The sequence below is a fragment of the Centrocercus urophasianus genome, unplaced genomic scaffold (genome assembly GCF_019232065.1).
Source record: "Centrocercus urophasianus isolate 14NV4802_14NV808 unplaced genomic scaffold, USGS_Curo_1.0 seq_25, whole genome shotgun sequence".
Lineage (NCBI taxonomy): Eukaryota > Metazoa > Chordata > Aves > Galliformes > Phasianidae > Centrocercus > Centrocercus urophasianus.
The window spans coordinates 6,907,229-7,035,783 of NW_024884811.1; the positions used below are offsets into that span (position 1 = coordinate 6,907,229).

Sequence of the window (128,555 nt, forward strand, 5' to 3'; positions counted from 1 at the left end):
GGGATTGTCTATAGTGTGGATAACTTTGATTTAACAGATAAGGCTTTTTGAGGACAAAAGCCTTTCTGTTCCAGCCACTTCTTTACACTCGCAAAGAGTCTGTGAGTGCTGTGGGCCTCCTGAAGCATCCCAAAACCATCACAGAATCACAGGGGTTGGAAGGGACCTCAAGAGTTCATCAAGTCCAATCCCCCTGCTAAAGGAGGTTCCCTACAATAGGTCATACAGGTAGGCATACAGATGGATCTTGAATATCCACAGAAAGCCAGTTCACAACTCCTCTGGGCATCCTGCTCCAGCTCTCTGTCACCCTTACTATAAAGAAGTTCTTCTGCATGTACTTCCAGTGTTCAAGTTTTAGGCCATTACTCCTTGTTCTATTGCTACACAACACTGAGAAGAGTCTGGCCTCATCCATTTGCTTCCCATCTCTCTTTAGATATTCATAATTGGACATTAATCCCTTAGCTTTCTTTTCCCCAGGATGAAAAGACCCAGGTCTCTCAGCCTTTACCGATCCCTATCTTTTTTGAACTGGGGAGCCCAGAACTGGATACGCTATTTTAAATGTGGCAGAGTAGAGGCAGAGGATTACCTCCCTTGACTTGCTGACCAAGCTCTTTTTAAAGCACCCCAGGATCCCCTTGGCCTTCTTGGCTACCAGGGCACACTGCTAGCTCATGACTAATCTGTGGTCTGCTAGGATCCCAAAGTCCTTCTCTGCAGAACTCATCCCCAGCAGGTCATGTCCCAGCCTGTACTGATGCATGTGATTATTCCTTCCCAGGTGCAAGACTCTGCACTCACTCTTGTTAAACCTCATCATGTTTCACCCTGCCCTACTCTCCACTCTGTCCAGGTCTTGCCGAATAGTAGCACAGCCTTCTGGTGTCTCAGCCTCCCATCTTTGTATCATCAGCAAACATGCTGAGGGTGGACTCCATCCACTTTGCTGACAAAGATATTGAACAAAACTAAGAGTCATCATCTACCTCCTTTTCTTTCTATGCATCTCATAAACATTGGTCTTAACATCTGTTTACAGAAGCTGGAATTAATTTAAAATAACGCCAACACTGAAAAGGAGGTTTTAAAGGCAGCTAAGGTCATACTGGAAGATGACCCCATTTAGCTTTGGTATAATTGATACTATAAAGGAATATGTGGATTTAAGCACATCTGAAAATCCCAGTAAGATTTTCTTCCTTAAAACCACAACACATGGCCCCTTTGAGGTTTTTCAGATTCTTCACAGTGAGATGTGAATAAAGTTGTTTCTTTCAGAGCCCTGTTTGTTTACTCAGGAGAAGGGAAGGATGCTGATCTAAGAAATTATTTAATTTTTGTAATTGTAATACTAACTTCAAAGCATTCTTGTTAAGAGACTTTTGCCAACATGAACCAAATGGAATGAAATATATATTTGTTTTCATAACAATAAACTTCACTTCTGTCCCAGGTTTGATATACAGAAGAAAAAGTTAAAAAATAGAATTTATTTACATGCATGTTATGACAGTCAGTAAAATCTTTTTAATAGCCCAGAAAGCAGTTCTCCTTTAGTCAAGAACATACAACATGTTTGAAAAAGGAGGTATCATCCCTTATCATCCACATTTTTCTTTTAAATGAACAGTTTGTGTTACACTCTAATACTGGCTATCCTGCATCACATCCCATTTTCTCCGCACTCATAATGCTGAAAAATTGATGTGTTCTGTTCATGTCACAGGACTCAGCTTGCAGACTTGCCGTGGTGGCTCTTATTTAAAATTTGCATTCATAGGCAGGAAAGTTGGAGTATGGTTTTTTGTGTGGCTTTTTTTTTTTTTTTTTTTTTTTTTTTTAACCAGCTGCACCAAGGGATACAGAAATCACTCTGTAGTAGGTGCAGTATCAAATACACTTTAATGTACCTGACGTTCTAGGTGAAGCAGATAGATTTTTGATCTGAAGGTTGGTGTGAGAAGTGAAGGCAGTTGAAAACATTTTCATAGATCTAAGTTATATCAGCAAGACAAACAATCACCTGCTGCTGTGAATGGTGCTGAAAAGCACAAAAGCATCTGTCAAAGCATTCACATTAGCTGCAACTTTCTATTTGTAATTTTGTCAAAGTAATTTATAACCCTATGTCCTAAAAGGTTTCAGAAATTCTCCTGGGAGTAGATGGCTGCTCTGTTGTGAGAAGATATTAAGGAAATCAGGTCAGAACCACAGAACAAAACTTGGGAACTCTATTAGTATTTCACAACAGAGATCTCAAGATGACACAATGATTATGTAATATCTGTTGAAAGTAAATGTCCTTGAAGGTCAGATGAGAAACAGAAGCTCTTTATTTTCCTTCAAAACCTTTCTTTCTCTACCCACCCTCAGCTTCATTGGCTGTGCTTCTTCACCTTCTTACAGCCATATCAATCACTTTATTTCCTTTCTTTCAAAAGTCAATGAAAAACATGTATCCCTCTTGCTGCTGGGCCAAGCTGAAGAACCTTCTGAGGGGTAACAAAAGTGGCCTAATTGACGTCTTCCTTACCTCTCCTTATTGATCCTGTTGCAGAATGTATGCTGAGAGCAGAAGTCGTCCTATTCACAGTTTGTCCAAAGCTAATAGGGTAACTGAAATTGCTCACGAGAACAGCAGGCTGGGGCTCTCTGATGGGGCATGCTGATACACAAAAAAGGTCAAGACAAATGATTCTTCCTTTGAAACCCACGGTTACCTCATCATCACCACATCATATTTGAACTATTTTTCCTCCCACAGAAGATATACAATAAACTACTCTTTTTGGTGGTGCTTCCTCTCTCCTCTTGTTGTCATACCATTTGAATCCAATGATAACTTTTTTTCTATTAGAATAATTGATTATCATGCTCACGAAATTCAATATCTAGAAAGTTTTCAGTTTGCAGATAGGTGGGAATATTTAACACATGAAAAGCACCTCAGCACTGCATGCTCATGTACACCCCATGTGTGATACACGAAGTATGCCAAACCACACAGCACTCACTGCAAAGTCTATTTATGAAGGAATAAATAGAAGACGTTGGATTGTTGTTCTGCCACCTCCATCAAGATGGAGATTTGGGGCCTTTGTCTTAAGAGAGCACTGTATGTATCTGGTTCACAAGGAATATTAAACAAAAAGCAGAAGCAGTGTTAATTTAGACTGAACTCATCTGCATGAGTTTGAAAGCAGGGATCTGCAAATGAACAATAGTTCATCCTACAAAAACCCCAACCAGTCACTCCATAGTCATAGTCTATAATCTGGAGAGATGCTATTGGCATTCCGCTGCACAGAGTTTTTAGATAACATTTTGTGGATTCTGACATAGATTTAAGAAGTTAGAGTGGTGTTTGACTCATTTGTTGATATTTGAATTGCGATAGTGTTCTCATTATTCAAAAGACGAAATGATGGAAAACTATGAAATTTAAATTATTAATCAAAATTCTTGGTTATTATAAAAAAACAGGGTTTTAAAGTGTTTACTGTGTATACCATAGCCACCGTATAATTGGTGTAAGTTCCTTAAATGATCAGTAGTTAATATAATTACTTTACTATGGTCTTTTGTAATGTATATTATTCTAATTTCTTTTTAATTTTCCACAAGCTTTTGAAGAAAGTACAGTTAAAAGAACATCAGAAACTGCAGTGTCTTCTATAGAAAGAAACATTTGTCACATTTCCCAGAAAATGAAGGAACACTCATGACAACTCAGAATGGGAGAGAGGAGGGTTTGCATATGTTCCCACGGCTCTCAGCAGAGCCAAATGAATGTGATAAAAGGAAGACTAGGGAAAATGTGGGCACTCTCTGGAAGGAAATGGGGGATCTGGTTACCAGGTACATGGATATGACCTTTAAGGTCACAAGATGCACTCCTAAAAAGTGCATCTGCTATGAACTGGTAATGTCAGAAACCAGTGGCCTAATGAATGTTTAGCAGAACTACGTTAATGTTATTTTGCTTTTTCTTTCCATTAAAATTGTTACATAAACATAAAAGCATTTGAGATAAACACAGAACACTTCTTGCATTTACCAAATATCTAAAAAGAGAAATATATTTTGTTTTTTAAGAAGCTATTTTTAAACTTGAGAAAGAAATGTTCAGTTATTTAGTAATTAAATTCTATTCATTACTTCATTATTTTCCCCATTTCTGCTGACTTGTTACTACAGCATGTTTGATTTTGAAATCCACTCCTTCAAAATGGTAGCTCATCATAAAACTGCTTGTGTTATTACATTAGAACTCTGTTTACCAATATAAAAATAAATGATAAATCGATTGGTTTCCAATATAAACATAAGATATACAGCAATAAGGATGCTTATCTCATTTATGGTACTGATTGCAAGAGGATGCTTAGACCACCAGTAAAAACTGACAGAGAAGGAGAACTCAGTTCATAGAGGATTTTTCCTTGTGACTAATTAATATAGAAGTCCTTCCATACTTTTAATTAGGTATTTAATTTGCTATGTTAGGGTTTTAATATGATTAGCATTATAATCACACCTACACTGCAACATATACAAAAATACAGTAAGAGCATTCATCTATGTTACTTTAATTAAATACCAGGAGGTTATTAAATGGACTGTGGCTTTCGTTGCATTTATTCCTGGGATGTGCTCAAAGTAGCCTTATCGATCTGTTGCTGATCTTCCAACACTGAAATGCGGCATTTTCCGAAAGCACAAATAACAGTTATTATCTAAGAGGTGGGCTGTGAAAGAGCAGGAATAAAAGGGTTCAAGGCGATGATATCTCAGACCTTCAATTGAGACGTGTAAGTACTGAAATTCGAAGTAGGACTGGGATTCCTTTCATCCAAAGAGACATCAGATGCAGGAGAATGTGATTCACTGTACTCAGATGCTGACAGCAGGGAAACAGCCTCCAAAAATATGAGAGGAGCAACTAAGCCCAGCACTGGCCCTTTCTCTCCTTGCACACACCAGTGACTAATGCACATGTAACCTAAATATTAAATTTCTTTTAATATTAAATATATTAAATAGTAAATAATAAATTAAATAAATTCTAATATTAAATTTCTTTTAAATTAAATTAAAAGAATGCAGAAAAAACACATCTTCTCTACTTATAAATGGATTTAAATACTGATCATAGCATCTTCCTTTTATTGGATAGGAAAACAGAGCTGCACCTTCGCGTACCTGCATACCAACTTGGTAGTCAGGGCACTTAGAATAAGGGAAGCTCTGGCCACGAGAGAGTGTTTAAAAGCTTTTTCTTAGAGGTGCTGCAGCCACGAAACTGTAGAAAAAAGAGAAGGCTGTGATCAGTGATAAGTGCTATCCATCATACATAACAGACATCGCTGTTAGGGGAGTTAGGTGCTGAGGACCTTTGGGGAATGCATCTAAATCATTCTGTGTTGGAGTTCCTTCCTGGGAATAAAGCAGAAATATCCGGAAAGCTGCAGCCCCTGAATTTCCACTTTTGTAACTGTCACCTCGAGCCGTTCTGGCAGTGCACAACCTGACTGCACTCCCTGCCATCTGCGTGATCTCCTAATGCCAAACGGTTCTGCACGCAGCCAGCATCACCCGCTGTCCTCCCTGCAAGGATTCCTGTGCTGAGGGAGTGGAATACAGCCACATCAGGTTCAGCATGGCTCTACGTGCAGTATGAAGTGCTACAAAAACAGGACTAGTGGGAGCCTGGATTTGTTGACAGCAGCAGTTAAATACGGGGGGCTGTGGCCAACTTTTGTTGCTGAATTGGGCCCTCATCCTTACTTGTTTGGAAGGCTTTTTTTTCCCAGAACTTGGCATTTTCTTATTTGTTTCCTTGATTTTAGGTGCACTGTGACTCTTGTTGCTGTGCATCATTTTTCAGAAAGGAACATAAAGCAATCATAATTGTTTTTGTGTTAGAAAATTTTTTAAAAGAAAATTGCAATTCACTCCATTATATTTGCAATACTGTCACTCCACTTTCGAAATCCACTCGTTACTAATGAGTCATTTCAAAACATCTAAAGCTTTTTTTTTTTTTTTGCTTTCACTGCTTACCACTACCACAATTGCACCACTTTTTCAAGCTAATGCACTATTATGCTTATTGTCTTTTCAAAGAGACAGCTCATAGCCTTTACAAGCACTATTTTGTACAAAAACAGTTGTCTTACTGCTGTGACCACACTGTTGATCACTGATGGTGCTGACAGTGGAAAAGCTTTTGACACTGGGTTGCTATATGTGTATTTGATAAACAACTTAATGTGAAATGAACTAATCATTTGGGGAGGTAAAAAAAAAAAACAAAAAAACAAAAAAAAAAATTTGATAAACTACACCATAACCTGCATTTTATTGCCCAAAGTAACTTGCTGTCTGTGCCATTTGAAGGTTGAGATATTTTTCATTTTCCCACTGAGGACACTTGGCTATGTGCTATGTGAAGGAATGCTGCTAGTGGAAATCTTCCAGAAATCTTCTTACTGCTTGAACACTGAAAATCTCAAAAAATTTTTATAGAAACCTTCCTGTAAAGCAGTACCTGATAAACAAGCTTTTAAATTTTTTTTATTTTTTGGTATTGAGTCAGTAAGGAATGAAGCTAATGACTGCAAAGTCATACATGCGTAATCTCCTGTCCTTTGATTTAAATTACAATAACAATAACTTATTACTGTTGCTGAAATATGTGTTCAGCTGCTGGATTAACACTGAAATGCTTGAATTTAAATATTGTTTTGTGCTTGCAAAAGTGCTTTTCACTCGAGAAGCTCGAACAGCCTTGAATCAGTATTATTACTAAACTCCTCACAGGAAGCAGAAATTCTAAATAACTTGTTTTATAGAGATTCAAAATAATGAGAATCTGGCCTGTAAATCACTCTGAAAAATGGAACATTGAGGAATAATAGATAAGGAAAGAGAAGTGTATAGTGATTTGTGCTTTTGTTATCATCATACTGTATTTCTATCTTAAACAGAATTAAAGAATGGTGCAGCAGAGAAGGAAAATGTAATGACATCTAGGCTTTTTTTTTTTTTTTTTTTTTTTTTTTTGTGTGTGTGGTTTAGAATTCAAGACATTTCCCAGATGACAACCAGAACGAGACTATGCATCTTAACTCCTAGGTAAATAAAACACAATTCTTTCAGACAACTTTGTAGGTTATGCTACTGATAGTTATGAAAAATTGTATATATGCATGGGAAAAAATGCTGTCTTTAAGATAATACAAACAATTGCCAACTTCTATCAATCTGCATGTCCTTGGAAAGACAATATGTGGGTACCACTTTTTAAAGATGGAACCAAGTAGGGCTATAAATTGCCTATAACATTCACTTCTTGCAAATATTTTCTGCTTCATAAGATATAAAAGAGAATTAACATATCCTCCCTCCCCTGAAGTCTAATTCAAATTATTTCAGAACTACTTTAACTTCTGACAGATGAAATGCATACATTAGCTAGCTAGAGCCATCTGCAAGGCAATCACATTCTTACCTCATGTTTCTAATTGGAACGCGTTGTCTCTCAGGCACCATCAGGTGCCATACTATGGACGGTAATGTATTCTGGGATTGATGATCTTCAAGAATTGAGGAGAAGCTTTTGTAAATTTCAGATATTTTCACATTTGGATTGTGGAGTCTAAACAGCATTTCTTGGATAGAGACCTAATTATACAAAGGGGTAATATCCCCAAATGGGGACTATTTCAGGCAGACCAAGATTACATAAAATACTTTAGTGTTTCTCACTCATTCATTGAACAGGGTCATCATGCAGATTTTTATGTCAATATCTAATATCTGTCATTGTAAATGGCTGATATTGTGTTGTCACATGCAAATGTACCTTCTGCTCAGTTAAATTCCACTCTCTAGTTTGAAACAGTGGAGAACATTACATAATCAACATTTTAATACTCATTCTTTTTTATGACAGCAAGAAGAATTTTACATAATTAATTTTTAATACTTGTATCAATATCAAATGACCTACTATGATCTTTTTATCGGTGGCATTTATTCTTTTTGCTTCGTTCTCCTGATTGAATATAAAAGATCACATGTATAATAAATTTTAGGTGCTTGCCTGATTAAATTTTAATGCCTTATCAGAAATGTAGAAATGTAGAACTGTAGAAAATGTTTGACAGAAAATGAAATAGATTAAGTTAAAATGATATCCAGTAAATAGTCAGATTTTTTCATCCTAAAACCCAACTGCAAACTTAAATAAGCCATCACTGATACTCGGTAACACTGAGTAGCAGCAATTGAAGAGTAAAAGATGGTTCACAGAAACAAAGGGTAAAAGATAGTTTACAGAAGCAAATATGTGGAGGCTGCTAAAAGAATGCGGATGGCAACAAGCTGGGATTAGGACAATGTGAGGGTGAAGGACATAAAGAGAAGAGTTTTGAAACAGCTCGAGGACATTTATTAAGTGACAAGATGCCCACAAGGCAAGCTAGAACTGGACTGGGGGCAGCCCCTCCCACATGGTCAAGAGTTTATAGCAAAGAAGATATGAGCCCTCGCAAGGAAGATGATGAGCCTTCATCCCACGACACCAGAAGGAGACCCCCACTGCTTACGGCGCACGCAAGAGGGAGGGACCGTTTGCTGATGGGTTCTCAGAAATGTAACTAATATGTATGCGAATTCCGAGAAAATCGCTGATTATGTGTAAGTTCGGCCTGTATCTGTACCAAGCTTTTGCCCTACGGTGTGCAAGATAGGAGGAGTTTTCCCCCTTGCACCAGCATATGCACACTGCTGGAGTTAACATACCTGCTCTACATCCTTAGTCTCGCTATACAGTTTGATTTCTGCATGTCACTATCACTGCTGTACCAGCTCCCATTGATTCTGCTGGAAACTCTCCACGATAAACAGGTGTACTTAAGATTTATTACGCTTACATACACGAACTTAAATTCTTCTGCCTTAGGACCTGTTAAAAGAAATCTTCATGTCTGGAACATCAAATTAAGTCATCCACAACTGGAAATTTGAATTAGCACCTTTAATTGTAAAAAAAAAAAAAAAGAGTTCAGAAATTAAGTAAGAAAATAATAAGAAGTCAGTTTATAAAATGAATATCTATTTCTGATCATTAAAATTAATCACAGTGGAATAATATGATGTGATTTGTTGTGATTCTTTGCTTTTTACTCTTCTGAACTTTACATTTAGATGACTGCAGCAACAACAGATTTAAGGAATTACTACAAGAAAAATATCTCCTGAAAGTTCAAACTGTACATGAAGAAAGACTGGCTGTATTGACTCCAGATGCAAACCAGAGATGAAAGAGATTACCAGGATTTGTTCCAGCTATGGAATTAAAGATATGTATAGAAAACATCTGAAATGGACATAAATGTGTTGGAAGATTTTCCAGCATTGTACTGCTTTGTGTTTTTAAAGGAAACTATGATGTTCTACCCAGAACCGTCAGGTCAGTCTGCTCACTGTTGAAAAATCCACTTCTTTTCATTTCGCAGAATTACTCATATGAGAGATGCTCCATTACATTCATTATTTTCATGGCCCTTTGTTGGACTCTCTCCAGTACGTCCAGGTCTCTCCTCTATTGGGGAACGCAGAACTAGGCATGATGCTTCAGGTTTGGCTTCATCAGAGCTGAACAACTGAGGAGAAGGATCACTTTCCTCAACCAGCTGGCAACACTTTTCCTAAAGCATCCTATATTACTGTAAGCCTTCTTGTTGCAAGGGTGCATTGCTCATTTGTGTTCAACCTGGTGTCCACTGGGACTCCCAACCCTTTTCTGTAGAGATGCTTTCCAGCTTGTAACTTCCAGAATGTACCGGAGATACAGGTTGTTCCTTTCTACATGCAAGACTTTGTGGCTCTCTTGTCTGAATTGGATGGGGTTCCAGTGGCCCATTTTTGTAGCCCGTTTCTTCTGGTTGGTAGCACAACCCTCTGGTACATAAGTCAATCCTCCCAATTTTCTGTCACCAGCAATCATGCTGAGGGTGTGCTCTGAGGGGCACACTGCTAATTACTGGCTTCCAGATGAACTTTGTGCCCATTGACCTCAATATTATGAGAACTGAGCCAGTTTTTAAACCACTGCACTGTTTGCTAATGCTGTCAGTCTTGGCACATTCTGGTTAACAAATAGGTTAAGTCCAAGGCTGTTATGTCCTTGCTGTATGACTCCACATCAAGTCCAGTACAATCCACAGGGTATCTCACCTCCTTTCTCTCAGCATCTTCCAGCCTGTGGGGCTGAATATCAGCAGAATGCTTTCACTGTCCTACCTTCCTGCAGCCTGCATCTTCCTCGGTACGGAGCTGGAATTCCCAGAAGGACCTCAGCAGACTGGTGTAAAGAAAGAAAAATACTTCACGATGAAAGGACATTGAGATTTGACTTGCTATTAATCTACAGGAGATCTGAATGAAAAAGTAGCATTTTCCTAAGTGAAATATGTAAATATAGCTCAAAACCTCTGTGAACTACCTTCTTTTCTCAGTCAAACCCAAACCACAGGATATCTCTATTCAGCCTCCTGAATCTTCCCTGAAGTAGACGAGACAGCCATGTAAGCAGGATCTGCTGCATCTGCTACCCACATCAGTACGTTGTGATGCCACTGTCACGAAGGCAGAAGTGAAACAGGAGTATGTCAGTGTTGTGGTCACGGAATTGTACTCAGGAAACAGCAGCCTTCTCAGTTTGAAGGCAAGAGGACTGCATGTAGGCCCTTTCTGTCTTTTCACAGAATCACAGAATGGCCAGGGTTGGAAGGGACCTCAAGGATCATTAAGCTCCAACCCCCTGCCACATGCAGGGCTACAAACCTGCAAGTTTAATGCTAAACCAGGCTGCCCAGGGCCCCATCCAACCTGGCTTTGAACACCTCCAAGGACAGGGCATCCACAACCTCTCTGGGCAGCCTGGTCCAGCACCTCACCACTCTCTGGGTAAAGAATTTCCCCTTGATGTCCAACCTAAATCTCCCCTCCCTCAAATTAAAACCGTTTCCCCTCGTCCTACACATATCAACCCTTTCAAAGAGTTGATTCCCCTCCTGTTTGTAGGCTCCCTTTAAGTACTGAAAGGCTACAATCAGGTCACCCCGCAGCCTTCTTTTCTCCAGGCTGAACAAGCCCAGCTCCCTCAGCCTGTCCTCATAAGGGAGGTGCTCCAGTTCCCCAGTCATCCTAGTGGCTCTGCCCTGGATCCTCTCCAACAGCTCCCTGTCTTTCTTTCACTGGGGGCTCCAGACCTGGACACAGTACTGCAGATGGGGCCTCACAAGAGCAGAGTAGAGGGGGACAATCACCTCCCTGTCCCTGCTGACCACCCCTCTTCTGATGGACCCCAGGATACCATTTGCCCTCTGAGCCGCAAGAGCACACTGTTGGCTCATATTAAGTTTTTCATCTACCAGGACCCCCAGGTCCTTCTCCACAGGGCTGCTTTCAAGGACCACTCCTTCAAGCCTGTACGGATGCCTGGGATTCCTCTGGCCCAAGTGCAAAACTTTGCACTTTGCTGTGTTGAACCTCATCAAGTTCACCCGGGCCCACCTTTGTAGCCTCTCAAGGTCCCTCTGCATGGCATCCCTTCCTTCAATCGTGTTGACTGCACCACTCAGCTTGGTGTCATCAGCAAACGTGCTGAGGGTGCACTCAATTCTGTCATTGATGTCAGTGATATAGATGTTGAAGATCACTGGTCCCAAGACAGATCCTTGGGGACGCTGCTCATTTCCAGCCTCCACCTGGACATGGAGCCATTGATGACCACCCTCTGTCTGTGGCCTTTCAACAAGTTTCTTATCCATCGAGTGTCCACCCATCAAATCCACATCTCTCCAATTTGGAGATGAGGATGTGGTGGGGGACCATGTCAAAGACCTTGCTCAAGTCCAGGTAAGCTTTGTTCATCCTATCTATCAATTAGTGAAAATTGTCCTCTCATCCAATATCACTGATTTACTTTGCAGGAATATCTTTTGGTTTCCAGTGCACTGCTAAGGTCAGTTCTGCCTTTTGCACTCAAGGAGCACCAGTAAAACAGCAAATATGGATTTCAATCTTCTCTCTTCTCTTCTTCTCTTTTAACCCATTCTTTGCGTAGATTCACTCACTAATTTCTAAGTACAACTCACGTCATGAAGTGTACACTCAATTCACGAAGTGGTATGAGTTGCCAAGGACAAAGGATGCTGAGTGCTGAATATACAGTCGCAAAAGCAATCCTACACGAGAGACTCACTTCTTATGGTAGCTAAAATAGCTGCTTTTTCTCCCAAAGAATCACATTGTCAGGTTTTACTTTTCTCAAAGAGTGACAAAATAAACCCGAACTCTGCTTCATTGTCATCCTTCTCCATCAGTAACTGTGGTAATGCTGCTGGTGACATACGTACGTACTTCAGGTGTATCTGTAGAGATAAAGGCTAACCTTAGATCCCAGTTTTGTGGGCAGGTGCAGCTACTTCTTGGGAATTTTTTTAAAAAGTTGTGGGAGGAAAGAAAGATGACTGCACCTCCAGCACGCCATAAGAGATTTATAAACATACCCACCGCTAGGCTGGAAACACATTACTGAATGAACATAAGGTCCCATTGCCAGTCAAAAGGCAAACTTCTCATTCTCATTTTGGATTTATGCTGACTTCAACAGTTAATCAGTTTGAACTGACTGAAGCAGTACCAGGACTGAAACCTTAACCCAGGATAATTTCTGATAAAAGTCTGCTAATATGAAAAGAGGAAATCACAGAAACAAGATATTCAGCAGAACCCAGCTGTACCCCAAGAAGAACAGACACGGTGACAAACAAAACACTGATAGAAAAAACTATTAAAATTTAATTCCACCAAGGAAGAGCTACTGAATGGCTGCAAAATATTACAAACAACTCAAATTTTATTGTAAACATTGTAATATCACTGCAGATAAGTAAGACAAGATTGAAGTGCAGGATCAACTTAACCAGAAAATTGCTCCCACAGATATCAACCTCACTTTACAGTCTTTGATGAAAACCAGATTCAAACCTTTTAATTTTCAATGTATTTTTACAAAAGAATTTATCTCACAAAATCAATAAAACACAAAAAATTTACCTTTTTTTCTACACCTACCACTTCTTGTTCCCTATGGAGGATGTCTCAAAGTTGCAACAGTAATTTATAAATCTTAAAAAAAAAATATTACCTGGAATTAATAACAAACAATATGAAGTAAAATAGTACAGCTCAAGAGAGACTTCACTGTTTAGGCCTCAAAGGAAGGTGCTGCTGCACAGTTGGGAATGCCACACTAAACTGTCCCTTCTACTAAAATGAGGAAAATGCAGCCACCCCTCAGTTACCAACTTTTGCTTGATGGGGCCAATATTAGATTGGATTTTTGCCTCTTCTTGTTGCCCTTTTCAGAAATAATTCATCATAACCTGCTGCTAAAAATGATATAAGTAACTCTTTCTTATATAATTAGTTAGTATCTATACTAAGTTTTTTATGTCTCAATATATTTTGAAATATTTCCTTAAGGATATTGCTACAGCAGATATCCTGGTTACACCATTTTAGTTTAAATTATTACTGAAATTTCAGACTATGTCATTTAAATTAAAGATTTTTTTTTCATTACATATCTCTTTATTTTAGTATTTTCTGAGATAAAAGGTAGAAGCAATTTTGGCTTAACAGGTAGATTTGTCCTCTCTTTGTGGAGAGAGGAGCATGAAGTTCATAACGTTAGAGACAAATAAAAAATGGTTAGAATCTCAGTCCTGGAATAGAAAACTTCTAAAAATTACTGATAGCATTTCAGCATACAGACCTACACATATGCATGTAGCAAAACAGGAGCCCATGCCTTAAAACACTACAAATTTTTAAAGATTTACCTGCATTTGTATAGAGAAGGAAATTTACCAAGTGCTTTCCTATAACCTTAAAAATCTTTTAAAATTGTATGCCTACACCACCATTAATAAAGCCAATCATTTTTAAATAGAGATAATGTAACTAGGTATAATGCAATTACTGAAAATATATTTCTGTCATGGTCACAGCCACATATGATAGCTAATCTCAATTATTTTACCTTCTTGAGTTTGCAGGTATTAAATATGATGGCAATAGGCATTTATCTCAATGTGTTCAGACTTGTAATTTTGAATTCTACATATATATTCTCAAACATACAAAGAAATTGTTTTATGCAGCCTGTAGGAAAATGAAATATAAGCAGCTGATTTACAGCTGTTTTTGAGATTATGTCAAAGTTTCTGGTCCTGATCTCTTTATGACCAATAACATACTGAGCATGTTGGCCATGCTCAGCAAAGAAGCATAAGCACATGTTTAATGTTAAGCACACTGATAAAGCCTCTGGTTTCATTCCATAACATTTGGCAGATGGCACCTTCTGTTACACATTTCTCCTTGTTCTCGTTTAGAACAGGGGAGTATGCCACCTACTGAGAAAAACACAGGTCTCCCACACAAACCCTGATACCACAGTTACAACACAAATGCTATTTAGATCAAACCACAGTGTACTTGTAGGATCATGCCATTAGAAACAAGAACTTCCTTGTACCTTCCTGAAAAGTAAACCCTTCAGCTACCTTGTATCATTATTCAGCATTTGATTTTCATAATAGTTTCAAATATTCTCTCTGTAATTTAGTTTCACTTTCATTTGAAAATACTGCGTGAAGTAGCAAGTACAGACTTATTGCTGACCTGTGTATGGTTTGGTACTGAAAGTCAGCAAAATCCACATGGAATAGACATAAAGTGCTTTATAATTCTTTTACATGAAAGGTGCACATAAACGCTGTGTCGTCCTACATGGTCTCCCTGGAGACATAGTACTGGTGAGCCCCCACTTAAACAGTATCCTCAAATTGTTACGGTAGTTTAATAGTGATTCAGTCACGTACAGACTGAATTAGTACAAGAGAATGCTCCACTTTCTGTTATTCCTCCATTATTTACTGGATAGTGTCTCAGAGCACACAGCTGCAGGCGCGCTGCCCGCCCCCATTAACTCTGTTGCTGGATCTGTATGCAGTCATCTGAATGCCTACTAAAGGTACAGTGCTGCTCTGGGAATTTGCACAGAAAAAGTTCCTTCAGTGTGCAGATCTCGAGTTGTTAGTTGATTCCTTATGATTGCCATTTGCTGAAAAGACAAACTTATCAAATGCTGCGCAGTGTCATTTTTCTTTTTGGTTTATAGGCTCTAGATTTCAGGCACTGAGTATAGTATATCCCCACAACAGAAAGCTGACAGGTCTATCAGTTGTCAAAGCTTTCAGGAATTTGGATAATGCCAGTGAAATTACTCTGGTAAATATTTATATATTACATAGTGCAGTGCTTAAAATCTACTATCCCCAACAAATCTGATTATATATAGCAACTGCCTTTATTGTTTTTTATACACAAGCAATTGAAGCACCAATGAGTGAAATGACTTATTTACAAATTTTGTTAATACAGTATCAACCCTAAACATGACTGTATGGGTTATTTTTTATCGTAGCACACACTTGAACTCCTCTAAGAACAAACAGTAATGTGTAATTCTACTGAGTAAATATTTTATACATTAGGAGTAAAGTCCTGCTCCCATCCAAAATAAGGTAAAATGGCCACTGAAAGAAGAATTATCTGGAACACACATTACATCTGGAACCAAACTTGAGTACTTTGTCATACATAGCAAAAGCATCAAAAAGCATAATAGCATGCCTGAAGCAGTCTGATGCAGTTTTGAATGACAAAAATGCAACATCGAACATTTCTCCTTCTTCAGTTGTTCTCTATTCACATTATCGTGGTTCACAGTCTTCCTTAGCTGTGGGTTCTACAGACTAGAAAGGGAAAAAGAAATAGCAAAGAAAACAGAACACAATAAATCCTATTACCCAGTTGACTGAATAAATGTAGATTATCACCATGTCCATATCAAACCGCCATCCACGACTATCATCTTCAAAGTCCATATAGTCCATTCTGTGAGCAGCATGTGGGAAATGTCTCCTTGTTACAGTATCTGAGCGTCTTCGAAAACCTGCTGGAGATTACATCATGAGATAAAACATCTTTATAAAAGCAACTAGATTGACTACGACAAAAGTAAGTTAAGTCTTCTCTTAGTTACTTACAGAACAAACGGAAGCAGGAAAACACATCTCACTGCTAGGATTTCTCACTTTGTCGGACAAGAAGATCTCCACAGACTTCATTTTGAAAGATTTAAAACCTAGCTCTTCTGTTTCTAGCAAATACTAAGTTTGATTACTCAGAGTTGGCACTTCCTAAAGGTAACACTGTATCTCATGAGATGGATGAGATACTTACACAGATCCATGAAACTGTCTGTCTCTAGGTACCTTCTTCCACTGAATTCCATTCAGTGACCTAGAAGTGAAACCCTCTAAATACTGTAACTCATTTCTTGAGTAATTTATCTCTGGATTCCTTAAATCTACTCATGTTAATTCTCCACTAATCTAGCCATATGCATATGTGTACATACTGTTCAAGAGGGCAAATATATATGAATTCCTATTACAAGTATTTGTTCAGAACACTCTTAAATCCTGCTTGCTTTAATACTATGTCTCTATCTGAAGAATATCAGAAACTAATTGTTTTTTTTTTTTTTATTAAATTACTGTTTGTAAAATACTCATAGTACTTTAAAATATATATATGAAGATGCAAGTGGAGTCTTTCAAGTTAAAATAAAAACCCTGTGTGAAAACACAGAACTCAAAATACTTAACAAGTCTAGACACACACTCTCATACTTTTAAACTCTGTCATGAATCCAATTTGGTGGGTCTATTTCTAAGGAATCCATATAAAGATCACCTAGCATGTCACCAAGAAAACAAATTCATAGTAATAAAATTTTAAGTAAATGAATATTTACTTAAATATTTTTAAATTGGAATAAATTGTAACCTCACGTATAACTTTCTTTTTAAGCTACACTAATTTTAAAGTATTTATAATGACCATTCTGGAAAGACAGAAATGAAGACATTCTCAGTGAAAAAGCAGTGGCAGAGTGTACTCCATCCAGTCTCTCTTAATCAAAACAAGCAGCAAATGACACAGAGAGCTGCAAAGAAATCTCTGTTCAACAGTTACACAATAATCAAATCTGCAAATATCTGATCTGAGAAAAGTTGATTTTAACCCCCAAAACAAAGGCTTGCTTTTGCACTGAAATGTAATTTGTGTGCTGCTACTCTTGTTTTTGGAAAGGTTACTCATGCCATACTTTTATCTATATGAAACTGCAATCCTACCTTAAATTCTGTAAAGCTCTTACTGTCAAAGATCTAAAGAAATCAAATAAAAGTTCTGTAAAAAAATGTATTCGATCATATTAAGCTTTTTTAAAAAATATCTTTGAATATATTTTGATCTTTTACTAAAAAAAAATCTACAAGTAGTGGTGGCCTATCCATTCTGCAGATTACAGTAGTTTGTCCACAATGCCTAAAGTCATGACTTTTTTCTGAGGAAGGACTTTTCCATTTCTGATAATCTTTACTACTTACTGCCATCAAAACCCTCTATTTCTCTCCGTCATTTTGGAGATACATCATGAAATTTAAGCATCTGAATTAGAGATTTCTGAATATTTTACAGGCTCTGGGAGACCCTAAGAACATCCTCATTGCCATGCCAAACAAACTTCTTTCCACTCTTCCTGACTTCTCTGGTAGAGTTAAATAAAGACAAATCTTTAGTAAGATAAATACACTACATGTGTATGTCAAGACAAATTGCACAGGTCTCTTTCATGTCTCTTCATCTGCACTGGACACAATTTGTGGCAGAGGAAAGAGGGTGGGAGGTGAGCTGCAAAGGCGGAAGATCTGGCCCATCCATGAAGGACAAGGTGGCAAGGGAGCACCTTCTGGACTTCTGTTCCCAGGTTGTTCTCAATCATTATAATGGGTCTCTGCAGAGCCATGCAAATTCTCCTCTAAGCAGACATAATGGCGCTTGGGAGTCTCAAGGTGAATAGGAAGACATAAAATCTGTGTCTCTTTCAGTGTGCACCACTGCCCAATGGCATTCATCAATTTTTTATCTGCTGCAGTGCTGTCTTCTAATGCAGTTTAATCAGGATTCCTTGAAGTTCCTGTCTTTAGTATTGGCTAATATATAATTGTTCACATGCCAGTAATTTTCATTTAAATAACATCAGACCTTATTCAAGGTAATTGAGAAATTTATTAAAAAAAAAGTATTCCAATAGGGAACTTTGCTTGGAATTCACCAATTTACTTTTTCAGTGGTAGATATTGACTGTTTCTTTGTATTCTTCTCCTAATTAATATTTTGTCCAGAACTTTTCAGAACAATTGTTTCCATGCATTCCAAATAAGACTACTGTTTCTTTCTGTTGCACTGCTGATCTGTTGATCTGCTTCTGTTTTAGAGATACTTAATGATGGATCATTTTATTCCAGATAGAATACATAATCATTCAAGGATGCTTTGTACAGAAGAGTGACTGGCCTGCTGAAAAGAGAAATTCTTTCTCTGGAGAACCACTTATGGTTAGACACCACCATATCATCACATTTATTTACTTATTTATTTATGACCATTTGTATCAGTTCACTGTGTACACACACTGCTTACAGATCTGCATCTGTACACATCAGAATCCCTCTAGTATTTTATTTATCTTGTTTTGGAGACTATACACAAAATCTTCATTCTAGTCAAGGGAATGACAATATTTTATGATGGTTTTCAGTTACTCAGATTGGTCTAAGATTCACTTCATAGCTAAATACGTTACCCTGATTTTAGAAAGAGAAAACAATCCAGTGATGTACTTTTAAAGAGTTTGAAATTACAATACTGCAAAAACAAACAAACAAACAAACAAAAGCCTCAACAAATGCATGAGTTAAACATCAGCGAAAAGAGAAGAATGATACAGACTTCTGTTATGCTTAAAATTATTTTAAATTATGTTAACTTCAAATTATATTAATTCAATATATGATCTTCGGTTACTTAAAAATAGTATCAGTAATTCCTTAATTTAATCCTGAAAAATGTGGGTCTAAGTGACTTTCTACCAAGATGTAATTCACTTGAAAAATGCTAATTTGATTTCAAGTGACCGATTTCTATTTTCTTTATCTATTTCTCTAACACATGTTAAATACTGCCAGATCTTGACTAGCGTTATTTTCTTAAAAAATTAATTTGAAAATAACAAGTATTATCACTAATGCAATATTATTCACTTCACCTTTTACATACGAATTTTAGTGTCTGGGAACTTGTACTCAGGGGAATTATGTACAGAAGTAGCTGAATTAGTTTTGAATTGGCACTCCTCACCTTCTACAGGATTTAGACAAACATTATTCTTGATTTGTACGTCTGCAATTAACCCTCAGAAAACATGCACTTACTTTATCATGGATTTGATGTCGTAATGCAATCATTCTACATTCAAGAACACCTGTGTCAGTATAGGATATTAACTACTCTTACTGTTCTTGCTATAGAAAGCCACAGAGAAAGAACTGTTGATGCACTGAAGATAAGTATCAATCAGGAACTGGTTAGTGTATAACACATGTAATCCCTGTGGCTTCGCTGAGCATGGGTAAAGCTAGTGAAGGTTGACAGCTGATTATATGGACTGCATTTTAAATCCATTATTATTATTATTAGAATAGTCTCTTTTTTACCACCTATGCACTGACTGAGCTTCAGCTGAAAACGTCAATATTAAAACTACTCTGTAAACTGAATTCTTGAATTTAGCAGAGGCTAACAAAGAACAATAAATGTTTTTTGATCTGAAGCATATTATGAAATAAATGTCAGTACAGTACTGAAAAGGGATCAAATTTAGAAATCCTATATGATCATGCCAAAGTTTCCTTCAGGCACTATGATCCATACTGTGACGACTATCTTCAATAAATTGTGGCATGGAAAATACCTTCAAATGTCTATGTCTGCAGTGAGAGCTGACATAAACTGTCTCTACATCTGTTTCTAGCCATCTGCAGACAAAAACTCAGAGCTGTGAAGCCGCTTAAAAACAGTACAGCAACACTTAAAAGGGGTTTGAATTATGAAACAGAACAGCTGAGAGAGCTCCAAATAATTTCCAATGTATTTGCTCCATTTTTAAAAAGCGAACTCAATCTTATTTGATCAGTACATTTCCTAAATAATTTCTAAAAATGCATGCATTTGTTAAAATGTATACCTTAACTTTTTTGTGCCTGTGTTATTATACTCTAAAAAGGAACTTCCAATCAAATCACATGCAGGTACATGCACAATGCCAGAAGAGTCTAGAAGATTGCTAGTGGAAACCAGTCACTGGATAACAAAAGCAACAGTATGTGCAAATCACACTTCTGCAATCAAGAAATTGAGCAAAGGATTAGCACCAGAACACGAAAGGGCATATCTGTGGTATGTGTTCCTCCCGAAGTTTTTGTGGCATCATATTGAGGTGCTAGCTCAGTACTCCAATTAAGGCTACCAACAATTTAAAATATTCTCTCATCAGTTTTATAAGTTGACAGAACTCATTTTGCTATTACTGAAGATAATAAGGAGGCACAATTTACTCTGAAATTGTGCCTGATTAATGCACAGGCTACAATAATCATTTACACTGCAAATGCTCATATCAGATTAAAATTCCTAAGAACAACTGTTTCAGATATACAGACATAATTTTGCCCCAGACTCGTGTTATTGATATGAACAGCAGCAGATAAATCTACCAAAAGACTAACAAAAAAGGGAAGTATGCATTGGCACAGCGTTCTTGCAGCAATGAGCACTTTATAGATTCAGTGTTTTCAAAGCTATGCTCAGAAAAATGCGTTATAAACATCATTGAAGGGACCTCCTTTCCTGAGATGTGACTGTGCATGCTTTTAAACTAGATTTCACAATAAGCCCACTCACACACTTTTTGTCCCTTTATGTAGTAATATTGGAGCAAACAGATTTACTTCACTTGGGGTAGAATTAAACCAGAAGATGAACTTCAGGAGCTCAAATAAGCACTGGTGATGTGCTCCAATCACTAGTGGGCATTCAGCCAATGGGATCAGAAGAAAGTTATTAATTTCTTCCCTAAAATGCAAATGTAGCCATATGGTCTTGTGTGTGTTGTTTTTCCCTATCCATTATGGCTGATTTAATTGCTAATTAACAGCTAACATTTTTCCTAAAACACCATTAATAATTTTACCTCTTGTATACTTTCTGTAAAGCCTTTTCCAAATGAAAAAGTTATAGTCTCCCTCTGTATGGAAAAACTTCCATAATTCAGACCTTCCTTTCTATATTACACCTCACTCTGTTTTATCCTTTGAGAAAATCAAATTCAAAATTATAGCAAAATTGGAGATGTGTGTTCACCACAAATCTTGCTAACAAAACGAAGCTTTCCATTTTGTTATGAGCCTAATCATGCCTGTTTACTTTCTGACTATGCATTAAATATTTCCAGAAAACTACCCATGATGTTAGTAGGTCTCTTTTGATAAGAGGCAATAACCTAATTTACAGCTCAGAATGCTGAGTCATTTCTATGGATAGCTGCTCCACTTGAATGTCCTCCTATTGAAAATTTATCTTATTTGCAGTCTGAGCTTCTCATGTTACCATGCTTGTCACATGCCAATGTGAAGAGGAAGCTCTTGCTCTTGGTGACTTCCATATAGCTATAGTGCTGCCTCGATATCTTCCCGCAAACCTCCCCTTCTCCAAAAAAAGCAAACCCATTTCCCTCAGATTGCCCTCACTGGGTAGGCACTCCAGCCTTGTAAGATAATAAGCCTTATTGGTGTCCCTTTGCTAATTCTGCTCCAATTTAACAACTTCTTCATGGTACTTGCAGTATTCCAGATACAGTCTGCTGAATAACAGGTGATAATGACTTCCCTAGTCTACTGGCCATGCTCCTATTCCTGCAGCCCAGAGTACAGCTGGGGCACAGCATGCTGGGGCATGCAGCCAGCTCAGCTTCCTCTCCACCAGGATGCTCAGATTCTTTCCAGAGAACTGGTCCCCAGTCAGCACTCCACCAATCACACTGCTAGGGGCTCCTCTCTCTCAGGTAAAAGACAGCACATTTGAGCTTGCTGAATTTCAAGAGGTTCCCTTCAGTTTGCTCCAACCTGTCTACATGACTCCCATCTGAATGACAGACTGATCCTTCAGTTTACAGTCATGAGCAGACCTGATATGAGTATTGTATTGCCTCGCTCAAGTTTCTGATAAAGAAAATACTTTTATATTACTATCATCAGAGAACTGAATAATTTAGTATCATGCTGTATCCCTTTTGCAAATTACTGATGAATGTTCTGAACTATGCAGACTGCTGTGGGATTCCAACAAACCAGTACAGCTTGCGATACTTGTTTCCAATATATTGCCAGTGTATTTGCCCATCTTTCCTCAGTCTGCTTTCCTTTCTATGAGCCCTGCTTGGAAGAAGACTTCATTTCATGAAATGTTTCCTTCACTGTTTCCCAAATGAAATTTTACAGTGTTTGTCTTGAATTTCTTACATGCATACCAGCCTTCTTAGATGTGTACACCATGTTCTTACATGTTCTGATTGTGTTTACAGCGTAATATTTAATGATTAAAATAAGCCATGAGTTTTGAGTTATTTCCAACAAATATAAAAGCATTTGTTGCTGGATGTTTAGAAGATGGCAGTCACACTGTGATTGCCTGCAAGGATTTTCCACTGAATTCCAAGCTCCAAGTCTGTTTCAAACTTTTCAACACACTCAAAGCATCCAGTTCCTTCCCCAAACAACAGCCACTCATCCCCATCACAAGCCTTTCTCAAAGTCTGAATTTTAGCTTTTCCTGCTTTTCCTGAAAAGTTCAAACCGACCTACCCTGCCTGCCTCAGATACTTCAGATCCGTACATTCATTGTCTTAGATGTCAAAATCTCATTCTTTTCCGTAGAGTTATCAAATTCCAAACTCCTCTTGCCCAAGGATGCACATGAGAATACCTGGCTTTCATATGCTAAAAATTCTGCCATCTGTTTCGCAGCCTTTCTCACCTCAAAGCCCAACCATCTTCCTAAAATGACCCTCATCTTACTTCTACCTTCCTTTCACATTCCCTCTGCACTCTTGCCCTTCTGACTTCGTTCCCAGGCTCTCACTGGCTGCCACCACCTCTTATCAACATCTGACTAAAATTATACGATGGCCTGAACATTTTTCCATTCCTTTTCCCACCAGAAAATCCAAGTCTTAATAAAGCTAGCAGTTGGTCTTTAAAACACCTGCATATAATCCCTATCTGAGAATTTTTATATTCACTGTGATGTCTGTCTTACTGGCTATAGTGCTTTTATGGAGCTTTTGGTTTAAATGCTGAAATCAGCGATAAATTTATACAGAGATAAATTGTTTGTAAGCAGTTATTTGCAAATCCATAAAAGCTGATACACTGAACTCACTGCGCACGTGATGCAGAGTTCCTCCGTACATAAAAAAATCAGCATCATGTAGGCAACATAGCATGCAACATACAGTAATTGGCTTTCAACTTGTCCAACACCTTGTCTACCAAGAATCTAGAAAAGCAACTGATGACTGAGAATTTGAAAAAACTGAAGCCTTTCATAGGTAACACAAGATTTTGTGTTCCTTATGAAAAAGAACATCACGTACAGAAAAAAAATTGTGCAGAAATCCAAAATTTGATAATGTTACTAAATGACATACATTTCATCAGTTGAAGCAGGAAGTCTAAAAAAATGGTAGCCCTACAGTTAGACATATAATACTCCTTGCTGATCAATTATCATTTTTAACTATTGGCATTACTACCTGGAAATCATCTGTACTCTTTTGAAACCTTATGAACTCTCCAAGCAACTGGGATGGCAATATACGCAAGTGAAACAGAAGTCACTTGAAATGAGAAGTTCTCGTTATTGCCTCTCTTAGGAAGCTTTATTCCATATTGCTCAACCTTTCAACATATATTTTTTTCAAAATTAGAAACGATAATCTTTTTTTTTTTTTCTTTAGTTATCTACCTAAACCTGATATATGCAATCTAAATAAACCTAGGCTCTAAGCTCCTATATTACATATTTGTTCACAAAAGTCCTGCCTGAATTAACATTATCTTTTGACCTTTTACTGTTAATAACTACAACTAACACCTCTCACTTCTTCCAGACAGAAAGGAAGAAACTACTCATTTGGAGTATTTTTCTTCTTTGAAATATCATACATATAATTCAAACAAAAATTACAAACATTTACAGCTGACAGAAAAAGATATGACAATTTTACTCTGTCTAAGGGAAGGAGAGGAGATATTTTTTCCATTAAAATAACACTCACTGGAATTCAGTGCAGATTATTTACCATTCAATTTTTTTTTACAGCTACTATTCCTACCATTAGTTTGAGTACAAAGACATAAATGCAGTGCCTCTGTCAGAAATTAACAACAATCTTCTGAATCTTAACAACCAAATAAAAATGCATAAAACAAATTATTTCTTTCTATCTTATAGATGAATAATTTAGCTCTTACCAATTACAACACAAACCAGAAAGCCAGCTGGTATATCTCATCAAAGAATCAAGTTATTGAGAAATAAAACAAGACAAAGCTTTCAAAATGAAGTAAGAAATCCACAAAGCCACATTACATGCGAGGAAACACATTTCTACATGGGGAGTTATACACATCTAAGATTTTTGCTTATTCTTTAAATCTGAAATTCTATTTACTGATTTCATGAAAAATACTCAAAGGCTACTGCGTCCAGTCCCTCTAATGAATTCAGATCAAAGCCAGAACAACTTGCGTTTTCTGTCATGGGCTGTTTATTTCCCTTCAAGTGAATGAATCAACAAGCAAAAAGCGTATGGGAGGACACAGTGAGCTTAGAAAATGTTGTCTGCCTGTTCAGACATCTATGATTATTCCGTAATTATTGATTCACAAATACAAGCTAATTGGTGAGTCTAAGAACTGGGATGCGTACAAAAATGGGGTGACTAATCTCATGCTTCACAATACAAATGTTAGAATGTGGGAATTGTGAAGGAATTTTGATAGTCTGTAAGCAGATTTTTAAAAAAATCACTAAGTGCATTATTAGCTGTCTTTGTTCCTTTCCCCTAAACTACAACTCACTAAGAACAAAACACGCAGAACACCATATGACAGATTTTTAAAATGATTTACAGCAAAACCTACCCTCCTAATTTAAAATCTCTGCATTCAAAAATTAAATTAAGAGTGATAAAATAAAAATAATATGCAGTAATTTGAAAAGCACGCTCTCCTTTTTCACCAGAGCTCTGTGAACTGAAAAATTGTCTTCTTTAATGCTGTTGCCCTTCACCATCCCAGTTCTCCTGACTGTAATATACATGGCCTTGCTGATGAATGCAAAATATGCACTATCCCTGTGAGAGCATGTCACAGATCTTAATACACATTCTATGTACATTTTAGATCAAACAAATGTATTCCTTTAATTGTAAAGAGCACAGTTTTCAACATACATATTTATTATACATATTACAGTTACTGTAATTCTCATTTATTTCCCCTTTTGTTAGCATTTTCATGTAGATGAGTTTTATCTTTACAGTGAATGTAACTTGTGGAATACCTGTTCTTACTGTAATAGCATAGAAACTGAAAACCAGTTAACGTCAAAAAAAACCTTGAAATATTCAATTCTATGTGGTATGTGTATCAATAGCAAACATGAGAAATCAGATTGAAATAATTCAGAATATTCTAACTCAATATGTATTTTGCTATTGCCTTTGCATCTCTTGTTCATGTTTACTTGTCTCTTCACTTAGTTATCACAGTCTCAAATTCTGTTCACCACTGGCAACTTCTTGCACTGCTCCTACTTTCTTATCACCAAATACTTCTAAAAATCATGTTGCATGATATTTTTTTTCACTTTTATCATCTTCTCAGCTGATCAAATATTGTATTTCAGATGTCATCAACTCTTGCTAAATTATAAAAAGATTCTTTCATCTTTCATATCATGTTCTTGTAATAACCACTCTTGTTAGCTTTATTCCCAACTACTTATTTCCTTGCAACTTCCATCTGTTGGGAATGCTATGATAAAATATGAGTAGAGGCAACAGCTACTGATACTTATAGGAAGGGTTAATGTAAAAGCTCAAGATTGAGTAAGTATAAAATAGAGTAAATATAATACCGTCTGTCCCCAGTTTGGTGTACTTAATTTGTCTTCATATGCTATTTCTTGAATTGCTTTATTACTATATTTTTTTAATGATTACACTGGCATAATATTACTTATTATTTAATAAAATTTTTGAAGAGTTTTGCTTACCACAAGACTTTCAGTGCTTAAAGATTTAATGTTTTAAGCCAATTTTACTGGAACACTAAGATAACAGTAATGCAAATATTTTCTTAAGTAAAATGGTTGGCTCTACTTCTGTGACAGTGAAGGCCAGAGACAATATACAGTATAGGCATGCCAGAACCTCACTAAACTGTATGTAAGACAAGACCGTATTGCCACAAAATCATTACACTTGCACATCCAGCTGTCTGGCAGCATGCCTCCTGTAACCTATGTTGGAGACATGCCACTGTCTTCAAACAGATTGATATTCAAATTTGTAGCCAATGTCAATTCAGAAAATTCCTACTTCTCATTTGAGCAAACGAAAGAAATATGAATTCCTCCAGAAAGTGAAAAATATACAACAGAAACCATTTTGTGAGAAGGCTGGCATAGTTTTTTTGAGTTCAAAGACTTGTAATACTGGCATTACTTATACAGTTTTTAGGAAGCTGACCAACGTTTTACAGAAATATCTGTGTGAAGAGCTGTCATATTTGTTCATTGGAAAATTAAAAATAAATTTTCACCAAAAAGTGTTACTCAAAAATATATCAAGAAAAACCTTATTTGAATTTAAAATAGACTATGTTTAAGATAAATTATATTTATAAACTGTTAGAAAATCCTGATAGATAGCAGAAAAAAATGTACATGTTCATCGTTTTTTTTTGTTTGTTTATGGAACAGGCTCCCCAGATAAGCTGCAGATGGTGGAGGTGTTCAAGGCCAGGCTGGATAAGGCCCTGGGCAACGTGATCTAGTAGAAGGTGCCCAAAGAGGTGGGGCTGGACTAGATGACTTTTACAGGCTTCTTCCAACATTCTCTACAACCTCTTCTCAGCCACAGATTCTTCTTTATTTTTATAGTATACGGGATTTCTGTGGGTCATCGAATCAAATCTCTGTTCACTGAGCAAACATAACTTTCAAGTTAAGATATTCTTACATCAGTGGAGACTCTTCAGGAGCTACTTTATTACAAATTGCTCTACTATCCAGTGCATTTTAGTGCTAAATGTATTGAAGGAGTGTACTGGAGAAGCATGTCTGCCATTATCTTTATTAAAAATAGTTCACAGCCAAGTACGAATATTATTAATTTTACCGGGCATGTTCAGAGGCCACAGTCTATTTATTTTCCCATTCAACTTGGCCTAGCTGGCAAGGACCATTCCTCACTTCCAGTAAAATGCACGGAAAGATACTTGCTAATCCCTGCTGGTGATGAAGACAGAAGGCATCTTTGCTGGCACGTGTTCACAGAAATCAGTCACAAGCTGAAGCAGTCTCAGCAGACTCTTACATAAGGCATAAAACTAAGCCCATGGTATATATTAGGCTCTGAAGAGATTCTATGATGAAAGAGTACCATAGCAAAAAGATAATAGTTCCTAGTGTAGCCAGGGTGGTTTAAGCAGGATTATGTACTGTTCTCAATTGTTTCTGGAGGGCAAATACAAAGTGTTTATGTAATTTTATTTGATAAATACATAAAATTATGTCATAATATCTAAGTAAAAATTGAAACTGAACATATAATTGCTAGCAAACTGTAAGATTTCAAAAGAATAGTTGTGCTGGAATACACTAAAGGCCTATCATCCTGTTACTCTTTCTCTAACAAGGTCAAATAATGTGAAACTGATGAACAGTAAGGAAAGAGTACAAGAATGAAGCAAGCATGTTGCAATCCTCTCCTGGTATGTTCTCTCAGTTCCCACGGACACACAGCTCAAGGATCTCCACAGGCAAATGTGTTATCTTTCAGTTTAATTTAACTTTACTGTCTAATTTAGTTTAGTTTGACTTCATTGTACTTTTTTTTTGCAACAAAAAATTGCCATGCTTTGTAAACCTCCTGCATTAACAGAAGTTTACATGGTTTTCATGTGGCAACTTGGAACAATAAGCTACACTGCCTGATTACACATTGTAGGTCTGTGGATTTCATTGATTTTGAGTGTGCCACATGACATTTCTGTTTAATGTTCCCTACTTCTTTTATTATGAGACAGTGAATAACAGCAGCTCATTCACTTCTGCCATGCTTCTCAAGATTTTACTTACCCCCAGAGCCTTCTCTCTTAATCCTAATCTCTTGTTCTGGCTGAATAATCCTACTCCATTTACACATACCTCATTAGGTCTTTATTCAAAACTTCGTAATTCCTTATTTATCTTCTCTCTACCTTTCCATTTTACTACTTCTACAAAGAAAGCAAAGGAATGTAGACATTACTGAAGATGACACAGCATCATGACAATCTTATCCAACTGCTTCTATATGGCTTATGCTTTATTATCCTGAACATTGTAGATCTCTAAGCAAAGTTTATCATCTTTGTTCCTCCTTACAAATAAACTGGATTGTGCAAGCTGTATCATAGGGTCATTTAGGATCAGACTGCTAATGTTTGTCCAGAAAGAACACTGGATCATTTATTTATATCCTTTTATTTGTTATCCCATAACCATCTACTAATGAATAATAGAACATCCCCTCTCATCCTAAACACAACATACTGAGACAAAAAAGTCTCCTTAAAAGGCTTTTGGAATTTGTAAGAATTTGTTTGTTATGGAATTTGTTATGGCCAGTCTATCACAATCCTGGATGTTGCATAATTATAGCTATTGATATTCTTGACACTGCAGGTGTATTAGTTAAACAAACATCTCTGATGACACATGAAAATGACTTAGAATTCAGTTTTCTTTAACACATTAAGATACAGAATCACAGAGGTTGGAAGAGAGATCATCTCTGGAGATCATCTAGTCCAATTCCCTCCTAAAGCAGGTTCCTTAGAGTAGGTTGCACAGGAAAGCATACAGGCAGCATTTGAATATGTTCGGAAAAGGATAATCTACAACCTCTCTGAGAAGCTTGTGCCAGGGCACTGTTGCCTTCAAAACAGAGAATTTTTTTCATTACCTTTAAAGGGCCCTCCTCTGCTTCAGTTTGTGTTCATTGCCTTTGCCTCGTCAGTGGGAACCATTGAAAAGAGCCTGGCCCCATCCTCCTGACTTCTGCCCTTTAAGTTTTTTAAGTGTTATAAGATCCCTCTCAGCCTTCTACTATCCAGGCTAAACAGTCTCAGCCTCTCATTCTTTCCTCATAAGACCTTTTCAACCAGCAATGCTTGGATCCCATGTTTTCTGTCCTGGTGTACTTTGGACATAACAGAAGCTCAAAAACAACACGTCCCAGTAACATGCGTCTCCTTGAGGCAGAAAATCCACCTACTGTGAAGACTGTACATTATAAATTCATCTTGTAAGAAAGGAATGTATGTAAATCATGATTCCACAAGCTATACTGAATAAACTGATGGGTCTCAGCTAAAAAAGCATTCTGGTCAGTAAGCATTGTATGGTACCACAGATCGAGTAGTATGACAGAGAACAAACAAAGAAGTGAGGAAGGAAATTAATGAAAAGAGAAAAATGCAATAAGAAAGAATGGAGTAGAAAGTCTAGGGAAATAAGAGGCTGGATAGTTAAGAGGAACAAAGGTAGTACAGATTGTGCTAGAACAACTGTAGCTACTACTGAAGTTTCGAATGTCTGCAGCTAAAAACTATCAAAATAAGAATGGATGTATAATTGTTGCTTAACAACAAAATATCTTCTTGTGTCCTATCCTATACTTTCTCTGCTTCAGCCACAATGAGAAATAATTTATCTAAGTCTGAATATGAACATGACAGTTGTATGGAGACATTTCTTACACTCCACTGTTATTGTTTCTGTCTAAAATCAATGCTGCACCTTCTATTTTCAATAACAAATGTTTTGTTTCTATTCTTAGTAGATCACAGCACTAGTAACTTGAAAAAGAGTATCACTTTTCTTTTTCCCCTCTTTTTAAAAAGAGAAATATGATGAATTCAAAACCTAGTTAATGAATTTTTTTTGCTGTCTTTCTAGCCAAAATCACTGTAAGAACCTTGAATAAAGAAAGATTTTTGAGTGTTGTGCCCCAATGTGCATTTTTAAAGACAGAGATAAAGGTATGTATCAGAGGTGTTATTAAAATCTTTCACAATGTGAAATCTTTTCACTTTTTTGAAAAATGCATAGAAATCTGAGCACTCTTTTTCTCTCAAGAATGATTAGCTAAAACAATATGGTAGATGTGGCCTGCTGCAGTATTAGGAGCTCCCACTGGTAACAGCAGGAGTTGAAAAAGCTGTTCTATCTTGCAATCCCTTCCCGATGCAGAAGCCAATACCTTTTTATTACATTACTAAACAGATGCCATCAGTAAGAATGTGGCACAGATTCCATTATATGTAACACCGGTGGAAGATCTTCTAGATTAAGCATTGAAAAACCATAAAAAGAACTGTGCTATTTCTAAATTGTCTTTCCCACTTCCAGTGCAATGACTATATATTAAATATAAATCTTAGCATGAGAATGGTTAGAGTGAATTTCGCACTAGCCCACCAAATCTTGTACTTTTAAATAGCCACTAAAGGTTTTAACACAGTGGTTTTGTAATTCTCATCTCTCATTCTGAACACTACATATGTCATCCTCAGGTGTACCCAAAACCTTCTTCTCCACACAGGCAGCCAGCACTATTTTACAACATCTCCATCTCTATCTTGTCTATTCTACCATATTTCCCTGGTTTCTCTAATGTATTTCTATCTCAGATATGATGTGAAAACGTTTTCAATAACTATTTAAAGCCCAATTTTCTAATTGTCTCAGTCTGTTTTTGACACTCCTGCATCTCACTACAGCAAATTCACTATGTATTGTATCCTCAATTTAAAAGATTGTGAACACTTTTTCTTTAATTCACAATTATGGAATAAAATTACTTTTGGAGATTTTCCCTTAGTTTATAAACCTTCTGCAATTGTGAAGTGTTTACAGAACGTAGTTCCAGTCTGGCATTGCATACCAAAGGCTACACTTCAGATATCGTTAAATCATAGGTTTTAGACTTAAGTACAACAGACTCCAGAGAGGCATATTTACTATCTAACTGTTCTATCAAAACTACATCACCTATTTTTAAATCTATTTTACGATGCAGTTATTTGAGATATTATTTTTATTGTGCTCTTACACTTTTTGAAGTTGCCAATATTGAGTAATGTAATGCACCTATTTATTTCATTAAGTAAAATTTTAGAGGCAGATTTTAAAGAGACAGTGTTAATAGTACACTGAAATTTCAGTTGTTGCTGAGTGATGGAAGCATGCTCAGAGCTAGGCAGGGCTGCTTGGCAGGGAAGGCTTGGTGCCTTTAGGGTACCAGGGAGCAAAGCCAGGATATGTGCCTGAATTAGCAATGGGGTTATTCCATACCATGTGACATAGTGAGGAAGACTATAAATCTGTGGGCGTTGGCCAAGGACAGCCAGTGCTTGAGGGTTGCTGGGTGTTGTTTGGCAGGTGGTGAAATGTTGAGTTGGTAGCAGGGTGTTGGTCGTTGTGCAGCTGTATTATGACCCGGGCTTTGGTTGTAGCAATAATGTACCACCACAGAGATATATACCACAGCATTTTTGTTTCTGATTTCTTTTGGTCTCTTAGTAAATAGTTTTTACCTCAACCCACAAGTTCTATTTTGTTTCCAATTCTCCTTCTCATCCCATTGAGGCAGGGGGAGCAAACGCAGTGTGGAGTTGAGCTGCTGCCAGGTTAAACTACACCACCACTATACCTGCTAGATATAAACCATATGAAAGAGCATATCCCACCAACTTTCTTCTTGGACAATGCTGAATATATTAGGAAGTTATTCTCACATCTAAAATTCCATGCTTTCATTTCCTTATCTGCACCATCATCATGCCCTTGAAAAGCCCTATCTTTACTCCATTTTGCATGTATAAAACAATAAAATAAAATAGTAATACAGTTGGTATTATTCTAAATTTTAATATGAATTTACTAATAAAAGAGACCGATTTTTTGGGGGTAGTCTTTATTGAGTAGACTCCAAACTGGGAACACTTTATCCAGAGCAATTTTCTTTCTTCCTCCTTGCAGCCACATTTTTTTCAAAACAGGAAACCACATATAATTATCCTGATAATGTGCACAAAATTAAAGATTTAAGAATACATAGAAATTTATAGACATACACACACAAACTGCCTTTTTGAAATTTGCAGCATATGTTCAGATCCAGAACGCTAGGTATGAATCACAGATGGAGAATTTAACTCAACTACAACAGTCATCCATTGCTGGTTTCCTAAAGCACAGATTAGCTACAGACTTATTTTCAACTAGTGTATTCAAGACTGAATGAAGATTGGAAAAAACTTCAACAAATACAGATACTAAGTCTAAAAATTATTCTTGTCTAAAATGATATGTAAGCAATGTTCTTACCTTCAAAAACTCTGAAAGCTTTCTTGCAGCTTGGTAGAGGCCATTTTGCAGAATTAGATTTTTGAAAACTTTCTTGTAACTTCAAATATTCCGTAGGGAAAAAGGACTTTGTAGAGTTGTTCAGTTCTACAACAATTAATGGGAAACAACACATGTATAAATGCTATAAATATAGCAAAAATTGTATATGGCTATGCAACAAATTAAAAGTGCCCTGTCTACTGTGAAATGCACTTTTGTAACATCTCTTCAAGTTTATTTGAATCAAAAATCCTTTCCATACATGGCAAGAATAAGATTTAAACATGCTTTTCCCTCAGAAATAAAACATTTAGAAAAGATGATGTCAAATGCTAACAAAACAAAATACATTCTAAATCAGTTAATTTAATTTGCAGGCCTATTTGCACTTCTATGAATCTATCAGTCTGACTATGGTACTAATTCTCAGCTTGTATTGTTTTTTGTTTTAATACTGTCACTCAATAACAGACAACAATGCAGAGAAGAGAGAAGTCTAAAAATTATTTTGAACATTTTAAAAATACATCATTAACAGGAACATTCATAGAATGGTAATGACAGGTTGTAGAAGTTGATAATAACCTATGAATCTCAAGAGCTTATCAGCTCATGAAGATGTAATTTCAGTTAATATCTACATGGTCTGCAAATCAAAACTGGAAAAACTAACTCATCCAGAGAAATAAAAGAATGGAAAATAAAGTTTAACAGTATTTTTCTACTACAAAAATGAATTGATCTGATGATAGCAGACAGAGTTGTTAAGTTAGCAATTAGTATGAAAAACTTAAAAACCCACATTTTCAATTGTTTAACTAATATTCTACCTCCTAAATGTCAGGTCTCCAGATAAAAACTAATAACATAGCTGCTGCTGCCACAATTCCTTGTATGTCTTAAAAGAAAGAAAAGGCCTTTCAGGGACCTCTGAAAAATCTTATGTACTATTACTTTACTTTATTCATTGCAGTTTTTTTTTTCAAGGATAGAAAAGATAGAAAAGGCTCATCTGATGTAGGCAACAGGACAGATGAATCACCGAATCACCGAATCATAGAATGGTTTGGGTTCATCTAATTCCAACTTACTGCTGTAGGCAGGAACACCTACTTCTAGATCAGGATGCTCAAAGCCCCATCCATCCTGGCTTTGAACAGCTCCAGGGAGGGGGCATCCACAGTTGTGCTGGGCAACCTATTCCAGTGTATCACCACTCTCATAGTAAATAACTTCTTCCTGATATCTAGTCTAAATCCACCATTTTTCAGTTGAAAACCATTCCCCCTCATCCTGTCACTACATGCCTTATAAAAAGTCCCTCCCCAGCTTTCCTGTAGGCCCCCTTCAGGTACTGAAAGGATGCTATAAGTTCTCCTCGGTGCCTTCTCTTGTCTGGCTGAACAGCCCCAGCTCTCCCAGTCTGTCCTAGTAAGGGAGGTGCTCCAGCCTGCTGATCTTCTTCATAGTCCTCCTCTGGACCATCATGTTATTGTGTATGTACACTTTGAAGTGCCGCAAAGTCCTCCAAATACCACAGAGGTAATTCGCTGTAGTGGAATTTCATTTGTGGTGTTTGAATTCACCTTTTAAAGCTTCAGGTAAAAAAGACTGATTTATGCTGCTCTATATATGCCGATCATTACTTACCATGTATTCCTACTGCTTAAAGACAGGAATACCAAATAGAAGAGTGCAGAGGCCACGAAGAAAGGGTTTAAAAAGAAGATAGGAGAATTCTGTAGCTCTGCCAAGCTTTATTTTCACTTATAGCAGAATTAAAATCATAAAACCAAAAAGGGTTTTTTTTGGTAATTAAGTTAGCCATTTAAAAATAACTTCAGTGAAGTATTTTGACACAATGTATGTTTATAATGCCTGGAGTTTGTAAGATTTATTCAACAAGAAGAAAGGAAATACAAAATATCAGAATCTCACTTCAAATACCAAACCTGCATGAAACAGTCCTAGAACAAGTTAAACACAAAGAAATCCTCGCAATGGATAACAAGACTAAATTTTGCTCTCAATGAATTCTGGATGTACTCATTGCATGCTATTATCTCTCTGGACAAGAGACTAATTTGATGATTGTACACTATACTTTTAACTACATATTTATTCAGATGTCTTGAAATTCAACAAAGACAGGAGTGGGGTAGTGCCCCCCTGGTGGAATAACACCCTGTACAGATACAGTCTGGGGCTAATGTAACCCTGTGGATAGAGACATATGAGTCTGGTGGACATCAAGCTGACTATGAGCTAGCAGTGTGCCCTGTGGCCAAGGTCAGCGGTATCCTGGACTATATGAGGAACAGCATTGCCAGCACATTGAGGAAAGTTATCCTCTCCATTTACTCTCCCTCTACTATGCCCAGGTAAGGCCTCATCTGGAGTACTGTGTCCAGTTCTGGGCTCCCTAGTACAAGAGAAACAGGGAGCTCCAGAACAGGGCATAGAAAAGGGCAGTTAATGATGAAGGCATTAGAGCATCTCTTCTATCAGAAAGGCTGAAGGGGCTGGGCCTGTTCAGTCTGGAGAAAAGAAGGCTCAGGGGAAATCTGATCAATGTGTACCTGAAGAGAAGGTGTCAAGTAAATTGGGCCAGACTCTTTTCAGTAGGGGCCAATGTTAGGATGAGAGGCAATGGGCACAAACTCAAACACAGGAAGTTCTGACTGAACACAAGAAAAAACTTGTTTACTGTGAAGATGACTGAGTGCAGTAAGTGGCTGTCCAAAGAATTTGTGGAGCCGCCTTCCCTGGAGATATTCAATAGCTGTCTGGACACAATCCTGGTTTTGCTTTAGGGATTCTGCTCAGACAGGAAATGTTGGAGTAGATGCTCTCCAGAGGTCCTATCCAACATCAACCATTCTGTAACTCTCTGTAATACACAAATGAAAAATCAGAAATAATTTTCTACTTTGTAAAAACTTTCAATTTGTTACCTGTTTGGAAAAAGACTCTGGCAATTGTAGTGCGACACAGTGGACATGGAGTGCTGGTTGGATTGTCTTTGGCAAGCATCCTTAAGCAGGGTTCACAAAAGATATGGTGGCATGGGTAACACATGTAAGGATTGAAATAAACATCCAGGCACACTGCACAGAGATAGCTTTCCTTATCTCCTCTGAGTTCAGGCTCATCGTCTGTATGCAGATTATCATTTGCAGTCTGCAAGAAGAAAAAGAAATAGAAAACATCTCTGCACAGCTCATCTCAAAACTGTTTTGGATAAACTAATCAGCAGGAAAGTGTTTTAAAGAATGGTTAAGAAGCTAGTACACATTGGTGATATTAATTTTTAATATAGGTTACTTGGTAAGACAGGAATGTCATAAGTATTCTGATAGAAGGAGAACAAAAATCATATGAGACAGTAAAAGAAATAACAAAAGCAATAATGTTGAATACAGATGCACTGTGGTCACATTTTTTTAAAAATAAATTTTAACTATATACTTACAACTATTATGAAAATAACTGAATACTTTCCCAAGAGAGGCAAAACGAAACTAAAATCTAAAAATAAAAATAACCTGGACATTGTTCTTCACTTGAGAAGTTGTCACTAGCAAAGTACATGCTTCAGCACGAACAGTGATTCACAATTCGAAGCAAGACACAATTTTATTACTATAATGCAGAAACTAAACCTTAAAGTAGAAAGTTCAGCTGAGTCAGGGATTTCTTGCAGGCTCCAGCATGCATACTTGACATTCTAAATCGGCACTACTTTAAACTAAGGTTGAAGGTGGAGGGAGATGATAGCAAGCCTGCACTTAACAAGGTGTGGGACAGCACAGCTGGGTTAGTGGCACAGGGTGTCTCAATCTGCTGCCCTGACATGTGCTGTCAACACTGCAGCACACTTGAAATCTTATGACAATATGAGGCAAAAGGAGAAAGCAATAGGGAAACTCAAGAAAAACACTTAAGAAGAATCAAGGAGTTATCCTCCAAGAAAGCAACAAGGTTGGCTCCCAAGTGAAGTGCCTCTACACCAATGCATACAGACTGGGAAACAAACACCATGAGATGGAAGCCGCTGTGCTACTAGCAAACCATGATGTAGTTGCTGTCACTGAAACCTGAAGGGATGATTCCCATGACTGGAATGTGGCTATCAGTGGCTACAAACTGTTCAGAATGGAGGGGCAAGGAAGGAGGGGAGATACTGAACTCTACATCAAGGAAGGAAGGAATAGAGTGAAGAACGGCCAAGAGCACGTTGGTTGAGAGTTACAGATCAAGACAACGAAGGGAGCCATGTGTCTTTGTGTTTACTAAAGGCCATCTGGTCAAGCAGAACATTTTGATAAGGCTTCTTTCTCCAGCTACAGGTGGCACTGAAATTATAGCCTCTCATCCTGCTGGGCGGCTTAAACCACCCTGACATCTGTTGGAAAAGTGGCACAGTGAGCTGCAGCGTAGACCAGGAGACTCCAGGAATGCACTGAGGATAACTTCTTGTGAGCCATGGCAAACAAGCACTGTCTGATGCTCGTATAGCAAATACTAACAATAACTATTATTTTATGCCTACTATGGATATGACAGTCTCTGTTGATCTCAGAAGTGACTACATTTATAACTTACTGGTTTGGATTTCTGTCTTCTCTCATTACTGTCAGCCAACTGTTGCCTGGGACACCGACCAGTGAAAATAATGAAAGCCTCTAACAATACAGACACTGTGGAATGCATTTAAGAACACAAATCAAAAATATTTACCTATAATTTATCAGCTGTATTAAGTAGTAGTCCTACCAGACTATCTCAACTCTATATGATCTGCTTTCCAGAACAGTTGCCGAAGTGCTAAGAGATTCTGGTGCATGGAGACATCTTGGGTTTAGCACTGTCTCCAATCGTAAGATCACATGGAACCCAGAGTCTCAATGTGTATGTGGATCTTGTAACACTTACCTCAGCATTTATTACTCCAGCTTTCTCTATTCCAGATCTGAGATGGATCCAGCAAATATTTGCAAGTATTGAAATTTACTGTAAATGCAACTAGGCTGTCCTGACGCACAGCCGATGTAGTCTGCCTGGGACTACTATTTCTAGTTCTGTGCTGCAGGAAAACAACTGTCAGATTCTGGGGAAAGCTTGCCCAAAGGAGTGTTAGAGAAGCACTGTATTACACCAAATCAATTATTCTCTTTAACCCAGACTGTCCCTATACTTACAGCACAAATATCCCACACCTGAACAACATGGTAAAAGATCACTAGGAGTTGACTGCCATTAGGTAATTTTAAAATGAAGGAAGCCTCACAACACAATTTCATTGACATAACATGGAAACAACACTGGCACAGGAAGCAAGGAGCGTAGTCACAGCTTGATACATGACACAGATGACTTTGGTAGATATAAGGAAACTCTGATACGTTGCGACAAGAACATCCCCCAGTCCCAGCTCCAACCCACAGAACTCTGCCATGTAAGGATAAAATCATAATTAAAAGCTAGCATAAATCTAAAAGTTGTGGAGTGGAAGCAATCTTTGCTGACTGGTTTTGATGAAGGCTGACTTGAGAGGAAATGTGGAGAGGATGTGTAGTTGAGGTATCTTGCTCAGGGGCAGCAAGTCAAACATTTTCCATGAATCAATTAAACAAATGATGGAACTAGTGGCAAAATGGCTGAGAATTCAAGGGTTCTTGTTGGTTCAGAGACTTTGAAATCAGGGTAAGATGAACAGACAGGAGAATTTCAGAGCCATTTACGATTAGAAGGCATATCAAAATCATCCCAATGTCTCTATTAGACTCCAGTTATGAGTAATTCGATTAGTGGATCAGAGGAAGAGCTATCATTGCTCTTTATATATCTATATATATCTATATATATCACTGCTTTGCCCCTCTTCTCAAAAGACCTATCTATGCACACTGCATTATTTTAGAATCACAAAGTTAAATCAAAGCAACTTCTAAATGATAGTGCTAAGCTTGTGCAAATATTTTACAGGGTTACCATTTTTCTTCTGCAGTTAAGCCTGAATATTTGTATTAAAAGGAGAGCTTCCGTGCTTGAGATCTTTAAAGTGTAAGACAGACCACTACTCTTGCAGAACTATAATACAGACAAAATTGAGAAACGACAGACATCGAAGACAGTGACAAAAAGGAAAAGACATAGAATACTACCAGAAAAACCCTGAAAGCAAAACGATGCTGCTACTATTACTAAGAAATGAAAGAAAGGTAAGAATCCACACAAACTTCAACCTTCTCAAGTCTCTTGGGAACTGCTAAAACTGATAGTATCATCTGACTATAATTACTAACACTTCATGGACAGGTAGCAGACGGTCATTAATAAAATAACAAAGGAACAACGTACCAAATTCTGCTTGTATTGTCTGTAAACAACATCAGCTAAATGTAAGGAGTATAATGTAGTTTGGCTCAACTATGTGGAAGTGTTTAATTCTGTTTCACATTCAGAGAGAACACAGATATCAGTTAACAATATGATATTTAATGTGAGATTTACTCTACATTCTAAGAATGAGAAATATCTAAATTAGTGGGTTAGACATTAACAAGATAACATTTTATATGCGTGCTACCAGAAAAAGAAAATTGAGAGAAAAAATTGGAGTATGATCAGAACAGCAAAGCCAAAACATAGTACCACACCATAGCATCACAGAACCATAGAATAGCTTGGGTTGGCAGGGACCTCAAGGATCATTAAGCTCCAACCCCCTGCCACACGCAGGGCCAGCAACATCCATATCTAATAGTAGACCAGGCTGGTCAGGGCCCCACCCAACCTGGCCTTGAACACCTCCAGGGACGGGGCATCCACAACCTCTCTGGGCAGCCTGTTCCAGCACTTCACCACTCTCTCTGTAAAGAATTTCCCCCTAAATTCCAACATAAATCTTCCCTCCCTCAACTTAAAACCATTCTCCCTTGTCCTGCCATTATCTACCCTTGCAAGAAGTTGACTCTTCTCCTGTTTATAGGCTACCTTTAGGTACTGGAAGGCTGCAATGAGGTCACCCTACAGCCTTCTCCAGACATTATGAAGAAAAAAATCAACTCTGCCCCAGCTGAAACCAGGATAACAGCATACACAGAACAACAAGTGCACCAAGATGACAAACAATGAAGAGAAAGCCTTAAAAGAAATGTCATTTTAAATGAAGTAATTTAGAATGCTTTTAAAGTTATTTTAAATGTCCATAATAACAGTGAATGGTAATGAAGAAAATACCAGTTCTTCAACTTGCAGAACTCTGCAGTTCTCAGAGTTACTTTGCAAAACGAACTGCCTGAAATAAATCTGAAAAAAACCACATACATAAAGCTGTATTTCATAGAGATATTATGCCAGCAAAGATTAATGATCAAAGGTGGATTTTTGAAGGGCTCTGAAGCTAAGTAAACATTACAGAATGTTTTCCATATATTTCACTTTTTAATCAGAAGAATAAAGGTATCTATGAATGCTTTAGGTAAACGTAAGTCCAAATTAATTAGCAGTTGACTTATGAGTACATAATAATGTATCAATAAATTGCCCTGAAATGATAGCACAAGATGACTATACATGCCTCATAGGACTACATTCTCTAATACTTCTAACAAGGAGTTAAAATAGAATGATGTAGATTCTCCAATAACTTCCATGATGGAAGTTTCAGGGGTAATCCATTCAGCCTGGACATGCTTTTATCCGGTGACCATTTTGTAGTACTTGTGATGCTAAGAATGAGAAATAATCTGTATATGGGAATTGCTAAGAAGGACAGTAGTGTGCTGTATGGTGGACTTGAAAAACACCTAGCGGTGTGAAGTGCTGGCTTAAGTCTAGTAATGCACATGATGAAATAGCTGGGCATTGCATTGAATGAGATTGTGTAAGAGTGATGGAGAACTCTGTGGAACAAACACTATGGAAAAATACATTAATAGTGCACAGCTCATCAAATACACTTGAAAATTCTTAGTGTTTAAAAAAAGTTCTTCATCCTCTCCATAAAACTTTGTAAATCCCATTCCAGACGGCATTTGTAATATAATATAATGACCATTTTTTTTCCAGATAATGACATATGTAGTGATCAGACCAGCTATTATGTAGATTCGTTCAGAGGAAAAAAAACCTTGTTCTGTCCTTGCATGCCTAATGTAAAGGGAGATAAACTATAGTTTCTTTGCAGAAGCAATTACTCCTTTGCCTTCTTACATGTACAGTATCTCAAACAGTACCTTGAAATGGGAACAGTGGTCTGTGAGAGAAGAATACATAAAGCCACTTTCTTGTGTTTACAAACCAGGAGGAAGACATGATTTGCTGTACATTTGCATACCTCACATTTTGAGTGCATAGTCCCCTTTGGTCTCTTGGAACCTGTTCCTTTGTCTGTTCCCTGCTATTCATAAACCGAACATAAACGATACTACAGTGATCTGCAGCTCTAAAGACTTTATTCATATTATATAATCAGAACTGTACACTAACAGTCTGAAAAGTTTGAAAGAATGAATATAGGCTCTGTTTTGTACACAAGTAGATCAAGAAGAAATAAATACTTGGTTATTATTGGAAAAAAAACATCAGTTGTTTTAGCCTAACTTCCTACAAAAATACAACTCATCAGATCGCCATATCTGTCAGGTTGTTCCACAGCAGCTTTGAAATCCATTAGTCAATTGTAACCAAATCTGATATAATGGTAGAACTCCCCAAGAATTTCATAAAAATTGACAGATAGACTGAAACGAGTGCCATCACTTTAAAACTACTTTAAGAGAGTTGAAAGGAGGGCGATAAAGATAGTGAAGGATACAGCTAAGGTCACTTGGTTTGTTCAGCCTGGTGAAGCCTCATGATGGTCTACAGCTCTCTCTGGTAAGTAGCAGAGGGGCAGGCACTGATCTCTTCCCTATGGTGACAGTCATAGGACCTGAGAGGATGGCATGAAGCTGCATCAGGGAAGGGTCAGGTTGGATATCAGACTAAAGGTTCTTCACCACAGGTGGTTGGGCCCTGGAACACGCTGCCCAGGGCAGAGGTCACAGCCCCAACCTGCTAGAGTTCAAGAAATGCTGATTTTTGGATAGCTTCATGTGGTGCCAGCAGCTGGACTAGATCCTTTTGTTCCCTTTCAACTACAGATATTCTGTGATTCTGTGATTATTGTGGGAAAATTTGTAAGTGTCTGCAACAAAGACTTGGAAGAGTGAAGTGGGGAGATGGTATAGGAGAGCAGTACTGTAAGGAGCTTTAACAGCTAAATAAGAGCTGGGATACTTAGTGGTAGAGAGAGTAAAGAAAGAGCAAATAATCATACAAGGGAGGATGCATAAATATGTTAGTTATAAGAGACGAAGAAATAGGAAAGTAGGCTTTACCTATTCACATTAACAACTTCTAGTGACGAAAAGAGCATTAATATGTTGTTGCTTTGATCAGAAATCATGTAACCTGATTTCTGCAGACTAAATTGGTCGGAAGCAAGCAAATCAAGTCCAAAATATAGCAGGAAAAATCATAAATCTCTGCTAACTAACCTAGCGAAATTTCTTTCAGATCAGGTAATAAGGTCCTCTGGGGATTGTATATCTTTAAGCACTCTATATTTGTTGACTGATATGATGAATACACATCTTTTTAGGCTACTAGCAAACCTAAACTCAAAATAGATGAATCATAATAGAGTGCAAGCACCAATGCCCACAGCTTACATATCTGCACAAATCAATAATTCACTCTGAACTACCTGCACTCTACAATACAACATTTTAGAAAGATCCAAAAGCAAGCTAAAAACTTCAAAGCATGGAAAAGCAACTTAAGCAGTTCCACAGAACTGCCTACTACCAGGAGCCATGGCCTCTCTTCAGACTCTCTCTGCTGCATTTGGGTTGTATAAATTGCTCAAGGGAAAAACAACTAAGGAACGTTTTCTTCCACAGAGAACTTTTGTTTAAAGCAAGCAGCATATTTATTTTTATCTTTATTTTGTGTCATTTAGAAATAGCTGCAGGCAATGGTGCTATCCATTTCCTTCACTGAAGTGCTCTGCAAACCACAGCTTCCAAGGCATGTACTGATGAGACACCTGTGCTTTTAATATGAGAGGCTTTAAAGAGACAACAATAAATGAATAAATAATACAAGTGAAAATCAGATATTTGCTCTCTTACTTCCAGTTACCTTCCTCATGTTTCAGAGAAAATAACAAACTACCTGTCTTCCATCTTCTCAGAGAAGACATCCTCCTTAACACCCAAATTCCCTTTCCCTCTCTATTAACTGAAAGTTATTCTGAAGTTATGTTTATTCATGAAGGCTACCACTTTACTTATCTGAAAACACATCCTTATCCTACATTTTTTTTCCCATCCTCTAGCAGCCTGCTTAATCAAATATGCTTAATTTGATTTGTCTAATCAAATATTTGTGCACAAACTAACTTTACCGTATCAATCTCAGATCTTTTTCTTTCTTCAGTTAATGATGTCTACCATAGTACAACTACAAACTTTTCTTAATACTGAATGATGACATAATAAGCAACACAGGCAAGCTATATTTCTCACCGCGTTAAGTTTACCCAATCATTATGTGCAGAACATAATTGAGAAAAATAAGTAGGTTTTAAATGACAGGAGTATAGATCAAAAGTGCTGACAGGGCTGTGCACACGCAACAACTCTTTGAGAGATAGTCTGAAATCACTTCTGATTATTTCAAAGGTGTGTTGTGCATCCTGAAATACAAATAAGTAATATATATTAATATGTATTAAATATAAATGTCTTGTCATATGCTGGAAAACGTTCAGGTGGAAACATTGTGGTAACTATGAACAAGAAACTGAGCAACTGTTATGGATGGACACAGGGTCTTGGATCAGTACTTACAAACACTGGAACAGTGCTTCTGGACATTATTCACCGTGGTTTCTAAGCAAGAAGTCAAGCATCTAGGGCCAAAGAACTACATGCATTTCACTTACATTATGTCATGCTGCCTTTCACTGAGGCCAATTACAACGGCACCAGATCAGAGGTAACACCAATGGATGATGCAAGGAAGTGACAAATCTGTCAATTCTATTGAGACTTGGAGGACCAAAAAACTCCTCATATTTACTGAATGCTAGGATGCCTTCATACCCACAGGGAAAATGTGGCTACAGAAAACTATTTAAAGAAAATAACCTGTGCTTGCCCCAAAGAAATTTCTCCTTGTATTGCTTAGACAGATTGCTTTTAAAGACTCCCTTGCAATTCTGTACCAGTTGTTACTGAGACCTCTGCTAGAATATAATATCCAAGTCTGAGAGGCTACAATTTAAAAAACTGACATTGAAAACTAGAAAGGGGACAGTGAAATAAAAGCCTAAAATACATCTTACAACAGAAGGCACAGCAATTCAATCAGCCTGAAATTTTTAAACCGCTAGACGGAATAAAGAGATGACACATCTTATAGATGCAATTAATAATTCAAAGTGAAAATAAACCACATATTTTGTGAAAGAAATGAAAAACAAAAACCAAATCCCACACATACAGGTAAAGGAGAAGAAAAGTATCTAATGTTTTTATTCCAGTAAAAACCTCCCAGAACTGGCAATGAGTATTTTAATTTACTACTGTTTTATACTGATTTATAATGTTTTAATCAGGTTGAAACAAGCCACCCACACAGATAATGGAATTGTACCTGGTTATTTTATACATCTCCTTTTTTTTTAACAAGCATCTGTTTCCCATTATGATGGACTTGAAATTGTTTACACATTTTTTGTAAAGAATCATGGACAAACTCTGGTTCCTTTTATGAAGTAACTGAACTGATTTTGAAGTAATTGTTTTGATTTTGGAACATAAATCTAAATTGGCATTATTATCCTCTTGGAAATTTCTCTTAGGAGAATCAAATTTATTGTTAAAGGAACACCTACAAACATAACTTTTATGAAGATTTCTTGAAGGTGAGGAGATCTACTTCATTTCGTTAATAAGAAGTATTTTTCCTATTAGAATAATTTAATTACCAAGGTAAATTCAGAAGTACGCTACTGGAATACATATTACTTGAAGTACTCAAATAACAGTCATTTCAATGCTTGAATCTTTATATCACCCCTGAAAACCTAACACTAAAGTGAATGTTAACAGTAACTCATCTTTATAACAACTAGTATTTCAAATAATATGACGGAAAAAATTAATTCCCAGAAGTCTCCAAATTCTGCACAGAGAAAGCAATCACTACGCGTTCTCTTCTGCTAGTAGTTTATTCTGGTCATGGTAAAAAGAAACAATCTTGTCAAGTTGCATCTATAAAAACTAGAGAATCAATAAAGTTATTTTTTAAATTGAAATATTAGTATTACGTCTCATAAATCTTTTAAATAAAACAAAAAGATTTTCAGCACTGAGATAACAATTGTATGCATTTATTCTTCCATCTACTTCCAGGCTTTGTAGAAGAGTATGCACTGTTACTCTTTCAAGGAAAATGCTCTTAACAAAATGCCTGTGAAAGGGTGTTTAGAGAAGTGCTACTATATTTTGGCAGCTTTGCATAAATACAGTCATTGTATGTCAAACAATGCATTTGAAATTCTTGTCATTCAGCATAAATCTAAAGCAATTTATAGTGATGCATGACACAATCGCAGTTAATAGCATACAAAAGGCCCCTTTGTGAAGAACTCCCACTCCCATCATTAAAATAAGTCTCCATGCACTGTATGGCAGACCATGGAGAAGATGACATGAAAAGAGGTCTGTCTGGAGAGAGAGTCCCACATCTATTCTGAACAGCCTTTACAAACCATCTGTAGCTCCATGTATCTCCATTTCTGGGGCACAGAAGAGAAGAATAGAGAGAATATAGTTTAGGTAAGAACCATCATAGCACTGAATTAAAACAGAAATGTAGCCAATGTATATACACCAGAATGTATATACACTATATACCAGAAGTAATGCCTACAATTTTGTTTCTGTGGTGGTGTAGTTTAACTCAGTTGCTCAATCATTCCTTCTCCTCTCAGTGGGATGAAGGAAAGAACAAAAAAAGTAGAACTTGTAGGTTGAGATAAAAATGCTTACTAAGATAGGAAAAAAGAAAAAGGAGAAAAGTTATGACTATACACACACACATATATATATACATTATACAAATGTATATAATAAGTGATGCAACTGCTCACCATCCTCCCACCAATGCCCAGCTAGTCCCCAAGCAGCACAAGAGGGTAAGATGAACTCCCACTCCACTTCAAAACTCCTTCCCCTTGATGTCATATGGTACAGAACATCCCTTTGTCCAGTTTAAGTTGGTTCTTGTAATTCTGTTCCCTCACAGCTCCTTGAGCCCTTTGCTGCCAATGGCCTTGGCTCTGTACAACACTGCTTAGCAAACAACTATAAACACTGGTGTGTTATCAACACTGTTTTTCCCCTAGAACCAAACACAGCATCATATCAGACACTCTGAAGAGAATAATTCTATCTCAGCTGAAACTAAGATGCATGGAAACTACAACAAATACAAAGAGCACAATAACACTATTTAACAGAGCAAATTCTCAGCTACAAAACACTCTTTTTCAGCATAGATACCACCACTAGATGACTTGTGTGGATGAGCTGATTGAGACATTCCTCATTTTGTGGTGTGATGGCTGTGCACAGCTGTTCTGCATACGGTTTGTTTTTCACCTTGCTGTCACCACTGCTGAAATACACCTGCCACCACCTCACTGGTGGCTGGTGTCCATGAATACTCAGCAAATGTCAATGAATATCAGCAGATGCAACTTTTTTCCACATGGAGTAATTCACTGATACACTCTGCTTCATACACCCTTACATGTCAGACATCATGTTGCCAGACTGCCCCTGTGCTGCCATCTCTCTCATGACAACAAATGTAATGGAATACTGGTTCAACCTCTACTATTATCCCACCAACATTTGTCTCTTCAATGGCTTTTCATAAGCCAACAAAGTAAAATAGGAAGCATTACCTTAGGAGCAACCTTTGTACATTAATTGTGGTTCTGCCTGCATTCACCTGGATGTCCATTACAGTATTCCCCAGCTTATGACCACCTAGGCACTCACTGGAATGTGATGTATTTCCATATGGGCTGGGTGCCCAGGGTGTCCTTCAGAATCCTGGAATCACTTAGGTTGGAAAAGACCTTAAAGACCATCGAGTCCAACCACAACCTAACCAAACTACCCTAACAAACAACCCTCCACTAAATCATATCCCTGAGCACCACATCCAAACAGTTTTTAAACACATCCAGGGATGGTGACTCAACCACCTCCCTGGGGAGCCTATTCCTGTGCTTAACAACCCTTTCTGTAAAGAAGTTTTTCCTGATATCCAACCTAAACTTACCCTGGCGCAACTTGAGGCCACTTCCCCTCATCCTGTCATCTGTCACCAGTGAGAAGAGACCAACCCCACTCTCACTGTAAGCATCTTTCAGGTCTTGGAAGAGAGCAATAACGTCTCCCCTCAGCCTTCTTTTCCACAGACTGAACATCCCCAGTTCCTTCATTTGCTCCTCATAAGGCATATTCTCCAAACCCTTCACAAGCCTTGTTGTCCTTCTTTGGACCTGCTCCAGCACCTCAATGTCCTTTCTGTACTGAGGTGTACAAAACTGAACGCAGTACTTGAGGTGAGGCCTCACCAATTTTTTCCACTGGCTAGGGCACATCTGCCTCTCACCCTAAAATGAAGGTACAAACAGGATACCTGCTTTCACAAGGATCCTAATACCTTTGGTTTCTACAATCAAGACATTGCTTGTGACATAATGCAGTAGAAGAAAGATCTACTGAGTGAAATTAATTGCTTTAAAGTACGTTATCCTAAAATTAGGGATCTAAATCTATATTTGACAGTTACATGATTGTACCAGTTTTCAAAAGTTTCCTTAACTGGATGGAACAATTGGGTGATCAGCTTGCTTGGAACAATCAGGCCATCTATTTAATGCATCTTGGCTGAGTTCCTTAAACTCTGCTTGATTATTTACTACATAAATAGATTCCATCATTAACAGTGTTGAAGTACAACATTCACTTACATCCAAGGAAAATAAATACAAGTGAAAGTAATCAGATTTAATCACCCTTAGTTTATCTGTTTTATGCCTTAAGATCACTACTCAATAATCCATACTGCATCAGACTTGAATCCTAGAATTTATTTCTCATGCATTTTAGGAATGATCTGACAAAATCACAGAGTTTTTCTTTAAAACGCAAACAAATAGATAACGGAGGTACAAAAAGTACACCCTCACTTCAAAAATATGAAGAAAATTAAGGTAGATAGCCCAATATTGGGAATTTGCAAGTTGTTCAAATCTCTTTGATTTCCTACAGATTTCCTATAGCCTTTCAGAACATTTTCAGTTGTAAATGATAATCTGAAAAAATGATTTAAGCTTAGAACTCCAGGAATCAGCTACAACAACAGTATTTGTAAATAGGCCAAACAAGATATTTTCACTGTTCTCACTCAGTAAAAGTTGCAGTTTATATTCCATCTCAAATAGACATTCCAATGTAAAATTAAGACAATAAACTACCAAAAATACAAAGTGTTTGCCCTAATGTATCAACTGAAAAAATCCAAGACCCTTTTCCTTTCATGCAGTCTTCTGAGGGTGACGCTGAAACTTGATCCTGCTTTTAAAAAAAACCAAACACCTGGAGGTATCCCCATGAACAAAATGCCATCCAAATATACCATATATTGCTTTTCTGAAAAATAAGATCTAGATGCTCATTTTGATTAAGCTATCTCAACTGATTTTTTATGCTATTTTATCAGAAAGTATAAACTATGGTTCTGTGATGATAGCTGTCATCAATAAGCACTGTGTCTTTTTTCCTTGATATTGTACTTTTGTCATATCCAGTTATCCAAACTGCAAGCAAAAGCTTGTTTAACCATTAAATGCCTCAGTCTGAAAGTGACGAACACGGACGGCTTCAGAGGGGCCCATCATCAGTATGCTGGTACTTATATAAATCCTCTTTCTAGACACTCTATTTAAACAGCTGTTACCCAAATCTTTTCTATAAACTGAGCAGAAATTACTGCTTATTTTTTATTCCTTGGTATAAGTGGAAAATCTTGCACACATGCATGCATAATAAAGTTTTAATTATTACAAACACACAAACCTCCTTATACAGCAAACTATATTTGCTGTGCAGATATTACAACATTCATACCCTATTTTATGCAATACATTGATTATCTGTGTCGTATAATCAGCCTATCACATCCTACTTCACTTTTTTCCCCAGAAGATATTTAGTGAGATGATAAGAGCATTTTAAATTTTAGGGTGGCAACATTTCCCTTCTTGCAAGCCTTCCTTCAAAAGCCTTGAGGGGACTGAATAACAAGCCCTAACAATTTCAATCTTTTCTCTCTGTTATGATTTAGTATTGCAGATTGCCTTCAAATGAAGCCTCTCACAAAGATTCTCAGAAATCAAATACTAAAATCCACCTCCCCTCCATTAAAAAAAACTGAGAATTTAAAGCTCCTCTTTGAGAAAGATAGGATAATGAAACAGAAAATGGAGCTGAACATCGGCTTATTTCACATTTCTCTACCCGGATTTAAAAAGTAGGATTCAACTGTTAATATTGCATCAACATATTCACCAACAGAAGGATTTAAGAATTACTGTGCTGAAGTGTATAACTGACTATAAATAGGATTAGATGCAAAGTGACAGAACTACTAGCAACCTCAAAGTAACTGATAACTGATTAAGAGAGAGACTACACATTAAAAAAAAACCACCCTCCAATTACTTACCCCATAATTTCTCAAACACCATTTCCTTTGTAACAAATTTTTTACAACATAAGCCTTACTATAGGTATAACTAGTCCACAAATAGTAGCTTCCCAATTTTTAAGTAGCAGATTGCTAACAAGGAAATCTTTCAAAAAGCACTGCCAGCTATCCCCCTTCCTCAAAGAGAATTCACTCTACCTGTTGGCAGTGGGCAAGGCTTGGTACTTCTTCAACTGGCATTAAGATGTTATGTGCACTTTCATTTATGATACATGTTCTACTCTGCTAATGATGATGTCTTAAGTCTCTATTTAAACAACATTTTGCTGCAAGACTGTTTTTTTTGATTAAAAAACTCCAACAGGAATGACAGAGGACTTACTTCTCCGCTTGCATTGCAGATGTAATTTTCTTAGTAAAGGAAACAACCATTTGATATAGGAGTGATATTTTTTAAACCAACATTTTTCCTGTTTTTGTGTCTTTGTGTAAAAGAAACATGGCCCTCTAGATTATGTGGAAGTGGCAGAAAATGTCTGGCAAAGTACAAGCTGGATGAGAAAACACCAAAACCCATCTTTGGCTCAACTGCTATGGAATGTACTCCAACAGGCAATATTTAGGATGTAGAATGAGGTTGAGCGCTTAGGAGATTCTAGACACTATACCCTGATCCATTGCTTTTAACATTTCTTTCATTCTGCTAAGGTCTACGGCTATTAGTGGATACAGACGAAACAAAATTATTTTTACCTGACCCATAAGATATAGAAGCTATCTGGCCCAAGAAATGCTCTTGAGTTTCTCTCTTCAGAGGGGATGTGAGATGCAAAGGCAAGCCAGGGGAAGGGCACCATGGACTACTGCTACTGCAGTGCTCAGCAAAATAAGATTACTTTTCTTGTTGTCTTGTTTTTGTAACAAAATGAACTGACTGTGTAGAACAGTGCTAACAAGTGTTTATTCTTGAGAAAGTGAAAACAACAGGAGGTTAGGATTCTGCAGCCTGGGATGTTCTTTCCTTCAGATGTATTTTGTGTAATTCCTCTAACATTTATATTCTTACTGCACACTTTTATGGAATTTATTTTTCATTATTATCTTTCTGTTATTAGCAAAGTATAAACAGCAATGTATTTTGTTAATGAAGTGATCTGTATAGAAATACTCTCCGTGCTCCCATTTTCACGTTTGGTAAAATAATGCCTAAGAAGAAAATGTGCTTCAAATGTTGTGCACTAATTGCACTGTAACAGTAACTGTATTACAGCTTTTTAATCACATCATCTTCATCTGACACATTCTGTTAAGTTGTAGGAAATCCAACTCCTTGATGATTTTGATAAAATGTACTTGATGAGTACATTTTGTCTGTGTTCCTCTCCTAATAGGGTTCTAACTTACTTTCTTCCCTGTTTTTTTCCCCTTTTTGCTAAAATGCAGAAATAATGAATAGTAGATAAAGTTTCTTTACAAGGCTCACACTCATGCAGGAAGATTAAAACAAAGCTGCAAAATTCAAGCAGAAAGAACACTGGTAAATTTTTTCTTCAAAAAATACATTGGTAAATGACAGTCAGAAATAAAATATCACCAATAAAAAGGTGTAAAGACCAGCAGAAGAAGTCAGGAAATGCTTAAGTACAATTTTTGTTTTCCAGAAAATACAGTGTTCCACAGATAACTTGGGTTTATCTAGAAACATATGCATGCATACACAAACATCTACACTATCCTTCACTGTGAACTGCAGACACAGTTAATACCATTTGCTGATGGTAGCTCAATTAACTTTTTTTTTAAAACATTTTTAAGAACTACTTATAGGATATTTTTTTTAAGAAATTCATCGCACAGAACAATCTCATACAGACAAACAGAAATTCAGCACTGAAGAGTGTGTTCAGGCCTGACAACTCTAGAAAGTAAACTGCATACAGAAAGCTTCCTTCATATTTTTAATTTTCTTTCAGAAGCAGAAATGTTGAGTATAACCCTCCTATTATTGCTATTATCATTACAGCTTTATCAGATGTACAAATTTTTCACTCATTCCCTGTGTTTGAAATTCCAAGAATGATATGGAAGAAATTAGTTATTAGAAAGAATTAATTTCTTTTACTATAAAACTGAAGGGCAATTTGGAATGAGACTATGGGATACAAAACAATTTAACTCCAACGAAGATGAAGTAAAGATTCAAAAAATGCATAAGATCTGTAATTGTAACAATGCATTTTAAAGACACGGTTCTTTTGGTGCTTAGGTAAACAGCAGAGTGAAGCTAACGCTCCACTAAAATCACTAGGACAAGTCTAGGATCTTACTCTGCTGCATCAAATGAGATTATACATTACTAGCAGTTTATTATAGCAGCACAGTGTGTGCAGTTAGATCTACTACAATCATTGTGTATTCATAAATGTACATTTTCTAGCTACATATTTTATGATACAAACAGAGGCACACAATAAGTCCTATTAATTAGCTATCTTAAAAAAATAAAAATGTTACCATAAAAAACTATTTGTGATTATTAAATGCAGGCAAGACTGTTGTTAGAAGGTCGAAACTTTTTGAAAAGCAGCTGAGGAAAAATACATCTTACACATCATCATCTCATTTTATGGATCACAAGTTGAAGTTGTATTAGTACTAGTACACCCTACCTAAAAACATTCTCATGCAGCAACACCATCCTTAAATAAATATTAAGAAATATATATTTATTAGAAGTCTTCTATTTGGTTTTACACACTGCCCTACACTTCAGGTGTTTGGCCTTACTTAGATATATGATAAAACAAATAGTCAGATCTGAATATGGTAGACAACATACAAGACAATTCATTATCAGTAGACAAGCCATTACAAAAAATTCACTGTTGCAAGTCAAAAAGTCCTTGCCAGACTGACACAAAGAAGGTAAAAGGAGAGCTTGGAAATTTGTAGAAATATAAGACAACAAAACAGAATGCTCAGCTTACAGTATTTTCATGTTAAAAACACTACAAAAAATGTTTAAGAATGAAAAAAAAAGGAACATCAGAAAAGTTTATTTATGAATCACTGTCCTAAGTTATGCAAAATTAACTGCAGTTTTCTTTTTCTGGGAGAGTCAAAACACTGTATTCTAATTTGGGATCAGAATAAACATAATCCTTTCTGTAAAATGCAACAGAATTCCAGTTTGAATGTGGCAATGTAAGACTGCCCACTACTATTACCATTAGTTAAATATGGCTTTATTTTTAATTATCTACATTGAAATTAAGAAATTACTCTATTTCCTGCTTTCCTTCTTTTAGAACAGTGTAGAAAAAAAGAGAGAAATAATAAAACAGTCTTACAAAAATTCAGCAGAGGGCAGATGTTTGTGGGACAGCATCCCACATTATCCAACAGCCTAAAGTGGGGTCTTGCAACTTTTCTAGTGCTAGCTAAAAAAGAGCACTAAGCATTCCCCTGGGACATACCACATCGGTCTAGACTTAATGGATATGACTGCTATGACACAGCACATGGGGACATACCACTCACCTTACATGTAAGATCTCCAAAAGCAAAAGAAGAGAGAACTCTGTTGACCAGATGAGGCATTCAGCTTCAAAAGCGAGGCGTTCACTTTAACAGAAACACCAGGCTCCCAGCTGAGTTGTGCCATACTTGCTTTGTTTCTTTTTTTGTGAGTAGATGTGTTCAGGGTCTAAGGTAGCCAAATGAGATAGGGCTTCCTTTGTTGGGAAAAATCACTCTTTGATACTTATGTTAATGGATAAAATGAATCTTTCTTTAGTTTAGTATATTTTAAATATTTCAAAGCCTCATAGATTTGATGTATTTTCTAAATCTTTTTACAAATAATTTCACTTTTCTTTCCTTAATGTAGGCAGCATCCTGTGACCTACTTTAGCAGAACAGGAAAGGTCTTTTCTGATGAGGAAATGTAATGGTCAAAGACAAAAGACCCAGTACAGTAAAGAACACAAAGCAAAGCAATGCTGTTTAGTTTGACTGCGATGGATTGCTTGCCTCCTTAATATAAGCTCGTAGCTGACAAACTGTGATCATTTTAGATGATTATTTATGTCAGTTCCTCAGGCAAATACAGGGCATGTTTGGAGCAATCTTATTCAAGGATCTGGTTATCTTAAAAGAATAGAATTTTATACGCTACATTTTATTTTATGGCTTTCACAGTGAATTTGATGAGATGCCATTACTTTATTTTAGGTTCCTAACACAAGTAAGCTATAGTCCTCAAGCAGAAGATCCAACATTAAGCCTTTGTGAAGAGAATAGCTAGAGCTCACATGAAAAAATCAAATCCTCTAGTACCCAACATTTTGTTACTATAAAGTAGTTCTTAATGCTCATTCTGCAGATAAGCCTTCAAAAGTAATAAAATTTAACCAGACAACTTGAAAGAAAAACTCAGCGATGTGAATTCTGCCCCTCTTAAGCCTGACTGCAATATTAGCTCTGAAGTCCATCAATGTCAACATCAGCTACTCAACCACAGATCATTCAAAAGATAAAGGGGGGCATGAAATGGTAATGAAACAGACTCAGATCTCACCGAGAGACGCCACTGGGAAGAAAGCACAGCACAGCATGTACATTAGGTATGACCTTGAGGCTGGGAGAGAACACAGCCAAAACAGGTGATCCAAACTGACCAAACGGATATTATGCGTCAGCAACGAAGTCCAGGGAGAGGAAGAGGGAAGGCATTCAAGCTTGTGATGTCTCTTTTTTGCAAGCAACCACTATGTGTACTGAGACACTGCTTTCCAGGAAGCAGCTGGACATCTGCCTGCTGATCAGAAATAATCAATGAATTCCTCTTTGCTTTGCTTGTATGTGCAGCTTTCATTTCCTCTATTAAGCTCTTATTATCTCGAACCACAAGTCTGCTTGCCCTTCTCCTATTTTCTTCCCAGAGTGAGAAGAGCAGAGTGATCAAGAAGCTGAGTGTTTGCCTGCTGACCAGAATCAACCTACTACAGCCCCGAAAGTACTAACTGTTTAGCTATAATTCTTATGACTGTATCCTATAAGGAACAGGGAGGTCTACAGATCGTAAATTACATATTAAAATGTATATTAAAACATACTTACCAAAACATATATTAAGTCAAACAAAATCATGTCACCTGATGTATAATTGTGGAGGATAATTATGTAGATAAAAAAGCATTATAAATGTTTACACACACTGTACCTTACATTACAGTACATACACCTATGTGTTTCACCAGCTATTTTTTTAAATACTGGAAGAGACAACTTGATATCAAGAACAAATGACTTAAAATATTATTTAAAAAAAAAAACTGAAGTGCAATAAAGTAGTTCCTAATGCAAAATGTTACCATAAGCCCTCCTAAATGCTGCTCTTAATTTAGTTTCTAAAAAGCGAAAACATCTATCTTTAAAAACTGCAAGAAACCGTGAAAATTATTCTTTTGTACTAGCTTTGTGCAGCTACAGCAGAAAACAGTTCAACTATACCCCTGCATTCAGGTGGAGATACTATGCATTACTAATGTAGTTTTCTTAAGTGGTAGAAAGAAGCATTGCGAACTCCTACACATAATGATGCTTTATTTAGTTCTACGTATTTCTAAAAAAATATATTCACAGTAGTTAAAGCTATCCAGCAACTGAATATTAGTTTATTAGGCAATAACACAAAGATGAAGTCTGTGTAACAGCTCTTCTACAATCTATGCATTCACTGCAAAACAAACGGCCTTACTAGATAAGACTTCATACAGAAGTAATGAGTATGCCTGCAAAAAGATGCCAAGCAAATGAAAAAAGCATAGAAAAAAAAATACACGTTAAGAAATTTAATTGCAAATATACAAAACTAGTTTAAATTGCAAAATCAAAACATTACTTTTGATATTTTATCAGTTCTAAAAAGCTAAACACTAAAAAGTGATATTGTAGTTTACACATGTGACAAGCACTTAGAAGCACTGCATTCTGGATACATACATCAATAAGCCAATTTAGAGGTGGGTGAACAAATAACAGTAACAAAAACCTATTTTTGCAGGAGGAATTTTTATATACAGGAAAGGAATGAATGATGATACAGCTTCTTCTGTAATGTTTAAGGTTTTGCATTTGAAATGTTATCCCATATGCTCAGCTCAGACTCTTAGCTATACAATATCTACTTATAATTTGATGTGGTAAAAATCACTGCACTTACACTTTGCATGCCTCCTTTTCTACCCTTTGCATAGCCCTTTTCTACCAGCTCAGACACTTTGAGCTGACAGAAGAAACATCCAGTACTTGACTGAATCTCCAGAATGTGGTGCACCACCTGGGTCTCAGACCCAGAGCAGTACTGCTGAGTGAAAGGTGCTCTAAGCAGACTGCACAGGAGCAGGGCCACCATGCTTCAGACTGAAGGATGACTCCTTGGCTCTCTTCCAGCAATTACAAACGTACCCATTACATTTTAGTCCCTGACCTAGATCTACTCAAAGTAGTACAAGGGCCAAAAGGTAATAGAATTGTAAGAAATAGAACCAGAACAGTCCCAGGGTTGCCAAGTGCAGTATTCTAAAATCATGAGTAATAAGATGGGAACTCCTACTTCATAGCTGTTGATCCAAAACTACATTCCTTCATTCTGAAATAATTTTACATTTATACTAAGGCGAAAAGAAAATCAACAACCTAGAAAACTAAGAGGAAGAAAATCAGCTACAGATAAAATTGACAAGGAAACTAGGAACTGCTTTCACCTCTACAAGCTGTGTGAAAAAAAAAAATCCCGGCACCAAATCTGGTGATTAGGTTCACTTTCCTAGAGTACACACATAGTACACCAACCAAACATCTGAGAAACCAATGCCAAATAATTCTGCCTACCCCATTTCTGCACTGGCAAATTTCCAATACTTGGCGGCCTTGTAAAAGCCTGAGTGTTATACAGACAAAAAGTGGTATAAAAGATAAATTCTTTAGACTCTTTTTTCCCTTTTTCTTTTTTTTGTCAAGCAAATAGTTAGGAAAGTTAGGTTAGAAGGACCTCAGACACTGGCTTTGATAAAAGGTTGATTCAGAATATAAGATGAGACTGCTCTTATTTTTCAGTAAATGAATATTTAATTCGCTGTGATAACAAGAAGACCATATAACACATAACCTAGCAGTCTGAACAATATACTTTTCTTGCTTTGCATTTCAGAAGGACAATTTTGTGGAAGACTGAAAAGCACATACACTAACTTGAAACAGAAACTGATATTTTATTTTTTGCCTTACCAAAGATTACTTGCGTACTTTTAGATCTGGGGCTCTCCAGCCTAGAAAAGAGAAGGCTCTGGGGGGAACTTATAGTGGCCTTCCAGTACCTGAAGAGTACAGTCTGAGCTCTATCACCTGAACTTAACTTATTCATTTAGCTTCTTAACTACTTCCCATTTTCAGTTTTAGACTGCACTCCATTTTCGAGCGTGCTAATTTTTGCAGACTCCGTATTAAATATTCATTATTGTATTTAAAAAGGGGATAGAAACCTACATCACTTTTTATAAAAAAAATGAATTAAGAACTATTTTATCTGCCAAATGAAACTCAATTAAGAATTCAGACTTCTCCTTAATATCAGTCAGCAATACATCAGCTTTTAACTTACCTTAGAAAAATACTTCATAAGACTATAATCACTCACTTTTGAGATGATGTGTGGTTTGTAGTAGGCATACACATACATATGCATTTTCATAAAAAGTAAATTATTGATATTAGGAAAGATGATCATGAAGAAAACAAGAATTCCCCAAATGCCATACAAACAAAATATATCATTACTCTATTAAAGTTAACTTTTATAACAGTGGAAATATCTAGCGAAAATAATTTGCCATGTTTGCCATCACTTTCATCTGAATTAATCTTGCATTCAACATTGGCAGCTGTCTTTCTGTATAACACCTGTTTGGGTCATCCAGAGGGACCTGGATAGGCTTGAGGGGTGGACCCATGCCAACCTCAACAAGGCCAAGTGCAAGGTCCTGCACCTGGATCGGGACAGTCTTAAGCATAGATACAGGCTCGGTGAGAATGGCTTGAGAGCAGCCCTGAGAAGAATTTGGGGGTGTCACTTGATGAAAGACTCAACATGAACATCCCAGATGGACTGCATCAAGAGAAGTGTGACCAGAAGGTTGAGGGAGGCAATTCTGCCCCTCTAGTCTGCTCTCGTGAGACCCCACCTGGAGTACTGCATCCAGTTCTGGGGTCCCCAACAAAAGAAGGACATGAGGCTGTTGGAGTGGGTCCAGAGGAGGGCCACAAAGATGATCAGAAGGCTGGAGCACCTCCACTACAAGGACAGACTGAGAGAGTTGGGGCTGTTCAGCCTGAAGAAGGCTCCAAGGAGACCTTATAGTGGCCTTACAGTACCTAAAGGGGCCTACAGGAAAACTTTGGAGGAGTTTTTATAAGGGCATGTAGCAACAGGATGAGCGGAAATGATTTTAAACTGGAAAAGGGTAGATTTACACTAGACATTAGAAAGCAGTTTTTTAATGTGAGGGTGGTGTGACACTGGAACAGGTTGCCCAGTGAAGCCATGAATGCCCCCTCCCTGGAAGCATTCAAGGCCAGGTTGGATGGGGCTTCGAGCAACCTGGTCTAGAGGGAGGTGTCCCTGCCTATAGCAGGGGAGTAGGAACTAGGTGATCTTAAATGTCCTATCCAACCCAATCTATTCTATCATTTTTTGATTCTGTGATTAACTGTCATAACTGCAAAGACAAGAGGTTCTTTACACAGTCACTCTTATTTAGCAGGTCTCATAGAACACAACCAGAATCACATGACAGCTAATCTTAAGTATCCAGGGCCGTTTCAACATATGAGCAGTCTAACCACCATAATATGGTGTGAAGAAATAAATTTAGCACATCAGAAACACTTCTGTGCAATGTTAGCTCAAATACTTCTGCATGATGATCCTAGAAACAAATACATGGTGAGGACATCTGACTGACTGCCTGTATTCAGACTGATTCATACAGAAGCACTTAGATATTTTCAGTATCATGCTCTTTCCTGACAGTGCAAAACCATGGATTCAGCTTGCATATAACCCTCACTGCATTCACATCAAATGTCCTGTGATACAGTGAAGGACAACAAAGGAACTGAAGAATATGTGCAGAATTCAGCTTGCTCCTGTATAGGCTTATGGGGTCCGGATTGGAGGCGCATGATCCAGAATGATTACAGAATCACAGAATTGTATGAGTTAGAAGGGACCTCTAAAGGTCACTGGGTCAAACTCTCCTCAACAAACATGGACACCTACAACCAGATCAGGCTGCTCAAATCCTAGTCCATCCTGGGAAATAAGTTCTACCACATCTCTGGGCAACCTGTTCCAGTGCCTCACTATCTTTACTATACTATACACTATCTTCACTTTACTATCACTTATAGTAAAAGCTTTTTCCTTATATCCAATCTAAACCTCCTGTTTTTCAGTCTGTAATCATTTTCTTTGTCCTGTACCAACAGACTCTGCAAAAGGTCTGTCCTCTTCTTTCTTACAGCCCCACTTTAGATAGTGAAAGGCTGCTGTAAGGTCTCCCCAAAGCCTTCTCTTCTCCAGGCTGAACAGCCCCAGCTCCCTCATCCTGTCCTTGCAGGGGAGTGTTTCATCTTTTGGATCATTTCATGGCCCTCTGCATGTGCTCCAACAGATCCATGTCTCTCCTGTACTCAGAGCTCCTCATTGGGATGCAGTAGTCCAGGTGAGGTCTAACCAGCACAGAGGGGCAAGAGCACCTCCCTCTGCCTCTGCTGTGCTATGTTCCCAAATAAACACCTCTATCTGTAAAAAAACAATATGCTTAATTTTCATCAGATTAAATTTAAATCTGAAAGCATGGAGCAATTGTGACTGCTCTTAGCATACCCAATTTCAAATCCTCAGTCAGTCAGTGTTTTTAGACTGAACATGGCACGGCTTACTGGGTCTATTAACCCTTCTAGTTGGCTGTTCTCTTCCACTGAATCATTTCTGAAGATATACTGCATGCCAATGAGGCAAGAGTTATTGATTTTACCCACAATGAAAAGTATCTAACACTTCTGAAGTGCTCCAAAACAAATAAATATGTTAGAATATCCTGCCTGCTGATGTCTTTATGAAAAATGCAGCAAAACACTTCTATAAAAAAGCTACACAATTAAATAGATATTGTTTACAAATCCAGTGATTCACAGAGTATGAATCTACACATATTTAAAATAAGTGCTATAGCAGTTTTTGTGTTCTTTGTTGTTCTTAGGCTCTTGGCTTCAGTAACTGTACATTTAATACAACTAGACACTGCACATTTGTAAATTAATTTCTGTCCTTCCATAATGCTCTGTCCTCTCTTCTGAATAGTTACTAGCATATGAATGCTTATGTACTTAAAAAAGTAATGCATTTTTGGGGCAACAAATCATCTGTAATGAGAGCTATTGTTTAGATATAGGGCAGCCTTTTCCAAAACATTCCTACTGAAAAAAAAAGTATGTGAAATAATTTTTATAAGCTTTGGAAGGAACGTCTAATGCAATACAAAGAAGCTAATGCCAAGTTCTCCTCATGGAAAGAATGAAACAAGCACAAAAATCAGCCATAATGCAGTGGCAAACATTTTGATGTCAGCTGTGTAATCATCAGTATCCACGTTTGACATCATTATAATTTGGCATTATTGATAGAGCAGTCCATGACAACTATGCAGCTTTGAAATAAGTATGCTGCACATACTGCTTTGGACCATGTTTTTCTTCAAATTTGTTATTCCTAAGAAAAAACAGCAGAAAAAAATCTTACTGTTGATCTTACAATATAGCATGCTATATAATTGTTGTGAGACACTGCCATAGCTAAATCTATGTAATAATCCCAGGATGTATTAGCACTTTCTGGGCACATTTTCCTTTCCTTTCCTTTTCTTTTCTTTCTTTTTTTTTTTTTTTTGAGATTCCCATATGGCATTAAAGATTAACATGACCATGAATTAATTCCTCTAAGATATGGGAGAAAAATGGTTTTGCTATCAAATGATAAAAAATATAAATATAAGTTGTAATTTTGGACTATTTTTATAAATACATGTAGTAAGCAGATAATCCTAACTAAGTTTAAGATATATAGTCTTGTCCACTCAAACTTGATATAGCACAAAAGGGAGGAGACAAGCACAAGAATGAACGTCTGTTTTATCTAGAAGTAACTGAGAACTGAATTAGATCTCAAGGTGCATCTTCAGATTATGGTTATTTAGTGTTAGCAACATTCAGGTGACTCAGGCACAAGTAATCCCTCTAGAATGGTCCTAACCATTACTCATTAGTAGAAGTTAAATGTACCCCTAAGAATAAGGTATGTTAGTTTCTTAGGAAACACTGAAATCATTAGGCATGTAGTCTGAACTAGATTTCATCTGTTTGTTTCCATGCATGTTTTTTCACCCAGAAACATGCTTTCCTTGTGAAAAGACAGTTAGAGGTCAGGCAGCTTACTGCATAGTAAGTGTTTTGTAAAGTGATTGCTGTTGTTACTTTGGGTTCCAGAAGCTTTGAAATACAGAGCTGGACTGGTTTCTCAGATTTGCTTACTTACAATTAACCAAGTCAATTGCTGATCGGTACTGAAACTGGCCTTAAATAAGAATTTAGCATAAACCTCCCAAGGCACTCTCTCTCGCATTCCCAGAATACAACATACTGTGGGCAGCAACTACAAAAATTGTGTTTTGCTTTTAATTCTAGAAGTTCCCTGTACCTGAAGTCTGATCATCTAAGAAAAGTCTGTTTCTGTTTCGTATTTCTTCGAGCACATAAAATCTGCATTCAGTCTGCTAGTCCACCAAAGTAAGTACTTTAATTTTTACTGTAACATAATTAACATTCTCAACTTGGTCTGCATTATAGACTCACTTCAAGAGGACAACTACATGCAGTGCAAGCTATGTCATTATGCAACCAAGAGCAACTACCAGGTTCACATGTATTTAATCTTCTTTGTAACTTTTCATACAACCTTGCCTCTTCCATTGTAAGCGAGATAGAACAGACTGCACTTAACAGTGGGGAAAAAAACAGCGAATTCTAAAAATTCACAAAAATCTACAAATGCCCATAAGCAATGCTACATTTTCCTATTGTCTGTTCTAGAATCCTACTTTTCCAATGTAATCAAACCTACAAAAACAGGTATATGAACCAAAGACAACCTGCCAACTCTATTGCTAACAGGAGTGGACACAGTTAGAAGCATTTGCTTTCAGTGTTAAGATTATGTCTCAGTGATTTAACAGGTCTAAGAAGTTAAATACACTCAGGATGCTTCAGACGTAGGAATATAAGCAAATTAATCTGACTTAAGAACAGAAGGCCCTACCCGAGACACTCTTCTAGACGTGCTAGTGTTAGCTTGGTATGAAATACCAATGCCAATACAATTTTGGGAATAGCTGGCTTTAAAAAAAAACAATGTTGTCACAGCTTTGAAGGCATTAGGGTGTTAGATCATAATACACAAAACTTTCGCTTTATCAACTGTATTAGATTATTTTGGTATAAGCTTGTACTTTTGACTGAAGCAGGTGTTCATATGTTTAAAGACTACAACCTCCTACAGTTTAAACAGTAAATGCTACCTTCCCTTACATTTCATTCTGAAATGCAGCTACCATACAACACCTCTTCAGAATTTTGCAGTAGTACATATAATTCATTTCACTGATACTTTTTTTAAAATTTCCTACTAGTATCAGACAGCTTATCAACTTCAGAACAGTGAGGTTTTACGAAATCTCTTCCGTTTTACGAAGTTTCTTATGAAATCTCTATTCTAGTTGTGTGAGATTGTTTTAATGTTTAGAGTGACTTCTCCATGCACACCTAAATTTTCACAAAAAAAAAAAAAGTTGAAGAATTGTAAAGAAATCAATTCTTCTCACTTAGTGTTATTTCCTGCTATATACAGACATGGTGAGTGGGGAGGAAGAAAACAATAGCAAAAATAAACACTAGCATGCTTGACACCGTAAAATCGAAGGGGGTTGTGAATGAGAAAAAATCAGGTATCTTTGAACACAGCAATGCATGAGTGATTAGTTCTAGAAACAGAACAAAACATAACAATATGGAAATTTAGTGCTCCTAGATGTTTGGAATTTCTTTTTTTCTGAAAAAAAAAATTCTACTTGCATTCACAGAACCAAGATCTGCTCTCTGATTACACCTCCAAGCAAGCTTCCAGATCTCAAATTTGCCATTGTTTTATATGCATTCAGAGAGTCTGTTAACATGAAAACCAATCAGAGATATCAAACTGACACAAATGCAGCGTCAATGAATCATTAACTGAACAATCTGTAGATGTGAAGACACAAAATTGTGTAACAAGACAAGAACCAATCTTGAATTCTCTCCTTACTGTCTGTATTCATTGTCTTTCTATTAATCTGTGGTAAATTTCATAAATATGAAAGTACTTCTGAATTCTTACTTGTATCGCTGAACTTTCATTTTTGTGTGCTGTGAGCCATCTTACATAATTGTGCAGTTCAGTCTGCTTTTCACATTGTGCATGGTGCTGCAACTTACCTCCATTGTTGTTCTTAGCTGAGGGACAGCATGTATCATAAACTGTTATTATCTAACCTGTTTGTCAGCTTATAAAATAAACATCATAATATAAACTTAGTAGTGTATGCAAGAAGGAATTATATAATATTTCTGTAGTTCTCAGCTGCTCATCAATACGATATTGAAGTAGTAACAATTACTTAATATTAACAATGATGATACCTAAAAAATGCTGATTTTGACAGTCAACAATAAAATACAGAGGACTGGGAGACTGTGGTGTGTGAGAGGGAGTCCTGAAATTGACAAGCAATGGTGCAGTTTATACAACAGAAAGAAGGGATGTCAAAGGGAACTGGACAAGCTTGGAAAGTGAGCCCATGTGAACCTAATGAGGTAGTTCAATAAGGTCAAGCGCAGGGTGTTGCAATTCAGTCAGGACAATCCCAAATATGCATACAAACTGAGAGCAGCTTGTGGAGAATGATACAGTGGCCCTGATGGATGAAAAGCTGGATGTAAGGCAGCAGTGTGTGCTTGCAGCCCAGAAGGCCAACCGTATCCTGGGCTGCATCAGTAGAAGGGTGGCCAGCATGGAGAGGGAGAGGACTGTAGCACTCTGCTCTGGCCCTGTGAGGTCCCATCTGGAATAGTGCATTCAGGCCTGGGGCCCCCAGCACAGGGCAGATGAAGAGCTATTGAAGTAGAGGTCCAGAAGAGGACAATTAAGAGGATCAGAGGGTTGGACCACTTCTCCTGTGAAGAAAGACCAGGGGAGCTGGACTTACTCAGCTTGGAAAAGAGAAGCCCCGGGGAGATCTCACTGTGGGTTTTCAGTACTTGAAGGGAGTTTATAAACAAGATAGAGACTGATTTTTCATATGGTCAGACAGTACAAGGGAGAATGGCTTTACTAAAAGAGGAGAGATCTAAGACAGAAATTAAGAGGAATTTTTTTTTACTCAGAGGCCCGCGTGTAAGGTGCTGGACCAGACAGGCCAGAGAAGTTGTGGATGCTCCACAGCTGGAGGCATTTGCCAGGTTGGATAGGACCCTGGGCAGCCTGATCTGGTGAGTGGAATCCCTGCACACTGCTGGAAGTTAGAAGCAGATGATCGTTAAAGGCCCTTCCAACCCCAGCCACACTATGTTTCTATGGTTCTATGATCACATGAAGAGGCCGGATCACAAATGACCCTAAAAAACTGCAATCATAAATAAAAGTGTGAGAAGACTACTGATAAAAGTAATTAAAGTCGAAAGTGCTGGGATTTAAAGACATGCAAGAGGAGCTCCAAATGCATGCCATAAATCAGTAGCTTTTGCGTGCTTCTCCCTCAGATGCAACTCCCTCTGAAAGTACAACTGCAATTTAAGAAAGGTAAGTCACGCATTTAGGCATGAATCCATCATTGCTAATATCTAATATCTCTTCCTTACTCTATAGTATATGACAAATAAATCTCTTAATTACAAAAGCATCAGATAATAGTCATAATAAAATCAAAAGAAAGTACAATTCTCCCTCTGAAAGTACAGTTGCAATTTAAGAATGGTAAATCATGCATTTGGGCACGAATCCATCATTGCTAATACCTCTTCCTAACTTGTTTATAATCTGTGACAGAATTAATCTCTTAATTACAAAGGTATCAGATAATAGCCACAATAAAATCAAAAGATATACAAGTTTTGACTCAGATTTTCCTCAAGAGTCTTGTAAAATGTACTAGCTAAATAAAGATACTGCCTTATGTTTGCAAGTGCATAGCCCTGTAATGCAGTATTGCCACTGTAAGAAACAGACATCAGCTTTGTTCTCAGCCTGCAAGGTCTGAACTAAAGCTGCGTCAGGCTCGCTCTGACTGAACTTTTCTTGCCTGTTTTACTTGGTTTAGCTTACAATAAACTGTAAGAACAGTTTATCTAACTGATCAGGTATCCGTGCCTACCATGGTTTATTTTTGTTATTGTTGTATGGGACAACTACAAATAGCTGTAACAACGTGTTATTTCGCATAAAATAATGAAGCAGTGTAAAGAAATACAGATCTGCTAAGAAGGCAGAGAACTTTAGGAGTAGAGACGGAGAAGGCTCTCAGAATACTCGGTGACACGTTTTTTCAGATGGATCAGGATGATTTCCAAAATCATCTGATACTGATTAACTGATACTGCAGTTTTGAAGCTAACTCAGTAGTCTTCCTTCATGTAAAATTATTCTGAGCAGAAATAAAATATAACTGGAGGAACAGCAAATGATACCTCTGTCTGAGATATTTTAGGATGCAAGTATGAGTTCCAGACCATAGCAAACAATGCAAATATGAAAAGATATACATAAAAGAAGAGTTTGTAACAAAAATCTTAAATTTCTTAGAGAAAAAAAAATATTAACACTAGCAATTCCTAGACTTAAATACTTCATACTGTAACAATACACTGCAGTGCTAAAAATCTCTCCTGAACACAAAGATGCCCGCATGTTGTACACAGAATGCTTATACACTCCACAGGCTTTAAGAGCTCTCCCCTGCAGAACAGTCAAAGGAAGCTTGGGTCCCTCTGCTGTTATAGCAGGGCACCTTAGTCCTGCATGTACTCCCAGTGCAGGCCTCCAAGTGCAAGCTTATGTCAGAAGCTCACAGAATTGTTCCTATTCACAATTTGAGATTTATATATACTTCACCTTCATATTAGCTCATATTCTGTCACAACACAACTTTTATGAACATATTTTGGCTTACTGGAAGACAGGAAAACAACTTGACAGATAAAGTTCCCATGCTATGAAACAAAAGCAGAGAACTGCATGATGCATTTGCAGGTCTGTTCTCTCAAACTGCTTTAACTAAAGACAAAAATGAGATATATAGTACCTATAGTGAAGAGAGCTTAGAATCGAAGTACCCACATAAGGATTTTGCTGCACTGAAGAAGAGCACTTAAATGAAACACTCCGCAGTGTCATTTATCAAAACTCTCTCATTCTATCAGTCAGAGGTTTATGATGTTTTTCGGTTTTTTTGGGTTTTTTTTTTTTTTTTTGAGGTTTTAATATCTCACTGCTTAAACATAGGTGCTAAGCATGCTGAAAATCATGGTTAAAGAGTCCCACAGCTCTGTTTCTTATTTCTAAGCAGCAATGTAATATTACGTATGTCGTTACCAAGAGGAGTATCTGAAAGCCAAAGAGAAATGAAAACAAACTTGGAAGAGAAGGGAGGACACGTAAGCAGGAATAGTAGTAAGAAGCATGATCTAACATGGGAAAGATTTAAAGTTTATCTTTTCCTCTCCCCAGTTACCACAAATTAGGAAAATCTGTACAGCGCTTTACTTGTAAAAGTAACATCTAGCAAAGATGAAGGTGGCTGCAGAGACTGCAGATGACATGACCATGCAAACGCTCTTATGCATCATGCCTTTACATTGTCACTTCATTCAAAAGAAATATAAAGACCTTGAATTTTTAGAACCATTTAAGGAAATCTGACATCCTAGTAAGTCTTAAACTTGTTAGAAAATAAATATTTAATATGAAGACATACAAATCTTAGAAATTCTTCACTTTTAGTATCAGTGTACAATTATAAAAATTGAACATGTTTTCCAAATTTGGCAATATGAATTTAAACAAACAAACAAAAAATCCCGAAGATAAAATAACACACACAGACTGAAAAAGTCTTATGGTATGTCCCTTCATATTGTCAAGCTGGTTCTTAAATTTAGTTAAGAGTCAGCCTCCAAGTAACTATCTCTCAACCCTGAATTCATTGTTCTGCTTAGATTCTGTACTGTACTCTAAAGGTTCTACTGACAGTACATAGGAAAGAACCTGAAGTCACTTTCTGCCTGAGTAATGTAGCATTGTACCAAAGCATTAAGAGGGAAAATCATTTATGTACAAAGGACTGATCCTATGTGACTTTCAATTTTGGTCTTCAGTTGATAGTCTGAAGAGGGAAAACATAGCTGTACATGAGATAAAAATATGCAACTTCTTTTCACATTTGTAGGTAAGACATTTAGATACTAAGACTTATGTCTTAAAAAGCAACATTCAATTCTTTACCCAAAGAAAGAAATGTTTATGTTACAATAAGTAATAAATGCAGACACCTTTAAAAATAAAGCCTGCTGCAAAGATAACCTAAAATGATATTATGTTGTAGCTAGGAAATTCTGAAATACTATTATTTCTCATTTAGAAGATTTGAATGTGGAGGCTGCCTTCAATCACATTGACTAAATTTTACTGTATTTCTTCCCACTTCAGATTTGCTGTTACTCACAAAACATTAATAAAGCCAACATAAGCAAGTTTTATATACTTATCCATTACAATTTGATTCTATATAGGAAAAAGCAGATTGGATTGAATTAGACAAATTATATGCAGAAAGAGGTTGAAATGCCTTGTTTGCAGGATAACTAACCCTATACAGCAGCACTATATTAAAACTGCATATTAAGAAACAGTATGAAAAGTAATAAAAGTAAGTCAAACAAAAAAAAAAGTAGAACAAATCACTTTAAACACCTACTTGCTTCTGTAGCCACTGTTCTCGCTGCCTTTGTTTTCTCCTTATGCTTTTCAACTTGTTTTTTTCTCTCTTACTCAGATTTTGGTTGAAAGAAATACTTGTAGACTGTATGGGACTCTCAGGTGCAATATACTGTTCCTCTTCTACAGCTCTTGCAGATGAAGCAGTGTTCAACAGAAAAGGTGACCCATCAGCAATGGCATTCCCAGAAGATTGTCCAGTAGCTTCAAAATCACATTCATCACTTTCCATGTCTCTGTGTACCAATGTGGTACAGGACATAGCTCGAAACCTTTTTTGTAGTTTGCCAGCACTGGAACTATGTTGGACCTGAAAAGCACTATTATTAGACTCTAATTGCAGGTCACCTGGTGTATAAAGTGATGGATTTTCATTTTGGCCATTTGACCATTTCATGTGGTAAACTGGTCCCATACTGGAAGTTTCAAATAACACAGGTGACAAACCAAGTCTCTGTCTGATATTTAAATCCAAACTGTGTGATCTTCTGTGAAAAGGTTTTAGTGTGCATGTGTCATTCAGACAGGAAGCAAAAAGATTTCCTTTTTGATTTAATGCCTTTAAGGGAAATTTTTTACTTTCCATCACAAATCTGGGAGATCTTACTTCTAGACAAAGTGCTTCTGTAAATCTTTCAGTATCGTCATTCTTTCTGGTGATGTATGAAAGCCCTTGGGGGCTGGTATCTGAAACTTCTGTTACCATTTCATGGCAGCTATTCTTGCTAAAATCAGACTTAATTTCACAGAGAGGTAAGCATTTTCCTGCTGACTTTGCCAATCTAATAGAGTGAGCTGCTTGATAATCAGTCCGACTTTTGCAGAAATGTATATTTACTAGTTGTCCACAGGAGCATTTTGTGTTGCAAACAAAGTTAAAGCCCCCTAAACGGGCCTCACAAAATGGACAGTGCAGTTTTCCAACGGTCCACTGTGCCTATTAACAAAAAAAAACCAAAAACATTATTCAACACATTCATTACAAATCTAAGATTAGAAAATCATTACTAAATTTACTTTTGTCCTTCTACTAAAGGGTTTAGCTATTGTTTTTCCAACACAAGAAAAGAGATTCCATCCTAAAAAATGTTCCAGAGAAAATGTTCAATGCTTACTAAGTGATAATTAATTCTAAGTGATAGCTATTCTAAATGTAAGAATTCAAGTACTAACATATACTTCAAAATGTAGGGGCTCTAAAATATTTTAATAATTTGTTCATAGGTAGAACAATACCCTTGAAAACATTAGATCCTTTTAAACAAGGAAATTAATTTACCACGTTAATCTGGAACTGACAAGCACAGTTTCTCAGCTGAGTTTTCTGAGCGCTGATACATTTCTTGCATACCAAGTACAGTGAAAGGAGATTTCTCACAAAGAAAATATCGTTTTTTTCTTTGCTTACCCAAGAAAGCTTGAAATGGTTCTTGCATTTTGGTAGTTTAACAACACAATCTGTGTGAACACACCATCATAAATCCCTAATACTGAATCATTAGGGACGTGCTTACTTATATTATCAGCATTTTTATGAATCTCATATCACTCTTTGAAAAGGAAATACATATCAAAGACCTAAAATCTCCTTCATACTTGCACAACTATACTCATCTGTTTAGTAGAAACTTTTTTGAGGATTAAAGATATTCTAGTGTTTGCAGGATCGCAGCCCAGATGAGAAACATTATTATCAACTCCAGTCACATTATTCATTAGTGTGCATTAAGTAAAATTAGCAACCAATACAGAAGCTGTCTAGCATTTCTAGCAAAAGCACTGTTTTCAGTTGCAAAATCTTTGCAAGATAGTTTGGCAAATGATTCCATGACCAATATTTGTCTGAGTAAATACTTTTTGGAAGTTTCAGTACAAGCACTTATGCAGTTTCAGAAAAGAAGTGTGTGGAAGAAAAGTTATTTTTCACATGTGGTACTGTAAAAAGTTACAGAAACACTTCTTTGAGAAACTCACTTTTGCGTAGTGCGTTAAAAACATAAAATTTCAAAAATATCAAAGATATGATGGATGAGAACCTGTTTAAATCTGGACATGTTATTAACTAAGAGAAAAATAAACCTGTTAGCATATGCCTAAACACAAACAAATCCCACAGAATTCATTAAGCATGCAGTCGTAGTTTGTAAGGCTGATGAATTTGTCTCTATGCCATTCCCTAAGAACAATTAAGCCAATTCAGAGATTTACTTTAAGTCTCTCATGCTCTTGGATGCTTGTGACTAGGCACTAAAATTAAGGAAAAAGCACTTTTTAGTGCAGTAGTAACCTCAATCCATAGACAGGGAGAAGGAAATGATCTACAAAGGTTAGGGAAGAAAGCTAAGAGCCTGGCAAACTGGAATACCAGAGACTCCCTTGAACAGCAGGGAACTTCAGTGCTGCACAGAATCATAGAATCATAGAATGGCCTGGGTTGAAAAGGACCTCAAAGTTCATCTAGTTTCAATCCCCTGCTATATGCAGGGTTGCCAACCACTAGACCAGGCTGCCTAGAGCCACATCCAGCCTGGCCTTGAACACCTCCAGGGATGGGGCATCCATAACCTACTTGGGCAACCTGTTCCAGTGCGTCACCACCCTCGGAGTGAAAAACTTCCTCCTAATATTTAACCTATCTAATCAAAACCAGCCCTGTCTCAGTTTAAAGCCATTGCCCCTTGTCCTATCACTATCCACCCTCAAAAACAGCCATTCTCCCTCCTGCTTATGTGCTTCCTTCAAGTACTGGAAGGCCACAATGAGGTTTCCCTGCAGACTCCAGGCTACACAATCCCAGTTCCCTCAACCTTTCCCCATAGGAGAGGTGCTCCACCCCTTTGGTCATCTTAGTGGCCCTCCTCTGGACCCACTCCAAGAGCTCCACGTCCTTCCTGTGCTTGGGTCCCAGGCCTGGACGCAGTACTGCAGACGGGTGCTCACAGGAGCTCAGTAGAGGGGGACAATCACCTCCCTCTCCCTGCTGGTCACCCCTTTTTTAATGCGGCCCAGAACATATTTGGCCTTCCATGCTACAAGAGCACATCGCTGGCTCATGACCAGCTTCTCATCCACCAGAACCCCCAAGTCCTTCTCTGCAGGGCTGCTCTCAAGGAGATCTTCCCCCAGTTTGTATAAATACTGGGTATTTATCTGTGCACTGGCACAGATTGCCCAGAGAGGTTGTGGGGTCTCCTCCTTGGAGATCTCCAGAATCTGCCTGGGCACAGTATACAGACCTGGGCACCCTGCTCTGAGCGTTCCCCTGGAGTAGGGGGTTGGGCCAGATGGACTCAGAGTGCTCTGCCAACCTCAGCCACTCTGTGATTCAGGCGAAAATGGGAAAGCTAAAGACTGTAGGGAAGAAAAAGTACATCCCAATTTCCATATGTGCAGGGAAACTGGGAGATCAAGTGCAGTAAGAGGGAGTCTGGGATTGATTTACCATGAGCTTGGTAAGGCATTGATAAGCCACTGATTCAGTTTAAGAAGTAACAGCAGAGGCGGTGCCAGTGGGAAAACCAGCAAGATCTTTAGAAGAGCTTAGGGTACACAGATTTAAATATGGCCTCCATAAAGACAGAAAAGTAGGAATGGTTACCTGAAGAAGCCAAACAAAATGAAGACTGATGGGGAAAACAGAATGCTACTAAATAATGGGCACTAGCAACACTGATCAGAGATTTGTAATTACTGAAGATTTTCTATATATTAATGTGTGCATGAAACCCAATGAAATTGGTTAAGAACAGGGACAGATGGTAAAAAGAACTGGCTGGGAAGCAGTGGGCTGTTGCAGGCTGCAAATAGACTTTGTGCTTATGTAAAATGATTTAGCCTTTGATTCAGGAGTCATAAAGGAGAAAATAAAACATGATCACAACATTATTCAGAGCCCAGGAGGATCTGGAGGATCTGTGGATAAACCAAAATTGTTTTAAAACTCCATATATATATATCCATAAACCTGCAGCATCTTTCCAGAGAGGTCAGAAGTGAATGAAACAAGAGTTCCCAGGACATGAAAGAGAAAACAAAACACTGGTAGTGAAGACTTTCAGAGAGTACTGTGTTCTGTGCTTCGACAACCAGAGAAACATTGCTTTTCTGCAATCTTGAGGAAATACACTAAATCTCTTCTAAGAAGTCACTGTCTACAGGTCTTTTATCTCTCTGTCCTCCAAAATGAACCTTTGGGTTTTCATATGCAGAAAGATGAGTATTTACAACTATTGTAACATTAATTCCAATTATACTGAAATAATTGAACATGCAAACTGCTATAAAAATTGGGTCACTGTGATCAGACATTCAAGATTAGGTTAATCTGTAAGGCAAGAAAACACCTTATCACTCTGCTTTTCTTTTTCTTCCCAAAGAATATTTTTGAAGCAGATGCACTATTCTGTTGTGCACTATTTAGGTCCAAGATTTCATTAATTTTCAGAAGAGATTAATTAATGTTTAAGAATACAAAAAAGATAGGAAAGCATTGAGGGAGAATGAAACAAGTTTTCTTAATTTCTGAATGCTTAGTTTTACAGTCATCATTTTTTCTTTGCACTGCCATTTTCAGAGTGGATTTGCTTAGACCAGAAATGTCACTTGAGATACAGATTAGAAAAAAATAGAATATAACATAAATATATATGCTTTTGCATCTGTAAGAAAACTTGGATACTGAAACCTAAGCAGAAAGAAATGCAAATAGAACATGCTTCTCAAAATCAAACATTAATTTGTTTGCAGGGCAAACAAAAACCACTGTTTTGGCTTACTTCTCCTACACCAGCAGAGAAAGACTTGGGGGATTCTAGTGAATGAAAAGACTAGCACAAGCCAGCAATATGTGTTTCCAGCCCTGAAAGCCAATTGTATCATGGGCTACATCAACAGAAGGGTGGTCAGCAGGGAGAGGGAGGGGACTGTGCTCTTCTGCTCTGCCCTCCTGAGGCCCCACCTGCAGTACTGCGTCCAGGCCTTGGGTCACAAGACAGATGTGAACTGAGCCATGAAGATAATCAGAGGGCTGGAGTGCTTTCTTACAGTGAAAAGTTGAGGGAGATGGGTTTGTTCAGCCTGGAGAAGACAAGACTCTGGAGAGACCTCATTATGGCCATCCAGTACTTGAAGGGAGCTTATAAGCAGGAGGCAGAGCAATATTTTACAAGGTCTCATACAAGATGAGAGGGAATGGCTTTAAACTAAAGACGGGAGATTTAAGATAGATACTAGGTGGAAATTCCTTACTCAGAGGGTGGTATGGCACTGAAACAGGCTGCCCAGAGAAGCCGTGGATGCCCCATCCCTGGAGTTGTCAAGGCCGGTTGGATGGGGCCATGATCAACTCGATCTGGTGGCTGGAAACTCTACTGATGGCACAGGGTCAGAACTGGGTGAGCTTAAAGTCCCCTCCTACCCATGCCATTCTGTGATTCTACAAGTAACATTTACGTTCTAGACCTAAAAAAAGAATACAGTCAATAGAAACAATAATTTCAACAGTTGTGGGATGTCTTATACTTTTCAGTGGGCAGTTAAGACTCAAATGCATTGACACTAGCTCATCATCAGACCTTGGAATTTCCAAGTAAGCAAGTACTTTCTAGTCATATAAAAAAAATATCTCAACATGTAAAATAAAGAAATTACATCATATTCCAACAACAAATCTCTAAAAAAACCTTAAATGTTACTGTCCACAGATGTTAGTACTAAAAGATGCAATGATCAGCACAAACGAAAGCCAAAACAAAGCCAAAGCCCCGATAATTCATACATTTTTAATATACAGTCATCATCATTAGCTGTGCAATGAACAAGAACCTGCATGCCATGCTCATGACAATCTGCACTGCCTGAAACACACCACCCACCACCTCACAATGTACACATCCACTGTTGGGTCATCTTCCATGTTCAGCAGGAGTCAATGAATATCAATGGGTGCATGTAGAGGAGCTGTTAGGTTATAGCTTGCACTGGTGACCAAGCACACGATGAAAGAGTGTCACTGGTCCAGAGAGCACAGGCAAACGGTTTGCACCTGTGCTCCCCATGTGACCAGAACGTGTGGGCCCAGTGGGAAGTCACCATGGGCTCATATAAGGGCCAGCCACTGAAAAGAGAGTGTCACTTGGATGTTGGCTTTTTCCTGTCAAGGAGACAAGGAGTGACGGCCAGAAGTCCCCTTTACCAGCTGGGTGACTTCAGCTCTTCTTTTTGTATATGACTATTGGCCTACCTGTGAATACTTTGACTAGTTTTGCCAAGAAACTGTAGAAGCAATTTTGCTTGCTCATGAACTGAACAGTGCACTTTTTCCTCATGGAGGAATTCAATTCTTCACCTTTCCTTTGTACGCACTTCCATGTCAGATGTCGTTTTGCCAGTCTGCCCCGCTGCTGCCATAAGTTGTATATCAACAAAATGTAATGGAATATTGGTGGGAAGGTTTAACCTCTACTGACATACCATAACCATCTGCCTACAGAGCGGCGGGCCAACATAGTAAAGTAGGAGGCATTTGTTTCAGAGCAGCCCTTGTACATAAGAAAATAATACATATAAAAGTCTTCCATAACAATATAGGTTACAAAAAAAAAAAAAATCCTTCAGTTACAAAGTCTCTGTAATATATATAGATCTTTTCAGAGAAGTATCCTTCAAATTTCTTCCCTCCTTATTTGACATTTTGTTAGATGATAAAGATACAAGGAAAATATATCTACCTTCTCAATGACGCATTTAACCCACTCTGGTATAGCTTCTAAGCTCACATGCCAAATGTTGCAAGACTCCTGAGCAACAGCTGGATGCCGTGATATCTATTGAAAAAATAAACACTGTATTGTTATTCAACATTCATGTAGGCTTTTTTTTGTTTGAACATAGTCACATATCAGCCTCCCAAATTCAGTAAATATTTTTATTAACAAATGATACTCAAAGATGCTGGTACATTCTTTAAGCCAAAAATCAAACAGATGCTGTCAGGAATATACTATTTCTGAATCTAAGGACATTGGACAGGCTCCACTGTGGAGATGGAGGCGTCTGGAGGTGTTTTTATTTTGTTTGCAAGAACAGAAAGTATGCAATAGCTGATCTTCCAATTATATAAGGAAACTGATTTCACATGCTCTATCAGCTGGTACAATTTTCCATAAAGGCAGGAAGAACTTAAGTTATAGTATATGAAGACTGGTCAGTACTAGACAACTATTGCATGAATTGATTTATAATCACTTTTGAAATGCTTTCAGAAAAATTATCTGAGAAAACAGGGACCTTCTAATTTTTGAGTTTTACGTGCAATAATGTGACCAAATAAAGAGAACAAAAAGAAAGTTGGTAAGAGTGATAGAGCATTTCAATAACTCACACTAAAATAGATAAAATTACCTAACTACCCTTTAGCACAAAAATGATATAGGTGTAGTTAAAACATTTTAATGTAGTTTTGAATGTCAGTAAAGTTCTAAGGATAAGACACAAGCTCTAGTAAGTGTCAAAGTCCAAAAATCCTTTGTTAAAGGTGATAAATGTGGAAAAAACACTGACAACTAAGTTATGGAACCAATGGGAGTAAAAATTTTATTCCGATAATTGAAAGTGGACCATATACTGTAGACAAACTTATAGGAATTCTCCACTTAATGACAGTAGAGCTGAAACAGATTAATTTGTCGTATTTATGATATCACCTTCCTCTTCTCTATGAAATAGACTGCATGTACTTCAACCTAGATAAAATTCAACTTAGACCTCATTCTGATTTAAAGTATTTATAATGTATACATAACTTAAACATTTAGTTTTAAGATTTGATCTAAGAGTATTCTTTTACTCATATTTAAGCAACACATTCTATTGCAAGCTTAAAATTCAAAAGGGAAAGATGACTTACTGAAAATATTACTACCCTACTATTTTTTTTGTCTCTTGCTGACTCAGAAAGCAGCATTAAATTACATTTATCTGCTATCTACATAATTAGTGAAAGAGCACTTTCAGTGCTCAAAATAAAGATGGATCTTTACTATCAATTCAAAGTTCCACATATTTTGCCATGAAAGGAGTGGAAATCCACTGCAAACAAAACAAATAAAAAACCTTTAGCATATACTATGAAAAATATTCTACATGCTCATGCTCTGCAGGCAAGAGGAGTTTAATCATAAAAGAAATCAGCAGAAAATTAATCTTCTTTCTAGGATTACAGTACGTTAGGAAATTAAGATCACATCCATACTATGGGAAGTTGAGTCTACCCTGAAATACAGTAAAGCGTATTGCAGCAACAACCAAGTCACCTTTGAATCTTGATACATTTGTAGTGAACTTAAAAGATTCACTTGAAAGGTGTGTCTTAGTACTTGGAATAGCACAGGATACATTTGTACTTCTGCTTGGCCCCACAGATTGTGTCAAAAGAGCTGCACTGCCTAAGGAATGCACTAGACTTGACTTTGCAAAGATGTCCCCTTCCACAAAGCGAAGCATAAGGTAAAAAAAAAAAAACTGCAAAAAGAACTAACATTGAACACGTGATCAGTGTACTTTGCAATGTGAGAAAGACAAGAGTATATCCTGTGAGTTATTTAAATAAGGTGCCCACAAAACCTATACAGAAAAGGGGAATTTCCTACTATGTATGCAGCAGATGACTCTTTGCCTTACCACTTGGAGGTATCTTCTCATACGCTTGTCAACTACAGACACACATGATCTTCTGGAATAACAGTGTTCCGGAACTGAAGTTTTCCTTCTAAATTTATAGGTATTTACATAGTCGTAATCTGGGCTAAAATTTACAAATGGTGTAACTCTGCTAACAAGGCACTAGCAATACACTATTTAAGAAGAAGCTCAAACAATTGATGTAAGTGCATTAAATATGAAAAGATCTTGATTAGAACAAAGTTATTACTGTCAAGAAATATCTCCATCCAAATACCGCTGACTTTGGAAATGCTTTGCTTATTTATTCAAAAGGACCAATGTTACTGTTAAATTTTTGCTTCAGAAAAAGGCATCTAAAATTTTTACTTTTGTATTGTTGGGGAGGTACATAATGAGTAGGGCAGATTAGAAAATGCTAAAGACAATGAAAATTCTTCTTGCTGAAATGATATACCTGGTAGACTAAAACTCAAGATCAGCTATCAACACAGATTAAGACTCCAGAAATTTAGCAACTGAAAGTCACAGTGATTGTAAAAAAAAAAATACCAAAACACACACAGATAAAAAACAAACCAGAAAGATGCTGCTTTTAAAAGGTAGCCTTCTGAAAATGCTCTATGTTGTATATTGTAAATAAGGAAGAGCATATCCTGCTCTGTTGCAAACCTGTGTGTTAAAAACATTTGATTTCTGACTACTGACCTAAATGCATATAAATTAATAAAATAGGGTTTATTATTAATAATAATTATACTAAGGTCTTAATAGTAACTTTGTTTTTAACTTTAATTGTTTATGCTTTTCTCCAGTGCTAAAACAAGTGGTGAGGTATTTCATTTCTAGTTTGTTCAAAAACAAATAAAATTAACATATTCTATTTATTTTTTTCTCTCTGATTCAGCATCACAGGATGTAAGCACAGGGTTCTTGGTGTGCTTGGAAGGATTCTAACTCTTTATGATAACTAACTTACAAAGCAGTAAGAAATATTTTGTCACTGTTTTATTCTGTATGATAATTTTTCTCTTTATTTTAGCAATACAAATATCAGTTACTAACTGATATTTAGCCTGGCAATGCGTCAACAGTTTCTGTGCACAGACAATCCCCTCTTTCAAAATTAATAGCAAAGATATCTGATCTAGAAATGTTTTATGCACAGTTAACTACCAGTTAACTGGAAATCAGCATCAGCATTTAAAATACACCTTAGAAATAAAGAGTTCCCTGTTAAGACAAATTATAACAAAACAAGACGCAAAGATAAAACTGATTTTTATATGTAAACTGTTACCAATATATATGCAAGCAAGTGGACAAGTGTATCACAAACATTAGCCGACAGGCTGCAGAATATTAGGAGACTGTTGACTACTTGGCTTTGATAGCACTTTCTCCATGTAATTGTCCATTTTCTAGTACTTATCTTCACAAGCAAATTTAATGAAGGAAAGACTAACTAAAGGTTTTTCTTTATCAAAAACCAGTAGCTCTGGAAAAAGCTAAAAAACAAGAACAAAGCAGCCCTTCAGACACTATACTTACATCGGATGGCTCTTTTCCATAACATTTTGCAAGGCAAACAGAATTTGCTATGTATTTTCTACATCTCCAGCAACGTAGCACATCAGTCTCTTGGTTACTCATTTCAGCTTGTGATTCTTCAGCTTTGTAAGTCTATTTGAAAAGATCATAAAAATGTACAATTCAATCACCTGCTAAAAGCACATGTTTTTTTCTTTTGCAGCTCTGAAGTCTATCAATCTATCTACCTCCTTGTCATGACGGAAGAGGCTAACGTTTGTTTACAAGCATTCCCTGATTTTGTACAGCACATCATCTAACCACTTTAAGAAAGTAAATAAAGACAGCTGATCTAATTTCCAGGTTGCATACGGAACTGGAAAACAAAATTCCCGAAATCCCAAAAAAAACCCCCATCTCCTCAGCGCTTACAGAAGAGATGAGAGAACTCCAGCCTCCCAATTACAATCTCCTCTTCCACATCATATTATTTCCCAGAGCAGGTCCACAGAAATAAATCATTGTTGCCCGACAGACTTAATGCACACATACCAACATTTATGTGATGTCACATAACAAAAGTTAACGCTGACATAAAAACAAAGGTTGTTTACTCAAAATGCCCCTAAAGGCTTGTTCTCTTTCATAACGTTATGTAAGATGACCAGTGCTACTGGTACAACCAAGCTTTTCACAGACCTAAATCAACTTTCCTGTAAAACAAAGTGAAGACTTAAATTAAGACAGGCAAATATTTTTCTCTCTATGCCTTGCTATCTTACAATATTTCTCTGGTGTCCTCTAGCCTTATTCTATAACTTTCATTTTTGCCATGTTTTCCCCAAAGGTTTTCCTCTTTCTTCCTGCTTCTGTTTTACCCCTTTGTGCCAGCTACCTGGAAAAAAGCAAAAGATCTTTTATGCATACACAAACAAATGGAAGATTATGCTACAATTATGTCTGCTTACACTGCTAAACTGCACATTTATACCACAGTCCTTTCCATAAAGGAGGCTGTGGTAAAAAAACTAAAACTAGTAATAAAATAATCTCTGTTCTTCCACAGTACAAATGTCTGACTTTGCAGTTCTTTCAACTTTAATTTAATGTATTTTTTGCTCTGAGTTCATCAACATTTGTTGCCTTTATAGCCATGTGGCTTACTGAGCCACATAAGTCTTTGCGTTTTCCCTATTTCTGCCTTGTCTTTTCCTGCCTTGCTTTCTTAGTGAATAGAAGACTAGGAAACAAACACACAGTATTTGTACTTTTCCATTTATATCAGAGGTTTTTTCAGCAAATTTCCTACATTTTCTAAATATGTATGGAGTCCAAATATGGTTTAACGAGGAAGAACTAAAACATCATGTTCACACATCACATAACTCAATTGTGTACAGAGCATTCAGTAACTAGATCCAAAGAAAGTGAAAATCAAAGAAAATGACATTAAGACAAACATTAAATCTGTTTTTTCAACATCATGATAAATTAAGATAAAATTTTATGAAGATTCCATTTGTCTTCTTTTCTAACAAATGAATGGAAATTGTTAATGTACATTTAGATGGCCAAACAAAAGATTATAGTAGAGACATTTATAGATAAGGCAGAATTTACACTGGAAAGTCTGTTCTCTTTGTGACAAAAATTTGATTATTCAAATGCCTGAAGCAGAATCACAGCTTCTTCTTATTAACCTCAGACTGCGAAACAATGTGAGAGAGACTAATATTAGAAAAAAAAAAAAAGAACAAATTCAGGTTCCATAGGGTTTTACAAGCAGTATGTACCAATTTGCAGTGAAAACTATGGCACTGGACTTTGGGGAAATGATCACCAGTTACACATGTGCATCACTCAAACACCTTAAAGTTGCTGAAATTACTCAGTTTCATAGCACTCCTAAAATTAATTTAATCTTACAGTTTTTACAGCTCAGTGGGAGCCTCAAATCTGAGACTCAGTACGGCCTGAAAAACTCTGCCTAAGGCTAGCTCAAAAGGGAATTTCAGGCGCAGCCATATCGTTTTGACTGGTGATATCTGTCTTATACAGCATATATATTTAATCTATGTATTCAAATTGCATATATTTAAGTCTCTGTATGTAGCCTAGTTCCTTTATACTAAGTAGAAAAAAAACTGTTTTGTCATCTGATCGAAAAGCTGCTTCATTTGAAGGTGATGATAGTTGCTGAAGTGGGGTATGAATCAGTGATAAGAACTCTGAACAAACAACAAGCTGTTGGATAAATGCAGTTGCTGCATTTAAAAGATTATGCTCAAGACATTTAAAGAAAGGTTGCCTAATGAAAGCATCATATTCGAAGCAATGTAAACATTCCCTTTACCTGAAGATTGCCTAGCAAGGAATCACTGCTATGCTGCAAAGTCTAAGTTTTGTTTTCTTGTTAAACACTGTAAGTATTTGCTTAGGTCTATACCTTCATTTAAAAATAAACAAACGTACAATATATTATAGATATAATAATCTGCATACCATAAGTTGCACTGTGTAACTAAGAATGCTGACACTCATCTAGATGAAAAAAAACCACCTATGTTAAAATTCAAATACTTTTAAAAACAATATTACAGTGGGTGAAGTGTTCTTCTGGCCTCACAGAATTTAAAAAGGAAAGTTCCTGTGACACTACTAAAATTCTACATGTATGTCCCTTTCTGCAGATCTTGCTGAAGGAAGAAATGCTACAAATTACACTAAAACTGTACAGAGGTTTCTACACACACCACTTAAGAAAACAACAGATTAAACATTTATAATTTTTTCAACAAGCATTCATTTCTATTTGATTTGCAAATAACCTAAACTGGAATTCAAATAAAAGTGGGCACACAGAGTTCTGAAGTGTTTTTATTAATCAAATGCAATTTAGCCATAGTGTTCTGGATACATTTCAATATACGTACATTTTATTTCTCATGGTTTGCCTTTAAAACTATTACAAGGCACCTTGTTCTTACCTTTCAGCAATGACACCAATGCAAAGACCTCAGATTTTGAGAGGCAGACACACAGAAACTAGACAGTGTCCCCTCAGTGGGCCTTTCCAGGTTGGCACAGGGCCATGTTTGTTGTGCCTGTATTGCTTCAAGATTATTGGCCTTGCGTAAGCTCATACTTGCCTCCAAAATAGCATGCAGATATATCCAACTGTAAAAAAGCATTTGCTCCTCTAGGGTTTGTTTTTATCTCTTTCAAACTTTTCTTTTGTGATTCATTCTCAGAAAAGCCTGGAACAGAGAGTTTCTTCCCAACTCAGAAACTCTGTACTCTCTTAAAACATTTTTCTAAACTTCACTTGAAAGGCTTCTGATGGAGATTTTACACCTACCCTAACTCTTTCATTACTTTGTTAACTTCTATTATTATAACCCATGTCTAATCTAAATTTTCATGCAATTTAAACCTTACTTATTCCCTTATTTGTGTGAATTCAGAGGACAAAATATCTTCTTTTCCTTCCACACAGAAACACTTTACAATTTAAAGCTTCCCTTCAGACTTGTCTTTGGGTTAAAATAAGATAAATTCTTTAACTATCTCCTCACAGACCATGTTCTTTTGATCTCCACCTGTCACTACCATCCCGTGAACTCTTTGAAAAGGGTCATCTATACTTACACAGCTATGATCCAATCTGGCTGCAGAATTCAATATGAACTCAATATGAAGTGCTATCAGTATTGAGCTGACCAGACAAATTCTCATGAGGAAGAAAAGATTAGGACATTGCCTTCTTAGAGTGGAAAATAACATATGATTCACTAGATTTCTTTTTAAACAGGACACACCAGAAGACTAAACAATTACTGCAGTGAATAACTGGTAAATAATTTTCATGTGCAGTCTCTGTGTGAGCTCCTCAAGATTTTCAGGCTCATACATGCTCATCAGTATGTTAAGTGAAGAAAAAACAATAAAAACATTTTTCCCTTCTATCCATCTGGAAATCTATGAGCAACAACACAGAAAGCTAGTGGGATTATTGTGAAGAAAACAGCAGGAATCATGTGAAGGATGAAGCAGGAGACAAATTGAGAGAATTCTGATAATCAGCTTCCTGTTTACTCAATATTCCTTGAATGGGATGCTTTGCCTACTGGCAACCTCTCATAAGTAGAAAGTCCCATTTGATGTTTCACTCAAGTTTCTTATACAATGCAAACACCATAATTTATTCAGCTTTGGTCATCTGCTCTCAAAAATACTGCTACAAATCATGACATGAAAGCCCCTCCAAAGTTTCTCAAATGTGCAAAGCAAAAGGCTAAACATAAAATTGTATTTCTGTTGAAAGCCTGATGTAGCATGTCTCTTCAGCTAGGTTTGCCCTCCTCTCAACTGCATAAAAGTGGTTCTCAATGCTTTTTGTTCAAAAGTCATCTGTGACCCCATCGGAATACTGTAGCCTTGAAGACGACAATAGTAATTAGGTTGCAGCAAGGAACTAGGGCACATTAACTAAGCATTAGTGACAGAGAGTCTTGAAAAAATAGTAGATGCTTGGAAGCTTTGAGGTAGAGTGACAGAAGCGAGATTAACTGTGTTGGGCAACAAGTGTACGCACCAGAAATTCCTATTCCTGAAAAGGGAGGAACCAACACTGGTGAACAGGAAAACAAGGAGCTCAAGCACACATGAAAACTCACTGCTAGGTGAGTGGTTTTTTTTCCTGGGTGCAATCCCCAGAGTTTTTCTCTTTTAAAGAGACACTTGTAAAAGTACACAATCTGCATTTCTCAAAAAGGTTATGATGATAACATGAGGTTATCTCCTCATGTTATAAGGAGAGAAAGAAAATGATGCCAGAGCAGCAGATCAGCAACATGTGTGAGCTGATGTGCACATCTCTCCCACAGGACTGCGAACTGCTCCACAGTGCAGCTGTTGTGAACTCAGCCCAAGTCACGGTCCACTGCTGATGAGAGGGTGGTGGGCCTCGATAACACTCACTTCCAGCAATAGTAGTAAATTAAAAGGCAGTTAACCTTAAAAATAGGAAGGAATGTCTCACTTACAGTGTGTTACTTAATTTCCTAAAAGATCCTGCTGCATGCTGCCAAAGTCGATGAGTCTACACCATACATCAAGAGAGTACGGAGTGCTTAAATTGCTTTGACACAACAGACAAAACAGGTCAATGGAAAACCAGGGTTTGGCAAATTTCCTCTAGCTTGAAATCCCACTGACTGTTCCAAGACTGTTTAATGGTTCTGTTTGTATAAACATCGGCTGCCGCACAAAATAAGGGTCTGGGCCATCAGTAACGCACGTCCTGGTGGCATACAAGCTCCCCACCACCAGTTACCGGCCCACAGCCACAGCCAACCCAGCGTCCCGGCCCAGCCGCGATCCGCCAGCGCACCCCCCGGCCGCGCCGGCCAGGCCCCGGCCGGGCACCGACCGCCTCGGAGCGGGGCCGGCAGCCGCCCCGTGGGCGGCGCGTGGAGCGCTGGGCCCCGCTCCCGCGCGTTCCGGGCGCTGTCAGGCGGCGGTACCGCTAAGTAAACTCTTAAGAGGAGTCGGGGCTCCCGCCGCCGCTCTCCGGCTCCCCTCGGGGCGAGCAGCACCCGAGGGCTCGGTGCGGGTGTCCGCCCCTTATCGTGCCCGGCGCGGCCTAAGCGCCTACGGCGCTGCCCCTCCCCGCGCCCTGCTCCGCTTACCGGGCCGCGCTGCTCGAAGCTGCGAGGAGGAGGCGACGCCGCCTTGGCGGGCGGGGAAGGGGCTGCGCAGCAGCAGCTGCTGCTCATGCGAACGGGAAGAGACAGGAGACAAACGGCTGCGGAAAGCGCTCAGCCACCGCGGTGCCCGGCCGGCTCTGCCTGCCGTGGAGGTCACCCAGGGGAGGGCCGGTCCTCTAGGGCGCTGCCGCGAGCCCTCCCCACGGGGTGCCGGCAGAGGCCGGGCAGCGGGCGGCGGTCCGGCGGGCCGTGCCGCGCGGAAGCCCGAGGGTGGCACCTCCGCTGTCTCCTGCCTGGCAGAGAGGGGGAGCCGGTGTGGGGTGTGCCGAGCTGGGCGCGGCAGAGGTGAGACGCGGGAGTGGATTAGGGAGAGCTGAATAAAAACTTTTCAATAAAAGAAGGAACGGTAACAAAATGACAAAAATGCTTTGCGCTGCTGCAGCCCTTTCCATAAAGGCGGCGGTGCAGGTACTCTAATGCATTAGGCTACTCCAGGTCAGCAGCGATGCCTGCCTGTGCTCAGGGTTTTTCTGAACTCAGGGACAAGCTCTGTCCAGTGCGAGCGCAGCCAGACTGGAACCAGTGCGAGCAGAAAAACTGCGAGCAGCAGGATGCAGTACAGCAGTGTATCAGCTCCTCTGCAGCCTCTGAGTGCCTTAATGGGCACCAAAGCAAAGATAAAGTTTTAGATGAAATACGTAAGTAGTTTTGTGAACTTTTACACAGAATTGCTGCAATTCATGTGGAGCTGTCTGGGAGAAAACCTGGACACGCAATTGGGGGGAATGCACCAGAGGACCCTGCTGTCATCAACAGGCTGGAGTGGTGGGCTGATAGGAATCTCATGCAGTTCAAGAAAGAAATGCAAGTCCTGCATCTGGGGAGGAACAGTCCGGGCATGAGGACATGCTGGGGGCATCCAAATGGAAAGGAGCTCTGCAGAAAAGGGCCTGGGGCTCCTGGTGGACGCCAGGTTAAACATGAGTCAGCAATATGCCCATGCATCTAGAAGCTTACAGCACTGTTGGCTTCATTAAGAGAAATGTTGATAAATGATTGAGGGAGGTGATCCTTCTCTTCTTTTTAGCTCTGGTGAGGCCACACCTGGAGTGCTATGTCCAGTTCTGGGTTCCACAGTACAAGAATGGCATGGACATTGTGGAAAGAGTAAAACAGAGGGCCTTGAAAATGATGAAGGGTTTGGGGTACACCTGCGGTAATGAGGGGCTGAGAGAGCTGGTACTGTGCAGACTGGAGAATGGGAGGCTTAGTAGACATCTTATCAGTGTGTACACCCCAGGATGCAAAAGGACAGGAGCCAAGCTCTTTTCTCTGATGCTTTGTTACATCATCTTGGAAAGCAAATGGTATCCTGGGAACCATCAGAAGACGGGTGGCCAGCAGGGACAGGGAGGTGATTGTCCCCCTCTACTCTGCTCTTGTGAGGCCCGATCTGGAGTACTGTGTCCAAGTGTAGAACCCCCAGTACAAAAAAGACAGGGAGCTGTTGGAGAGGATGCAGGAGAGGGCCACGAAGATGATCAGGGGACTGGAGCACCTCCCTTACAAAGAAAGGCTGAAGTTTCATGATCCTTGAAGTCCCTTCCAACCCGGGCCATTCTGTGATTCTGTGATAATGAGGCGATGGACATAAACTGGATGCAGGAGGAACATAGGAGGCTTTGTCAAGGTGTCAGGAAACATTTCTTCACTATTTGACTGCATGTTGTCCAAAGAGTTAGAATAGTTCAGATGGAGGGGACAAAGATCATTGAATAAAACTACCTGGCCATTTTAGCTGCCTGACCAGCTAACCAAAAGTTAAAGCATATTATTAAAGACACTGTCTTGAACATCAGGAGGCACAGAGATTGAGAAATTTCCTTCCTTGGAGACTGTCATAAGCTGCCTGGACATGGTACTGGGCAGCCTGCTCAGGGTGCCCCTTCTTGAGAAGGTTGTTGACCAGATGATCTCCATTCTCAGCCATTCTGTGATTCTGTGATTCTATGATTCCACTAAGTTTTGCTCTTTCCTACCCTGTTCTAGCAGACTGCAGTGTAACTATGGAATTAGTCTGTTTTTTGTTTTTTTTTCCCTTAGGACATAGCGTAGGTTTCTTCATTTCCAACTACATGGAGTCCTATTGATGTATGTGTATCTTAAAATATATAGAAGTGCAACCAAACTTATCCTGACCTATGATCACCTATCTTCCTGCTTTATCGTTGGATTATTTATTTATTTATCTATTTATTTATTTATTTGCTACCAATACTACATTCTTTTCAGTAATTATTCAATTTGGTGCTTCTTCTTTGCTCTTCTTGTGAGACCCGGCTTTGGCAGAGGGGTTGGACTCGATGATCTCTACAGATCCCTTCCAACCCCTACAAATCTGTGAATCTGTGATTCTGTTTTCTTTTCTTTTTTTTTTTTTTTTTTTTTTTTTTTTTTGGTTTAGTAGAAAAGGTCTACACAAAGACCTTCTCTAGGTAGGTAGGTTCACAGGTAAAATGCTCACAGTAAACAAGTTCCACTGTGCTTAGCCATGGTTGTGTAGGAGAAGAAAGAGACTGTTAATTTGAAGTAATTCCCAGTGTGGTACAATGTGCTCAATTTTTATCTGAAAGGACTATTTAGGAAAAGCATTGTTTATTGATAATGACTAGTTGTGGTTTACAAGGTGTTTCAAAAGCATGTATAGCAAGCAAAACAGGAAAATGAATGGAGTGTATAAAAGACAGGTTTAAATGACTGCCTGCTAATTTAGGTCTTCCCCTTCTGAAATAAAAGGATATTGAGAGTATTAGAGCAAGGAGATTTTACTCTTTTAAAATGTTATCATCTCATTTGATTCTTGTTAAGGAAGATGTAGGTTTTAACTACAGGAATTTTATGGTATCTCATGCTTCAGAAGAAATAGCAGTGAAGAAGGCACTGAGGAAAAGAAAGGTAGTGTATGGCTTATGTCACAGAATGGAATGAGGAAAGATAAAACCATGGTATTTCTATGAAATTATATTTTGAGAATTTTTGTTCTGCACCTTTGATTTTATTGAGCAAGACATTCAGTTGCGTGGTTAGCTTATCTGTTGTTTTACAGGTAGTTTTTGTCTCACAGCATGAGAACAGAACAGCTGGCCTGTGCAAGATAAGAGAGGATAAAGTGATCACTAAGAAGGTGAATAGTTATTGCTCACACTGTAGCTTTTGGGTATGTGACAGCCTGGTGTAGAATTATTTCCCAAATGGGTATATGCATGAAGTGCGTTTTACTGAGATATCCCACGGTGGTCTGGATGGTCTATGGTGGGCTATCAGTCTATCAATACTGAACTGACAAGCAGTAAGATAGAAAACAGGGACTATTTTTGATCTACTGAGATAGCAGGAAGGCTGTTGTGAAGGCTGTATGTATTATCTTTGAACATTGAAGCACATTGCAGTGGGGCAGTGATTTGTGCAGGCTACTTACTACCCTGCAGTAGATATGACCTCCTTGCCAGCAGAGGTGATGAATTAGAAAATAGAAGTCTTTACTACTTAAGAAAATAAATAAATAATCAGACTTTCACTCATGTAAAGTTCCTTTCTTTACCAAAATACATAGTCTCCAATTTATTACTTTTTATACAGATATTTAGTGTTGAACTAATGACTAACATTGGCATTAACCCCCTCATCTCTGGTTTTTTAACACGTTATTCTGGGGTCGTCTCCAAGACCTGCATATTGTCATTTGTTCTGGAGGAAATTATAGTAGGAAGTGCTAGAGACAGATCATTAGAAATAAGGGAAGAAACAGAATATGTTAAATGGAACTTTAGGAATATGATACACAGGAAGATATGTATTGTTGCTCTTAACATTTTTTGTCTGTATTTTTGTTTTTAAGCTCAAGCATAATGCATATTTGAAAGGCAAAACTCCTTCACAGTAGGTCTCATTTCTGAAAAAAACTCAGTAAAGCATAACATTTCATTCTATGGTGAGTATCATCTAGCATTTTATATTCCTTTCAAAAACACACCCTTATGTTCAGTATGATTTACCATTGAAGAATCTTTCCAAATAGAATATTAATTGTAAGAAAGTGACATTTCCTCTCCTCTCCCTTGAAGATAATGGCTTATATTTGCTATTAAGCTTCCAAACCAGATCTATGAAGCTCATCTTTCTCATTTATGAAATCTTATGCCTATACACAATATCCATCTTTAAACAAATCTGATTGTGCTTCTCGTCAAAGAAAACTAGATCAGTCTAAAATTGTTTTGTGTGGTCACAGAACATGTTGGAACTAAGATACAAAATTTTAAGTGTGTAAGTCTGTCAGATGTATTTATATGCTATATGTATTTATAATGTAGTTCTTAATGTCACTTTCTTTCCTGGTGGTCACTTATTCCCTGGAATCCAAAACTGTGTTAGATGCAGGGATCTTCTCAGTGCTTCAGAGTCCTGCTGATCTAGGAATCCTGCTGTCTTGAGATGGAGAAAAGAAAATGCCTTGAAGGTGGTGTGCTATGCAAATTATTGCCAGTGAAACTTAGTAGTTTGTGTTCTGTTTATCACTGCTAGGAACTAGCGCCTACAAGTGAAATATTCATAAAGAAAATAGACCTCACATCACTTTTCTCCACAGCTTATTTGTTCATAGCACATTTCCTGTGACCTGGAAGAACACACAGATTAACCAGCTGAAGATAAAAACACACTGTCTTTGGTATCTGTGGTATCCCAGCTTCAAAGAATTTATGATCTACTGGACAGTTTTGGGATAGAAGAGACATATCTGCACAAATGGCTGTAAGACTTGCATAGGAAAGGGAATTTCAGGGATCTCGAAGGACTAATATAATTGTTTTACACTAGAAAGACATGTATTTACCAAAAAGACATTTTAATGTAAAAATACATTAAAAACCTTTACAAGAGGGTTCTATGCTATTTTATATCTAGTTTGAGTGAATGTAAAAAAAATGATGTTGCAGATAAATCTACCATTATACATTTTAATCAAGGTTTTTGATTAAGTCATTTTATTTTAAATTAAATGGAAAGACCAAGGTATTTCTTCAAGTATAGAGCTTGACTTGAGGCTTAGATAAGCTAAAGAAACTGAAACAAAACTGCAGTTTCTTTAGCTCTGCCAGTCTGTAGTGTGCAGGAATTTGAATAGAGAGGATATCTGGAATTAAAGTAAAATTTATTCAAACCACAGAGGTGTAATTTAAGCAAGTAAGGTAAAGACTTGCAAAAATAGTGCTGGACAATCACTGAAAAGATTTTAGAAATAAATGGATGAGTAAAAAAATAGGTTGAAAAAGAAAAACAGGAATAAAAGAGTACCAAATATGGGAACAGCAAAGTTATTTTTTTTAAGTGTAGAGCAAGAATAAAAGATGTTTAAACTGCAGCTGAATTGGAACTTGCAAAGAATATTAAGAAAGACGTAGGTGACCTTCAGTATTAGAGAATTGGAAAATGTCTGAGATTCAAATGAATAATATGCAATGCTATACACTTGGAGAATGACATCTTGGGGACCTACAGGCCTCTAACCGAAGAACGATACAGGGATGGAGCAAAGTATTATAAGTTTTTAGGTATAGGATAGTTTTAAGGGATCTATTGCAGAAAGAGCTGACCTTGGTGGTCAGTCTTGTTTTTGCAAGGACTTGTTTTGCAAGCAGGTGTTCCACCTGGGCTCCATAACATACACTGGTCATGCAGATACAGCATGCAAGTGGAAAAACCCCTGTAGATCTTGGGGAGAATAAAAGCAGGAAAGAGATTATGGTGGGAGAGAGAGGAAAAGTACACTTTGAAGCAGGGTGCTTGCTGGCTTGCTGGCACTAGCTATCAAATCCACTGCTGGCATGTTCCTTCTCTCTCCTTTTTGGTGGTTTGCTATCTCTCAAGGATTGGTAAGTAATAGTGTTCTTGTTTATTGTTTCTGCTTGCCAGGGATTACATAAAATGGATGCCTGTGTGTGAGAAGTGTGTATGCTGAACAAAACTCATAATCCTCTGTGCTGCTATAAGCTTGCTTGCCTCTGCTCCTGAGACATTTTGTCTCTCAGATCCAAATGTACCCTGAAACAAATGGTAGCAAAAGTTTCCACTGTAATTGGAGGGGACTCGTCCAGTGGAAGCAGTAAGAGGGAGAACTGTTGGAGTATACTAATTAGTCACAGGATGTCTATGCCTTGGCAGTGTAATGTAGCCTGGAAAAGGAGAATTGTAACTTGGACTGTGGAGCCTAGGAGATATATGTAAAAAAGAATATATGAATTGGCTGTTAAAAAATTTATGGTGGAAATAAAAAGGCTGTATCTGTCCCAATAAAGAAATTAATGAAATTGCTTCGTAAGGGAAGTATTAGAGAAAAACACAAACTAACAAAAGAGGAAGGAGTATAGCTGCATGATTATCAAGTTTACAGAAGCTGGTGGTGGGATTTAAAGATCTGGCAGCTTCTTTCAAGCCCTCTGTTATTACACTTACAGCAGTTTTTTTGTTTTTTTGTTTTTTTTGTTTTTTTAAATCTTCCCATTTCTGGGAAAATATTATCTTTGGTAATTTGCTACCTTGTGATTGAACATGCTTCTGTGTACTTAGACCTGATTTTCCTATGCTGTAAGAAGCTCATCAGTTCTTGAATATGAAGAAAAAAATTTCTTAAGGTTGTAAAAATATATTTTATATCCTTCAGAAAAGATCTAAAAGATATAAAATATGCTTTTCTTGTTTCGTTGTTTGTTTGCTTGCTTTGTTGGTTTGTTTTCCAATGCTGAGCTTGTTCCAAAATACTGAGCATCTTTGCACAAATTTTTTTTTTATTAAAGTTGAAGCTTTGAAGAGATTCCAGGGCCATCTGCTATGTTACCATTGTCTAAATTACATATTTCCTAATATACTGTTTTATTATGTATTGTCATGTAATATAGTTTCTTAGAGCAGCCTGAAATTCACTCCTTTTTTAGAATTGTCAATTTGACTTTTTTAGTTGGAATCAGTTGGAAAAAGTTAAAGTTTCTTTCATTCATCAATGCTAAATTGTATGTATAACAGGCTGGTTTTCTTTTTAGAAGCCACCCCAGGTTAAACTGTCTCATTCTCCTTGAAAACAGATCATCTAAAATTACTTCAGTTATCTTGTTTGCATTCATGTCTCAGCTGCTACATAATTAACATTCTCAATTATGAAAAGCTTACTTATTTTATCCTCACATAGTCATCAGTTTAAATTGTCGTAAATCATTTTAAGGTAATTTCTAGTTTTCCTTTTTGGAAACTTGTGTTTATTTTTTTACATGTCACTGTTTCTGAATCAAGAATTGTGTTCTTGATGCATTCTGTTGTGCTTAGAATATGCAATTTAAAGATGTAATAAAAGGTAAGACTTCAAAGCTTCATCTTTCTAACATGATACTGTATTCAAATATTCTTTTTGTTGTAGTCAAAAGAACCTCCTACACTCATGCCTGATTATTCATAATATTTTCGCCATTACTGAAGTACTGTGTCTGTGAATTCTGCTGCCAGATCTCAGAGAGATCCAAAATTTTTCATCTTGTCATGTAATCATCTAAAATATGTAATATAATGAGATGCTATACAAAATAATTTTGTAATTTTAGTTAGATAGGCTTTGTTTAATTTGGTGTTACTGTGCGTGCTTTTGCTGTAGAATCCATTCTGTAATCCCTAAACGTAAACTTTGGTTTATTCCAACAAAGGTACCTGCAAAAAAGTATTTCTGATGCCAGAATTAAGTACCAATTATCTGGAACAGAATTCCTTGCTTTAGCTGCGTGATTCAGGGCAGCTTCGCACCTCAAAGAGTGAACGAAGAACAAGACTCCCAAGGGTCATTTCTCTGTTCTAGTGCTGAGAAGAATGCCATCAGAGCTAGTGAGTAAGAACGCACACCCACATAATCATGATGCTCAGTTCTTTTCAAGCAGAAGCTATGAGCTAACTGAGCAGTCACTTTCAAGACCTTTGCCATAGTTTAGTGACACTCCTATCTCAGACTCAAAGAGCAGATCACAGAATCACAGAATGGCCTGGGTTGGAAGGGACCTCAAGGATCGTGAATCTCCTACCCCCTGCCACATGCAGGGTCACCAACCTCCCCATTTAATCCTAGACCAGACTGCCCAGGGCCCCATCCAATCTGGCCTTGAACACTTCTAGGTACAGGGCATCCACAACCTCTCTGGGCAGCCTGGTCCAGCACCTCACCACTCTCTCTGTAAAGAACTTCCCCCTGGCATTCAAACTAAATCTCCCCTCCCCCAACTTAAAACCATTTCCCCTTGTCCTGCACATATCAACCCTTTCAAAGAGTTGATTCCCCTCCTGTTTGTAGGCTCCCTTTAAGTACTGAAAGTCATTCCGCAGCCTTCTTTTCTCCAGGCTGAACAAGCCCAGCTCCCTCAGCCTTTCTTCATAGGGGAGGTGCTCCAATCCCCTGATCATCGTTGTGGCTCTCCCCTGGAAGGCCAACCATGTCCTAGGCTGCATCAAAACAATTGTGACCAGCAGGTCGAGGGAGGTCTGCCTCAGAGTAAAGGGGATTCTGCCCCTTTACTCTGCTCTTGAGAGACCCCACCTGGAGTCTGTGTACAGTTCTGGGGCCCCTAACACAAGAAGGTCATAGAGTTGTTGGAGCAGGTCAAGACAAGGGCCACAAAGATTATCAGAGTGCTGGAGCACCTCTACAACGAGGACAGGCTGAGAGACCTCAGCCTGGAGAAGGCTCTGAGGAGAATTTATGGCAGCCTTCTAGTACCTGAAGGAGACCTACAGGAATGCTAGGGAGGAAATTTTTGTAAGGCATGTAGCAAAAGAATGAGGGGAAATGTTTTCGAATTGGATGAAGGTAGTTTTGGACTAGATACTAGGGAGAAATTATTTATTGTGAGGGTGGTGAGACACTGGAACATGTTGCTCAGTGAGGTTGTGAATCCCCCCTCCCTGGAAGCATTCAAGGCCAGGGTGGATGGGGCTTTCAGCAACCTGATGTAGAGGGACGTGTCCCTGCCTATAGCAGGGGGTTGGAACTAGAGGATCTTAAAAGTCCCTTTCAACCCAAACCATTCTATGATACAGTGATTCTGATACCAGTGACAGTGTAGTGCCAAGTGCATTGTTTGCTACAGTTGCTAGTCTGTCCACTCTTTCAAAAACACGCAAAGATATTCATACGTGTTTATGGATGCTTGATTTAAGTAACATTTGATTTTCTTCTTTATGTGGTTTAATACAAAGGACAGGAGAAGGGCACTGTTTCTACAGACAAGTGATTAAAATGTTACATTACATGTTTATAAATATCCAGTGATTCTAGTCATACAATATATAACTTCAAAGCAGGTATTAATTTGAATAAGAGCAAGGTTTAGAGAGAAATCCTGTAGACATTGAATCCGCGCCATTTTATGAAAAACACAGTACATGTGATGAGGAGATTCCATAAGGAAGATAGGCCGAATTAAGGTATGAATTATTATGCTGATTTTTATTAATTATTATGCTGATTGACATTCATGATAAAGATGTCATTGAGGTGAAAGGTGCTTGCAGTTTGATGAGAAAAGCTAAATGGGTAGAAATGTGTAGTAAAATTATAGAAGTATGAGCGGAATGTATATGCATATTGATTTGTTCATCATGATTTTACTGTTTACAGTTGGATAAAGGACAAGTCTGTTCTCTTCAAAGCTCAGCAAAGTCAGCAGTGGTTTGTACATGGATTTACAGAATCCAAGCATTATGCTTTATGGGCAGAGATATAAAAGTTTTAAGCAGAAGTAAAATCAGGAAAAATATAAAATTACGATATTTTATTTTAATATTTATGGAGAGCATATTGATTTTTAGGAGCCTTGGATGGATATCCAAGCTTGGAAGGTAGCTGTGAAACACACAGTCTTTACAACATAACCTTTACAATCAAGATAGTCTTTACAGTCTTTATAACATTAGTTTACTCAGTTTTCCCACTTCCCACACCCATTTAGATGATCCACTCCCACTTCCTCCATCCATTCAGATGATCCACTTGAATTTACTGAAACTGAAAATCCTTAGGGCCAATTGCGACAATTTTTATCCCCATTTTGCCCAAAATCAGCATTTTCCACAGTTTTGCACAGTTTTGGGGATTCCCATTTTTTAACACTCCCCCCTCCCCCCCCCCCCCGTTTTTTTTCTTGTCCTTCTCTTTCTCCCAAACCAGGGCTTTTCAGCCCAGGTTTAACCAAAATCTCCTGGTTTCATCCCAAAACCAAATTTTTATTCAATATTTACCCATTTATCTGCTTTCCCCTTTTTTTGGAGGGGTGGGGGTGCGGAGGGGGGCGGGGGAGGAGGAGGGGAAATCCCAAAATAACAAAATTTTCCACCAGCTCTTGAACTCTTTTTATTTTTAAAGCATTTTTTTTCCTCATTTTCAGCTCTTATTTCCTTCATTTTTCTCCCATTTTTCCTTACTTTTCCCTTTTTTTCCTTTTTCCACCAATTTTACTTCATTTTTTACCTGAATGATCTGTGATTTTTTACCTGAATGACCTATGATCTGTGGCTGGAACTCTTCAACAGTGCCACAATGTAACAGTGGCAATGCAATATACAGTTGGCATGTGATCATAATTTTATATTAAGTGGCAGTCTTCAGCCAGCGCTTTTTCCTTTGGACCATGATACTGCTGTTTCAGAACATTCCTAATTCTTGCTTCATCTATTATTCCCTGCTGCAGGAGTCTAAGATCTGTGATTGTATATGTTTCAGGTTTATGTTTTGATGCATTTTCCTCCCCATTTGCTTACTGAGGTAAGAGAAACAGCATTGTTTTCTCCTTTAATGAATTGTACTTTACAAGAGAGCCTGTAGTTCCTTGTGCTAAGCTGATGAGTCAAAGTGGTAAGAGCTGTTTTTACTTTACGAGCAAATTTAGTTTACTACAGGAATCTCCAGTTAATGGGGATACAGAAATGCACATAGTAAAATTTTACCATCCTTTAAAGCTGAATTCTTAACAGTGTGATTCTGCATTAAATAAAGTAAGAAAAGAAGTCTTTCCATATTATGTTGAAAATGGACTTCATTAAAAATACTGGAAAAAAATTATATGTCTATAAAAGCAACTGAATATGTGGCTAAAAGAATTAAATAATGTCAGAAATCCATTTGCACTTTATAGTGTTCTCACTGCCAGGCAGCAGGAGGGGTCACAGAATCATATTCCCCTCCCAGAATATTGCCCATGGTTGGTAGAGAGAGCCTGCCTAGGCAACTGCCTGTAGGCCTGCAGGGAAAAACAGCTGGAGACATCTAAGCATAGGAGTTCTCCCTCCTGAGCACACACTTGTGCTTCAGTTTTCTGCTTCTGATCAGCTGTCACTGCTATGCCTGTTTCTGCATGATGCTGGGGCAGAGCCATCTGCCCATGCAACCCACATGTGGCTTGGCATTGAATTGTCGTATCTTTGACCAAATGAGTTAAAGATGCTCATTCTGCCTTTGATACAGAAACAACTAACACCATTAGCAGACTCGTGCCCATAACCATATTCTCATTTCTTACAATCTGAGAAATCTGATTCAGGTTTTGGCAGATTTTTACATGAATTTTTGAAAATAATGTAGAAACTATTTTTTTGTAGAAGGCAAAATTTTTTTTTCAGCTATCCTTAAGAGATTAAACTGCCAGTGATCAGCAGCACTGCTACCCTGATTTGCACTGACAGTCCTACAATCCTGTGCTACAAAGGACAGGTATTTTTGTTGCTGCATCTCTTTCAGAAAATGTATATTTGGGGTAATTACAGAATCCAGGCCTATATATCTGCCTTTGTTTTCATTTTTCTTTTCCATTTTCTCCTAACTGTGTAGTTTATACACTTCTTGGTACCTGCTTTGCCTGTGATTTTTTTTTTTTTTTTTTTTTTCCTGCAGTAACAGTTTTTAAAAAAATTCTTTTCACCCTTTTAAATATTTTCTATCTCCTAATTTTTAGTGCTATGGTTTTTATTTACCTTGGTCTTATTCAGTATTTTTTTAAACCTGGAATGGGTTTTCTTCTTTTTTTTTATAATCAAAAATCTCATTTTTTTCACGAAATGTTTGTCTCAGTTTTCCGAATTCAACAGAAGTAAGTGGCCAGTATCTATTTTCTTTCTATAAAAGTACATATGAGTTTGCTTTATGTAAAGTCCTGACTGTGACTGTTCCCAAACAGACTGGGAAAGTTAAACTACAGATTAGATCAGTCCGGTAAATGCTTGAGCCGAGATTGCGAACTGCAAAAGCAAGAAGCTTAAATATCCAGTAGAGGGAGTGATTTCCACAGTCAATGCTCCTCTGTTAGGGATGCCCCGACTTCAGCCCCACAGGACAAACATTAGAATACCAGCGGAAGCACAGGCATAAGGCTTATGACAAAAAGTGCAACAAAAGGAGATGGAGCAGTTAGTGCAGCGTTTGACAACTGTATAAGCTGAAAGCACTGCCTTGAAATGGCTGTAATTCTTTGTTAACAAGGTAAAAACTTAAGAAAATTAGAGATAAAAGTACGGAAATAATGGTTAGATTATTAGAAGTGTGAGATGATAAAGAAGGAAATAATTAATAGTAGAGACATTTATCTTTATGACTGCTATAAATCAAATATTGATGAAATGAGATTAGATCTTCAACAGGGAAATTAATTTTGTTACTTATACAAGTAATTTTTCATATTTGTTCATTAGAGTGTAAACTGAAATTATACATCTTGCTGAAATTGTTACTAGTTAAAACATGAATTTCATCACTACCTGTGGAGAAAATGTAAGTAAATAATTAAAATAAACAATTCATAAAAGTCAACCTATGTAATGAGCAATTAATTCACTGCTAATGACTGGGACGTTATGAATCTAATTTTGATCAGTATGTTCTGAGCAATTAACGAGGTAAAAATCTCTAGAATTACCACAAGCCAGCAATGTTTTGCAAGCATTGATTTCTTGAGTTCTAAGGAGGATGTGGGCTGTGCTGAGATACTTAACTATTTGTTTGTCTCATTTTTACTGAGAACAGAAAAGGATGTGTTGCAATACAGGCAAGGTGAACTGTGTTGAATAGCAGCCCAGGAACTAAACTGACAAAAGCCAGCATGCAATTATGTATATTTCCTTCCTTCCACAATTTACTCAAATTTTCACTTCTATTAAAAATAGGACTTTTAAGATCAATCTTATTTCTAGCTTAGAAACAAAATTAACACAGTTCGTTACTATAAGCACAAACTAATTGTGAGAAGTGACAGGTCTGTATTACAGAAAGTACTGTTCAGTGGGCCTTGTTAATGTTACAAATAACATTTTAGCTAATGAACTGGCAGTGTTTTAGGATCACATTTTAGATCAAAGCATGAGATAGAGGGAAAATACAGAATAACTTATAATTTTCAGAAAGCATACTGTGATGAAGTTTTTGGCAACAGGAAAATGGAATCACGATTTAAAAGACGCCCAAAGGAGTTCTGGGCAACCAATTGCAATATGTAGAAATATGTACCTGTAATATGTAGAAAGAATAAACTTGAAACTTGGTTGAAACAAGGAGGTTTATTATTCCTGATCTTTAGGTCATGTCAAACAGCAATATAATACGTACCTTTCCAATAGCTGGGATGGGTACTGAAAGGACAATTTTCTTTGTTAAGAGGGGCTCACTTTGATATGATAGCATTTTCTCAATATACTGTGGCTATATTATGAACTATGCACATGAACTACTAATCTAATACATGGAAATGCTTCTACTATGCAGCACAAAGAAGGTGGAAGAAATGGAGGAACCACCTGTAAATGAGTAGCTTTACTTAATTACGTATTGTATATTTACACATTCCACAATAGACATCAGCATGGCTATATTTAGAAGCTACTTTTAAAATTATCCAGTAATAACAACCAACAGGAGACTATACCGGTGTCTTCATCACCAGAATTAATTGCAAAATCTTATGCTAATTTTTTAGTCATTGTAGCTAAGGAGGAGAGAGCTATTGTATAGGTACCATACTGGAAAGGAATGCTTCTCCTAAAAATTCCTTCTCAAGTAAGGAACCAGTAATGAACAAAATCCTATAGATACTGTCTTCTAATAAAACAGAAGCATAGAATCAGTCATTACTACAAAAGGTAATGGATACCTGTAACTTGTCTGAATGGTCTCTTGCAGTCTGAAAATCAGACTCTGAATTACCAATTTGGTAATGTCAAACCTTTTTTTCTTTTTTTTCTCTGACTGGAAAATAGGCAATTCTGATCTTAACAGAAAACAAATACTTCAAAAGATGAAGATTTAAGTAGTTGGCAATGCAAAACGATGCTGAAGTATTAAGAAATGGCAAAGAGTGCATGCACTGACACTGAAGAAAACACTAAGTTTAACACAGTGATTTCCACATTATGTCAAAATATTATGTCTGGTCAAAATGTGATATGCACAAGAGGAGTAAACGAATAAACATCAAAAGGGAAATGACTGATGGGAGACCTACTCAATAGTTTTGGCTCTAGATGCTCTGATTATTTTCACACAGGATTAGGGAATTCAGTTATTGGGAATTGTTCAAATAGACACACGGTTTGAAAGGAGTTTTTTTTTTTTTTTTCTGACAGACCGTGTGCTGAGAAATGTTTTGCCAGCAAATGTCATTTTTAGGATTTTTCTTTAGACTGTTTCTTCTATTTTGAGGGGTATCTGAGATGTGAAGAGGTAGTGATTTATATTTGACTGACAGGTTGCAAAGGAAAGTAAGCAGTGTTTCAGAAGGCTGACCTTTAAAAAGAGATACAATCAAACTGCATACAGTATCCCAATATCATGATATAAATGGCCTTAAATATTTGTGAGAAAAAGACCAAGAATGAGACTTTATTCAGACATTTTGCTATGTTTATTTACTTCATCCTCATCCAGAGCAGCATTTTCATCAGTGATAGGAATTTTCTCTGACTTTGAGCAATTAAAAGCATTTTCTATACAGGCTGCCCCAGGCTAAGTAACTTTTAGGTAACTGTCTAATGGTATCTCTTTTTTTTAATTAGAGATTTATCAGTGACACTTTAATCATATATATTAACTCCTGTAGTTTTCTCATCATTAGATGGTCCCCAGAAATAACCTCTAAAACTCTGACTTCATCTGGTATTATTTGTATTCTGGAAATAATTTTCCAAGGAAAATATTGTATGATAGAAGAGACAGCTAATACAAATTGACACAAAAGAGTAGATTCAGCTTCTTCTGTTTTCAAAAAGACAGTCAAACTGGCTGGCACATAGTTTTTTAAGTTATTCTCCAATTTTTCCGTGAATTGATAACTTAGCACTTAGTGGATGCTTCTGACAGTTTTCATAAGACGCTGGAACCCACTGACAGAAATGACTAAGCAGTCTTACTATCACTGTGTTCCCAAGTTAGCTTCTTTAAGACTAGCATGATGATTTCAAGTACTGGTGCTCAGTGGTGCTGAATGATGGAGATATTTATACCTGTATGCATCTACTGTGGCATGATTTCTCTTTCTGCTATTGCAGTTTGTTTAAAGTCATAGAATCATAGAATCATAGAATGGTCTGAGTTGAAAAGGACCTCAAAGATCATGAAGTTTCAACCCCCCCGCTATGTGCAGGGTCACCAACCACCAGACCAGGCTGCCCAGAGCCACATCCAGCCTGGCCATGAATGCCTCCAGGGATGGGGCATCCACAGCCTTCTTGGACAACTTTTTCCAGTGCTTCAGCACCTTCTGGGTGAAAAATTCCCCTCTAATATTTAAACTAAGTCTCCCATGTCTCAGTATAAAACCATTCCCCCTTGTCCTATCGCTATCCACCCTCATCACATCAGTTTATAATTCCATGGATAACAGATAGGTGAACTTAAGGTGAGGTCCTGTGTTTTTGATTATGGTGTGGCAAGCATCTTCCACTGTTGTACTTAAGAGAAAAGGAAAATTGAAGAATAATGTTTCCTTTGTCATGTCTTGGTATCTCATGTGTCTGTTTTAAATAGAAACTGCAACATCTCTCACTAATAGATATTCTAAGTATTCTAATAGATATTCTAAACTGGCTGTGCCAGTTTTCATGTGTAAAGCATATACAAATTTGAGTGGGCTGTGGTTGCCCTCTCCAGCATACCTGCCTAGTTCTAATTTTTTACTGCACTAAACAAACAGAACTAACTCTGATTATTAGTTATGCTATGCTGTCCAGAAGCCACAGAACTTTTCTTGAATAGAAAAAAAAATGCAATGAGACATCAATAATGTGAATTGATCTGTCTTATTCCAGAATATTGATGTGGAAAAAAACTACTAGCAAGAACACAGTGAGCCAGCAGTGTGCCCTGGTGGCCAAGAAGGCCAATGGGATCTTTGGGTGCAAAAAGAATATTAATATCTAAAGTGTGAGAAGCAAAGGGATGAGGCCAGACTTTTCAGTGGTGCACAGCAATAGGACAAGAGGAAGTGACCTCAAACTGAAGCATAGGAAGTTCTGCACAAATGTGCTTAAGAAATTCTTCACAGTGAGGGTGACAGAGCACTGGAACAGGCTGCTCAGGGTACATTTGTAGCACCAAAACTATAATTGTTTTTAAAGCTAGATGCTAGCAATCCTTTTCCTCATTATAAATGTATGCAGAACACTGAGCCATGGGGTGTCAAAAAGAGCCTCCTGTGAAATGTCTGAAATTGATGCTGGAATCAGATCTTTTCTGGCCTATTATTATTGGGAAAATATTTCTGACTAGTAAGAGGTACAAATTCCCTTTTCTTATCCTGGAGTCTAATTCACTTGTTTCTTCAGGGACTTAAGGGTACTTTTATTTGAGTTCATCTCTGTTGAGATGTTTTTACATTTTGCCTACTCTTCTCTCATCTGTTAAGTCACCTACCTGAAATGTACTAAGAAAGAGACAGAAGAGAACGAGAAGATGGAGAGGAGTAGAAATAATGGTACTGTATCTTAGAATGAGGGAACACTAAGTAGACACCTGTATAGCTGTCTACCCAAGGAAGCTTTCCAAAGCTGCCATCTACCTCATGGATTTGACTGTTTACCCAAATGCTAATGATAGTGATAACTGATGCTAATTTAAAGCATATGTAACCCTCTAACCCATTCGTAACAGTGCTCAAATCACTGTGTTGAATATCAAAAAGGAGTTAACAATAAAGTTTATAATTTCTTATGCATCATTTTAATTTTTGATCTGCTATCATCTTTACATTAAGGAAGAGCACACTGCTTATTGCTCTTTTGGAACCTGACTTGGTTTCACTACACTGAGCCCTAATCCTCCATGCATTCAAATAGAGTTGTATCAGTAATCAAAACAGAAGGGTGGTAAAATAGAAACAGCACATATGGTAATAAATCCCATGGAAAGAACACAGACTGTAGCATAAATCTACCATCTGTTATAAGATTTACATATTCCCTTTTTGCTTACTTGACGACAAACAGATAGATTACCCACCCTGTTAACCCACATTGAGAGCGGTTTTTCTACTGTCTAGTAATGCAATTAGCTTGGCTGAAATGTGCCTTGTATCTAGAGTTGCCCATTTGAAACACTGCACTGCCTGGAAGGCAGTCTAAGGTATTGGTTTAGCAAACAATCTCACCTTCCCTAAGTTGAGATTTTACTCAAGAGTCATTGTAACATCTAGCAGTTCCTCCAAGCATGGTGGAAGGGAAGACCACACATTTCTATTAATAAGGCAAAGCAGCTGTCAACTTGCATTCACAGTGTAGAAAGGCAGCAGGAGGAATGACTTAACTTAGTTGTTTCCACATATAACTAAAATTTGCCTCTGTGCAAAAGGCGGTCAATTCTGGGCTTTATACTTTCCAAAAACAGAGTTTAAAGCCCTCTTCATTTTGAGCCGGATTTTCTGGCAGCAGAGGTAAAATGGAAGGAATCTATTTTCCACTTCTTCAGAAGTGTCAGTGATTTGCTTGCCTTTCACAGAAGTCTGCTCTATGCCCATGCATTTGCTGCGAGGACTGCTAAAAACATGTGGAACATTCTCAGTTTCTGTGGGAGTAATCTGAATCAGTATCTCCAAGGCTTAACTCTTCTGATCCTGTTTGTTGCTGCCTGTCATCATTTAACTGGAGGACAGGAGTTCCCGGTCAGCATCAAGTACAACTGTTTGCATCTACACTGCCTTGTGTTCAGAACTGGCAATTGCTCTTAGCAAGACACAACGCCCTCAAAACCTCATGATTTGTCAACCCTCTGCAGTGTCCTTTCAGGTGAATTTTTTACCTCAGAATGTAACATAATTTACAGTATCGGTATTTCAAATGTCTACATTTAACTCCAGAGTTAAGACCCGAAACTTAATGGGGTACTTCAATTCTTTTCTCAGAACTCCTGTTCCACATCACTGATCTGTATTCTCATTTGGAGTATACACAGTTTTCAAGCACAGCTGCAGATAGATGAATTAGAATCTGAAAGGACTGATCTGCAGAACTGCTAAGGACACAGAACTTAAGAAAGTCCTGATAAAAATCTTGGAAACTCAGAAAACATAGGGAAAACTGTTCACCTCCAGCAAGAAAACTAAAAATCATAACCAAGCAGAAAAGAGAGAAAGTTTAGACACTAACTGAAACAATGAGGGATACTAAAAAATGCAGATAGATCATGAATCTTTTCTATTGAACTGTATTTCTATAACATATTTTTCCCCTAGAGTATAGTGTCTTTGGTTAAGGAATCATATACACTTTCAGAATGAAAGAATCTTGTTTAACTAAGATGGTATTTTATTTGTTCTCATTCCTCCTTGAAGTTTTCTGCTGGAAAGCTTATTTGTTCTACTTTCCCCTTGTTTGTAAATTCCAGATGCTCAAAAAGATGGATGGAAATAAATATTTTCCACTGAATACATCCTTTTGATCTCAAAAATATATTTTATTAATACAACTTCAACATTATTTCTCTAAATACATTATGCTCCAAATCCAAACTTCTAGATAAATAGCAAGAGGATAAGTAGCAAAGACCTAATGAAGTCAATCAGACTTGCCTAATTTCTGCCATTAGTGTTTGGTCACAGTGTCCTTGACATTCAGGATTCTTCTAATTAGGCTTTGTTTTCTGTCTTTGCAAATTTTGAGGAAACTATGGAGAACTTTTGCGGCACCAGAGACTAGCTGTCTGTCTGTCTGGATCTTGTAACAGGTGTGATTAGGAATGTCGGAAAAACCTCTCAATGGTGTTAGTTACATAGCTATTCTTACTGTTGCACAGAAATGGCGGGGAATTGCTCACACGAGGGTTGGAATTATGCAAACCATTGTCCCACAGAGAAAAACAATGAGAAATTCCGTTTTACTTTCAATGTGATGACTACTTAATACATCTCTCGTCTTAATGAGTCTTACTCTGTTACACGAACTCAATTTATGCTTTGTACAGGGAGGGAGAAAGTTGTTCTACCCTAGTTGGTCTCAGAAATAGCAAATGGTCTGGAAGCATGCATTAAACATACTTTAGTTGTATTAAGTAGTACTAGGAGGCTATATCATTTTGTTCTTTGGTATACTGAAGGCCTAGTAACAATCTCACCCACTTGGTGAGACTTACTCATTCCCTCTTTCAGCATACCCATCCTGCATGACTTTGGTTCCTTGATATCTTGCTGGATATCCTAAGACTGGCTGATACACAAATCCTTACTTTGTTGCTTCAAGTTTCAGCCAGCAGTAACAATGCTCACCATAACAGAATCTTTGCATACTAATGCATGGAACATTTTGACGGCTCTCAGTCACAGGATTTACTGGTGTAAAAGCATTGATCCTGTTTTTAAAATGCGTCTGTGAGTGCATTTTCTCACTCGAACTAGGCAGGAAAAAACAAGCTGAAGTGCATATGCACTAAAAATCACAGGCAATCTACATTACTGCAAGATACTTTGTAAGCATTATGAGATAAGAGAGAAATCCCAAAGATATAAAACAGACAGAGTAAACCTGTTTTTCTGAATATCACTCTAAAACAGATGCCTGCTCTGTGTATGCTCATCCTGTTCAGGCCAACTGGCACAGATGCTAGATATGCCAAACCCTATGACTTAATGTACTCTGAGAAGATAATTTAGTTTTGCTTGAAAACAGCTAATAATATAGTGATGTAGCTGAAGGAAAGCGATTAACTCATACTCTCAGAGGCAATTTATGACTTGTTTAACTATAAAAGTATCAAAGAAAAACTTGAACACACAAGAGAAATAGAAGGCAAGATACATAGTTATAAATCACACCAATCTGACTTAAATGGACTCTGAGATAAGTAGTCAGATGTTTTCTGTCCTCACTAGTGATAGAAATTGAATTCCCTTTTAAGACCAATTGAATTCTGACTGAAGTCTTGAGTTTCACATTGTAATTGCTAATTGTTATCCATTATTTTGATGTCTTCTCAAACTCTGGAGTGGTCTTATTCTTAATCCTAGATAATGCAGTGTGCTGCTTGTCACACATTGTGTCTATGTTGCTGCTTCTCAGATATTTTGACTGTACTGTGCAGAGTCTGTCTAAAAGAATCAAGAAGCCAAATAATGAGAAAACAAAATCAAGAGCAGTTGAAATCTTACTGTCACAAATATGGGAAGATCTGGAAATATTTCCAAATGGTAGTTCATACTCTTGTCAGGAAAGGAGTTTTGAAGACTTCTGTCATTTCAGAGACTATCTGTTTGAAGATTTCTGTTTCATGAGTCTCCTTCCTTCTTGCTAAATGCCATTAATACAAGGCATAAATGAATACTGAACAAGCTTCACATATTAGTATGTTACCTATCAATTGACAATATCTATATTAGCTCTTAGGCTACTTGTTATTTTTAAAGCTGAACTTATTTTCTTCATGCAGCAAAGTCCAGACAGACAATTGCATAGGGGTTGCAAACTTCTGTGTGTGGATGCATGGATTGTGAATTATAATAAAAAAGAGAACACTGCTGACTTTGCACTAACACCTTGACAGCTGGGCTTGGTCTCATCACAATAATTGTCTTCATATTTATTGACATCAATAAATGGGAGTGAGCCAGAATCTATGGTTTAAGAAGTCTAATAGAAAACAAAAGCAAACGTCTACATTTGTTTTTTTTCTTGCTGTTAAATAAGGAAAGGGTAGATCAGTAGAATTCTGATAATTAAATATTCCTTTTCATAAAGAGCAGCAACAAAAGCAGAGCAGCCTTTTACAGCAATAGTATTTTGACAATTCTGTTGGGTTTGGGCTGTGACTTTTTATATGAACTCTGACTTTTTAAAATGGATTTCCAGAGCTGACCTTTCAAGCAGTTAAATCCAGGTACTGCATTATGGCCTCAAAACAAGGTAAGAACTGCAAGCAGAACATTCTTATGAGGACTGTCTTTGGAATAACAATAAACCAGGTTTTGTATTACATCTTGGAACTACCTATCTTATCTAAAATCTCTCTGGAAGAGTGCTTTTAATGATGACATTACAGGTAGGAAAAAATCCCTATTCACCAGTTTGCTTATGACGATAGTGTACTGGTGTTGAAGTACTCTTTTGTTATTCCATTTAATAGAATATCTGTGAGCACAAGAGTTCTTATTTTGCAAACGTCCATCAGTATTACTAGTTTCTGACCTACAAAGATAGTACTGTAGATAAAACAAATAATTTGGAATATACCTGTAGGTTATAATAATTGGTGAAAAAGGAGACTATAAAAAATAATATTAAGAAGAGAAACAATATCAAACATCTATCAGCTTATGTCACTTAATCGTTCATGTTTATTTCTCTTCTTCATTCTCACTTGATGGTGTTTTTCTCCTTTTTTTAATATATATATTTAAAAAAAAAAAGAAAAAAGGTATTACTTCACCTTCTGTTTGCTTGGTTTAGAAATACCATGTAAGAAATTTGTAAATAAAATGTAAATCAGTAATTTTGGAAGTATGTACATTTTAGGAGGTTTCAATTCTTCATCAGAATTCTCTCCTCGTTTATGAAAAGTACAATTCAATTTTATGAAGCAGTTTCATTCCAACACAAAATACGTTTTTTATAAGATTCTACATGTCATCTTTTGCAGAACCAGGAGGATTTTCATGTAAGATATTGTATCTGTCTTTGAACAGAAATTATGAAAATTACAATTTATGTAGATATATCCAAGCTATCTTTTAGAAGTTGGCTTGAGTAAAAACATTAGCAAAAACAGATTTCTATAGGCTCCTGGTGGTATGGATGGCCTGCTTGCACTGAACTGTACAAAACCGTATCTTTCTTGAAGACGTTACCTAAGCTAGCTACCTTTCTTCATTCAAATTTGACCTGCTCTGTACTTGCTCTACGCTCAGTGTTCTGTCATTACTTACACATTTCTTTTTGCTGTGTAGTATATGACCTTAATTTACGCAGACTTTACAGTAATATACACTGTTCTTACAAATTTCACCTAATCTCATGGTAAAGAGCAATAAAGAGGAGAGCCCTTTTGGAGTTTCAACACCACTCATTTATTTTAAATAAGGTAAAGACTTTGATTCTATGTTTTCTTCATACTATTTTAATATCAGGTGCCTGTAAGTGTAATCATTCCATTATTATTCAATATTCAATGTTTGAAAATGTTATTTCACTAGAGGAATAGTTGTCACAGTATCATGGAATGACTGAGGTTGTCACTGAGTCCACTGGGTCCAACCTCTCCTCCAGCAAGGACACCAAAAGCAGGATGCCCAGACAGCTTTTGGAGACCTCCAAGAAGAAGACCCCACAACGTCTGGGCAATCTGCAGCAGTGCACAGGTAAGAAGTACTGCCTGGTGCTCAGAGGGAACCTCCTGCATTCCAGTGCCCATTGTCTTTTTGTCCTGGCCTTGGACACTACCAACAAAAGCCTGGTTCCATCCTCTTTGAGTCTTCCCTTTGAGTATTTACAGACATTGATGAGATTCTCCTTAACCTACCCCATCCTGAGACTTCTCCAGACTAAACTGTTACATTCTCCCTGAAAGCAATCACACACTTAGGATTATGAGGTCATGTGATACATATGTGTATTTTTCACTTCCGTTGTTTTCTGAAGATTGTTTCCTTATGAGAGATACAATCAGAAAAATGCAGATTTTTGGAAAAGATATTTATGTATGGGATTTTTAACAACATTGATTCGTCCGCTTTCTGCCGATTTCCATGTAAGTAAATCACAAATTCATAGAATTGTTTGAGTTGGAAAGGAGCTTTAAAAGCCATCTAGTTCAACTCTCCTGCAATAAACAGGACCTCTCCTGCAATGAACAAGGATGTACAGTGAGCACAAAGTTTCCTTCAAAAAATTACAATGTAAATATTGCACAGATTCAGAAAAATCTGAGTAATCTGTGACCCTGTGCAATGAGGACAGAATCTAGATTGCAAACTAGTAACATTTTTGTACTATACATATCAGACATTGAAGGAGCTATGTACTTTTAATAGAGTTAAAACAGTATGGGAGGTTAAATTGCAGCTGTCCATCGCAGCAGTTTTCTTCCAGCACCTTCCTGGAAGTTCTCTGCAAAATACTTTTTATAGATTCGTTTATTTTGAAGATAGATTTGCCTTTGGTATTTATCACCTTTGATACATTTTCTTTTAAAATATCTTATATCTATAATATATTAGATATTGTGTATCTAAAGAAATATCAGTCATTGGACATTTTCAGGATGAAAAAGTGAAGAGGAAATACTCAACTGGAACAAAAATAGGAAATAACTAAAAGTTTAATGAAGGAAAATATATTAGTGCTGCAATCCTAAAACTGTAATGTATTTCTTTTTCTCCAGTATGCTGGGTCCTGTTTTTTAACATTGTCACGGAGTTGACCAGATCAATCTATGTCCGTGACAGGGGCAACAGGCCTTTGCCCTCCCCCCCCACCCCAGTCCCACAAAAATGGGAAGGAAGGAAGGGAGGAAAAGAGCAGTGGCAACAATCTATGGAGGAAAACTTATTTTACTATAATATTGGAATACAAGATAACACAATATGTACAATTTAATTGAAATTGAGATTAATAAATCAGACAAGATGGGAGAGAGAGTTACCGGGACCGAATCAAACCTGAAAAGCTTGGAACGGCTAGGAAAGCACCTCCAGCACCCACTGCAAGGCAGCAAGAGAGCGCCCCCCCCACCCGGAAGGGCCAGATCCCGTGACTGCTGTAATGTACAGGGATAGGTACCTGGGACTGGGGCAGTGACACTTTAATGCCCCATACACTACATGATGTTTTGATGTGGAATACTGAAACCCAAAAACAAAAAACAAAAACAAAAAAAACATAGAACCATGACATTCCACCCCTTATTCTACATCGTTACATCATGCTTAAAATATATATACATATATACAAACAAACAAAAAATGATTACAATGCATTATACACACATGGTTATATGCACATACATAGAATTAGTAACTGCACTCCCCCAGCATCAAGTTTCCTTGTGGTACACATTGAACATCCCCATTCTTCTGCATTACCCACCAAGTGGATCCTGGTCCCTGGGCAAAAACTGTACCACGGAGAGTTTTGCCCTTTCCAGAAGCTGGAAGAACCCAAACTGCCTTTCCTAACATGTTCTTTACATGTACAACAGGGACTTTATCTCCCTCTACAGTATGTAGGGAACTGGATTGGTTAGGACCATCACGATTGATAGATCCTCTGGTATTGACTAACCAGGTGGCTTCTGCCAAATGCTTCTCCCAGTGCTTAAATGTTCCGCCACCCAGTGCTTTTAGCATCGTTTTTAACAATCCATTGTATCGTTCAATTTTACCAGAGGCTGGTGCATGGTAGGGAATATGGTAAATCCACTCGATGCCATGATCTTTGGCCCAAGTATTTACAAGAGAATTTTTGAAATGAGCCCCATTATCTGACTCAATCCTTTCTGGGGTGCCATGTCGCCACAGGACTTGTTTCTCGAGACCCAGTATGGTGTTTTGGGCGGTAGCATGGGGTACTGCATATGTTTCAAGCCACCCAGTGGTTGCTCACCATGGTGAGCACGTAACGCTTACCATTGCGAGATCGTGGCAAGGTGATATAATCAACCTGCCATGCCTCCCCATATTTGTACTTTTGCCATCGCCATCGCCCTTCCTCCCAGAGAGGTTTCATTCTCTTGGCTTGTTTGATGATGGCACATGTTTCACAGTTATGAATAACCTGTGCAATGGCATCCATAGTTAAGTCCACCCCTTGGTCTCTGGCCCATTTGTATGTTGCATCTCTCCCTTGATGGCCTGAGGTCTCATGGGCCCACCGAGCGAGAAATAATTCACCGTTGTTCTGCCAGTCCAGGTCTATTTGAGCCACCTCAATTTTGGCAGCTCGGTCTACCTGATGGTTGTTTTGCTGTTCTTCAGTAGCCCGACTCTTGGGCACATGAGCATCTACACGGCACACCTTCACAACCATATTCTTTGTTTGGGCAGCAATGTCTTTCCACAGTTCAGCAGCCCAAATAGGTTTACCCCTTCTTTGCCAGTTATTTTGCTCCCACTGCTGTAACCACCCCCATAAGGCATTTGCCACCATCCACGAGTCAGTGTAAAGATAGAGCATTGGCCACCTCTCCCACTCAGCGACATCTAAGGCCAGTTGGACAGCCTTTACCTCTACAAATTGTCTTGATTCACCTTTCCCTTCAGTGGCCTCTGCAATTTGTCGTGTGGGGCTCCACACAGCAGATTTCCATCTGCGATGCTTTCCCACAATATGACACGATCCATCTGTGAACAGGGCATATTTCTTTTCATTCTCTGGCAGTTCATTGTATGGTGGGGCTTCTTTAGCACGTGATACTTCTTCTCCTGGTCGTGTTCCAAACTTTTTACCTTCAGGCCAGTCCATGATGACCTCTAGGATTCCTGGACAGCTGAGGTTCCCCATCCGTGCTCGTTGTGTAATCAGTGCAATCCACTTTCTCCAAGTGGCATCAGTGGCATGATGGGTGGAGGGAACCTTTCCTTTAAACATCCAGTTCAACACTGGCAGTCGAGGTGCCAGAAGGAGCTGTGTTTCAGTACCGACTACTTCAGAAGCAGCCCGAACCCCCTCATAAGTGGCTAAGATCTCCTTCTCAGTTGGAGTGTAGCCCTCTTCAGACCCTCTGTACGCCTGACTCCAGAATCCCAGGGGTCGGCCTCGGGTCTCTCCTGAGGCTCTTTGCCACAAACTCCAAGTGGGACAGTTCTCACCAGCAGCAGTGTAGAGGATGTTCTTTATACCCTGTCCCGTCCATACTAGCCCTAGGGCCAAGGCACAGGCTATCTCCTGTTTAATCTGTTCAAAAGCCTGCTGCTGCTCAGGGCCCCATGTAAACTCATTTCTCATTTGCGTTACATAATAAAGGGGGCTTACAATGAGGCTGTAGTTTGGAACATGCATTCTCCAAAAGCCCACTGCACCCAGAAAAGATTGTGTCTCTCTTTTGCTAGTGGGTGGAGACATAGCAGTGATTTTGTTGATCACATCTGTCGGGATGTGACGACGGCCATCTTGCCACTTTATACCTAGGAACTGAATCTCCTGGGCAGGTCCTTTCACTTTGCTTCGCTTAATAGCAAAACCAGCACTCAGAAGAATTTGGATCATTCGCTCTCCTTTCGTGAAGACTTCTTCTGCTGTATCGCCCCACACAATGATGTCATCAATGTACTGCAGGTGCTCAGGAGCACTGCCCTGTTCCAATACAGTTTGGATCAACCCATGGCAAACATCTCCATCCAGCTATTAAGAAGGAGGTGATCTCAGTATCCCTGGACCAACTCCCAAGATCTGCCTACAACTCCCAAACTTGGAACTGAATTCTAGTGTATTTTTAGTGTTGAAACCTGAGGCAATTAAAAAAAAAAAAAAAGAAAGGCAGAATAAAATCCTGCAATAGTAGAATTTTTGGAAATATGCAAGGCAGTGATGTTTCTGCCAGTATTTCCTGTGTATTCAACTGCCTCAGTGAGTTTAAACTCCTCCTATTTCTTCTTCTTGTTGTGTTTGTTCTTCATCTTCTTCTTGGCATCCTTAATTTATATCATATTAACATATGCAATATCAGATTGTAATACTTTTTTATAAGCAATTTTTATGGGCCTACAGAATTCGATGGGAAAACAATTTACAATAGAGGCTTTTAAATAACCATCCAAGAGCAATATAAATTAGCCATAATTATTTGAACAAAATCCTTTGGAATGGATATCTTGCGTACAAGTAACAGCTCGTTGGGTAATTTCTGCAACCTGATTTCTTAAATTACCCCCTGATTTCTTCACTCTTGCATTCTATGGGGCTTTCACAGAATCATAGAATCATAGAATGTCCTGGGTTGAAAAAGACCACAATGGTCATCTAGTTTCAACCCCCCTGCTATGTGCAGGGTCATCAGCCACCAGATCCGACTGCCCAGAGCCACATCCAGCCTGGTCTTGAATGCCTCCAGGATGGGGCATCCACAACCTCCTTGGGCAACCTGTTCCAGTGCTTCACCACCCTCTGTGTGAAAAACTTCCTCCTACCATTTTTATATCACTATCCACCCTCAAAAACAGATGTACCCCTCCTGTTTTTACACTCCCTTTGAGTACTGGAAGGCCACAGTGATGTCTCCCCAGAGCCTTCTCTTCTCCAAGCTAAACAAGTCCAGTTCCCTCAACCTTTCTTCATAGCAGAGATGCTCCAGCCCTCTGTTCATCTTAGTGGCCCTACTTTGGACCCACTCAAAGAGCTTCACATCCTTCCTGGAGGCCCCTGGTTTGGGCACAGTACTCCAGATGGGGCCTCACAAGGGGGGAAAATCACCTCTCTCTCCCTGTTGCTCTGACCTCTTCCTGGCACTATGAAAACAAAGATATGAATACTGAAAAAAATGTGTTTAATTACAAGAGGTAAGAATTTTTGGGCATTAGAAGACGGAGCAACCATATTTAGTTCTGAGGTTGAAATTTTCTTTAAATGAAATAGGAAAATATTTGATTTTAATCTAGGACAATGAAGCCCCTATTTTTGTTTTTTAACTGTATAGATAGAATCATAGAATCACAGAATTGCAAGGTTGGAAACGACCTTCCAGATCATCTAGTTCAACCACCCTCCCATTCCTATTAGTACCACAAGCTACTAACGCATATCTATTAGCTCCTCATCCAGGTGCCTCTTGAACACTGCCAGGGACGGCGACTCCACCGCCTCCCTGGGCAGCCATTCCAGTGCCTGACCACCCTCTGAGAGAAAAAGTTTCTCCTAATGTCCAACCTAAACCTCCTCTGGTAGAGGATAGTAGAGATATAGGCATATAGAAAGTTCGCTTCACTCAAAGCTGTACTGTATTATGTCTTTATGGGCCTTAATGAGCAAGCAAACGGACCAAAGCCTTTGAGAGCAATAAGTTGATTTAGAATTTCCAAATTTTACTTGTCCAGAGGTGACTGATTGTTTTTTGAAAGTAACACACTGGAGTAAATATTTAAAACAAAAATGAATTTTCCACAACTTTAGTAGTAGAACAGAGAGATGCTGGTAATTAAAAAGATGACCCAATTTTGCTTTGTGATTTCATGATTTGCTGCTGGTGAACAGCAGAGATCAGGTTAAAATACAAGTGGAAAGACACACTCCAGGAATTTCAAATAAAGAAAGGTAAAATGTGCAGAATCACATTTCTGTTAATAAATATAGAAATTCTTTGGTGTGGGAAAATTTACTCAGCAATGATCTAAACAATAAAATCCAGTACTGTAGAAACAGATAAAAGTTAGAAAATGTGCACTACTTCCATTTCATAAGTAAGACCTACTTGGACCAGCAACTACTTACTTGTTTTCACTGATGAGAACAGTGTACATAGAAAAAAAAAGTAGTGGTTCATTTGTATACTTATTAATTTATTGTTGAATGTTGTCTTCATATTTTTCTACAATTTTATAAATGCTTAACTGCCCAAGTTTCAGTGCAGTTTACTTTGTTTTCTCTCTTCTATCAGTGTTTGAGAAAATTTTTGTATTTCATGTATTTCTTTCACTGAGATCTCCATCCTTCCTGCCAGACCCTTGCCATCTTACATACTGGTTGCATAACAATTTACTTGTTAGCATCTGCTGATGTTGCAGAGTTTACCTAGTTCAATGTCAAACACTTAAGGGGAAAATTTCCTGACTGAAAGAAAAACAGATCCTGAAGCTCTCTTGGGAATTGAAGCCAAAATGCATTAACTCCCTTCTCAGATCACATATAACATCGAAAGTTTAGTTCCTAGAAGACTATGCCAAGATATCCTTATGAGGATCATTATGGAAGGGAAACCTGACAAGAATGTTTGTGCTTTCAAAGTTAAATACGTGCCTTGAATTATACCTGTATAAAGTTGACCATTTGACTGTGGTAAATATCAAAATCAAGAACATGGGGAGAAAATTGAAACACTTAGCAGTCCAGGGATGGAAAGGGGAGAGTGAGCAAATATCTTCTCAAGGATTAGTTTAGTTTTAAACATTTTGATTAAACATGAGATTTGCATCTGTGATAACTGGGCTATTTCTGAATGTGCCATGCCACAGCTTGGCATGTCTTCAGCTTCTCAGAACAGATGATGAAAAAACAACACACAAGATGGCATCTCTAGAAGCTACTGGATGCATTTGTGGGGATTGGAAGGAAAAATGAAATTGGTATGACGTATAAGATTCATGTTCAAAACTATCTCATGAAGATGTGCTGGAGTCATTAGTATTTTCCTTCCAAATTTATAACCTGATATTTTGAATAACTATGGAATGGATCCTTCCCATGGACTAAAAGTATAGGCAAAATACTATAGGTAGAGGGCATGTGGAAATAGGCTGTGTGAAAATGCAGATAAGAGAAGACTTGTGAGTGAGTCCTGCCAAACATGTGGGCCCATCATTCTCAAAGGAGCTACAGTCCACCTGTGGCATTGGCATAGCCTTTGGGATCCTGCTTACTAAAATAGAATGTCTGCTCTATTTTGGGGGATAGCATAATACTGTGCATGGGATAGTGAGAGAGATAGTGAAGCAGCGTAAGGGATTTCTCTTCTTCTATTAATGGAATTGATTTTTAACAAGTTTGATGTTCACTAATAAAAAGAGAATTTTATTTTTATGTTGTTTGTCTAGCTGACTGTTTAGTAATGCTCTGGATATATAAAGTCAATTACAGTCTGGAGAAGGTGGGCCTGCTTTATTCTTTCTGATATCCAGTTTAGTCAAAGATAAATGCAGAGAAACAGTGCAATAAATAAATCTTTGGTACTGTATTCTATTGTTTTATTTGCCTAAGGTTTAAATCTTGACTAGTTATTTTATTACTTCAGTGATTTCAAGCAGATACAGATGGTTCAAGTGGAAAGTAATTCATCACTGAACATGATTTCCATTGTATAGGCTATTGTAGAATGTCTGCATGAATCTGTTTTAAAAAACACATTCTCTCCACATTTCGTGTATTGTATGCAGTTACACTTCATAATCAGTAAATATTGCAAGAAGAATTTTGAAAGACTATTTGCCTCTAAGAGATATTTCTGGCAGCCTTAAAGTATTTCCTAACAGCAGTGATTAACAGCATTAAGCAGGCAGAAACTACAAGCTCTGTATGTCATATATAATTTTATCACCTCCTCCCATACTAAGGTTTTTTTTTCTGCCTTTTTTTCCCTCAAGACCTTCCCAGTTTTACTGGGATATTCTGTATACTGCGTACAAGTGGCAAAGCTGACTTAAGTGACTCCTGTCCCTGACTGCTCAATCCTGCTTTATTCCCTAAGGCATCATTCCTCAGCTGTTTTTCTACAATACAGTGGGATACTGTTGCAAAATGAAATGATCCCAGGTAAAAAAATAATAATAATAATAAAGGAACAAATCATTATAAACATGAAGATGATCTGACAGCTAGAGCAACTCTCCTATGAAGAAAGGCTGGTGGAGTTGGGATTGTTTATCTTTGAGAAGAAAAAGCTACTGTGAGACTTTCATGGCGATCTTCCAGTACGTAAATGGAGCCTATAAACAAGAGGCCAGGGGAGCATGCTGCTGTGTCCTGGCAAAAGGAGAGGTGGAAATGCACCCTGCGCCTTGCTGCATTTCCCTTGGGCTTGTGTGCCAGGAGGATCGCAGGCGCTCAGAGAGGAGACAAGCGCTCCAGCGGGGAGAGAGCACTGCCTGAGCTCTGAAGGAATTAAGGAGCGCAGAACCAGAGAACTGACCGATGGGCTTGTGAAACACAGCTTTATTGTGAGGCACACTTGAATCAGTGTGGATCAATCCCTAAGGATAACTGATGTTTCCTCAGAGAAAACAGCTAAGGCACTGACATGCTTTCCTCCTCGATGGCCTTGGATGAAAACTGCCCTACTGTGCTCCTGGCAACGCCTGAGCACATGGTGCGGTCTGCATGGAGCAGCACAGGGTGCCCCGGCCTCCTTGTCTCCTGCCTCATGGCGCTGCCCTGAGCACGTGGCGGTTGGCTCACACACCTTCGTAGAGCTCTGCGATTCTGTAACCTCAGAGCACATTGTGCAATCAGTTTACAGATTCCTGAATAAGCAGGAAGGTGCTAAATAAGCACAGGTTTGATCTCTTTACATGTATCATAGGTATGCTTTGTCCTTGTCTACAGGCACACACCCCACACACAGGCACACACATGTAAAGACGCTTAAATATCATAAGGAAAGAGGGACTGCACAAAGGAGAGGAACCAACCGAAGGATTCATGAATCCAAGATTTATTGGGAGCCAGATTCTAAACTGTCTGACAGGAACAGCAATGGCCAGTGGTGCAGAGCTCTCCTCACCTACTGACGGCTGCAGGGCTGACACCAGGAGCGTGCAATGCTCCGGCTGTGTCCCGGTCCTGGCCTAGAAGACAAAGAGCTCTTCTCTACCAGCTATGTTCACAAGTTCATAGGTGATGCAACTGGGACGGGAAGCCCCCCCTCTTACCCTTCGCCTCCTCACAGTGCCCATCCATCCCTCCCCATGCCTTCCTACTTCAGCCCCTGCTCCACTGCTGCCCACTCTGCTCTGGGCTACTGGCTTGCTGGCACGGACCTTTATGAACCCACTGGGGTGAGTTTTACCGTTCTCCCCTGTGTGACACTGCTGCCATCACCACGGTGGGTGTACAGCAGGAGCTGATGGAAAGCCTGCCCCTCAACTGCCAGCATTAGAATAAGGCCTTCACTTTTTGCAGTTTTAATGCAGGAGTAAAATAACCCAAGTCATAATTTACTTTACTTTTCACCAATCGTAAAACACACTGTAACTTCAAATCCAAAATATTTAGCATATGGCACCATAATCACAAAGTGTTTCAAAAGTTATTTCATTAAAACCTGGTACAAAACCACCTCGAAGAAGCATTTTTTTTTTTTGCTAAAAAGCTTAAAAGAAAAAAAAAAATTGAGTGGACCACACACTATTCCAGAAGCAAATCCTCCCCTAGCTCTCCATCAGCAAAGTCACCTTCCTCAAATCTTTTCGTTGCTGCAGTTTTAGGTCTTTCTTCTTGTGGGCCAAGTGGGTCTAGGTAGGAAGCATCTGGGATTTAAACAAGTGCATTTGAAACAGTTACCTGCAAGTACTTTTAGTTTGGTTTTAAGCATATCTAATGAAACACAAGACAGCTTTCTAACATGACACATCAGTCAAGGCATCTTTTTTGAAATGCAGACTAGAAAGATTACTGAAAGGAAAAGAAGATACCACATTCGGATTTTTAAGATATTTTTTCCTGACCAAACCTTTCTGCAGGCAAGTAACACCATAAATATTTAGTTGGACCACATTCCTTAATATCTAAAGATCCTTTAAAATGAGCTGTGAACAATGAACGTCATTCATCACGATTATTTCACGGGGAAAATGCTTTCCTAATTGTGTAATTATTATACTTGCTCTTCCAATAATGTAAGTTTTCTAGTTCCCCTCCCTTAGAAGATCTGAGAAGTTGCAAGGTGTAAGATGCCCACTTGCCTATTCTTTATGGCTGCTGCTTTCATAGGCCCCACTTGCTCCAGGCAAAGCTTTTAGTTTGGCACTCAGTTTTTCCCCTTTGCTACCACCAGCGTGAAGGCAAAAAGAAATGCTGTCATGTGCTGTGAAATCACAGTACAAGAACAACATAACTTCAGTTACTTTCTTTTAAACAAGATTTGGATGAAACCATGCTTTCACAGTGGAATCAGTACTCATTTGTAACAGTAATTATTAAAACACAACAGACACCATGTATAATGTTTTTAACTTATTTATTTATTTTACTATGGAGTAAACGCATTAAATATTTCTACTTCTAGTGCTGACATATCAGTTGCTTACAAGTTAAAATAATATGCAAGAGCTAAAATAATCATGATAAACATTAGCATGGTCACATTGCATCCAGTTCCTTCTACTAGTATGAAACATTTTTTTAAACAGTTGGTTTTACATGGCAGAAAAATTTATAAAGCAACATTCTGGAAAAGAAACCCTATCTTGGAATAATCCTATTTAAAGGAGTGATACCTTTAGCATAATTTAAATTGTTATGTTTCTGTATGCCCAATTTAGGATGATACCCATGTGTACAATAATACAAGCCCATTAATGCCAATATATTTATGTTTATATTTAAAAAAAATGCCATCACCTTCAATTACAATGATGAGATTAATGCATCAGAAGTTGTTTGAGCATCACACAAAGGACATAAATCAGAATTTTTAGTTTGGCAGTTTGCCTTCATAAAATGTTTAAGTAATGAAGCACACAGTTAGCCAATGCTTTTAAAGACTACGGAAGTTTCACTAAATACAGAATGTATTTAAATGGAGCTCTTGGCACCTTACACATTTGGGATGAAGGCACCATCTTTGGAGAAGCAAAGGCTTTGGTTGGAGTTAACTAGCAGGGTTGGACTAGATGATCTGCAGAGGTGTCTTCCAATCACTGCAATTCTGTGTCCCTAAAGGAGGGAGGCTGACTTTTTACATGTCCTGAAATTGACAGAAAAAGGGGAATGGCTTTAAACTAAAAAAGGGGAGATGTAGGTTAGATGTTAGGAAGAAATTCTTTACTCAGAGGGTGGTGACGGACTGGCACAGACTGCAGAAGCTGTGTATGCCACATCTCTGGAGTAGTTCAAGGCCAGGTTTGATGGTGCCCTGGGCAGCCTGAGCTGGTGGGGAGCAGCCCTGACCACAGCTGGAGGTTGAAATTGAATGAGCTTTAAGTCCCTTCCAACTCAAGCCATTCTGTGATTCTATGAACCTTTGGGGAAAACTTTCTTTCAGTGCCCAGACTGCAGCATAGCAGCACATCTGACAGATTCTGGCACTGACAAAAGTGAGGTGATAACAAATAGCTTTGTAAAAATAAGAATGCACATCCATAAGCAAAACAGATTTTTAATTTTTTTTTTTTTTTTTTAATACTATCCGTAATATACTTGGAAGAATATCTACAACTGCGCCCTCAGGCCATGTTTTCACAACATGTACAGTCCAGAGTCAAGCTTGAGGGTTTCCAATATTAGACCAAACCCACTTTCATTACGTGACTCAAAAGCAATGATCCGCTGTAAAATCATGTCTGCTTTAGTTGTTTTCATACATTTGAGTGGTTCGATGTTCTGCCACAGGCTCATTATTCAACCTTCTGCATCTGGCTCTTGGCAGAACGTCAGTCATAAATTTCACAATGTGTTCCAGATAGACTAGCATAAACACAGCCATAAACTGTATGCTTGGATCAATTTTTCATAAATGAGTAATTCATTAATGTGTTGATTTTGTAGTAATGATGGTGAAACTATGGCCTCAGTCTGGAGTGAGACAGTTTAAAAGAAGAGCTACTAAATCACAATTACTTCATCATTTTACTAACTTAGATATCTGATGCAAATTTCCAGTATGACAAGGCACTTCTGTTTTTATAGGATATAATGGAATTGGGTAGGGGAGAGTTAGGTCAGATAGGGTAGGATAGGGTAGGATAGGGTAGGGTAGGGTAGGGTAGGGTAGGGTAGGGTAGGGTAGGGTAGCGTAGGGTAGGGTAGGATAGGGTAGGATGGGATGGGATGGGATGGGATGGGATGGGATAGGATAGGATAGGATAGGATAGGATAGGATAGGATAGGATAGGATAGGATAGGATAGGATAGGATAGGATAGGATAGGATAGCCTGGCACCTCCCTCTTCTTCCCCTCCTCAAAGACCTGCAGGGAGCATTGAATTTGCCTCTCAGTCTTCTTCAAACTGGACATCTCAGGTGCCCCCACCCTCTCCTCACAGGACATGCCTTTCAGCCCTGTCACTAGCTTTCACAGAATCATAGAATTATTTTTTTGATCTTTGATGCTGCTTCCTTGATGCTTTCAATGGCCTTAACTTTTTTTAATGCTATGGAGCCCAGAACGGCACACGATATTTAAGATGAGGCTGCATCAAAACCAAGTGCAATGTTAGAATCACCTCATCTGCCCAACTGGCTATGCTGTGCTAATGCACCCAAGATACAGTTTGGCCCTTGGTTGCCAGGGCACACTGCTATCTCATGCTGAGCTGCTGGACCAGCACTCCCATGTTCCCTCCTGCTCAGCTACTCCCCAGCCACTCACCGAATCACAGAATCAAAGAATTATAGGGACTGGAAGGGACATCTAGAGGTCACCTAGTCCAAAGCCTCTGCTAAGGCAGGTACCTAGACCAGGTTGCATAGGTAGGTGTCCAGTTGTATCTTGAACATCTCCAGAACAGGAGAATCCACAGCCCCCCTGAGCAGCCTATTCCAGTGCTCTGTCACCCTTACTGTGAAGAATTTCTTAAGCACATTTGTGCAGAACTTCCTGTGCTTCAGTCTGGGGCCATTTCCTCTTGTCCTATCGCTGTGCACCACTGAAAAGTCTGGCCTCATCCCTTTGCCTCCCGCACCTTAGATATTTATAGACATCGATCAGATCCCCTCTCAGTCTTTGAAAAGGAGGCTCAGGGGAGACCTCATTGCTCTCTATAACTTCCTGAAGGGAAGTTGTAGTGAGCTGGGGGTCGGCCTCTTCTCTCGTGTCATCAGTGATAGGACCAGAGGGAATGGTTTCAAGCTACGGCAGGGGAGATTCAGGCTGGACACGAGGAAGTATTACTTTTCAGAAAGGGTGGTCAGGCACTGGAATGGACTGCCCAGGGAGGTGGTGGAGTCACCGACCCTGGGGGTGTTCAAGGAAAGGCTGGATGTTGTGTTGAGGGACATGGTTTAGTGGGAGCTATTGGGAATAGGTGAACGGTTGGACTGGATGATCTTTTAGGTCTTTTCCAACCTTGGTGATTCTATGATTCTATGATTCTGTGATTCTTTTCTGAAGGCTGACGGCCCCATGTCACTCAGCCTTTCCTCATAAGAGAGATTCTCCAGGATATTTATCATCTTTGTTGTCCTCCACTGTACTCTTTACAGAAGATTCTAGTCTTTTTTGTACTGGACAGCCCAGAACTGCATGCAATACTCCAAGAGAGGCCAGAGTAGGGTAGACTAGAGAGAGGACCACCTCCCTTGACCTGCTGGCCACGCTCTTTTTAATGCACCCTAAGATCCCATTGGCCTTCTTGGCCACCAGGGCACACTGCTGGCTCATGTCAAACCTGTCATCCACCAGGGTACCCAGGTCCTCTTTTACAGAGCTCTTCTCCAGCAGGTCATCCCCCATCCTGTTGTCCTCCATATGGTTATTCCTCCCTAGGTTCAGGACTCTGCACTTGCCTCATCTGGCTCCTCGCTATTCAACTCTCTGGCCTGCCTAGATCTCACTGAATGGCAGTACAGTCTTCTGATGCATCCACCATTCCTCCCAGCTCATCAGCAAATTTGCTGAGGGTGGACACTATTCCCTCATCAAGGTCATTAATGAAAATGTTGAACAAGACCAGTCCCGGCACTGACCCCTGGGGAACACTGCTAGATAAAGGCCTACATTCAACTTCTATCTGTACCTATTTTCAGCATTGCTCCATTCTAGGTTCAGCATCTGGTATTTCCTTGGTTGAAATTCATGCTACTGATGTTCCAATATCTCTAGATCACTTTGCAAGTCTTTCTAACCTTCCAGGCAGTTAAAAGCACTTCGCAGTTCAGGGTCATCAGCAAACATGCTGAGAATGCTTTCAAAACCTGCATCTAGTAGATGGTCAGACATGCCTGAGTGTCCTCTACTGGATTTTCAAAAGTAATGTAGCTCCACTGTGAATCCAGAAGGAGTCAATAGCCTGTGATACCAAAAAAACCGGGGACATATAATAAAATGTATCAGGTCTCGTGAGAAGTTTACTCTTTTTGTCTTTTTTCCAAAGAAAAAACACAAAGGAAAAAGAGATATCTTGATTTGCTGTGATGAAATTTCTCTCCCTATATACACACCAGTGTTGCTGGATCAGGAACCCTGCTGATGTGTTTATGGATTATTTCCTGCTGTACACCACAGGGTGGCCTGTGATGTACAAAATGATTTTAGCTGTTGTTTTATGTTATCTTGTTCATATAGTAGTTCCAAAATAATGGGCTATTGTAATAGTTGTTCAATTCTTATTATCTCCTCCCAGAGAATCCAATTCTGTGAATATTCCACTTGTATCTCAAATGTGATTATGCTTGACTGCTTGTTCCTAAATGTTCATCACAGTTTATTTCATCTATCCAGGCTGATTTGTTCATTTGGGTTAAGTAAAAATAGCATCTAATCTCATTGGTTGCTCAATGAACTATTAAATTTTTCTCATGTATTCATGCAAAAATATGTACACTACCTCTGTCATTTTGTTGGATTTAGAGCAGTGTATTTGAGGGTCAGTTAATTCTGCAAAGATCTGTGAATATTTGTTAAGATATTTTCCCTATACACTTCTCTTTTAAATTTAAAGGCAAAAGCTAACCTTTAAATTTAGAGTATATAAAAATAAAGTGAATATTGTTTGCATTTGTTTTATGAATGGATTTCACAGAGGAAAATCTACTGAGTTTGAGCTCTTATAGTAAGAACGCTCTTAATTTCAGTCTTCCTTTCTTTCCTCTGATGTATTTTAAACCCACTGTTGTCCCATGATATCCACAGAATTTCTGAATATATTTTTTTATTTCACCATCCAGGCCAATATTAAAGTCTTGAACAGAAGTGTACCTTAAACAGAGTTATGCAGGACTACTGAAATTATCACGCAGTTTGAGAGTTTCTCCACTGGGTAACTATTTCATCTAGACCATGCCAGGTCCTGCACTTTGGCCACAACAACACCAGGCAATGCTACAGGCTTGGGGATGAATGGCTGGATGATTGTAAAGAGGAAAGGGGCCTGAAGGTGTTGGTTGATGCTTGGCTGAACATGAGCCAACAGTATGTCCAGGTGGCCAAGAGGGCCAACGGCATCCTGGCCTGCATTAGAAATGGTGCGGCCAGCAGGAGCAGGGAGGTGATCATCCCCCTGTGCTCAGCTCTGGTGAGGCCGCACCTCGAGTACTGTGTTCAGTTTTGGGCCCCTCGCTACAGGAAAGACATTGAGGCCCTGGAGCGTTTCCAGAGAAGGGCAACGGAACTGGTGAGGGGTCTGGAGCACAAGTCTTATGAGAAGTGACTGAGGGAGCTGGGATTGTTCAGTCTGGAGAAGAGGAGGCTCAGGGGAGACCTCATTGCACTCTACAACTTCCTGAAGGGAGGTTGTGGTGAAGAGGGATTTGGCCTCTTCTCCCGGGCATCGAACAGGACCCGGGGAAATGGCTGCAAGTTGTACCAGAGGAGGTTTAGGTTGGACAGGAGGAAGAACTATTTCTCTCAGAGAGTGGTCAGGCACTGGAATGGTGGTGGAGTTGCCGTCCCTGGCAGTGTTCAAGAGGCGTCTGGATGAGGAGCTGCGACATGGGTTAGTGCTTGTGGTAGCAGTGGAAATGGGAGACAGTTGGACTAAGTGATCTTATAGGTCGTTTCCAACCCTGTGATTCTATGATTCTCTGATGCTCTGATTCTATGCTTCCTTAGGTTGCAAATAAGAATTTCATTCAGGAGAGCGTCAACAGTCTGCCGATGACAGAGCATCACTTTTCCTTCTTTCTCACTCGGCTGACTCTCTAAACAGAAGAATTTACATTGTCTTTCACTATTTGATCTTGACAAACCTATGCTGAATACATTTATTAACATTATTGTTATACCTCAGGTACTTGTAGAATTGATAGTTCTATCATTTTACCAATACTGGTGTTAGATTGATATATATAATCCTCCAAGTCTTTTCCTATTCCATTTCAAGATATGTGCTATTTTTTCCTTAGTTTTTCAGATTAAAAGTTATAATTTCTATTTCATTCCAAGGTTACTCAGGACTTCTTCAACTGCCAAACTGTGTTTTTTTCCTGCACTTTCAAAACTGTGCTTGTAGAGTATATATAAATATCTTATTTTCCTTTGAGTTATGATCTTTTTGACCTTGTAAAGAAAAGTCCATTTCTAAGCAGATCTTTAAGAGAATGTTTAATCCTTTTCTGCTCCCATGATTGATCACTGTTCTCCTATACACAGTTTACTTATCTATTCCTTTCTTTTGCTTACAAAATAGTATGTGGTTTTAGATGTTTTTGTCTTTTAGTCTACAATTTACTTTTTCTAATTTTGTCTTTAAGTGCCTAGGCTTGCTTGCCCATTAAAGAACAAATGAAGCCATATTTGTCTCTCACTATGCTTCCCAATTTTTCTCCATGCAAGTCAGTATGCCATTCTGATTTTAATGATGTTTCTTTCACAATCACTTTCTTTCATGCATTACCTGAAATAATCTTTATGAGACCTCATTGACAATCTATGTACATTCATGTAGGCCTCCTATTAGGAACATAAGAACAGCTTTATTCTGCTCTATACTAGATGTCTTCTCCATTTTCAAAGTAAAATGGGATTTTTTACACCTTCTTGGATAGATAAGCAGCAGCCAAATGTGGCAAAGCACTGGAATATGCTCCCTTTAATTTCATGAGCTTTCTTTAGAATGCTTTCAGCTGTAGTCTATTGCCACTTTCAGACAATTCTTGCACCTTTGTCTGGGACCATTAGTAAAAGGCACATTGAGATGCGCCTGACATCTTTTGGTTCCTAAGAAAGCTTGTTAGTGTAGCTCTGGACCTTTTCACACATTTTACTTCAGCACCCAAGCATTCCTGTGAGTTTACTAGAACAGAGAGTGTGAATTGCCTGCCATGGTCTTATTTTATGAAGTTGCAGAACTGCTGCCAATGGATTAAGCTTCTCGAACTGCTTAACTGTTAATATAAAACTATAACTGAATCAGTGATTGAATATATTAAAATGCCTACTTGTTCTGTTAGAATCTTCTTTCCTCTACTTTCATATGTGCTCAACACTAGGATAAACTTCTTTCCTGCTAATGTCAATGAAAATCCTAGACTATAAATATGCAACATCTGCAAAAGTGTGTGTTTCAAACTGTATCAAGCACAATGCCATATCTAAGAGCAATAGTCATTGCATGTAGATAAAAATTTATCAGATATATTTCTGACTGATTTCCAGCCATATATCAAAGTTGGTCTGTCTAGCTGGGGGAAGATGACCTAGGGATTTCTGTCACCTGGCCATAGAATCATAGAATAGTTTGGGTTAGAAGGGACCTTTAGAATCAGCTAGTTCCAACCCCCCCCTACTACAGGCAGGGACACCTCCCTCTAGACCAGGTTGCTCAAAGCCTCATCCAGCCTGGACTTGAATGCTTCCAGGGAGGGGGCATTCATAACTTTGCTGGGCAGCATATTGCAGTGTCTCAACACCCTCACAGTAAAGAATTTTTTCCTATTATCTGGTCTAAATCTACCCTCATCCAGTTTAAAACTGTTTCCCCTCTTTCTGTCACTACACGCCCTTACAAAATGTCCCTCCTCAGCTTTCCTGTAGGCCCTCTTCAGGTACTGGAAGGCCACTATATACTTCCCTTGGAGCCCTCATTTCTCCAGACTGAAGAGCCCTGGGTGTCTCAGCCTGTCCTCATGGGAGAGGTGCTTCAGTCCTCCAATCATTTTTGTGACTGTCCTCTGGATTTGCTCCAACAAATCCATGTCCTTCATATGTTGGGGGCCCCAGAACTGGACACAATACTCCAGGTGGGATCTCATGAGAGCAAAGGAGCAGAATCACCTCCCTCGACCTGCTGGTCACACTTCTCTTAATGCAACCTAGGATACGGTTTGCCTTCTGGGCTGCTAGAGCACACTATTGGCTCATATTGAGTCTTTCATCAACGAACACACCCAGATCCTTCTCTTCAGGGATGCTCTCAAGTCATTCTCCATCCAGCCTGTATTTGTGCTTAGGATTGTCCTGACTCAGGTGCAGGACCTTGCACTTGGCCTTGTTGAGCTTCATGAGGTTGGCATGGGCCCACCTCTCACTCCGGTGCAGGTCCCTCTGGATGGCATCCCTTCCCTCTGGCATGTCAACTGCACCAGGCAGCTTGGTGTCATCTGCAAACTTGCTCAGGGTGCACTTGATCCCACTGCCCATGTACCCTACACAGATGTTAAATAACACCAGTCCCAGCACTGATCCCACTTGAACACTGAGCCACGGACCACAACTCTCTCAGTGTGACAATCCAGCCAATTCACTATCCAGTGAGTGATCCATCCATAATCCATTTTTCTCCAATGTGGCAACAAGGATGTCATGCAGGACAGTTTCAAATGTTTTGCACAAGTTCAGATAAATGACATCAGTTGCTCGTTCTTTATCTACTGACATGTAACTCCATCATAAAAGGTCACCAAGGTTTTCAGGCATGACTTCCCCTTGATGAAGCCGTGCTGGTTACCATGAATCACCTCATCTTTACTTTCCATGTGTCTTAGTATGGCCTTTCAGGATGATTTGCTTCATGATCTTTCCAGACTCAGAGGTGGGACTGGCTGGCCAGTAATTCCCTGGATCTTCTTTTTTTCCCCTTCTTAAAAAATGGGTGTGATATTTCCCCTTTTCCAGTCAGTGGGAGCTTCACGAGACTGTCATGACCTTTGAAATATGATGGGTAGCAACGTGGCAACTTCATCAGCCAGTTCCCTCAGAACCTGTGGATGGATCTTATCTGGTCCCACGAACCTGTGTACCTTCAGCTCTTTAGGTGGTCTTGAACCTCATCTTTACTTACAATAGGCCCTCCGTGTATGCCATATGATCTCTCCACATATGTCAGGCATTACAGTGTTTGACACTCCTGGTGTGGCCTCACCTTGAGAACTATGCAGCTTTGGATGTCACAGTACAGAAAAGGTATAAAGCTCTTAGAGTGTATCCAAAGGAGGGTTACAAAGATAGGGGAGGGTCTAGAGGGGAAGAAGTATGAGGAGTGGTTGAGGCCCCTGGGTGTGTTAGACCAAGAGCAGGAAAGGCTGAGGGGAGGCCTGATGGTGGCTGCAGCTCCTCACAGGAGCGGAGGGCAGCACTGAGCTCTGCTCTGTGTGACAGCGACAGGGCCTGAGGGAACGGCATGGAGCTGTGCCAGGGGAGGGCAGCTGGGGGCTGGGGACAGGGTGTGCACCAGAAAGTGGTTTGGCACTAGAATAAGGTCCCCAGGGCAGTGGTCATGACAATGAGCTGATTCAAGAAGCACCTGGACAACATATGACCTGGTTTTTGGGTGATCCTGTGTGGAGCCAGGAGTTGGACATGGTGACCCTTATGGGTCCCTTCCAACTCAGGATATTCTATGCTTCTATACTGATGGGAATGAAAAAGTACTGAGTGTGAACAGAGAAAGTTTTTGGAGGAGAGATTGATAAATGGGCATATATTTTCTGCCTTATGTTCACCGACTCCAATACTTGCATACACACCATGTGATCACTATAACCTAGATATAGTCATTCCTTAATTTCTCTTTCAAAAGAATGATTGTTCTTTAAACTGCTGCTTTCTTTGATGATGAATAATATTCATTCCAGCCAACAATTTTTATTGTACTTCTTTCAACGCTAGCTATAAAACTATATAACATCAGACCTTGACCAAGGTATTAAAAGTTGAGTGGACAATAGCTTAGGGACTCTCCAGCTCCACTCTGTTACATCACAAAGGCATCTTTGCATAAGAGACTTATACCATAATAACTTACTCATTTTTTTTTTTCACATTAGGAACATTTGGCAGCTTCCTGACTCAACAATGACTTTTGGCAGCTCCGAACAGCCATGAAACTGATTTGTTTGATAAAAGTGAGAGTGAGTTGTGTCTTTCACAGTATGAAAATTGATCATATTTCTATTGGCTTTGCACTGTTTGCTTCCTGAGGTCTGAAGTCAGTTGGTTATTTTTGTTTCTTTAGATATTCACTATAATTTGCCTGCCCCATACACTTGCTTCCAAACATATTTCCTATTTCACAAACATCCCTAAGTCCCAAATCAGCAAAAGGTCCCCAGAAAATAATAAATAAACTGAGCTCATGTAATATTGAGAGCTATTTGCAATGTATTTCACAGGTACTACACTGCTTGGATGATTTTTGTTAGAACTGAAGCAGTATCTGAAATTACCCACATCAATTTCAATGGCTCTCAGTGTTTTCAGCTGCACATGAAGATTCTGGCTGCCTTTCTGGCAATTCTTCTTACCTCACTGCAGTCCAGGGAGCAGCTGAGATCCGGTTTAATTTTAGGATTGCTAACGTTAACTGGAATGACGACTAAGAGCAAGAAAGCAAGCTCTATAGGAAGCTTATAAAATGCTATTTGCAGGGCTCAGAATGGAGTGGTTTCATCCTGAGACTGCTAAGGATTATATGTTAGATACTCAAAGTCTTCTTGTATTTTACCTAGCAAATGATGCCCAGTCACATCTGGTAGAAAGAAGATGTGGACATACCTGTCTGTGATGTCATCACGTGCTGGTTTGTTGTGGCCACTACTCACACATATGTTTAAAAGCCATTCTAACCTATTAATGGTTTAAGACTGTATGCTCTAGTCATTCCTTTTTGCATCTATATCACCATTTCACATGTTAATCTGATTTAGAGATTTGGCAGATTTATCCGCTTTACTGAGACAGAAATGCCCCTGAATAAGGAGTCCTGACCATGTCCTGAAGCCAACATGCAACTGTATAATTTCATTCAGCAACACTAAAGAATGTAAATGCCTGCTTGTTTCAACATTTGTTTCAAACATTTTGCTGAATCAGGAGGTATCTCTAATCATATAAGTAGTTACACTAAGATCTTTGGAATCACTGGAAGTTAAAGAATGTGTCTTGCTATTCTAAGGGCAGAACATTTACCAGCACACCTCCATCTGAGCAACAGCCCTTTTAGTTGAGAGGTGGCACACCTTTTGCTGCTTTTTTCTCTTTTCATAGCTATTAGCTGACTTGTGAATGGAATTCTCAGGATTTGGGTTGCATTCCTGTGAGTGAGTTGCATTTAAAATTGAGTCAGACCAGCAGTTTCTGGTTGGCAATTAAAACACATTTAAATACATTGTCATTTAATTTGAAATGATGGAGATTATTTTTCTTTTTTCTTTTTTTTTTTTTT

General features: G+C 38.2%; 1 protein-coding gene across 2 annotated transcripts; it reads right to left on the minus strand.

Moving 5' to 3' along the window:
* Nucleotides 1-12,907: 12,907 nt before the first annotated feature.
* RNF180 (ring finger protein 180) lies at nucleotides 12,908-83,964 on the minus strand. 2 transcript variants are annotated; one of them, XM_042825987.1, is made up of 7 exons: nucleotides 83,821-83,964; nucleotides 78,152-78,283; nucleotides 74,650-74,745; nucleotides 67,902-68,858; nucleotides 35,823-36,048; nucleotides 32,848-32,973; nucleotides 12,908-16,108 (listed from the first exon to the last, which is right to left on the minus strand). In XM_042825987.1, exons 1-7 carry the CDS (start codon nucleotides 83,905-83,907, stop codon nucleotides 15,909-15,911), a joined length of 1,824 nt encoding a protein of 607 aa, XP_042681921.1. In that variant the 5' UTR covers nucleotides 83,908-83,964; the 3' UTR covers nucleotides 12,908-15,908. The 2 variants fall into 2 exon arrangements, with proteins under 2 accessions (XP_042681921.1, XP_042681920.1); XM_042825986.1 differs by having other exon boundaries at nucleotides 12,908-16,111.
* Between the last annotated feature and the right edge of the window lie 44,591 nt (nucleotides 83,965-128,555).

Bases quoted from the DNA above. Each gene is read 5' to 3' on its own strand.
- RNF180 (XM_042825986.1), bottom strand. From the start codon at position 83,907: ATGAGCAGCAGCTGCTGCTGCGCAGCCCCTTCCCCGCCCGCCAAGGCG. The intron at 78,284-83,820 runs GTAAGCGGAGCA...CTTTTCAAATAG, and splicing joins GCTTCGAGCAGCGCGGCCCG to ACTTACAAAGCTGAAGAATC. The intron at 16,112-32,847 runs GTAAGAACATTG...TGTAATCTCCAG, and splicing joins AGCTTTCAGAGTTTTTGAAG to CAGGTTTTCGAAGACGCTCA.